Below are 122876 nucleotides of genomic sequence, written 5' to 3'. Positions count from 1 at the left end.
GTCCTGTGAACACATTTTAAAAATTAATAAAAAATCAACCAATTGATATAAAAATGTGCGCCTTGCACTAAAATACTTATTATGGCTTAGAGGGTTTATCGTGTTTTTTTTGTGTTTTTTTTTTGTGCGATAAATTAAAGCAAAAAGTTCGAATTTCATTCACAGGTGGCGCAGTAAAACTAAAAACTCGACATAACACGCAAACCGTGCATAATTGATGTTTCTGACAATTTGCGCTACCTAAAACTAGAGGCACCGACATGAGAAAACATTGACGGGGGGCCGAATGCTGTCAGTTGTCTCTTATATTTATTCAGAGTCCCAAATATCAGTATTGAGTATTCCTTATGTCGGGAGGGAGTGGTGAGTTACATTGTATATTCATTTATTCATTAATTATTGAGGTGGGGGCTCTCACCTTCCCCCCCCCCCCATAAAATTTATTGTGGAGGTGGTATAAACACCCTTAGCCCCCAGGTTCCGGCGCCTATGGATAAAACTATCACATTTAATTTAAATATTAACACCCTTTCACACCCATGTAAATGTAGTCAGAGCTAAAAAAGAGCGCTCATATTGAAATGTGATAGATTCATGTAATGCACATTGTCATAAACATCAAGTATATGCAACATGAGATGCATTTTATGTCGAGTTTTTCGTTTTACAGCATCTCCTGTAAGTGAAATCTGAAATTTTTCCCTTTAAATTGATGATGAAAAAAAACTCTAGGCCTAGGCCATGACCATGTCTTGAAGGCGTGGGCCTTCAAGTGTACAGAGCACAGTGGCGTACCCGGGGGGGACGATTGTTCCCCCAATCAAAATTTTGCCTACATTGGCACCTATTCTCTTAAATGACTTTTGATCTTTAAAAAAACTTGATGAAAAGAAAATTGAATTTTTTATTTTCTACCTTCATTGACTAAAATGATGAGAATAAAAATCTGCATTTTATATATGCATGCTCCTCTTGCAGTTTCACAGTGATTGGGGTTTTCAGTGTCCTGCAAAGAGTTCTTTAGTCCTTTAAGAGAAGAAGAAAAAAGAAAGTGGGGATTTTTTCACACATCATCATTTTTTATAAAGCTGCTCTCAAGTTCTTCATCTGGAAGCATGTTCAGATCAGCCTCTCCTCCCACCTTTACTAAAAGACACAATCTTGCCCGCTTTACGCTGCAATTCCTCTTCCCCCCCCCCCCCTCCCCGCTCGGTAGAGCTCCTAGAAATACCCCTTTCATTGGTGCCTCGGTTCTGAGGATGGATGTGGCGTTCACGAAATGTTCATTCTGTTCTGAAGGGCCACCGCAAGAGCTTTGACTAAGGCGACTTCTGAAGAAATTAATCACGGGAACCTATTGTGGAGGATCACTGAACCTACGAAGTAATGACTAGGATTCAAGCTTCAAGAAGTATCACCTTTTCTTTGGTTACCTTAAGTAGAGCTTCAGCTCCTAGAAATACCCCTATATAGGAGACGTGGCAAAATTTAAAGTGCCTAGAAATGTCACGTTATCTGCAGGTGCCTTCGTAAGAATTACTAGCTTATGTATAGGTCAGTGTCAAGGACTAGGAAAAGGTGGATAACTGCTCTGAGTTTTTGAGCCCCAAAAAACAAAAGGTAAAACACAAAAGAAGAGTGTTTGCTAAAAATGGGTGAAATAAAAAGAACCTATGATCTTTGGTCGAAGCGCTCTGAAATACAGAAAATAAGTGGAAATAACAGTCTTCTATATTTGTACTATAATATATTGTACTGTATGTTGCCAATGCATAATTTTGTGTTGAAAATGTGACTTTTTCAGAATCATTATATTTTTTACGATGCTCACTTTGTTCGTAAAGGAGATAGACTTGGAAGTCTGGGGGGGGGGGCGGCAAGATGATGATGATGTCAATTCGTATATACATGTATGCATTAGATCAGTCAACTCCACCTTTGACGCTGGGGGGGGGGGGGGGCCGTATCTCCGCCCATGACCATTCATCACTCGATATATTTTCGTTCCTCTCTGATTTGTTATAAAACACACCCCATGAATTTATTTCACAAGAAATAAATATACATATACTGCGCACAATGTCTGCTTAAGTTTTTCTACTTCGATCAGAGCTCCCATTTAAACAGTTTCTCCAAAGGAAGCCGGTAGACCATCACACATCAAAAATTATTTCAATCGATTCATACACCCGCCACTTTCACTTCGATTTGGAAGATGAGTAGTGGCATTTCAAACACGCCGTAGACATACTTAAATACATTATGGATACATACGATAATATCTGGTATACACCAATTCATTTGAAGCAGTGGTTCCCAAACTGTTTTGGATTCATGGCACCCTCTACTTGTGCATCTGCAATCTAGTAGCATGTGATAGCCACTGTGCGATCGTGTAAGCATCATGATGGACTCACATCACGATGATCCAGGTTTAAACCCTACTAGCGGCACATTGGTGGTTGTCTGGAGTGAGTGTTTTTTTCGTTTTTCCAATTTCGAGGCACGAATGCTAACCGATCTTTTGTTTGACAAGTTTTCCCGCAGACAGGGCCGTCTTAAGAGCATCGTGCCCCCCCCCCCCCTCCGGGCCTAGGGATTTTTCTTAGGCCCTAGCTGGCAAATTCTCGAAAAATTCAATTCTTTTCATTTTTCTAAGGCCCCCTCTTCTTTTGAGGCGGCCGTGCCCAGGTGGATCCATGCATTAAGACGGCACTGCCCGCAGAGAACAAGTAGGCTTTTGCCGTGGTATTTTCATAACACGAAATTTGGGTATCTGCGAGTTTTAAGGAAAGAGATGGCACAAAACTTTATGGAAAAAAGATGGTAAAATTTCTCGAACATAAACCACGCATAATCATGACATCATGTACGATTGAGTAGTAGTAGTGTATATGTAATATGTGCTTACGATAAGAGAGTAACATGATAAAAGTGATTATAAATATTAGCATGAAAATTTTTCTGTACTTCCATATCTTGGATTAATTTTAGAGAGAGAGAGAGTATATATATTTTTATTTTACTCTTTATCTCACACACACACACACACACACACACACACACACACACACACACACACACACACACACACACTTTTTATATATTCTAATCTAAATTTTTTTCCTACCACCTTTTAGGGTAATTTCCCACTTGTTTTTGGTGTTTGCATTTGTAAACGTACACAAAACATAAAATAGAATTTAAATTTTCTTAAATTAATTAAAAAATTAAAGTAAATTATTCAACTGAAAAGAGTAATTAATTTAATTTGAAAAATAACATCGACTGAAAACAAAACAAATTTAATTTGATTTTGCAAATTGAAAAGTGTGTTTCAAGTTCTTTCTACTAATGCATAATTTTAAGTTTGCTCCTAAAGCAGGAACAAAAAATGGTTCCTTTCCGAATTCCTCTTCCCCCACTGACCAAAACGTGGCTACGCCACTGGCAAAGCACCTCATGATAATGTCATCTGGCCATAATTTTCGAGAGTAAATATGTGCATTGACAGGAGCAGATACTTCTAGTCAGGGCAAATAAAAATCACTTTTACCGAGGGCCTATGATGCTGTTAAGATGGTCTTGCTAGACCTCAAGCGCACAAGTGTATGGGTATGGGGGGTGGGGGGAGAATGGACTCGTGATAATGAAATTTGGAAATATCATTTTTGAGGTCAGGATTACACCGTAAAAGTTTGATAAGAGATTTAGCCTACTGGTTACATAACTTAAATGTAACCGATACGCTTATTGGTTGCATTTTTCAAGTTTTATAATAGAACTTTTCTAAAACTTTTACAGCGTGACCACGAAAACATGGCCTCTGACTTTGTATGACCTTCATCACGAAAAGTGAGCATTTATTACCATTGCAATGAATGACACATTTTGTCCGTACTGTGAAATTGAAATTTATTCTAATTTTTTATGATACGCGAATTTAAAAAAAATACATTTTGCATTTTATGGCAGGGTCATCTTAAGAGCATTCGGGGGTGCCCGAGTAAAGTGACTTTTCTGAGCCCCCTCTCATGGTGGAGATATAACGTTCGAAAATTTTAATCAGATCTCATTTTCATGAGGCCCCCAGGGCTGTGCTAGGGTTGTCCTATGCGTTAAGACGGAACTGGGTGGTGTCGAAATTTGACCTGTTGCTACAGGGAGTGCGCAGTATCGAAAGGTTGGGACAGGTGCAGAGTAGGGGTCTTCACCCTTTCTCGAGTAGCCCTCGAGGCACGAGTTGAGCATGCATGCCTTAAAGCAACGTATGCTTGAAATCTACGTAATCTGTGTATTTAATTAATCAAGTGCTCGTGCTCACGAGCGCGAAATTTGGCATGGGCATTGAGCACTGTCGGTGTTCGAGAGCAACAGGTTTAAGACAGGGCCGTCTTAAGAGCATCATGGGTCCCCGGGCAGTGCCCGGTGGGCCCATACTTTAAGACGGCACTGGTTGAAGACCCCTGGAGATCAAGATGGAATGATGAGGAAAAGACGAAAATTTGGCGAGAAGTGAAACCACCTGTTGCCAAAAGTGGGAAATATCGCCAATCGCTGGTTGGTCGATTCCATGACATCCCCTCACGTAAACTTGAATAAAAGAGCGGACCAAGGGCCAGCGCCAGCACAGGTATTTGTTACAACGCCAGCAGGCAGAAAAGACACACACATACAGAGAACCGGTTTTTTGAGTTTATCACACTCCTTCCATCTTCCACATCCTCCAAAAAAAAGAGAAAAAACAGCCAAACCAGCAGAAAACCTGCTGCATTGCATTTCATTGGCCGTTTGTGCGCCGCTCAAAGAAAATACACAAAACGCACCGTCGCTTTTTTTTTTTCTTTCTATTTTTTCATTTAATTTTCCTTTCACTCTCCCCGACATACCTTTACATTTACAACAAGATTATGTTTCTACACCGCGAATATCCCATGTGCATTCCGTAAGCTTCGTCCGAGAGCCAGATTTCTCCAAAAAGTGTTATCGTCCGTCTCGTGCTATGCTGGAAAGACTTTTGATACGGAAGTAACGACCTCTTCCGACGGAAAAAATCGTAAGTTCTTTTTTTTTGCTTTTAATTCTATTTTTTTCCCCCACTGTGTTAAGGAAAAGTTCTAACAATATAGATCGAAACCCATGAATTAATTTAAGCCGTACATGCTCGACACATGACCCGGTGTCATTTGATGAGGCCCGCGACCAGGACCGTAACTAGGATTTTTGCCGCCCCACAACTTTAAAATCTGATAATTTTATAACGGTGTTTGTCCCCACCTAGAATTTTTGTCCCTAAATTTTGCCGCCCGGAGCAGTTGCCCCCGGCCTCAAACCTAATTTTGTAAAAGTTAACGAAGAGGCACATTTACAGATCACTCAAGTGGTCCGCGACACGCTGACTGATAACTTTTACTATTCGTTTGCAAACGAGGGGCCCCCTCGCCACGTTTGCAAACGAATGTCGCCCACGCTACCTTGAAGGTTGAGCACTCTTAATCTTTTCTAAACAAAGGGTGCTCAATCTTTTGAAGAGTGCGGGGCCACTTCATTGGTTTTAAAACGTGTCGAGGCAGTGTCGTCTTAACGTCCCGGGGGCCTCGAGTGGGGACTCACAAAAATGAGAACCTGTTGAAATTTTCGAGGATTTCCCAGGTAGGGCCTCAGAAAAAATCCCTTGGCCCAGGCCCGTCATTTTGGGGGGTCGGGGGGCCGTTGCCCCCCCCTGGCTTGTGCTTTGCCCACCGGAAAAAGTTGAAATGACGGCCCTGCCTTGACCCCTGATGCTCTTGAGACGCACTGTGTCGAGGGCCGCATAAGTGATCTGTAAATGTTCCGCGAGCTACTCAAGTAATCTGGAAATATGCCATGGGTCACTAAAGTGGACCCAAAAGGTGCCGTGGGTCACTAAAGTGAGAACAATATGCCGCAAGCCATTCAAGTGATCTAGAACAGTGCTCCAGATCACTTAAGTGATTTGTAAATGTGCCGCGGGTCACTTAAGGAATCTGATTATGACTGCTGCTCAGTTCATTTTTACAAAATTAGGTTTAAAGTCACGGGCCACATCAAGTGAACCCGAGGGCCACATTCATCCTGTGGGACGTAGGTTGGGCATGTGTGATCTGAACCAGGAATGGCCAACCAGCTGCATGCGTGCCACAAAAAAGAGGCACGCATGCAGCACAGAAAGGGGCATGGTACCAGGAGTGGCACGCGAACGCTTTACAAATATTAAAGAAATTCGCTCTAACTTTTAAACAACCCTTTTCTTATGAATGATGGTCTTGTAGGCTACCAAACCTACATTTAGTCTGGTGGCACTCTTAAAATAACTATATGATGACTTTCTTCATCCCCCCCCCCCCACAAGGGTGGGGCTGTCAGAGACAATTACCATAATTTTTTTCTTGTTTTTCCACGCTATAAATTTTATAGCGTGGAAAATCAAACTATAATTATAGGATATATATATATATAATATAACTATAGGATTTTTTTTTATAGGATTTTTTTCAACAAAACTAGGATTCGCCAAGGACCCGTGCAATAGGAGCCTTACTCCAGGATGTGGGGTGAGGGGGGGTCGCGATTTATTTCTATTTCACCTTTGGGCATAGCTGCTGGACGTTCCAGATATACGTGATTCCCGATCTCGTACACAGGAGAATATGCATTGTTACATTGTATATTTACATATCTATGAATTCTTGGGGGGTGTTTGCCCCCCCCCCTCCAATGGAGTTTGTTGGGGAGGACCCGAGTCCTGGTGTCTATGCCCATTGGCGTACGCAAGGAGGGGGGGGGGATTGGGTTATACCCCGCCCCCGGAGTTGAGATTATAGTGTTATTTTTTATTTTGCAGGAAAAAACGTAAACACCCCGCTTCAGATGAAGAGACCCCCGAGAAAATCCTGCCTACTCCTATGTCTATGCCAAACATGGTGTAGGTAAGATGAACTTCTGCTGATATTCATTAGGGCTGGAACTGGGGGGGGGGGGCAGAAGGGGCAACTGCTTCGGCAAAATTTAGGAGGCGGCAGTTTTAGGTGGGAATGAAAAACACCTTTATAAAATTATCGAATGTAGGGGAGGCAGCAAAATCATGTTTGCCCCGGGCGACAAAAATCCTAGTTACGGCCCTGTATACGTGTATACACAATCTGTATACACAATCTGCATCGCGATAATCGAATTTATTTATTTATTTAAATACAAACTACAGGCAAAAGCCCAGTTACAGTTTGCATATATGAATACAAGTTTAAAAATATACATCATCAGTATTACTGCATCTCAGAAATCGGTACAATGGAGAATTTTTCAAAACATCAGAACGATATGGAGGAACATAAAAAAGATTACGACATCTAAGATTGATTCGTGGGCAATAAAAAGTAATAAGGTTTAGAATATCAGGTGCATCAATATCAGAGTGAATAATTTTTACAAAAAAACCTAGTAAGGGCCCTGAGACGGCGAGTTTCAAGGGAATCATAACAGAACGATGAGCGAAGTATTTCGTTTGATAAGTAGTGATTATGACTGTTTCTTAAAATATGACAGAAATAAACAGTTAAGAAGACGGCTGAATGCTATTTAGCATGAACGGAGAGAATTCTAGTCCCGTAAAAACGGGGGGCGTGTTAATATTCGTAGAAAGACGGGCGCATCAAAAATAATGATTGGCGTCGGAAAACGCGGTTTAAACAAATCCCTGGTTTAAACCACGCCAGTGAATACCACAGGAGCGTGTCCCTTTTCTGTGGCACGCATGCAGCTGGTTGGCCATTCCTAGTTCAGATCACACATGCCCAACCTACGCTCAAGGTGAGAACGCTGTCTCTTTTCGAGACACTCGTGTCTTCGAAAACAGTAGGATGAGAGTTTGGTTCGCAATTTTTCTTTACGTTATGTCCAAGTTTTGTGACACCTGAAGATGTTTTACTGGAACCTCACATGTGTATAGGAAACCCAGAGACGCATTTATGGTTTTGGTGCTTGAGGCTTCACAAATTTTACCGCTCTTCCCCCATTCCAGTCTAATTTTCTTGACCACTCATTCCTCGAATTCTCGCCGCACTGGGCTATTCTCGAAACCAGGGCCGGACTTTGGCGGGTGCGATCGCACCGGGCCGCAAAATATAAGCGGCCCTAAAACTGGATATGATTGTATTAATTACGTACAACATTTTGCGATAACTGCTTTAAAAAGACAACATTTGAAATTCTATTAGTGAAAAATGTGTCGATTTATATACAGACACACATACGGTAGTGGCTCCACGGCTCCTGTATCCTTGAATGGGGGCTTTGATTTTTTTTTTTTTGACCTGAGCTCAAAGGTTTTTAGCTGACTCCTTATATGGGGTTTCAAGAAAATTTATTGTATGTTCATTAAATATTGGAAAAAAAATGTAAGAACGATACACACCTGAGGCCCCCGAGAGCCCTGTCAGCTTTTTCCGTACGAGGGTCATGGTATTAACAGCACCACGAGCTCTCGGGAAAAGACTCTATGGACTCGTCACCCTATCAGACATGAAGTGCCAGTCAACTTGATTCAAAATCTTATTTCATGTATTAGACATTATTTTGTTTTGCAAGAGCTTCAACTTGAGCTCTTTTTCAACCTGCGCTATCCAGTGTGCCCATGCGGTAAGATGACTGACCCTGCTTTCTGGAACCTCCTCGTAAAGTTTTTCCCCTTGTAGATCCGAATTCAAAGACTTTTAGCAGGCCTCCTAAATTGAATTTCAGTGGATGTATTGAGCAAAAATGAGTTAAACTCTCGCGTAATCCCTATCTCGTCTCTCGCAATATCGGAGGGGGCCACTGAATGACCAAGTCCGGCCCTGTATAACCCCAGTTGGCTCCCGCGATCCCTGCGAATACAACTCGGTCTCTAAAACTCTTTTAGTCACTCACGTAATTGCATACTCTTTGGAGTCATTCAAGTATTACGTCAGCAGCATCGGGGGGGGGGGGGTTCAGATTTGCTGACTTTTGATCACGGGGGGGGGGGTTTGAAGGTTTCTTACGTCATCAACCACCCCTTTTTGAAGATATGAAATATTCTAAGCTGCTGACGGGGGAGGGGGGTCAAAAATGGCTGAAAATCTGCTTACGTAATACTTGAATGGGGCCCCTTTTGGTCTCTCCCTTGCTCCCACTCTCTCTAGGGCAGCGGTTCTCAACCTTTTTTGACTCGCGGAGCCCTTTTAAGTAAAAAAATTCTATGGTGGAGCCCCGTAGGCCAACTTTTTAATTATTCATCAGTTGCTGATTTCTTTTTCCTATTTAAAAATATAATTTTTAAATTTTCCTCGAGCAGCCGCGGAGCCCCTAGAGTGTGCACAAGGAGCCCCGGTTGAGAACCGCTGCTCTAGGGCACTCTTTTTGGTCATTCACATGCTTACTTGCACATGGGTTTTGGTCACACATCCTAGCATACTGTTTTGGCCACTAGCATGCTTGCACACGCTCTAAGTCAGTCATCTTCAACCTGTTGCTCGAGAGCACCATTGTGCTCAATGCTTGTGCCCGACTTCATGCTCCCGAGCACTTGATCAACGCTTCAATTTAAACACCGCGTAAAAATTGCATTCAAGGATTACAATCATGTAGATTTCAGGCATAAGTTGCCGTGAGGGGTGCTCTTCGTTTGATCATGGGTGTAGGTAGTGCTCGAGAAAGGTTAGACTCATCCAGGTCACTCACAAGCTTGCACACGATCTAGGTCAATCTTTTGACCACTAACATGATCGTAAACTCTCTTGGTCACTCAATGACCAAGTCCGTCGTTCTCTGGGCAGAGGAGGATTAATTGTGAGCTATACAAATTTGCCGTCCTTCTATGCTAATTTTCTTGGCCACTCATGCCTCAACTTTGCCGCCCTTTCCGCCTTGGGCTATAGCCCGCTAACCACCCACCCCCCTCCTGTAAATACGCGTAAATACGCTACTGAGTAAATCAACGTAAGCGTGAACGTAGACTTTTAATTGATATTTCCTTCTGCGTTCTTCAAGTATTTCAAACTTGACTTCATTCTTGTCGCACGGCCCTCATTGAAATAAATGAGGTCATCGTGTTCATTTACCGTGAAGTTCATTCCCAGAGTCTATGGGATTAACATCGATCACTTCTCGTACAGCGAAGGCATAAATGTACCACCTATAGTAATACCGCGAAACAATGGAGAGCGGTAGCGAATCGATGGTAGCCAAGATCGATGAGGCACTCGAGTATAGAGCTAAAGATTGTCCAGAGGTGTGTTGCGAGTTCGATACATGCCATGTACTTGCCAGAATCTTAAACTCAGAGGTAAAAGAGGGACGATAGGCCGAATACACACGACCGCAAAAGCACTTTGCTTCTGCAGGAATTTCCCCCCTCCTCACCCCATTAGTGATTTGCCCTAATAAAAAGAGGGGGTGTTGGATTAGCGCACAACCTTTCGGCGAGAGATCCGAAAATAAAAAAGGTGTCTGAAGTCTGGGCAAAGTGTGAAGTGACCAGTGCACTATGCTGAGTGTTCGTACTTTGGCCGTAACGAAAAGATGTATCAAAAATGTGAAATTTCATATGGGGTTATGACATAACCGTTATGTCAGATGTTTCGTTTTTATTTATTCCTTTTTTTGCGTAGACCAGGGGTTGTGCAATCCTCGGCCCTCAAAGCTATTTCAAAACAACATAAATACTGTACTTCATTTTAATGAGGTTTTAAGTAGATTTCAGGTTTTTTTTTGCCACCATTTCATCGCCAGGGCCGTAACTAGGATTTTTGTGAGCGGGAATTCAAACACGATTTTGCCACTCCAGCCACTGTAAATTTCGATGATTTTATAACTGCGTTTTTGTTCCTACCTAAATTTTGCCACCCGGGGCAATTGCTTCCCCTTTTACTTAAGGCCCTGCCATCGCTCCCTCTCTATGGTAGGGGAACATTGGGAGGAAAAACGAGTAAAGTATCTTTCTATTTGAGTTTCCCGTAATGGAAAATATCGCCCTTATCACACACACACTTTTTAAATAGATATTTTTTTTAAATCACTTGATAATTTTTTTCCCAAAACGGTCTTTCTGCACATAAGGGCTAATTAGACCGGGATCTACAATTTATTGCCGATTCCGAACGGCAGCCTTTTTTTTTGCACTCACCGAGAAGATGGTGCGTTAACCCCTCGATGTAGGACTTCCTGCGGTAGCAATCTTTTTTCTGTGGTCATATCGCCGTTTTTGTTGTACCTCAGCGTCAGGAAAGTTTGACAAGAACGAACCCCGGGTATCGAACTCGCGACACCTAAACATCTTTTGGTACTTTGGGTGAGTACCATATCGACGTGGGCCCCTTTGTTTAAAATATTTAATTTACTATTCAACTTCCCAACTGACATTCTAAAAATTGAAGGAAAAACGAGCAAAGTGTCTTCCAATTAGAATTTCTATAATAGTAAGTTTTTAGCATTAAATGGCATCAGCTTTCAAACGTGCTATAGCTTTCAACAATTTTCTTCTAATTTCTTCAATGCGTTTGGGGGCGCGGGGAATCGACAACCCTGGCAACTGTAAATAAAAACATTTTGGGTAATTTCTAGGAAAGAAAATTCACATCTTTATCGACGTATTAAGCGGCAGTCGCACGAGAGTGGGCTAGGGGGACCCTTGGTAAGTTAAAGATAATAAAAGTCTTTGTCAGGATTCGCGGTCGTCTCGGGGAAGCAATAATTTTTATGGCTTTCAATACAAAGGCAGCGGAACGAGCGTCTTCCTTTGAAAATGACCAGACAAGTACGGATACTTCACGCCGGCTGTGGTTTTTGCGGTTTATGTTCAACAAATACTTTTATTAACTTTAATTATCTTACCAAGGGTCCCCTAGCTCACTCTCGTGGGACTGATCCTTTAGACAAAGAAATTTGGTGTATAGGAAGGAAATGAATTGATAAAGCCGGGCTTTCCCAGGAGGTTCTGCGTCGCGTGAACCGGACTCTTTCGCGCAGCAAAGGCATGTAACTTTATCACGCTACGCGTTTGTGTTTTTCTAGCGTGGCGCATGATCTGTTCTGTCGGCTTTCTTTAAAACCAGACTCGGGTCTATCACCATGGGCAATTTACTAGTGAGTTGTGCCGGAAGTGTAAGTGTGTACCTAAAAGTCTGAGTGCGCATGTAGTGTTGTCTGATTTTTCACTGCTGCCAGCTATATTTCAGAAGTGAAGTGTAATGACTGAATATTTGTACTGTTTGTAGGCCTGTTGCTCTCTGTGGTGAGACTTTAACGGGGAAATCAGCTCGCATTTGCGCCTCGATGTTGGGAACCACAGAAAACCAACTTCAGCCGACCACCGCTGTTCTGTCATCTGCACATCCTCGTATTTTGTCCCAATAAAAGAGGGAGGCACTAATAAGGAAAGGAAGGAAAACGCAACAAAAGAGAGAAGATCGGCGAAACGCACGACGCATTTGACTCCTCTATAAGTGGTCGCTTAATCACGCCCGACGTAAAGCGCTGGAGTGAGACGAGTTGCGCTCCGTAGGAAAACCGTCTCGCCGCTTTTCCTATTGGTGAGTGGGCGGCGTGTCGCGCTGGGCGATTCACGTTGCATGCGGCACAGAAAACCTGCTTCTAGGGAAAACCCGGCTTCGGGAATGTTTAACGAGGAGCATGCGAGATGTATGAAATTGTTTTGAATTACATCATTTTATCTCTGTGTAGGGAAGAGTGTCTGATGAACATGACACAGTATTCTCTCCCCCACTCTATGAATTCGAAATTGCAAATGTTGCTGTAGATCTTTATTGCCTGCGGTGGGATTCATTCATTTCTGATTTCAAGATTTATGGCCCAGTTAACAGAATAATATGGCAAGGAAAAAATTCCGTGGCTCTAGCAGCTTCGGGTGTAGATGTATACGAATGCCCGAACGAATTATGGGGGAACGTGCGGAATCTGCCTTTTTTTAATTCTAAGTTTTTTGAAATTTTTTTCTCCTCTTTCTCTGGGCACCATTCCATTTGTCAGCGCTCGTGATTATCCGAAGGCCATTGTGACCTACATATCTTACCTTCTCTGATTAACGAATTCTCTTGTGCCTCGCATATAAAGTGCTGTTGTTTATTAACTGTGCATATCGTATCCCAATTCCTCTGGAATTGATGTAATGACTGGTTTCTCTGTCCTCTTCCCCCCTCCATATATCAAATCTCGATTATCAAGTTGAGAGAACGACTGATTTTTCATTCATCACCGATTAATATAGTTGTTGAGCGGAAACGTAGTTCAGGTGGATTGACAATTTGTCTCGATTCGGGATGAAATACTATACTATGTTTTTGACTGAATCGAAATGAATAAAACTATGCGTTTTCGACTCTTCGTGTGGAATCGTAGTTCGTTTCTTTGAGATCTTTGGGTTTCTATGATAAAGCAAATTAGTGGAGTGCAAATATTGCGGGTGACTGCGTTCTGAAATTCATCCCGCGCATCTTCCCGATATGAAAACCATTTGCTTGTTTAGAGAGCAGAGGTTTCTAAAGCTAAGGATATGTCAAAACTCGCAGACGTAATCGTGCAACACGTATCTACAACGTTTCACAACTGCCTATAGATAATTGCGTAACAAATCGGATGTTCTACAACTTCTCATAGATCAAAAGTCAGTTCTGTAGACATAATGCAGGTGTGAACGCGTGACAGTCAACAGATAGTCATGCGATTTTTTCGCTACTGTATATGGACACAATCCGCGATGTGTCTGCAGGCAGTCGCGCAATTTTGTCTGAGTATGGACGTAGCTTAATGGACAAAATCACGCGACTGTACTTTAACAAATCGTGGATTTTGTTCATAGACAATCGTGAACAAATCTCAAGGCGGTCTATTGACTTTGTTACGTACGCGTCCACACCTACTTTCAGTCTACGGTGGGATCTATGGGATTCCATAGATCTTCGATTTTGGTCTAAGAGAAATCGCGGAATATGATTTGTTGCGGGGCAGTGTGTATATACAGTCAAACCTCGTTAGTGCGTCACCCGGTTAACACGTCACTCCGCTTAACGGGTCACTTTTCGGAAGTCCCAATTGTCCTCAGACAGGAATTAGCGCAGCTATGGCTTACTCCGTTTAACGAGTCACTCCGCTTACTAAGTCATATTTTTGCTCCCCCAATAGTGACTCATTAACGAGGTTTGACTGTACACACATGTTGAGCGATTTTTGTCTGAGTGCAATTATATTTTTGCCCTAATATTTTTTCTCTCGGAATCCCCGATGATTGCCAGACTCTCCCACGGAACATGAATTTTTGTGAGGTGGAGGTACAAACAAGATTTTGGCACCCCCACTACGATAAACACAATAAAATTGGATGATTTTATGACGGTTTTCTCGCCTCCTAAAGTTTTCCGCCCGGGCAAAATTGCTCCCTTTGCCCCCCAGTTCCGCCACTGTATTCAATTACAAATACAAATACAACGCCACAACAGGCAAAATGCCCAACGAGGTGGCTAATAAAAAGATGCCCATAAAAATATGGATGTCATATGTTTCAAAAATACAGCAACCCAATTAAAAATGCAATTAACACAAATTACAAACCATATATACACATGATAAAATATTATACAATGCCCATAAAGAATACTTATGGTTGTCTTATTCTAAGAATGGATAGCTTCTCGATTTACCCCAACATGTTTATCGTATTTATTTTTAAACGTGTCAATTGTGTTACAATTTACTACCTCCGGGGGTAAGCTATTCCATTTATTAACAACCCTATTGGAGAAAAATTCCCTGCGACACCATAACCTTGCATTGTCCCTCACCAATCGATACTGGTGTCCCCTTGTAAAAGCAGTCGATTGGCGGTGTACTAAAAGTTCATGGTCCATCCTATCCATCCCATTGAAAATTTTGAACACTTCGATCATATCTCCTCGACACCTGCGTTCATCCAATGTAAACATATTCAAAAAATGAAGTCTTTCTTCATAACTCAAGCCCTGTGTGCCAATAAGGACACGCGTAGCTCTTCTCTGCACCCCTTCAACCAAGTCTATGTCCCTCTGTAGGTATGGTCTCCAAAACCTTACAGCATACTCCATTCCAGGACGAACTAAGCCTCGAAAAAGCGGAAGAATGACTTTAGGAGAACGCGAAGAGACCTTTTTGAAAATGAGACCAAGCATTCTATTCGCTTTTTTGACAACCGCTGAACAATGTTCAGAAAACTTAAGTCGCTCGTCAATGAGAATTCCCAAATCGGTGACTCTAGTTGCATCCGGGATAGTGACACCATTCAACTCGTAAGAGAACCGTGGGTTGTTCGAACCAAAATGAGCGACCATGCACTTATCTACGCTAAACGTCATGCTCCATTCATTTGCCCATGCTGCAATCTTGCTTAAGTTGGTCTGGAGCAACTCCCTATCGCTTTCATTCCCGATTACCCCCATTAGCTTCACATCATCTGCGAATTTGCTAGTAATTCCATCGATACCCTGATCGAGTTTGTCGATAAAAAGTGAAAAAAGTATGGGGCCAAGAACACTTCCCTGAGGAACTCCACTTGTGACGTCTGTCCAACCAGAGAATTCCCCGTTCACCATAACTCGTTGCGACCTATCTCTTAACCACGATTCTATCCAATTCAGCAAGTTGCCCCCTATTCCAATCTCGTGTAAACGCTTCAAGAGTTTGCCATGTTGGACCCGATCGAATGCCTTCTGGAAATCAAGGTAAACAACGTCGACATTTTTGCTCTTACCCAAAGCCTTAGTCACGTAATCATAGAAGCAAAGGAGGTTAGTTACACATGACTTCCCCTTCCTGAACCCATGCTGATTATCCGACAATACATTATTCTCGTCTATCCACTTCACAAACTGCCTTTTGATGATAATTTCCAAAATTTTCGAGAGGGAGCTCGTCAAACTCACTGGACGATAATTAGACACCACTTCTCTACTACCCTTCTTAAATATCGGAACAACGTTAGCCAGTTTCCAATCTCTCGGGACGATACCCTCAGCAACACTACTCCTGTATATCTGTGCGACTGGCCCCAACAATTCATTAGCACCTTCCCTGAGAACCCTGGGATAGATATCATCTGGTCCTGGTGCTTTGCTTGCACATACATTTCTTAGCAGATTTAGGACCTCCACGTCTTCCACTTGAATATCGTTGAGCGTTTTATTACCCCATGCAACACCCGTATATCGAATATCATTATCTCCATTAAAAACCGACGCGAAAAAGTCATTGAAAGCACTACACATGCCTACATTGCTCTCTACTTTTGAGCCTCCTATCGAGAGGGGGCCAACTGTCCCCTTACATCCATTATTGACGTATCGAAAAAATGATTTTGGGTCAGAGCCAATGTTATCTGCCAACCTAGATTCAACTTGCTTTTTACTATCCCTTATCGCTTTCTTCAACAGTCTTCTTTTATCAGTAAACAATGATAGGTCACCTCGTCCACTTTTATACTCTCTGAATGCTCTTTTCTTTTCAAGATAAAGGTTCCGCACGCTATCCGTGAACCATAGAGGGTGTGATGTACAAACACGCTTTTTTCGAACAAAGGGTATGACGTCGTGCAAAACAGAGGACAGCTTCGTACTAAATTCTTCCCATTGACTTACCACCCCTACTGATTCCAACCGGTCTTTGAAAACTTCCGCTAACCTTCTTCGCAAAACATCAAAGTTAGTTCTCCGAAAACAAGGAACCAGTCTTTTGTTATCAACCTTACCCGAGGAAAAGTTACAGTGAAATCTGACGATACGATGATCACTGGAAGAAAACTCTTCCCCCACCGAAACATGTTCAACTAGATCCTCAGAACTAGTAAGAACTAAATCCAAAATAGCAGTACCCCTAGTGGCTTCTGATACATGCTGATACAAAAAATTTTCGAGCACCAACTTAAGAAAGTCTCTTTCATACTGATTTCCAGATGAAAGGTTCTCCCAATCAATACCCGGGTAATTGAAATCCCCTAGTATGAGAACCCTCTTTCGCTTACACATGTAGGAAATTTCATCATGCATTTTGGCAATGTAGTTTTGATCCCTATTCGGTGGATTGTAACAAACCCCAACAATAAGCTTATGACGTCTTTTGCTCTCAAGTTCAACCCATATGGTTTCAATATCACTTCTCTGCACGTTACACTCTCTAGCCTTCAAACATGATTTCACGTATATCAACACTCCACCCCCTTTCCTATCAGATCTATTTCTCAAAAAAGTATCGTATCCTGAGATGTGTAAGAAAGATTCATCCCCATCGTTTGCCCAAGATTCTGTAATGGCTATAAGATCCAAGCCCTCCACAACTATCATAGTTTCTAAAAAATCTTTCTTATTACCCAAGCTCCTGGCATTTATTAACACACATTTTAATTTGCCCGGTGGTTTGTTGTCAATCGAGAAGCCATCCAAGTCAGAGGTGGGTAATTCCCCGTCAATACTGTTGTGATTATCATTAACTAACCCGCATTCCCGACTACGTGGTCTGGGAGTAAAAAACCTGACCTAAGACTATCGTAAACCTCCCAGACCCCTCTCTTATTTAGATGGATCCCATCCGAACGAAGTCACCTATCGGTAAATGCGGGAAGCTCCAAGAACGTGACCCCAAGTGAGGAGCAAATGTCCTTCAGGCCTATATTGAATTGGTGGATCCTACTCCTATATCCCCTACTACCCCTTGGCAGCACTGGAATCACTGCCACATCTGAACCCCCCTCCCTAGCGGATAATAGTAAATCCCGGTATTCTGACAGAGACTCACTAATATTCGCTCCTACCTGATTTGTTCCCACACACAGAATCACCCGCAAGGGCAACTTTCGGCGATGAAAAACGTCTCGAACGTTGCCAATCTTCCCCCCAGGAAGACAACAGCGCTCGAAACCCCGAAAATCCCTACACACTCGGTTCCCAAGTTCCCTAACCATAGAATCGCCGATGATTAAACCCCTATCACTATCCCCCTCTACCTCATCCACGACCACCCATTCGCCCTCTAAAATGTCGTTGTTCGTGGAGATTGCTTCTTCATCAACAGGTGGCTCGACGACCAGAGGGTCCGTTATAACCGGGCCCTCTAGCACTCTAACTTTTTCCCGTAAAGCTTCGACCTCAAGTTCCAGCCTTTTTCTATCCAAGCACCCTTTACAATTGAAACTATCAGCTACTATACCCCTAGATCAGGGAAACCTCCCGTCGCAAGCTCTACACAACACTAGTCGAGGTCGAGGCATACTAACACTATTGCTAAAGCTAGATAATAATAATAATACTTAACAATAGGAAAATGAGAAACGTTAACTGGAAATTAAAATAATGTAAAATACATTACTATGCAAAATATACGTAAGAGACTATACGAAAAAATTACGTAAAGTAGAATGCTCGGCACTAAATCACGAAGAATAAAATAAATATGTATATAAAGAATACAACACCCTCTAAAAAAAGTATTAAGCTACGAAGTACAATTTATACTTATTAGAATTAGCTAACTATCTCAAAACACTAACACTACAACAATAGGCCCAAATGGAAGGAAAACAAAGTTATTGAGAGTACCAGGGAAAAAGTATACACTGTTTGCTAACACTAACGTCCAAAAACCTACGAACTTATATCAAAGAAGCGAGCGAAATTGTTCAATAGACATATTTTTATTGCAACAATAACGAAAATCTTCAGCTTTTTGTGTTTTATTCTAATCCAAAAACACTCACTGTGAACGAACGTTCCGCGGAACATTAATTGAAAACCACTTTTCTGGTCAAAAACACTAATTTCCATCCTTTCGTGCAAAAGTACCCTCAGAAAATGCTTGTAATCCCTAGAAATGCTATCTGCGTATAACATTTTTCAAAAAACTACTAAAGAAACATAAGCGGGAAGACATTTTAAACTGGAAATCTTAATGAAAATTAGTTTGAGTTGAGACCATGAAACCAACGACCATACTAAGCGGGGAAATGTTGGAAGTGGAATGTTATAAGCAGGATAGACTAATTGGTACTATATTATTAACTTGAACTTTAAATGCATGTATTTGTACTTCCAGAACCATACTATCATATGTCCATTACTATCTGAGATGCAGTTATATTAAGTGATAAATTATAACATACAAAATATATATATACTTAAATTTTTTTTATTTTTCTGATGTAAAACCGAATATAAAATATATATAATTTTTTTTTTAATTTTTCAATGTTAATTTTCTTTATTTTAAGGGAATTTGATTTAAAAAAAGGCCTAACATAAATATACAGGGTAATTCAAAATGCATGGTACAAAAAAATGACTGTTACTGTTGTAATCATAGGCATAAGCAGAATTTTCTCAAGGGGGGTTTTCAATTTCTTTTCCTTCTCAAGGGGGGGGGGGGGTATTAAGTTTTTTTCCTGAAAAATAATACTATAATCTCAGCTTGGGTGGGTTAAAACCCCAAAACTCCTCTTTGTGTACGCCAATGGCTGTAATTAATTTGTTTCGGACACATCAACATGACATAAAAGATTAACTCTCCAAGTTTCATTTGGAAACGTTAACTCCATGACAAATTGGTCCATATCCTGCGAGGTTTCTAACTGTAAAGAATTTGAAAACACTGAAAAGCTGCCATCTTCTATATGTTCACTACTAAGTTGTACATGCACCTCTATGGAATTTCTAACGAATCGGCACATACTGGAATGAGTGTTCCGAGTGTATGTGTGACCCTAACGTATTTATGTTGAGTTGCGCTTGTTTCCTGTTCATCCTGCTCTGTCTTCCATTTTCTGAAGTGAAGATGGAAATACTTGAATTTTCATGTTATGCCAATATCGTGCTGTAGGTATGCCTTCTCTCTGCAGAGAGACTTTTCAAATAGGAAACTGACTCGCATTCACGCCTCGAAGCTGGAAAACTGCAGAAAACCAGCTTCAGCTGACCACCACTGTGCCGTCAATGAGGTTCGATCCTATATGTTCACTAGAGGCTCTGTTATTCAAAATGAAATAAAAAGCTTAGTGCTAGAAATGTGAGAAAACTTTGCCCTTTCTTTTTCTAACAAATTTGTGATTATGTGAACAAATTCCACTCTTAGAGTTGAAGCAAGACTCTCAGCAGATAGGTGATGAGGTTGACTCAATTGCCTGATCAATTTATTATTTCAAGGAGCTCCAGATCAGGGACTATGTTGACACAGGTGTGGAGGAAAATTTTCAGAAAAACGGCATGTATAATGAATATGTAGAAGATGGCAACTTTTCGGTGTTGCCGAATGAAAGTTGAAGAGTTTACATTTCCCATTATTTTGGTCTTTGGATATATCTGACATAAACTAATTAAGTAGCCACAGGAATGTGGTGTGTGTTGTTGTTTTAAATTCTCCTGCATAAATAATTATGTGAATATGTCAAGATTCTGCATGTATTTTTCAGAATTTTAATTTTCTTGAGTGCCAATTGCTGCCATGAAGGACACCAGAGCAATATCTGAAAAAGCTGGTGGGTGTTGTCTTTTTTTTTTAATCTATCTATGTTTAATTTTAAGAGGAAAAATATAAATTTAAAGGCATTCCTGGGTTGAACTACAATAAATGTAATATAAGAAGGCTAGGCTATAAGATGGGTAATAAGATGTCTGTTTTTTATAATGTAACCATGAAAAACGAACATAAATACAAGTTAGCATAAACTGACTTCTATTTATTAAATTATTTTAAACCATAAGATGGTAAGAGTGATCAATTTCAATATTTTTGACCATTTAACATTACATTGATAACTTGACATTTCTCATTCAATTCTTTTCATTTTAAAAAAAGAAAGCACATTTATCACAAATGCTATAACATTATTTTCTTCCCATGCATTCTGGGTTCTGTTGTTAACCTAGGTTCAGGAATCATGACAGGAGATCATGTGTTGGAACTTAGCAATGTTTTCCATACAGGCCAAGTTGAACCAGGAAGCTGTTTCCAGAAACTCACAGGATCCGTGCCCAAAGGAACAGTCTTAAAAGATGTATCTTTAGAGGTACATGCCGGTGAAGTTATGGCTCTTTTAGGATCAAAAGGTAGATAATTATAGTTCATAGTTATGTTAAAAATGCAAAGTTTTAAAATTGTTGAAGGAAGAAAATTGTGCATCAGTACAGTCAAACCTCGTTAGTGCGTCACCCGGTTAACACGTCACTTAGCTTACCGGGTCACTTTTTGGAAGTCCCAATTGTCCTCTGGTAGGAATTGCCACAGCTATGGCTTACTCCGTTTAACGAGTCACTCCGCTTACTAAGTCATATTTTTGCTCTCCTAAGAGTGACTCATTAACGAGGTTTGACTGTATTAATGCATTTTACTTGTTTTCTGTTGCTGATTGGAAGAGCCTCTTTGTCTCTCTCAAATTTGGTAATTAGAGAGGAATCGGATATTCATTTCACAAGTGCATATAATCAAAAATAAGTACAGACTATCGTTCCATCCGAAACGCACATTATAATCGACGGTTTTTATATCGAAACGAAAACAGATAAGCATATCATCATATGAGAAATATTTGAGACTTACCGTACTGTGGACCATTGTAATGGAATGGTCACTATAATATGGGGTCATTAAAACGAGACTATCCATAATTTTATTCTAACGAAGTGATCTAATGCAAAGCTTATATTTTCAGAAAAACTGTATAAATATGAGAAAGCTATGCAAATGAGATTTTTTTTTTTAAATTTTTTAAATTATGCGATATCTTTTAACAACTGTTCCTTATACAGCTGTGTTTATAATTTCAGAGGTAACATCTGACAGAGATGTAAAATGTTTTTTGTTATTCTTTTTAACTTTCTTGTAAATTTAAATACACATTTTAAGTAGTTTTGTCTCGGCATTAACATAGACGTCTTTGTAATTTTTTAAAATTATTTTTTTTTAGGTAGTGGTAAGCGAGCACTCCTTGAAATAATTGGCAGGCGAGCCCAGGGTGTTACACGAGGCCAAATCCTCTTGAATGAGATATCTTTAACGATGCAACTGTTTCAGGAGCAATGTGCCTTTGTGCCTCAAGATATTCTGTTGCTTCCTGGTCTTTCTGTTCGTCAAACGCTGCATTATTCTGCCGAGTTGACCATTGGATCTAAAGTGGCTGCAGCTGTGAAACGAGGAAGGGTTTGTTTATTTTAATTTGTAACATATACAAGATTATCAAGCACTTAAATTTGTAAATAAAAGCACTTGGATTTTGAGTCACAAAATGAAATTCACGAGATTCATTTAACTAAACAGTTGTGTAAACAGGTGGATTTATGGGTTGAATAGTTTTACTCCAACTATTCAACAAAAAAAAAACTGCAGAGATAATATGCAGCAGTATATTTTTTAATGTATAATCTGCGGATTATATGCTGGAAAATTTAGTACTTAACATTTTCATGCTGCATGATTTTGTATTTAAAAAAAAATTGCTTAACTAAACTAAAAAATATTCTAGGTAAAGCAGGTGATGGCTGATATGGCTCTCAATCAAGTGTCAAACAGGGAAGTCAGCACATTAAAACCAAGTGAATACAGACGGTTATCAATTGCAACACAACTTGTTAAAGATCCAGGTAAGGTTGATCCGTAATTTTTTGAAGTATTTTTGTGTGTGTGTGATCATGAAATTTTATTGGAATATAATAGTAATACTAATAAAATCTAGAGACTACATCATATACATAGGTATAATGAAGCACTTTTTTTTTTTTTAACTGTCTAAAAGTAATTTTTTTTCAAAAATTATTCATTGATAGCTTTTATTGAAAATATAGCATAAATTTTCAATTTCGAAGCAAGTAAGTGTTACTTTTCTTATGCTTTCTGACTTTTTAAAAAATTTTTATTGAATGAAAACCAATAAGTTTGTGCATCTAACTAGTCTGAATGTATTTTTTTTTTCAGTGATGATACTATTGGATGATCCAACCCATGAGCTTGATCCTTTAAACACATACTTTGTAATATCAATTCTGTCAAATCATGCCAAAAAATATGACAGAATAATTGTTTTGAGCATGGAAAAGCCAAGATCTGATATCTTCCCTTTTCTAGATCGTGTCACATATTTGAGCTTGGGTGAAATAGTTTATACAGGTGAGGAGAAATGTATTTTCACATCAGTTTTTTGTATTTCATTGTGTGTCTGAGTTCATCCTTACTTCAAGTCTTTTACCCGCAATATTCATTTTCTTTTTTCGAATTTATACTAAAAAATAAAATTATATTATGACAAACATTTTTAGGAAACGCTCTTTTTGATGCATAAATAAATTTGACTTTATTATATTTGGATGTGCAGAAATAATTTTAATTGACATATTGTAGACAAAGAATATCTAAAATATATAATATTTTATAACTTTTTATAGAATGGCCAAATATTAACCTAATGAACTTTACAGCACAAGACATAATTATAAGACACTCTTAAATTTCAATGAAATCGGAAGAAAAAGTAAAAAATATCTTTAATTTCAAGCTATTTTATGCTAGTCAGTTTATATTAATTTCAAATGTTATTTGAAGGCTAATAACTAAACATTTCTCTTTGATATATTCATTGTGCCCCACCCCTAAGCCTTTTGTGCCCCCTGCAAGGGTTGATACTGTGTACTATCCTGATTGGGATTGCCCTTTGAAAATATATGTAGGGAGTCTGACCACTGTCTGACACTCTGTAGTGAACTTTGCTATGAATGCACAGGGATCATTTTTCACGTAACAAACTGAAGTCAACACACTATATTTTTAACTTAAAACACAAGTTTTAATTATTTATCAATTAATTAAGAGTAGTATAGATTGGCATTTCTAGTTGGTGCAAATTAACGAGGATTGAGCTCTCATTATCTTTATCATGGTTTTTCTAAGAGATGTTGATCAGCTAATCGCAAGATGGTTGCTTAAAAACAACTATTTGAGTGTAAGTTGGGGTATTTTTTCCTATATAGCTATCGATGTAATTTCATGGAATCATTGCAGATGTGCCTGGTCTTACTATAGCAAAAGGTGGGCCCACACCATGCGTGGTTGTTTTTCAGGGGAATAGTAAATAAGTGCTCATAAAATATACAAACTAAATGATATCATTAAGAACATTTCATATTTTCATGAAGGGTGGTTGATGTAATAATCATTCATACCCCCATCATCAAAAGTCAGCAAATCTGGAACTTTCTCCCCTCTCGATGCTGATATAATACTTCAATGCCCCTAATCAAAATCTTTTTTTTTATCAGGAAGTACAAGGATGCTGCTAGATTACTTTGGAAGTATTGGATTCCCATGTCCAGAACTTGAAAATCCTCTCATGTATTATTGTAAGTTTTTGTTTAGTCATTACTTCCACAAAAACCAAAACAATTTTTTGCATTATATTCGTAGATATGTGCAGACAAGTTGTAAGCAAAGTCAGTGACCAAAAAAGCTAGTTTTTGTTAGACTTGCGTAAAAGCTGTATAAAATATGTCTAAAATATCTGTCTTTAGTTTCGATCCCTCATTTCAGCTAATTTACAGCTTTATGGACATATATGAGGAAATTTTCTAATCCATGTAAAATAAGTCAGTTTAGCCTGTTTTATTTTGGATGAGGAAGTTTTTAATGTGCATTTAATTACATTTCATACATAATTATGCACAGGATTGGGGCAACTTAAGCAATGGGTGCAGTGCACATGGGCAGCAGGGTATAAGGGGTAGCGGCAGCCTAGGCTTTTGTTTAGACCAGCAGTTCTCAACCTTTTTGACTCGTGGAGCCCTTTTTGGTATAGGAATTTCTATGGCAGAAATTTGTAGGCTATTTTTTTACTTATTCATCAAAGTTACTGATTTATTTTTATTTAAATATTTATTTTTAAAATTCACTTTTTTTTTTATTTTCCTAGAGTGGCCGTGAAGCTCCTGGGGAGTGTACACTGAACCCTGGTTTAGACATTAGATTTAAAAAATTTTTTAATATATAACCAAAATTCACAAGATACGAGTGCTGTTACTCATTTGATGCATATCGTGACAATGAAGGTGTTGAGAGAACTTGAGGGAGCAGACAAAGCCTGGGGCCGTGATACCAAAAATAAGAATGGGCTCTATTACAAGGGACAAGCGTGCATTTTGATTCCCCAGTAATTTTTCAAGAGTGGTCAAATAAAGGCAAAGAAACAAATTCGAGGTTGCACTTGTCAAAGGCCTAGAGCACCAGAACCCCCTCCGCTCAGAGAACCTTGGAGTATCTATTTTGTCATTGATAAGGTTAAAATCTGTTCAAATTAAAAAATTCTACCCCCAAAAAGAAATATGATGGCTTATTGATAAGAGCTGTAATGGGAAAGTTCTCACATAATTAAGAATGGTCCTCTTTTTTGGTCCATTGTTATTTCACCGTTTCTTTAACAGCAGGATGTATGAAGTGCATTTTTTGTTGGGCGAATAGCGGTGTGTGGCTTTAGACATAGAAAAAAATCAGGTTTATCCCTGAGATTACCCCTACGCTAAAATCCTTTCATCCTCCCAACAGTGTCGTCACATGAGGCTTTGCACCCAGGTTGCAGGTGAGCTTGTGCTGCCTCCTGCTCAGGATAGTTAGAAAAGATGGGAGAATGCAGCCATATATTGTTTGCATTTGTAAAAATAAATTCAAAGTAAAGCTTCTCTAATAGCTTATATATGGTATGAATGTTTTTCATTTTTCTCAGCCAGGACATTGGCAATTGTGTTCAGAGTTCTATACCACAAAGTTTGAAGTGAAACTTTTCTAAATTCTTACTGTTAACTAGTGTCTCAATAATCCAAAGTGAATGGGGTGGAGGCCACCTCAGATTACTGAAAACTCTGATTATCCGGAAAACAATAGAAATTGATACCTCCCAGGGCGAATAGCAGTGTGTGGCTTTAGACATAGAAAAAAAATCGGGTTTATCGCTGAGATTACCCTTATGCTAAAATCCTTACATCCTTTTTTTTTTACACTATAAATTTACTATAGCCTGTGAAAAAAACTTTAGCATAGGGGGATCAAGACTCCTTAAAACTGAAACTATTGGCATTTGTTGGAGGAATCAAACATAATATATTTTTGGCAAAAAACAGAAAGAGGTGTTTAAGAAGGATTTCTGGAAAACTCCAGCACCTCTGATTATGCGAAACCAGAAACTTTCAAGACTCTACTGGTGTGGTGTGCAAACTGTGGGTCACGACCCCCGGGGGATTGCAATTAGACTCTACAAAATAAAAACTTCCAAATAAGAAATTCATTTTTATTAAAACTGTCAACTAAAGAATGCCTTTATTCAGCTGAGCTAATTGCCATGTATCATACAATGTAATTTTATCACGTTATACTTGTACAATAATCAATGTATCGGCTCCTTCATGCCAGAATCATGAATATGCAATGTCCTTGCAAAAAAAATAACAACGTAGGAAATGTTTGAATGTTTACTCAGGTTACTCTATGGAAGTTATTCTCTTTAATGTTTTGTAACGTGTGTTACAATAGGGATATACATTTGCGTTTTAGGCACAACTTAGACAGTAAAAAAAAGGTATTCAGACAGCTGATTTAGAAAAGAAAATTTGAGCATTCGTGCTTCTGGCAAGCGGTGGATGATATCAAGTTAGTGCTTTTACTAGGTGACTTAAAGAGAATCATCCGATTTCAAAATTGTATATTTCTTAAAATTAAAAACACAGAATGGAATGATAAGTGAATATACGGAGGAAAATGTCAGTTTTATGAATAACTTTTGTTAATGGCCGATTTCAAGTGTAGAATCATTTTGAAATTGGATTATTCTTTTTTAATCACTTAGTATACAAAAATCAAGGACCATACACCTCGCTACACCCCCATCTTGCACAAGGGACACTAAGTACATCAAAAAACAAAGTAAATATTTATATTAAAAAAAATTGAATATCTTTGGAATTTGTTCTAAACTGCTAAAAATCTGAAGAGAAAGAGATCTAAGCAACGGAATAAGTCTGGTGACCAACAGAGGCACCAACATGAAGAAAAAAAATTGTTGCCAGCCATCCCATATATATGGGACTCAAATGCATATTCAGGAGCAGGAAGGGTATACATTTATTATGGGGTGGGGAGGTGGGCTCAAGTGGCCTCGGCCCGGCACCTATGATGAGAAAGTTTTGATGTTCATTGTGATGAGACTGTTTCTAGGAAATATATATATATATGATTTTCTGTGTGTGTGTGTGTGTATGTTCTCTATACAAATCTCAAATTTTTTATCGTCGTCAAATTTTGCATATATACTAAAAGGGACCTGACTTGAATGATAGGCTACTTTAAAATTTCATCAGAGCAGAGCAAATGTCCCAAATCAGCAAAAAACTGTTGGGCAACAATGGTTTCTGAACGTCAACAATCACTTTCGGAATGTTTACTTTGGTTATCATGGTTCCCTAGCAAATGTGTTTCATACATTCATATGCCTTTACTATGGTTTGTCACTTTAATGCTGCCAGTATTATGTACAGTTTAGTAATAGCTTATTCCTTTGTAATGGTTTGTCACTTTTTCAATCCTCCCAGTAATTGAAGAAAACCTGGGCGGTGCTGGGAATTATAGCTAGTACTTAATGTCATGAAGTTATATTTATTATTCAGTGAAAAGATCAATTTTCCTCCTTAAATAGTTCTTTTTTTTCCTTCAGTGTGTTTATCAACAGTTGATAGAAGGACTAGAGAAAGATTTATAGAATCGAGTTCACAAATTTCAGCTCTTGTGGAAAAGTTTAAAGTTGAAGGTGCTCATTATCGGAAATATTATTTAGCACCTCCAAATGGAACTGACCCAAAAGAAGTCAGGTATAAACTGCCATTGACGGCCTATGGGCCTCCATCGTCATTTCAAGTTCTCATGGCTTTACTAAGGTAAGTCTTTTGATTATTGTAATTCTTAAGATGATTAGCGTATTAAATATGAAAATTGAATTTAATACCCAGTATATTTGGGCTGGACTAAGTCTATAAAAAAAAATCTAGGCACCAAAAAAATTTTACTCGAAGAAAAAGGTCATAGTGACCTCTCTTTCATGTTGACAGATATGCTGCTATTCCAGACATTTTTATTGGAAAATTTATTTTGACATACACTATCATAATCTTTTTTTGGTTTTCTAAAAGATTCTTGAGCATGATTTGCAATTTATATTCTGTAAATCTTGAATTTTTTGCAACTAATATTTCTTTATTTCAGTCGTCGTTTCTCGCTTCTGTGCAACTGCAATACAAAATCGTTCAAAGAGACCTTTTTTCGGATTCTTCTCTTACCTATATTTTTTACGTTACTCTACTTGTTCTACTTTTCCATGAATGACTATCAACATAGTTTCATCACACGAAATGGCCTCCTGTTCAACTGCATTGTCATAGTTTCTTTCATATCTGCGGCAATAACAGCGGTTTCGTGTGAGTATAAAGAAATTTTACATGTTATATATACTATATATGATTTGCTATGTATTTTTCTTCAAATAATTTATATTCTTGTAATTCTTTCCAGATGCTCCTCATAGAACTCGATACTATCAAGAAGTGAGGGAAGGCCATTACAGAGGTCCTCTTTTCATGCTGTCAAATATACTTTATTCCTTGCCACTAAGTTTGATCACAGTCTTTGGTGCAAGTACGATTATATACATGTGAGTACTTTTATCATATACAATTACTGTGCTTCATGTAAAATATTTTGATCGTATATATTGTAAAGTTAAACAAAGATTGATTTTATTGAAACATTAAGATGTACAAGGTGTTTCAAAAACAAATTGCCAAAATGAAAGGGTAATTCAGGCATATAAAAATTTGATTTCTTTTATCTGGGGAACCTTAATGCACCATTGTAATGCTTATATTTAAGTTAAGCTCTCTATATTTTTTCTGAATTTTTTTCCATGCACAAAATATTAAAAATAGAATAGCTATCTTACTTCACTGTTCTTAAGGATTATATAGGTTCAAGTCTAATTTTTAATATTTCTTTTAATCAACAATTTTACATTGTTTCAATAACATACATACCATACTAGGTTACTTTTACTTCAATATCACTGAAGTTAATACAAAGGAAAAATGAAATTTAGATTGTGATTTAAATCAATAATTTCTTTAAAAACAAGTGATTTAAATCATGATTTTAATTGGCTTTCCCTGCTTCAGATAAAATCAGAATTGGTCCTATGGGCTGAAATTATACCATGATGTAGACCTCAAATTCTCATTGTATGTCAAAAAATTCAAGTTCCTGAATTAAATACATTAGTCTGGAGAGCGATTTACAATGTTGAAAAGTGAAAAGTTTTTTCAGAGCATATTTTGTTCAAAGTAAACTCGAAGAAATTACTTTGCAGTTTCAGAAGCCATTCATAATAATTCATTTCGAACTAAATATTTTGTATGATATTGATAGTATTTATACTGATAAAAAATTAAACATTCTTTTATTTTCAGGGGAACAAAACTTGGTGAAGAATGGGAAAAATGGGCAACATTTTGTGCTGTACTGTGGGCACTGTACGTGTTTGCCGAACAACAAACTGTTGCACTGATGATGGTTGTAAGGTCATCATATGCAGCTTTCACAACTAGTATATACATACTGATTATATACATAACATTTGCAACAGGAACAGTGAGGTATGAATATATCGACTGATATAGAATGTCTACTATATTCCATTATTTCTTTCAGATTTTTTTTTAAACTGAAAAAAAATCTTGTTTAAAAGCTTTTACAAATGCCAGGTCACCATCATGACTGAAAAATCATCATTGGTGAAGGAAATTTTTTGTGTGATGACTAAATTCGGGACGGAGAATAATGCAAAACTTTCAGAATTAATTAATTTCACCGACAGGAGGAAAAGGTCCAATCTCTAAAAAGGTTATAAGATTTATACAAAAATTGCCACGTTTTTAAGACAAATAAATTACACTGGTCGAATGGTCGACGCGTTTCGGCTCTTCAATGGAGAGCCGTCATCAGGACCTCGTGGTCAGAACTCACACGAATGAAGAGTGATGTTTACGTCTGGTCGTCCGAAGAGTTCGCCTTTGTATTTGCTGCGTCCGAGTGGTCTTTGGATGCGAATTGGGGAGCCATCTGTTGTAAAGTGTTGAAAGTTTTTTCACGACTGAGGTTAATAAAGCCTGTCCAAGCTGACGAAATAGGTGGTGTGTTTCTTCCATCATTAACGAGGAAATTCTGGCATGTTCTGATGAAGTATCCCTCGAGAAAATTCAATTCCGAATTGTGTGTTGCTTTTTTAAAAACAAATGCTTTGTCAAAATTCGCATCCAAAGACCACTCGGACGCAGCAAATACAAAGGCGAACTCTTCGGACGACCAGACGTAAACATCACTCTTCATTCGTGTGAGTTCTGACCACGAGGTCCTGATGACGGCTCTCCATTGAAGAGCCGAAACGCGTCGACCATTCGACCAGTGTAATTTATTTGTCTTAAAAACGTGGCAATTTTTGTATAAATTAAAACCAGGCAAAGTTACTCATTTTTTTGTGATAATAGGTTATAAGATTGTTTTAGATGTTCCTGTAAGGGGGGGGGAGGAAATCAATTTTGGCTTTCGACAAACTGATTTTTATTTTTCAAGCCCTGTAATAAACCTACATTTATGCAAGCCTTATGCTGATTTTGAATTTGATTTAGTAATTGAATGACTAGAGAAGTTTAGAACAAATCTAACTTGATGTATTTTTTTTCTGAAAATTATAAAGTCAAAAGCATTGTTTTGAAAATCAAAATATAAGGTTTGATCAGAAAGCATCTGACCATAATTTTTCGTCGTAAACCAATGAAACTAGGGAGGCTTGGTTTGGAGCACATGTCTAGGCAAATCTATTGTGCATGCTTGAATTTTTCCCTGCCTGCGGAAGCTGCTAATCGCTGGCAGACTGCTGATGTATGAGGAAGTATAAGTGCAGTCAGATTTTTGTTTTTGATAAAATAAGAAAAAAATCGATTAACACTACTGTTTTAAATTTTGTGTGAAGTTTGGCGATTCCCCAGCAGAAACAATCTGCAAGATTCAAGACCTTCAAGGATGACTGCACATCAATGAAGAGTAAAGCATGTTTTGGTAGGCTCACAAGATCCAGAAATGAGATCGTTATTGATCAAGTGAGGACTGGTGATGCAGGATCATTGAATCATGATCACAGAACTTGCAGATGAGGGGAGCATTAGCACTGAATTCATTCACTCTATTCTAACTGACGATTTGATCTTCAGAAGATGCGATATCTAAGTCATTCTGTTAATCTTCTTGGGCTTCCAGTGGTATGGTTCTTTACTAGTAAGTACTGCACGGCACAACCATCACCAAGGAGTACTATCAAGAGGTTCTATATCAAAAATTGGCAGCTTCATCACAACTAATGCAGAAGCATTCAAGTTTTTCCTGCCATTTTGTCAAAAACCAAAATGTGATGCAGCTCACTTGGACTTCCTTGCTCATTGATGCATAGCCGTCTTAAAAACATCATGGGGACCCTGTCACTGAGTGATTTTTCTGAGGCCCTACCTGGCAAATTCTTGAAAAATCCAACTACTCATTCTGAGGGCCCCTCTTCTCTCGAGGCCCAGGTGAGCCCATGCATTAAGGCTGCACTGCATTGATGGTCTTCCAGCAACTGGCGGTTTCTGCAGGCAGGAAGAATTCAAGCATGCACACTAGGGTTGTTTACATATGTGCACCAAACCATGCCTCTCTAGCTTCATTGATTCATGCATGGAAAATTATGGTTAGATATATATGAGGATTGTTCAAAAAGTATTTGCAGACATTTTTTTTAAATGTTCTGAAAGATGCACGATTGGATATTTTTTTAAACTGTTTTCTTTTTTAGCAATGTATAATTTTTTTTAAATTTTTTCACCTTCCAGGAGCTTTTTATCCTTACCCGAATGGCTATATTACGTCAGTTACGGTGTGATTTACAGGTATGCTGGTGCCTTTTTACAGCAGAATGAATTTTCAAACAATTACAGATTGAGGAGCGTTCCATTTATGAATGGTACTACGATTCCTTGTCCAAATAATATTCCGGGATATTGTGTTTATATTGATGGAGATCACTATTTGTCGCAGAAATATCATAATGGCCCCAGACTAGAAATGGAAGATTTACATTATTGGCCAAATTTCGGTATTTGCTTTGTGTTTGTTGCAGGAATATGGATTCTAAATGTTGTTCTTCACCTTCTACCTTTACCTGCATTCATCAAAGTGAAATTTAGAAACTAAATACAGTGCGGATGAACTCAATTTAAGCAGTTTTTGTATCAAAAAGTTTTTTTCATAGATTTTTGCTGTATTATATATATATACTGCCACACATGAAAACCATTTTAAGAGCTTTTTTCCTCCTAACTTATTTCATCGCTCAACAATGTTTATTTCACAAAAATAGCCTTATCTTATAATAAAAATAAAATTTTCATATCGATTAATAAAAAAAAATGTTGTATTTGTTGTTTTGAATGGCTGAAATTTATGTATTTTGTGAAAAAACAAAAGTTGTCAACAATTTTTCCAAGTTTCCTCTGCTTTTTTAGTACAGGTTGTGTTCATCTAAAACAATCACTTGCATCTAACACCATTCGGTTAATGCATGCAAACACCAATCTTTCGGATCACTTAATTGCATCTAAATGAGGCTGGGGGGGGGGGAAACTTTCATAATTAATACTGAGTGCTGGAAAATTTTAAAAAGAGCAATTCTTTTGAAGTTTTCAATGCCCAAAATATCCAAGTTTTATAGATCATGGCCTATAAAATTTACTGATAAAATTAAAACACTGTTAAAATAGATATTTTTACCAAAAAAAAGACATGGCATTTTGCCTGAACCTCCAGGCTGTAGTTATAACAAATTTTTTTCCTGTTGCAAAGAGAAAATCTGTAAAACAGAAATAATGAAAGACAAAAATATATCACTTATAAAGAATTGTCATATTTGTGAATAATTAAGACACACAGTGGAACTTTTTGGATTACAAGTGTTTTGCAAGATGAGCAAAAATCATAATTTATGAACAAGCATATTGTCTTGCGAGATTTGTCTGGCAAAAATTTTTTACGATTTTCATTTCATAAGATATTCTTGTAATGCGAGTGTTGTGTATATATCCAGGCCTAGAAGTGAAAATTTGAAAAAAAATAGGAATATACACCATTTTTTTTTGACAAAAAAGGAAAAAAAATTCCCAAATTATATATCGTATTTTTTAAATGTTCTGTCATTCAGAGTCACACCTTGAGTATTTTATAGTATCTATTTCGATATTTCAAGAAACTCAAGTTCTAACAAATTTAAAATTTGTACAGAATGCATATATATATAACATATAGCAAAACTAAATATATAAAATTTCTATTGTTACTTGAAAAGTTCAATTAATGAACATGATCTATTTTTTTTTCTTCCTGTACTTTTCAAAAAAAACCCCCGTCTAGGCACCATAGAAATGTAATGCATACATGCTCAACCCATGGGCTGAATGTGGCCAAACCTAATTTTGTAAAAATGAACTAAGCAACACATTTTCAGACCCGTGGCCCAATCGACCCATTGAACATAATCTTAAGTGACTTGCGGCACAGTTTCAGATCACTTAATTAAGTGGCCCATGACATTTCAAAATCAATGAAATGACCCACATTCTACTGAAGGCTGAACACCCTTGATGAAACACCTTTTTAGAGTTGCATTACACCCGAAGGATAAACGATTAGAATGGCCTGCATATGTTCACATGAATGTGTGTTTTATTCAAAGATGACAGCAGTCGTCAATAGCATAGAAACGAGCCTAGTGTGCTTTAAAACAATATTCTATGAATTGCAGGCCAAATGTGGCCTGTGACGAATAAAAAACCACACAAGTGGCCTGAGTCATGCTTTGAGATCACTTGAGCAGTTTGCAGCACACATTTAAAACGTCTGCGGTAAATTTCCAGATGACTCAAGTGGTCCGCACTCCTCCAAAAGGTTGAATACCTTTGCCTTATAACAAGGGTGCTCAACCAAGAATGTGGGGTCACTTTATTGATTTAAAAACATGTCGTGGGCCACTTAAGTGATCGAGAACGTTCTAGGTCACTTAAATGAGAATGTGATGGAGCACTTGAGGCGGGTCACAGGTATAAGGAAATCCACGTCTCCGTAGGAAATTGAACCTGTCCCCTTGTGGACTGGATGCTATACTATAAAGCTACAGAGTACTGATATTTTCTTTCCTTAAAACATGTGTGTGCAGCCTCCTTAACTAGGATAATAGCCCTCAATAACAATGTCTCCCTCGCCAGATGGCAACACAGAAACGACCTCACTCTAGGCTATTCATACAAGACTGTCTCGTCTTCTTCTTGAGTCCAATGCTAGCAGGAATTTCAAAGTGGAAACCCGTGCTGTTCTGTAAATACTTGAGCCTTTAATATAAAATATGTAAAAAATACAATATGTAATTAAGAATAAATTGACCTGTGCTATCTCTGAAAAAGAATTGTGACTGTCGGGAGGGAGACTGTTTGAGAAACAAATAATTTCTATTTCCTGTGGGGGAACGTTTGGTTCAATACATGTGTTTCGAATTTGAAGCAGATTTACAGAATGAATAATGCTCTAAAACAGGGGTGGCCAACAGCTTAGCCACATGCGGCCCGCGACAAGGTAAAACTACCATGAAAAAATTAAATTTGTGATCATTATTTGAACTATCGGTTCAACAGCAGATTTCTTGATTAACAAACTGCTTACAAACTTATTAAATTCATTTCATCACTAGAAATAACTAATTAATTTAATTAATGGAGTGGCTTATACATCGAAGTTGCACCACTGATGCGGCCCGCGGCACTATAGCTGACCATTACGTTGGCCCGATAACAGAAAGAAGTTGGTTACACCTGCTCTAAAACCAAAGTTCCACTGTAATGAAATTCTTGACATGAATCAAATTTCATAGGATTATTTAATTCTACAAAATCAGAAGTTCAGGCTATATTTGGAAAAAAAAGTCTGAATGTGAAGAATACATTATTATTCAGAGAAAAATGCCAACATAGTCTATCTCTATAGTTGGATGAGGATCTCCAGCTGTATAGATGGCACTGGTCCTATTCATTCCTAAAACCACTCAAATGCTAGTGAGAAGGGTTGGCATAAAAGCAGTTTTGTGCGTTTATGTCAATGTTTCTGAATCCAAAGACCATTAAAATAACAGTAACAGACTACCTACTTACATGGACTCCAATATTTTATTCAACACCATGTGAATAATTTTAATCAAAACTAAATTTCCACGTCTCTCTCTAAGGATATCTTGTTCCTCATCTACAATTACTACCTCTAATCCACAGACCATAAATAGAGAAATACTACTTTAAATGAATTTATTCTGGACTGGGTGTAATGAATACCCTTCAATTGTGTTTGGATATTTTTGTTTTCCAAAAAATTTGTTAATATGTAGGAATTTTTGGATGCGATTTCCCGGATGAGGGAAAGAAGCATTGTCTATTAGTTTATGCTGTTCTTTCCAAACTTTTCTCCAATTTTTGAATTCAAATATCTGAGCAAATATTACAGTTAAAAACGTTTTTTTGGACTGTATAAAAATTTAAATTTCTTTATTTGATGACCCACTGTATTTTCACTCTTGAGACTAGTACAGAGTGATTGCTGAACAATGAGGTTTTTTTTAATTGTGTGAAACTATACCTCTATGACAAATGGTTGATAACATAGGCTGAATTAGGCCTCAAGGGACATGTATAAATCGGGGCTAAAATACCCCGAAATTATTCAGATGCTTCTCGTCCTGCCGGATTTCATGTCTGGTAAGGGCAGCCCTTTAGCAAAGATTGGGAACCAGTTTTATGAATCATGCTTTAAACCAAAAATACTCCACAGTGATGCCACTTCCAAAACATTGGAATAATACTACAGCTGTGAGATCACTTGATCTTTCTAAATATTGATCAAATTAAAAACTTGATCAACCTGCAGATCAGGTAGTAATTCAGACAGGACTAATATAAGACAATGTACAACAATGAAAATGCATTTATATTTGTTATATATAATACAAGCTTCTCGATAAATGCATGCCACTATTATGTGTGAAAGGATTAAAAAAAAGAACAAAGTTAATGTACTTCAAAATTGTATTAATGTAGCTTTTGGCTGAGGCTTATAACCAATTCGTTCATTCACATCCACTTGCTTAGATTTCACAGTTCCAGATGAAGCTATCACGGTTTCTTGTTCTTCATCTTTCACGAGGGACACATTTTTTTCTTTTTCTTCATTTTCTTTCCGCATCAGATCATATTCATGCAAATCGTCAACTTTCAGTTCGATACGAGTTGGATTCCTCCGAAACATAGCAAGCTATAGAGAGTAAAAGTCTTAAATTACAACAGAATGATTTCATAACTAAACAAAACTGCTTGCTATCAGATAACATAATACAGACCTTGGGTATTTCTGTTATTGAACAGTTTTGTATTTTAAGTTTTTACGTAACAGATCGTCATTAAAAGATTCCGTCCTCAGGTCAGATTATATCATTACAGTGTTGGATTATTTTGTTTTGGATATCATTACCTCTTAGGTTGTACCTTTAACTGTTTAAAGGCTGAACTATGTCACTTATTGCTTTGAAATTTGGAATTCGGGGTCCTTTTGCATGCCTATATCATGCAAAAGGATCAACTTTGAAATTTGAAGAAAAAAATTTTTTTCTTTGTTTTTCACGATGTTCCATTAATGGAACATTGGCACTTGGGGAGAGGTGAAAGCGAAATGTGGTATCGCCTATATTCTCACGATTATTTATTTCTGGAGTACAGTTATCACACAAAATTTTTTATTTTCTACTACAAATTCAAATTTGTAACACTATTTTTATTATTATAATGCTTGTTTGTTTTAGTTATGTTTTTTATGCTGAAGATTTTTTTTGGTTGATTTTCCGTAAGTGTGGTCACCACAGACCCCAACGTGGTAACTTTTTTTTTTGCGCCAAGAAATCACTTATCAATTCAAAATGGCCGACAAAGAACACATGCAACTGCACAAAATATTCTATTACACAAAATCAATCTAATGTGCAGTAATATGCAATAATCAATCAAAATACGTGGAAAACATAAGAAAATCATGCGCAAAAAATTCATTTAACGAAATATGTGATTAATTACACAGTTTGATAAAGGGCTGCCAAAACTAGCAAGCACAATATCGGCTATCAAGGTTGCCAATTTTGGCGAGAAAAAAGTAGCCACGTTAGTGCAAACAACATTTATGAAAAATTAACCTTTTTTTTTTTTGGCTATGGTCTTGGCAACTTTTTGTCAGGTCGTCGAAGGTGTTTTGGCGCCGGAAAGGTCAACAAAAAGGGCTAAGTGGCGAACTTTGCTATAGCTGTTCCACTCCACTGTATTTCACACAAATCTTAAGAAACGTGTTTCGTAACTATTCACAAGTTTCTTATTGTAAATTTATTTTTTTAATTCCGATTCTAAACTTCACGTAAAGCCGGGTTTTCCTATGAGCAGGTTTCCTGTGCCGCGCGCAACGTGATTCGCCCAGCGCGGCCACTCACCAATAAGAAAAGCAACATGACTGTTTTCCAACAGAGCGCAATACGCCTGACGACAGCGCTTTACGTCGGGCGTAATTGGCCGACTGTTTCTGGAGGAGTCAAATGCGTCGTGCACCGCGGTTTTGCCGATATTCTCTTCTCTTGTGTGTTTCCTTTCCCTTCAAACTGGAGCATGCAGACGACAGAGTAGCTGATGCCAAAACCATATACTTTACATAGTCGCCCTGATCTGATGCGCCTCGCTAGGAAAACACAAACGCGTAGCGTGATTATGTAACACGTTTCTGTCGGCGCGAAATAGTCTAATTCGGTTCACGCTGCTCAACAAACTTATTCCTAGGAAAACCCGGCTTACGACGAATATTATCTTATATAAAAACGTCTTACGCTGCGTTTCTAGCATACACAAATGACAGAAATATGGGATCAATAACAAGCCCAAGACTTCACATTAAGATTCAGCCGAATTGTTTACATCTGTTGTTTGAGACGGTCTTGACTTCAAAGATTTACTCAAAACAACGGAAAAAAAATTGTGTAAAAACAAAATCACTGCCACTTAGAATTGTTTCAGTGGATTTAAGACAAATATGACTAATATGTGAAAAATATACATTTAAAGTCTTAATTAGAGTAATATATTTCACAAGTAATAAAAATTATTTACATTCCACAGAATACGGGCTATATGGTCAGAGTAGCTAACCATTATCACCTGTCAATATTTTTCTTATATATATATATATATATCATCGTATTTTTTATCTTTTATTTTCTTTATTAGAAATTTTTTTGATATGTTTCATAACAAGTATGATAGACAAAAAATTGATTATTTCAAACACTTTTTTTTTTTTAGAAATAGTTTTACGAGATGAACAGTCCAAGAAATAAATGTCGTCCGTGAAAATGCATTGGTTGTGTACCTTTTTTTTTATGACAACGATCTGAAGAACAATCGCGGAAAGCTCTGGAAACAAAAAAAAAAATGCAAAACAAAGATTCTCGCTATTTAGGTACGTTTGTCATGACTTTAATCAAAGTTTCGAGCGTGTCGTGTTTTGTTTCCTCATTCTTTAATTTTTAAGACTTTTTTTTTTTTCCACTTTGCGTTCGGTATTTCATTGCACCTCCGTTATGTAGCTTAATTAATTAGTTTTTTCTTCTTTTGTCCGTATAACGATCATGCATCCATCAATAGCTTCAAACTAATCAAGTGAAAATGAATTGATTAGTGTTTTTTCTTGCATAATTGGTTTTTTTACGTAGTGGCCGCTTTTTTTTGCGGCTCAAATAACGTATCTTCAAGTTTTGGCGCCTTTTGGCTTTCACTCGCTTGTATGTTTTGTTTATATCGGGTTATTACAATTGTTGTCATCAATTTTTAATTGATTTTCCGAATGGTTTCGTAGATTTATTTCTTTTATTTCATTTTAACTTCGGTCAAATTTCATTCTCGATTGTTCGGTGGAAAAATACTTGTTAAGTTACCAGTTATTGTCTTCCAATTCCCAATATAAAGTACACCATTTTGTAGCCAAGTTTTTGACTATATGCCAAAACAATGATATGTCACCAACACTGGTCCTAAAGGTGTGTTTTTGTGCATTCTACTTGCTTGCTTTGGCAGTGCTGTTATTTCTTCAATACGCCTAGCTTTTGCTCTTCTTTTGATAATAATTCTGAGGCTAAATAAGGGATCCAGATTAAAAATATAACAACCTAGACTAGATACGAGATTGCATCTCTGCAGTGGTTAGAACCTTGTCTTCCACCATCAAGGCCCATAGGTTCGATCGAGGGGAAGAACATTGAAAACAAGTTTTTACCTATTGAGTCTGCGGTGGCTACCAGTAGATGGCATCTTCATTTCCCACCCAACCACATTAGTTGGAAATCGTTGGAGATATGACCGAAGTTGGTGAGCGGTAAAGCAGTACATACAGGATTGAAAATAATAAAAGCTGCAACTCTTTTTTTCAATAATACAACTGTCACAATGGAAAAAAGCGCTCTAGATTAATTAAAAATGTGACTGTGGGAATAAAACTCTAGGTATAATGGCTAGTATGTAAAAAATTAATAAAAGTGGAAATATGAAATGTGTAATCTGATATAAACCAAAGCTGAAATGAGATATTCCAACAAGAAAAACACTAACATGCTGGGAAAATGTTATATATGCGATAAATTTGTTTTGAATCAATTGACTCAAATGCAGCGCTCTATGAAAAAGTCTTATTACTGGTGACCTCTAAAGGTAATGTCACCTTCAGACAATAACCAATAGTAAGAAAAAGGAATGGAGACCCAAAGAAATAACAATTGCTGGCAGAAAGATAAAAAGCCAACAGAAGGAAATGGCTGACCAAGAAGAAAAGCACCAATGGGCTAGAAAGGAAATCGCTAAAGAAAAAAAATGGATTATACTATAACTTCGTTACTTTTTTGTTGAAAAGTAAGTACTCTGAAACAGCCATATGACACCTCCATCCTCTGCATCCCGCTGGTAACCCTAGCGAATAGAGCCAAATCGGGTCTGGTAATTAAAGATAGTTGCCAAGCGGCAGTAGGCCTATACCATATAGGTAATTTACCATTTTACACTTTAATTTTATGTTATCACATTTCAATTCTTTTGTGTTCTACAAAATATTAGTTAAAGGGGTACTACTAGTTGGGGTATGTCCCCTTCAATTACAAATGTGGCAAGATAGGAGTGCAGGGACTTCTGTTGGGCCCACAGCTCTCACTATAATGATTCTTTTTATATTGATTCACTCAAGAAAAAAAAATTATTCCATCGTGACCGTAATATGATATGTCTTGTGTGAAAAAACCCCACTATAGTGAAAGCTGTGGTCGCTCCCCTAAGGTTGCCACCCTACGCCTAGTCCCATCTTTCCACCTATATATTAAAAATGAATTGAGTGACATCAGTCTTCATTCCCCATCCATTTGTAGGTAGAAAATTATTTTTTATACAATCGTGAATCATGGAAAATGTGTATAAGTATCAAATTTTCCTGCAAAAATCAGCGGAATATACATTGAAAAACGCTTGAAATTTGTTAGCATGGATTTTGGGATGCCCCAGATTATAAGCTGTTACATATTGTATCTGTAGCTTCTTTTTTTTTTGAGAGGTTGGAGTAAAGCTAAATATTTACAATAACAATTTTTAGAAGATTTATAGATGGTGTACAGATGCTAGTAGAAAATTTTTTCACTGAAACATGATCAATAATCCCTTTCATTCATGAAAATTTCTTACATTGTTAATTAAATTTGTATATTTATATTATGCTGCTACAGACACCATAATCTATAAGATTTTTACACAAATTAGTGGCATTCGGATCTGCAGATTATGTGCACGAAGACACTGTAGTAATAAATTCCATTATATGAATAAAAAGATTATAAGTATTAATAAATTTAAATTTTGCAGCTAAGCAATCAGGAGGTTTTTTATTTTATAAATTGATAGAAGGAATTTCTAATGCAGTAATACTTTGGTTTTCAGCAATTTTTTTCCACGAAAAATTTGCCTCAGATTTTGTCGGCATGCCTATATGACCTCGCTGTTAATTTTTGTTCTGCTCAATATGGTGTTGTTTTTCATTATGTGAGCATCACTCCACGCATCTAGCCAAACAATTCTATGGGGCCAAAGAAAGCTTCCAGAGCCAGTAATCCTTTGAAGAAGGCCATGCCCCATTTTGGGAAAATCTTAGGGGCAGCAGAAACAGACCTCTTTGAACAGCCTTCTTGTGTGATATGGGTCCACTGACTCTGAAGCTGGTCCTAGTGCTAAAAGACCAAAAAGGGAAGTGACCCCAGACAGTGCCTTGATACCTAAGGTACTTGTGGAGGGGGATTCCTCTTCCAAACAATATCTGCTCCTCTTTCTCTCTCCCCCTCGCCATCTTCCATACGCCAAGAAGAGTCTTCAAAAAAGGTATCAATATGTAAATGCTATGTTAAATGTTCATTTATTCTTTACATTAGTCTTTTATATTCATTTTATACAGTAAAACCTTTCTTTTGTGATCACTAGTGGGACAAAAAAATTCGTCCGTTAAAGAGGGTGACCGTTAATCAGGGGTGTGAAATGCATACTTTTATTAAACAGGGGGAAATTATTATTTGGCCATAAAAGAGGGGTGATTGCATTTGAGGGGTGTCCATGAAGAGAGGTTTTACTGTATTTATTTTTTATTGTTTTTAGTATTGAACACTATGTTCATTTTCTATAAAATGTGTTTTGGTATTATTTTGGAGTTCTCTCTAAAACAAATTAATTGGATTTACATTGATTCATATGGAAATAATTGTCTCGGTTTTCGTTGGTTTCGGATTTTGCTGATTCTTTTCAGACAGATTATTGATGAAAAATTGGGTAGTATCACTGTACTTATATATTGTATGGATATACAGTCCGTCTCAAAAGTTTAGGTAATGCACTTTTCTTAAAATAAGAAAAATATGGCAAGTGAAATCGGCACCTTTAATGGATAGTACCTGAAGCATTTCTACATTTGTAGGGAAAAACTTTCTACAGAAGAATATTTATAGAATTTTTATAATATCTAAAATAAAAAAAAAAGGCTGTCTCAAACAGGGAAAATTCGGATTTGCAAAAATTTCAGGTTTTCAAGTCAATCGAGTCATCAACAGTCTTATACTGTATTTCATTTGAAAACACATTTATTGTAAGTATGTCCCATTCATTCCTAATAGGATTCAAGTCAGGACTCATCGATGGCCAGTCTAAAACTTATACATTTTTGCAATTAAAAACATTTTTTTTTGGCAGCAAATCGTTGAATAGACACGTTTCAATGTTGAAATGTCAAGTTTGGTCCTAATTCTTCTCCAATCGGTAGCAAATTGTTCTCGAGGATCTCCTTTAAGCATCAGAGTTTTGACGACCAATTTCAAAAGCTAAGGAAGCCTGACCATTAGAAGCAAATGCCACCCATACCATTATCGAAGCTCTACCATATTGTCTGCTGAGAACATCCGTCTGGAACATGTGAGTTCCATTTTTTTTCCACTAGATATGATACTATTTGTCTCCTTAAAAATTATGATTTTGTTTGCAATTCAATCTCTTTCCTCCACCTCTCTTTGGTGCTTCTTGTTGACAGGCGATTTCCTAATCACTCTTTCATGAATCAGATAAAAGCTTCTATGAACTGTATCTGTTGAAATTTTCACTCCAGGATCTTCTCCATAATTTCATGCAAGATCATTTTTCACATTAAAGCCAATCTTCCAACAGTTTTGTTTTCATGTAAACTTGGTACTTCATTGCCTACCACAACCAAGTTTTTGAGTTTGGGACACACGTTGGGTCAATACATGTTAGACACTTCATTTCGATTTACTCAAAGCAATAGGAATGCCTTTTACAGCCTTTCTTTTTGCTTTCAAATGAAGTACAAAATATGAGACAACTTCTGCAATTTTATTTTTTTATGAAAACCAGTTCGATAGCTTTCCACTTTTATACTATCATTTCTCTGATATGCCATATAGATGTAATATTTGAAATTTGCATGTAATCAGAAGTCTTTCTAAATATTTGAGACAACTATTTTTCAAAATTTTTGAGTTTAAAAAATCCAAAACTTAGTTTCCTCGACATACACTAAAGTTCATAGTAGATTTCTCCATTGTGATCACAAGCAGAAAAAAAGAAATCAAAGTTTGAAACAGCATTTATGAGTACAGTTAAAAATCTAGTGTCTAAACTTTTGAGATGTACTGTACTTTGATATGAAAACAAAATGATATGGCTTATAAAAATAATTTGTTCCGGAATCGCATTCATTAACCAAAATCTCTTAAGCAGAAACTTGATTTCTATGGAAAATCTTTTGAATTGCTCCAGTTTCTGCCCAAAACTTGAAGATAAGTTTTTTCACAAACACCAAGGAATGCTATAAAGAAGACAAAAACTGATTGAAGGCTAAAATGAACACCTTCAAAATTGGATTAATGAGAATCTACAAGAAGATGGCGAATGATGAAGATCTTTTTATTTTTCATTGTGTACACAACCAACACCAGTTTTAGTCTACTAAAGCTCGTGTTGACTCAACCCAATCGAGTTCGTAGGTGTCCCCATTCATTTGTGTTTGGATCAGTTATTTCTGTGTCTAATGCATGCAGATGGTAAAGATAAGCTCCCAGAATGTCTACCATTCAGTTTGATGCTCAGAATCTTGCACTGAGAGAATGGGTGCTCTGAAAACATACTCATTTTTTTTGCAGGGCATTCTCTCTAAGCATAATCTTCCATTTTACGTAGAGAGAAGTGGAAGTGTATCTGGAAAAAGATTGAGGTGAACATGAGTTAATTGGGCTAATGTGACAGCAATTCTGATGATTATTGTCACTGAGATTTAGCTCGCAATGTGGCTATTTTGTGTTAGCGCATGCATCCATATCAACAAAAATATAGCCAAGGCAGAGCAATCACAAAAAAAATCATTGTAAGCTGAGGCATCACTATTGGAAATTAGCCTTGTAATTTGAAAAGACAAGTATTCTCACGATCATAAAACCCATAAAAATTTAAACTTATGTCAAAAAATTGCTGCTGAGCATCAAAAATGTTTTTTATCAAAACATTGATATGATGGCCACTGATCACCAGGGTGATGTATCTTGATGTATGGGCTGTCCAGGTCATGGCGTGTCTGTAAAGAGATATGGTGCTTCTCTATTTCCGAGGTAAGATACAAAAATTGGTAGTTTGATAGGAAAAACCAAAAACATCACTTTACTCTAAGGCTCATCGTGCTATTAAGACATCCCTGCTGATTATTTTTGATCGCAAAGCTACTTTGACATGCAGTTACACCCAAATGGTTCATCTCAGGTTGCTTAAATTTCATGACTTTTTTTGATTTTTTCAAGGCTTCTGAATTCCTTAAATATAAATGTTCTAGATTTTATTAGTTGAGTTATAAAGTTCTACCTAGAACGGCTGTAACATCATTTTGAGAGCTATAGAAATATTGCACTAATATGATTGTAAAATGTGTGAATGAATAGTTTGATCATTCCGAATTGCAGATTAGTTCCATAATTGTCTTACAGATTTCAGAAAAAAAAGTCAAATGAATTTTTTTTAGGACCTGGAACTTCATTTTAAAAACTGAAGTATAATTACCTAAACCAAGTACACATTTTGCAAGACAATCACATGCAACAAGGTAATCTGGTTTATGCAAAAATATATTGGCTTTTAAAAGTGCATAATAGTACGTAAGGTGCAAGTACTGAGCAAAATTATGACAGATTTCTGCTTTTTAAACTATCAAGATTTCACAGAAAAGAAGTAAAAAATTGACTTTTCGCGTTTACTTGTCAAAGTTTGCAAATTTTGTGTTTATCCCATTTATTTTGAAAATTTCACATTTATTACATAAATATGAAATTTGCGTGTCCCTAATCATTTGTATTGGTTTTCTTTTCCAGGTGCAACAAAGAATCTTTATTCAAATCACGCCTATGAATATCCTCCAGTAAGTTTTTTTGTAATTTTGAAATCTTCACACCAAATTATATTTTAAGGTAAAATTAATTGGATGTATTCCTTGATAAAATATGAATAATGTTATAATTATGTTAAAGTTTTTTTAAATATACACCAGAACCCCACTATTCCAAATTAATTGGGACAGGACCTGCTCAGATTAATGAAAAGTTTGGATTACTGGTGTTTTAAACGGGTTTTTTTTTTCAAATTTGTAATAATAGTGAGTATCCCTAGTGACACTATAGTAGACCTCATAGTTCCTCATACCTGGGAGGGGGTAGGGTCACTTTCCATTTTTCGAGCCTGGAAACTCAACCTGAGGACTACAAAAGTCACAGATGAATAAGCTAAAAAAAAATTCCAGATCTTTTTTTCCAGATGTAGAAAAGTTCGAAATTTAAAAAAAAATAGAAAATGGTTTTCCTAACTTTCGGCAATTACACTGCTCATTCACAACTAACAGATATTTTGATTCACTATGCTTTTTCACCATAATTTGAATTATTTGGAAACTTTTTGTAGAAAAGTGCAGATATTTTTTTTATAAATTTATAGATAATGAATTGCAATTTGCAACTAGGTATAAGTACACATACATGACATAAATGATTAAAAATTGGGAGGGAGAGGGAATCAAATGTGTGAAACCTCGCTAACTTGACCTCTGCTTAAGCTGACGTGTGTGCTCATTGATACTTTTGGGGGTGTCGAGTTATCAAGCTTTTACTGTATAATATTTTTCGAACTCTTCAGAAACTTTCCATGTTGAAGTGTACTGTAATGATATCAGAAAATTTTCTTTCATCTTTGGTCTCCAATTTTATGATTAGATGTGGGAAATTTTCAGGCTGAATTACAAATTTTCTAGTTGTTAATGGCAACCTGGGATTTGTGAAGCCCTTATCTAAGATGCCAATAAAGTTTTTTGTATCAAATTTTCATGTTATTATATACTATTGCATTATCATTTGTTATGTGTTTTAACATGTAAGTGGGGGAGAATGATGTAGTTAAAATATGATGTAGCATAAATATCCGATTTGTGAGTCAACTATTTTATTTATTTTTTAGGGTAACCAGCATATTTCAAGTGAACATTATGGCAACAGTTCTTATGCTGTGACACACAATCCAAATGTGAGCCAATATCCTAGGTCCAATATGGCTGGTGTGCCATATGAAGATGGGGCAGGGCATGGCCATTTTATTCCTCCGCAAGAAAATTCCTTCATGAACCATAATGAGATCAACAGTGAAAGAAAGGCCTCTGTTGGACAATACCAGAATTCCTATTCTTCCGACCATGGAACATGCCATTCACAGGTGATGAGTACTCAAATGACATCTGAAAATGTTCTTCCTCAAATGTCACCTAATGTCAATATGATTCAAGCGCCACATCAGCCATCCAATCCAAATATGATCCCATCACATCAGCAGAACAGGCAGTTTCCGGCACATCCTCCAAACTCGTGGGGCCATTACCAAGAACTACAGCCCAGAGTACAGAATATGCATCATCATCATCATAATCAGCAAAATCATTTTCTTGCAGTTTCACCCACCGATCAATATTCCCATGAGTCATCCAATTCCAATAACCTCTTTGATTCAGCAGCAATAAGAACGAATAACAGCTTTCATTTTTCATCGCAACCTCCTGTACCAAATACTAATGAGGGACAAAGCATGCAAAATCCTCTACAGTCTTTACAAGATATGGTCATGTTGGATGGCAGTGTGCAACAAAAATGCCCTGCTGCTAATAGTGTAATAGATGAACAGTGTTCTGCCGAGTACGAAAAAACAACTAGCACGTACCTAACTGCAGATGAATATCAAAATTGTATGCCCTCGTCGAATGAAGCAGCAGTGATGTTCTTATCTCCGCCGCCCTCATCGGGAGAAAGTGTGGCAGTACCGGTAGTTTCCGACGTAACTGAACAACAAAGCATTTTAAATCCACAGAACTCGACCATGAAGGAATGCAGTCAAGAAAATGCTAAATTTGAAATAGTTAGCGAATCTATGCAAATTATTGACAATGTTGGAGAAGATGGTCAGAGTCATTCCATTGAGTCAGATGCATTGTACCAGGACGTAGAAAAAAATGCAGTTTCTTCGGATTTTTCTAAGATGTATGTTGATGCAGTAACAGATGATGGTGATGAGGGAGCATGTGCCAAGAAAGAGTCCCAATCTCATGAAAGCGCTTGTGTAGCCAATTCTACTTCTGCTGTGGATACAGATTTAAAAACTATTTCAAATGATGATGTCAAGAAAGAATTATCTGACAACAAAGACGAGAAAACAGTTGGTGAAAACATAGACTTTAGTGACTTAAAACAGAGCAATGACAAGCAAATTGAGGCATGTAACACAGAGAGCAGCTGCAAAACTGAAAAACCCTTTGATGAGCAAGAGGCCAACTTCAATGTTGATCAAAATAGTCTTAAAGACGATTCTGCAATTAAAGATATGGTTAATAATCATGAAGTTGATCTGAAATCTCAAAAGAAACTGGATTCTTCTTCCAGAACATTATGTGTTTTGTCTACTGAGGATTTGGCTATGTCATGTCATGAGCCCACGCCATGTGAAAGTGCTGAAGAATTAATCTCGTCAAATCTTGAAGCTGAAGAATTTGGAAACGAAGTTTGTTCTGCATTATCATCCGCTACAGTTGATGGCGGTGTGTTATCTGTGAAAACGAAGACGCTGAGGAAGACTGTTCGGGCCGTTAAACTTAAAAATCTCAAAAGATTGAAAAACCTTTCGCGTAACAATCGTAAAGCTCTGCTTGCAGTTTCGAAACCAAGCTATGAATCTGATGTTGCCAAAAATCCTGTAAGAGTAGTTATCCATCGTATTAAAGCGGATAATGCCAACGAGACGTGGCGAATACCAACCCCAGATGAGAAGCTGGAGGTTGATCACAGAGGCATTAACGGTGATGTTAAAACTGAATCGACAGCAAAAATCTCAAAAAAAGGACCTCAGATAATCATTTTATCTCCTGCTGTATCACGAAAAAAAAAGGGAAAAGCAACTTGTAAACCAAAGGCTTTATTTCCTTCTAGCAGCAAAAGTTCTGCTGCCGATACAGTTACTGCGTGTGTTTCGAATGAAAGTCCTGATCAAAATGCAAACACGTCCGTTAACAAACCATCTAAAAGTACTGTTACAAAACGCTCCGCACCGGCTAAAAAACGGAGGCGAGGTCAGAAGTTGACGTCACCAAAAGCAAAAAAGAAAAAAACTCTCAAAAACAAAAAGCTTCAGAAGAACCAAGAAAATAGTAAAGTTCAAAAGATAAAAAAAGTAACTAAAAAATTCAGTGGGCCATACATACACATGATCGATTCTAGTAACATCACAATAGTGAATGTGGTAAAAGGTGATGAGAAAGAGAAGAAACCTGTTCAAACAAAAACTGTTGTGGAAAGCGGCGGGTTCACTAAAAGACCTCAGGTGGGACACACAAGCACCCTCTCTCCAAACTATGATGCTTTCAATGTAGACCGCACGTGGACTTGCATCTTCTGTCACAAAGGAAGTCATACTAATGGACTAGGTGATTTATTCGGCCCATACTACGTGAAGGAAAGTGCATTCGGTGGTGAATCAATGTCAAAGGAAAGATCTCGTCAGACTGGTAAAAAAGTTACAGCAAAAAGGAAAAGAACTGATATTTCTGAAAGTTGTAAAAGAAATTTTGCGAAGAAACCTAAGCAGGTAAAACAGTTTTGGCATTCAAATGATTTTTTTAATATTTTGCCACAGTCGTGTTTATTGTTTCATTTTTTTTTCTTTTAGCCTCAACAACTGGTGTGATTTAAAAAAATGGGGTCCAGATATAAATAAATGAAATCTTAATAATTTGGTTGGGGGCCTGCGCTGAGACTCAGTTATTTTTTAGGTTTTTTGAAACTGATTTTATATATCTTTGTGGAAAAGTCGGCTTCCAAAAAGGCTAAAATTATTACAGAATGGTCAGGCATACAAAAATATAAATACACTGAACAAAATCTATTAAAGATTGAGAATTGATGAGAATTTAAAATTATATATATAATTAAAGAAATATACATATCTGCAGTATCTGCTTGATATTTGCATAACCAGCTTTGCAACTCTATCAGATGTACTATCTAACTCAACGATGTGATTTTTCCACTTTTTATGAATGAGAAATCCTACTCCACTGGTTCTTCCATTATCTGTTCCTCTGTAGTAAAATACATGTCCACTGGCAAGTTCGATTTTCTCCTCTCCTTCTTATTTCACAGATGCCTAACATGTCCCAATTTATTCTTTCCAGTTCTTTCAACTTCTGCAAACGATTTTGTGAAGAAAGATTGCCCATTATACGTGGCCAAGGTCATCATATTATGGCAGCCTGGTCCAACCCAGAGATTCTTAGCACCCTCTGTCTTCGTGTCTTGCCATAACCAGGGACACTCAGACTGCTGGAGACTGAGGGCCTTAGTATATTGACAGAGTTCATATTTTTTTTAGAGGGTTTTTGGCTGTAATCCTCCACGCTGGCCAGTGCGGGTTGGAGGAAGCCCATCCGCATCCGTTCACCACGTGTTAAACATGGCTACTTACAGGCTGCACCACGAGAAGGTGTGGATTGGACTTTAAGCCTCTACTCCTAGTCGATTCCTTCAAGTCCTCATAATGAAGCAATTAAAGGGTCTTCTCCTTGTTGACAAGTAAAGGCTTTTATTCAACAGCCCGTAAGTTATATACAGAACTGCAATTAGATACTTTGTTAGCTGGGGCAAGCACACTTTTGGCGTCCTCATGTGTACAAGGAGTGGTTAAAGGGTGAATTCGGCACCCCCCTCTAGTCCAGTGCCCGAAACAATAGACCCATTCTCCCTAGTTATGACCCTGTGTGTGTAAATTAATCAAAAACTGCTAGAAAAAACAACGGTAGGTGTGAAAAGTCTGAGTATACTCTTTGATATTACCTGCATACAACATTTTGTCGAGATTGTTTTTTTTCCCCATTGCAATATCAACAGATAGACAGGCACATTCACATATGATACAAAAATAAAGACCATAATAAAAGCAAAGCACACAATGAGGCTCTTAGGGACATATTTCCTCCCCAGTTCATACTTACGTTTTTAATGAATGTTTCAAAAATTTGATATGGAATTTGCAAATATAAAAACTTTTTCCTTGAGATGTCTATTTATTTTCACGTCTGATAATTTTTTTATGAATTTATTACAAATGGTTGGCCCATCCTAATTTATACTTTTTTGGATGCTGTACTTAGTTTTTTTTCTAAAACATTTTAAGCGGTATCCAATGCATTTTATTCAAGTATTTAAAAATATATATCTTAGTTTAATGCGTAATCACGTTGCTTTATGAATGTCATTGTAACCGAGTTTTACTGTATGCTCATGTAGGAAAGCAAAAAAAATTATTAGTTAGAAAAATTTAAATTTTTTATCTGCTTTTTTTCATTGTTGTCAGTTCAAGAGCACCAATCAAAGAATTATTTTCTGTCAAATAGAACTTCACCATTCAGTTCCTCGAATTTGTTTCTCCCCATTTTTCTGGCAACCTGAGAGTAGCAATTCCAGTGCATTCAAAATCTGATCACCCTACTTGTCAAACAACTTAATAGACAATGGAAGACAGCAACCATGAGTCCAGCTGTGCCATGATCAGGTGCTCAAACCTTCTCAATAAATGACTAGAAAATTTGTGGTTACCCCAACTGCAAAAAAAAAACACGAAGGCCTAGAACTTTGTATGGTCACCCTACATATATATGACTAAATGCTTTCTGATTCTTTTTTTATTGAAGGCAAATTTCAGTACTGTTACAAACATAAAATGATTTCTTCTTAAATGTTATTTGTATACTAAACTACACACAATGGTTATTTTTTCTTTTAAAGCAATGATATTGTGTATAAATTGAAATTTCAAACTCAAAATTAAAAATGAGCAGATGTTGAATATAAATTAAGAAAATCCAATTCTACTTTTTTGATAATTATAAACAAATTTTTTCCTGTGTTACGATATTGCTTCATTCTATACTCGTGAAAGTGATTCATAACATCCATGATTCTAATAAGCGGCGTCTACTGTAATTTTGTTATATTCAGGTCTAAAAATAAATACTTTTACCAATGACGCTGAAGTAATTCTTGAAGAAACTGTGTAATGATGCAGACAGGTATGTTTATTTAGAAGCAAAGGCGAATAGTTGTGATTCATAAATACACTTATAAGGGAAACACTTGTTTTTCATCTTTATTTTATCAAACTCACAAATTTAAATCAACAATCGATCAGAGCAGAAGGATCTTCCCGTTTTATATATTTTCTCTCCTACATGAAGTGGAGAGTGAAGGTGACTTAGAGAGAGATAACAGGTTTGTAGATATACATCACACTCTGACCTTTTTTCCATAATAAAGATTGGAGGTTTTTGAATAAAAAAATTTCAAAATGTTTTGCAGGGTGGTAAAGCTGCTCCTAGCAATCGCCAAAATGATTCTCCTAATGTGATGGATTTGGAGAAAGAAATGTCATCCTTTATCGAAGAACAAGAGGATTGTGCCAAAAAAGAAATATGGATACATGAAGACTGTGCTGTTTGGTGCCAAACAATATCCATTGTGGGCCAACATGTTCACGGTTTGGAGGAAGCTGTGCAGGAGTCAAGGGACTGTGTAAGTATTCTTGTAATTTCTCTGGAATTTCATTGAAATTTATAAATCAATTTGTGATATCAATTTTCACAATTCGATAATTTTTCATTGTTATAATTCAATAATCAAATTTACCTGTAAACTACCTATGCCATCGTCACAGACCACAGGTTGAGAAAACGTTGCTCTACAACTAATTTCTTCTTGGTGTGCAGGGTATCGTTATACCGAGGTTGCACAGCATATACCTTTATTGGGTGTAACATTAGAATATATGTAAAAATCAAAATATGAAATTGTAGGCCTAAAATGTCCTTTAATTTGACAATGCTGATTGTATATGATGCTTAAACTCCTGTAACTTATTCTTAGTGTAAAAGTAAGAATGATTAACTTGAGTAAGATAAGTAAGAATGGCTATGATATGATATACTTACTAGCATTTATAATGCAATGGTTTTTCAATAAAAGCTGTGTCAAAGTACAAAATGCTTTGAGTATCAAGTCCTGCCAGTTCTGCTTTGATTGAAAATGTTCTTTAAAATTCTGGATTCATGCAGCGTAAGCTAAAGAATTTTTAGGTGAGAATAAATCAGTTTCATTGGTGTGTTAACAGATGCTGTGTAAAAATTTTTAGTATCAAATAAAATTTTGGGCCAATCAGAAAATTTAAAATTCCAAAATATATATTTTACACTCAGTAGTTATAATTCAAAATATAACACTTTAATGTGCGTAAAAGTAAAGGTTTTTGTTATTTAACATATCTGTCAGGTTAAAAAAAACTATTTGACAACAAGTTTTTGACTGTTTTAAAACTTAGTTTCTGAGATAAAAAACCTAACCCTGATCCCCCATAGCACATATTTTGTATATTTCCTATTCTGCTTAGTACCGTACTTTAATATGTATAAAAAACCCTCGTGTACACAAAACCACCTGATTTTTAAAAATTAATACCTGGAAAAAAGTTTTCCAAGAAATTTTTTATTTTAAGGTATAAGACAGGAAGATATTTTTTTTTATTCATTATAGAAACCATAAAATTCCTAATCACACTCATTTGGTACATCACAATTAGCTGCATCAACTAGTTCATTATGATCATAAATTGCAAGGAATATTGAGTGATTTATTAATATCTGTAATACTGTCCGTGTATAAGAGACCACTGCTACTTTTGGGAACCAATTTTTGGCAAAATGGGGGGTTCTTTATACATATTAAAATGCAGTAAATTGAACATAAATAATCAGTAGTTTAGATAAAATGAACCATAAAATTATATATTATCTGTTCTAGCCTCCTTTTATGTCAAAAACTGAAAATTGTAAATTACAATTAATATTTTGTATTAATTATTGCGATAAAGTAGTGTTTAAAAATAAGACAATATGAATTTTTTTTGCCATGCTATTGTATTCAAAACATTGTATAAAAGCATTCATGCATCCCCTTCCACCAAGTCTGCACTATATCTTTCTGATAGATTAGAGTGTCTGAATTAGTGTCTAATGATGACATAAAATTTTCTGATTTTATGACAGTGGATTTTTCACCATAGGAAAAGGGTATTAAGTTCTGGAAAGTAAAGAAATATAATAATAATTTTGAACAATTTTTCTTCAGCAAAAAAATATTCTTGGCTCCTAAAAAATTTTGCTGGCACCTATATTTTTTATTTATTTTCTTTTTTTGATTTGTCGAGCCCTGGTCCAGATTAATTGAAATATAGTTTATCTTGTACTTTTCTTTGGTTTCAAAAATTTCTCTCCATAGATGTTGTTTGTGAACATATCGTTCTAATATTCTTGTTGTCTTTTTTTCCCCCTCTTTTTATAGATTTGTAGTGTCTGCAAAGTGAATGGTGCAACCATGGGCTGCTGGAATAAAGGTTGCTCAGAGCGTTATCATTTTGCCTGCGCGTTACAAAAAGGTAGATAATTTCATATAGATAAAATAATTTTAAATGTAAATGTTCCTATGATTTAAAAATCACGAAAGTTTCAGATATGTAGTAAAAGCTTATTGGAAGAAATTATGTTATATGCATTGTTCCTTTTTCCCATATTATATAAGTGTGGGATATCCACAAATGGCAATATAATCATCATAATGATTGTGATTCTATTACCAACTTGTATGATCGTAGATTATGCGAATTATACATTTAAATGTAATCCAAGCTCATGAGATGCACAGCAGGATGCAACCTGAAACTGTGATTTCCATTAATCTTATAAAAATCTGAATAAAATTCCTCCTATAATCCACAAATGAAATATTGTAACATGCTTCAGTTCACTGACTTATTATTAAATAATGAATTGGGCAGAAAAACCACCATCTATAAAATTCAGATTTTTGTTCTCCAATGCTTATGCCTTTCCTATTTGAAAACTTTTTTTTTTTGCAATTCTCTTACAAAGTTTTTTTCAAGCGTTTGATATAATGACCTCCCAATATAATGTCTGTTTCATATGGAATAATGGAGGTTTATTAAACATCGACTGTATTATTAATCTCTCTCCCCCCCCCCCCCCCCCCCCACCCAAATTGGTGAATTCTCAATATTATACGTTACTCTATAATTATATATATATATGTTTACTGTCTTAGGTTGCGAGATTGATGTTGAAAAATTTTCACTCTTTTGTTCTCAACATAAGGTAAGTTGGTGTACCAGTTCTCTATGTTTATCCATCTGGTTGTGCTGTGGCTGTTAAAGGGCATGGTATATTTGATTGTGCAGTATAAATGGGGTAAAGAAGTTTTTTTTTCAAATATCAAGAAAATGAGGTAGCTACCTCGTGTGATGAATTCTGTGTCATTTTGTTGTCACAGCTCTTCGCCCATTTTGCATGATAAAACTGGCAAAAATTTGGCAAATTCCTGTTTTTCAAACATGTTGTGCGACCAGTAAAGATTGAAATATTTAATGATGTTTTAATTTGTTTTATTTTATTTAACCATAAAATAAGCAGACCAAACTTTTGTGTGTTGATTGTGGAATTTTAAGTGGAATGTTCAATCTTGCCAATTTCCATAAACTTCAAGTACGATATGCGACTGGAAGATATCAACCGATTTTAAAATTTTCAAGTCGCTTTTCTTATTATTAAAGGAGGCAACTTTTCCGCACTGTATAGCGATTTTAAAAAACCTTTTTTTCGACCCACCCTAGTGTACATAGCTGATATTTCTCTCAGAATCCCTTACTTTTGTAAATATTGGGTAAATTGAGACCCACAATATTCTATTCCTTTGTCAGTGTGAAAGTGTTTTAATTTTCTGTCAGATGGGATTTTCCATTGTAGCTTTTAATTTCACAAATGTTCTTATCACTTCTTTTGTTTTCAGAGAATATACTCAACCATAACGAGATTTGTTATCAATAAACGTCACAAAATACCTCAAACCACTTGATGAGGGGAGTTGCATGGGACCATACACATCAGAATGGACAAGGTCCAGCAAATTTTTTGATATCTTGACTCTTTTTGGAACGGTGTAGCTGTTTGGTTATATATATTGGATACAAATTTTACAATCCCTCAAAAAATCTGAATTTCCAAATGATATACCTCTTACCATTCCTTCAGCTTCCAGCTTTTTGAGATCCCTCTAGATCAGTGGTTCTCAACCTTTGGAAGCCTGCGGCCCGATTTCATTTATTTTTGTAAGTGGAAAGACCAGTCAAACACATGATTAACGGAACATGAATGTGAGAAAAGGAAACGGCAGATCAGTCGTGGCCTGGTATGAATGATGTCACGGCCCAGTACCGGGCCGTAACCCAGCAGTTGAGAAACACTGCTCTAGATGACCATATCTTTGATACCATTTCCGAAGATCGATGCCAACTGCAGCGGTTTCAATGTTTGGTTACACGTAGTACAAGTCTTCATAGCATTGTGCTTTTAGAAGTGTGGATCTATCTGGCTCTGACCCTTTCTTTTCGCTCTATGAAGATTACAGAATGATTTTTCGCAGTTGCCTTCGACGTTGACAGCAGATTGCTTTTTAGCTTGGTTTTTCAAAAAACCATTTTCTACAATGAATTGTTCTGGTTCTGCGTTCATTCAGCACAGGGATGCAAACAGTTCCTTTTCCAGTCACTTTGGCAGATTTACTTTAGCATATTTTATCGACAACCAGTTTCACGAACGAGTTTGATTACTTGTTCATTTCGCAAAACAGTCTCTCACCATTTCACATATGTTACGTTGCTCTGCTTGTCCAGACATCATTGTGTTCAGTAAACCTTGTTCAGAGCAGTGTGGATCCTATGCAGCCATCAAAGCTTCATGTTTCAAGAGATTCAACTTGTCTGCCAGCCCTTCTCTTCCAGCATGCTGAAGCTCTTTTGTCCTTCTTGGAGCAGAAGTTACAGATGAATGTTTCAAAATTGGTTGCTCTTCAGACATTCCTGTTGTGGCTTAATCATCATCTTCCATCGCTTTCTTTTTGGCTTTGCTGTCCCTTTTTGATGGTAGAATAGCAGGCTTTGTGGGAAAAATCTGCATGATTTTATTTTCTCGCATCCCACTCTTCAAGCAGCTTTGCTTTAAAGCTTCAAGCATAGGTCGTCACAGGACACAATAGCGTATCTGAAGTTTTCGAAGCTTACGAAGATGTCATGCAACAGAAGAATTGATAGCAGGTCGCCAGGTATGGGAATGCCCATTTTAAGGAGCTTGTCGACGATATCAAAAAAATAATTCAGATAATCAGACATACTTTCATCTTTCAAAACAGCAGTTGTTTCAACATAGTTGCCTTTCTCGTTGGCCCTTTTGACTCACATATTTCCTTGAGTTTTGTCCAGATTTCATTAGATGTGGCACAGTGTTCCATGTGACATAGTTTGCTCAGGCTTATGGATAGGATTATGATCACTCTGGCTTTTTGGTCGGCCTGGGTCCATTTCTTGAGCTTCTTTGCATTCCGTTGCACCTTCCGGAGGCTCTATTTTCTTTCCATTTGCCAAGTCCCAATGGTCAGTTTTTAATGATTACTGTTTCAATTTGAAGCTTCCAAGTTTCATATTTGTAAGATCTGGCATATCACTCAGTATATGACTTGCAATGATTCAAAGATGAAAACTAATTTGACACACTCATACTCAACTTTCAAAATTCGCACGGCAGCCACATTGTCTGGAACCCATAACCAGATTGTTGGGAATCTAAAGAGTTATTGTTTTAAAGCAGGAAGTACTAATTTCATGAATAAAATAACTATTTAATGTAAAGCACAAATTAACATGATCACACAATTCGACCACACTTCTACAGCAACTAAACTGGCAACAAAACAGGGAAAAAACACACAAGCATGTGACTGAGTTGTGACAAACCACCACAACTGAGTTACACAGGAGGAGTGAGGTGAAGAAAACTTTACCGTAAATATGTCAATGCCATGCAAGATTATTTTTTTTTACTTGTTATAGCTAAAAGGACCTACCATTTAAAGATTTAAATTTTGTAGCGTTTCATGAAATATATATATTTTTAAATGGGTTCTGGGATGATATCCAACAGCATTTAAAGTATTTTATGTAGTTAGAAACTTCCTCTAAAAACAAATGGTTTAGGAATTACCTATTTGATAATGATCAGTAGACACCTTGTATATTGGCCAGGGGTCTTTCCACACTTTTTTGTACGTTCCTGTTTTTTGTGAAAAATAAGTAGTTTTGTGGGAAGCAAAGTAATCTAGTTAATTACAGTCGCCCCCCCCCCCCCCCGTATTCGAGGGGGTTACGTTCCTGGGGTGATCGCGAATACGGAAATCCGCGAATAACCGAAACCATAGGGTTTTTTTTGTTTATCTTGTTTATTGAACATTATGAGAAGAGCAGGGTGACGCAGAGGTACAAGAGGAATGTAAAAGATTGTTGGCGATGCTTTCTGAAAGGACATTGTGATTTCTGTTTGATGTTTCTTCTTCATATCATCAGCTATGTTAGACAATGCTTCCTCTACTAATTTTTCTACATGTGAAGAACGTAAAATAGAGGGATCTATGACATGAAAATAATCTATTGTTGATTTGAACTTGCAAAGCCCTTCCGCTATGTTACTCATGGTGAACTTGTCTTCTACTTAAGAGCTGCCACAGCTCTAGTTATCACAGTAATGGCATTAGTGATAGTGTAATTCTTCCGTACCTTCAAGACATTTTATGAATTTGCATCTTCTATTGCGTGCACAATCATCTCCATTGAGTGGTGTGTACAGTGAGCCTTGAATGTTCGCTTTACCCCCTGATCAAGGGGCTGAATGATAAATGTTGATTAGGAGGCATATAAAGGACTTCCACACCATCAGCTTTGAACACATTGACATCTTGTTATCCAGGTACATTATCCAGTATCAAAAGAACTTTGAATGACATGTCTTCACTCTCAAGGTACCTGCTGACTTCTGGAACGAAACACCGTTTGAACCAATCCAGGAAAAGTGCTTTCATAGTCCAAGCCCTTTTAGTGTTCATCCAAAATACTGGGAGCTTTGACATCCTTTCTCCTCAATGCTCACAGATTTGAAAATTACGGTGGGCTTTATCATGTACCCATATGCATTTGCACAAAACAACATAGCAATTCTATCTTAAAACCAGGCGCTCGCTTTTCTTCTTGATTGATAAAAGTTCTTGAGGCATTTTCTTCCTCCACTGCAGTGGTCGAGTGGTCATAATGATGGACTCGCATCGCAAGGATCCGGGTTGGAACCCCACTGTCACCGCAGTGGTGGTCGACTGAAGTTGGTTTCCTGTGGTTCCCAACTTCGAAGCGCAAATGTGAGCCTATCTCTCCATTAAAAAGTCTCGCCACAGAGAGCAACAGGCCTTCAACGAAACAATTATTCAATCATTACACTTCACTCATAGTTAGAAAAACTGGTGGCAGATGGCAGCACTACACATAACAAGCATTACACAGAAGCAAACTTCACATCAGGTTTCACTACACGTACACGCACATTCCCGCATGTACCAATTCGTTAGAGGTTCCGCAGAGGAATATGGACGAGGTGCATGTGTGGTTTAGTTGTAGGCAATCTTCCAAAATAGTGCAGTTTCGTCAACGTTAAACCCCTGCTGAGGTGCATAACTCTTCTCTTCAATAATTTTCTGCAAAGTCTTTGGAAATTTACTAGCTGCCTCCTGGTCGGCAGAGACTTGTTCACCAGTAATTTTTACATTGCGTAATCCGAATCATTTCTTAAACCTATGAAACCAACCTTTACTTGCATAAAATTCTGATGAAATGGACGTTTCACCAGCCCTTCCCTTTATAGAGGCGTAAAACGTTTTATTGTCTTTTCCGTTATAATATTACAATAAATTGGAATACCTTTTTGGTAGCACTCTTGTACTCACAAAAAAAACAGCATTTTATGTACAAGAAACATGTGGATTTAGGCGATGCAAAGTTTTTGCTGCCACAGGTGCAGCTACAGCCACGGCTGAACGAATTTCGGATTCCTTTTTCTTTGATATATCTCACCGTAGATTCGTTTATTCTATAATGGCGGGCCACAGCAGCAGCAATTGGCTTACTTTCGCCAAGCTTAGTCAATATATCCAATTTTTCTTGTAAACCTTTCACTTTTTTTTGTCTTTCCGAAGCATTATTAGTATCACTAGAAAAATGAGCCATCCTAAACACGCACTACTCAAATTTTGTAAACAAAACACGTGAATGATGATTGCTGAGTGTTTCCAAAAAAAATTTTCCAATGAAGGAAAAAAAACCATGAATATATGGAAACTGCGAATACGGGGGGCTGACTGTAATCACAAAAGAAATGAAACTCCAAATTTTTTTATATATATAATTCCATTTGTATTTTTAGAGTCTGTTTTTCTGACCCAAATTTCGGCTGGACAGACCCCTGATTGCATGAATATTTTTGACAAATATTGATGTGGTAGATTTATGTCATATATGCCTTCTTTTTTCTTCATAGAAGGGAAAACCAACTGAAAGATTGAAACCGAAGTAATCGATTGGTGTGCCGAGTAACCAATGGATCATAATCTTTTGAAATATTCATTTTTGATTTGTTAGTTATTCTGTGATGTGAATGGAATTTATCGTGGGTAATGATGTGTAGATTTTGTACAATAACACAAGCATGAACGTTCTAGTTCATTTGTCCGATACCTATTTATTCATACATAATCAGCGTCTTACTAGACTTTTGTGTATTATATCATTTGATATATGTATTTCATTTAGACGGAAAACTTTTGTACAAGGGATTACTGTGTCAGTTGATATTATAGTTTCATGAAGTGCGTTCTGTGAATATTGCTTGCAAATATTTTTTTTTATTCATAATTTATAATGAAGCTGTGTACTTGATGTAATTGTTGCAAATAATCAAATAGACTGTAAAGTTTGTTTTTTATCGCTTGTGTTGGCTGTGGATGGTAGAATTATGTTCTATTTCTTAATCTGTATCTTTTTGTATTTGACGTTCTTTTACTCAAGTTTTTCTTTTCTGTTATTGAAGTTATCGTTTTACTTGTACTGGCACTTCCTTGCTAAAGACATATTTTTTCAACATAAAATAAAAAGTTATTTCTCCAAATGACGCAAACTGTAAGTAAAAAACCTTCCTGAATTAAAATTATATATATTCATAGATAATCTGAAATGATTACGCAGTAAAAGGAACGTTATCGATTCTTTTGTATTGAGCCTTTTAAAATAAAGTGTAAGATATGTGATTGCTCACATTTGACAGATGTTTATTCCAGTAAAAATTTACTTATCAGTTTGCTTTGCGCTTTATTTATGTCTCTCTCTCTGACAATATTTCATTTTTTAATCACTGTCAAATGTTTTGATAAAGTAAAAAATGAATCGTTATGAAAGTGGCCAACTTTTCAACTATGGGAGCATTAACCTTTTCACATACACGCTTTTGGCCACAAAATTTGGAAGATCTGTGTTAGAATAAAACTGGTTCCCATGTTAGAAATCTGTTTTTTTTTTTTTTTTTTGTGGGGGGGGAGGATTATAAAGTGCTGTAGATTTCTCTTTCACACCCCCCCCCCCTTTAACATAGAACAACTATATCTTTCTACTATTTATATGTGGGGTAAATCACCAAACAGGGGTATAGAGAAAAACGTCTGTTACAATGAAACTTCACAATGATGAGAAAAACAGAAGAGCTAGAATGAACTTCCATTTGCATGAAATGTCTAATCATTAAGGAGGTTAAAACATTAATTAGAAAGGCCTTGGCCTTACTTCATAAAAATTGGTTTTTATTCAATTTTTGTTGTTTGACCCTTAAACATTACATAATTGGCGACCTAGTTTAAAAACACAGCAATTAAACATTTTGTTTTGAGAATTATGCATTCTAAATATTTACTTTGCATGGAATTGAATGTGAATCAACTCAGATTTAATTACAGTAGGCAGTGTATAAACAGAGTTATTTTGCAATATATAACGGCATTTTCGACAGTTCCCATGGCATGCGTAACTCAAAAATGAAATTTTTTGGGTTGCTGCTTTTTTTGAACTGGGCTGTCAATATATTTCAGCTTGAGTAGATCTGTATGGTTTTTGTGTGAAGACCTCGATTTAATGATTTTCCCATTCTTAAATAATTAAAAACCAATGATAGGAGTTTATTAAAATTAATATTAACAACTGAATTTGTCAAATCTATATATATAAAATTAATTTTCTGTGTGTATGTTCTCTATACAAATCTACAATTTTAGATCGATCATCGCCAAATTTTGCATATATACCAAATGGGACCCGACTTGAACGATAGGCTACTTTAAAATTTCATGAAAGCAGGGCAAGTGCCCCAAATGGGCAAAAAACTGTCTGGCATTAATGGTTTTTGGGCCTCGACAATCACTTTCCGAACGTTTATTTTCGTTACCGTGGTTCCCTAGCAATGCGTTTCAGATACGCCTTTACAACGGTTTGTCGTTTGTCTCTAATCCTATTACCATATGTATAATAGTTTATACTTTCTTATAATGGTTTGCCACATTTTCAATACTTCCAGTAATGAGGCTTTTTGAATAGACGTCGTCATAATCAGCATCGCTTTGAGGGTCAGGAAAAGGGTAATCCTCATAGAAAGCAGTGTTAAAACTGCCGATTTTACTGTAGAAATGCTGAAATTTGGTGGGGTTTTCCGTCACATCAATAATTTTAGAAATTGTATTGGATTCTGGATTTTTGAAATATTGAGTTTGCTTAGAGATATACGAAGCCCAGAAAGTTAAATATGAAGTAATTAGCCAGACTTACTTTCGAGTTGGATATCCATGCAATAACATTGATTTAAACTTTTTATTTATATCTTTTCAAACATGAATTTAATGTCTCCGTATTGTCTTTTAAATACAACTGCATAAATTCATGTGGATTAGGATATTTTAAAATTAATTATGGGCCCGTAAAAAGTACATCGAAAAAATTCACAGCTTTAATTAGGCATTTTTGGAAGCTGAAACACGCAGATGGATAACTTGAAGTTCAGGGGGTGGGGAATCAAAATACTTGGCGCCCCTTAAAAAAGGGGAAAATATATATATATTAATTTTTCTACGTTTCTTTAAATCTGGATTTGTTTACTTCATGAGTCGCACAGGAAGTCGCCATATTGGTTTACATGCCACACGGTTTCCATGTCCCTCAAAAAAAGAGGAGATATCACATGATCCAAAAAGCTTCATTAAAGACCCAGTAGCTAAAAACCCGGGCAGCGCCAGGTATTATAGCCAGTGATTAATATTTTTGCTATTCACCAGCGCAATCTGACAACTCTGAGGATAAAGATCATCTAAAAGTCATGTGGCTTTAACCATCCCCTACTCCTATATAATAAATTAGTGAAACAAATGTTGACTGTATATATATGATGCAATCAAGAGACATGTTTTGACAAGTTACATAAAACTAGAAAATTTATAAATAAATAATTATTTTATTCAATTAACAAACATCACAGAATGTTTCTCAGCACTGATGCAGAGCAATATGGTATGAATACATACAAAATGGCATGTTATTGGTTCCAGCCCTTCAAAACTCTCATGAAACTTGAATATGAAAGATTTTTTTTTACTAACTGATAATGCATTCTGATTTTTGTTCAGAGAAATTGCTGGGGTTTGCTTTTGCACTCAGATTTTCTGCGCTGATACTACTTCTGATTGCAGTGATTTCTTTAGTAGCGGGTTCGCCAGCAGTTACATTCTCATAGCCTGGATTTGTAGGCATTTCAGGAAATGACAGTTTATGCACTCTTTGCAATGGATGCAAGGATGGCAAAGACGTTTCTGTCTCTTTTTGAATTACTTGATTATATATTGCATGTATGATACCTAGATACGCATTGCTGCAAAAAAGAAGAAACATTTAATGGATTAATTCAATTAAAAGAAGAATGAAAAAGGTTATTCCATAGTACTTTCGCATGACTTGAATACATTAACTTTTTCGGTGTTTCCCAGTATTTTTCTGACAGTCACGTTTGCACACACCTCCGACAAGATATTTACATAAACACAAAAATTCAGGGATTTTCCACTTTCAATATAGAAGATACTTCCAAAAGTCTTATGTCCTTTCAGGAGTTTAAACATTTTCTCAAATTTCAAGAAAAGTACTGGTCAAATCATTCTGAAATTTCGGTCGTACATACCCTATATTCGTACTCACCATTTCCAGTGAAAATGTAGTCACAAGAGTGCATTTTTAAGAGACTGACAAAAAATTAAGAAAAAAGTTTTTGATTAATCCTGTATAATAAGACTGCGAATGATTTGTAACTTACACAAAATATTGTGCAGTGGTTGTGTGCATTGTTGTGAGAATAATTCATGAAAATATCAATTTTTTCTATAAAAATTCTAATCTTTATCACATGATTTTTGCTTATAACGTGTGGCACTTTCAACCAATTTTTATGAAATTTACAGAAAACATGACGCTATACATCAGTGATTCCCAACGTGGGCGATGGAATGTTCCAGGGGGCAGTAGAAGCTATGGGTATAACAGGATCCTATGGGTTAGATTGCATTGGGGGGCGATAGGAAAAAAAAGGGTGGGAAACTATGCTATACATGAGTAATTTTGAAACTTGCTGAAAGTAACTGAACAATAGGGGATTTTCCACAAATTGGTATACAATTATTTGATAAGCCCACAGCATTATATGTGAATGAGCAGAGATGCATGCAAGAGAAATGTTTTAGCATAACACGTATGTATGAGGTCAAAATAAACGAACTGCAGTGAAAAATGAAATAACAAAAAATAATCATATGCCAATTTACCATAAAGTAAATATTTTGCACTGTTCTGAAACAAGCCCTTGGGTCACTGCAGTAAAAATTCCCATAATAATGTTTTACATTCTTCCCAAGATTTTTCTGCAGCAGCAGCACTGATTGTTCTGTGAGTACATTGCAGATTTTGGCATATTCTGCTTTGCCATAACTACTTTGTAAAGGGTCCAAGAGATTTTCATTTACTATGGCATGAATAACACATTTTGTGCTGTGAAAGTCAGCACATTCTATTTTGGGGCCAATTTGTGGAGAATCCCTTCTTATCCAGTTACTTTCAGTAAGTTTCAAAATTACTCATGTATGTTGAAATATGTCTTATGTATAGTGTCAGGTTTTCTGTAAATTGCATAAAAATTAGTTGAAAACTAAACATGTTATAATCAAAAATTATGCGATGAAAATTGGAATTTTTATAGAAAGCAATTATATTATAACGAATATATGTGCTATTCTCACAAAAATATTGCATAAATTCAGTACAATGTTTTTGCAAAATTCGAAGTCATTTACAGCTTTTTCTGATACAGGGTTGATCAAAAGATTTTTTTCTTTAATTTTTTGTCACTCCTCTAAATGCACCTGTGACTAAATTTTCACTGGAAATAGTGAGTTCTAATATAGGGTATATATGACCGAAATTTCCGAATGATTCGCCTAGTATTTTCCTATAAATTTCTGAAAATGTCAACTCTAAAAAGGACACAGAGTTTCGGAAACAGTGCACATGGCATACCGAAAGTAAGTAATGAAATGACAAGCTTGTGTATCCAAAAATTTGTTAAAATTTCATTGAATATTAAGTATAGAATACCAAAAATTTGGCACTTATCATGCTGATACCAAATGCAGTGATTACCAGAGGAATATGAGGAGGTACAAGGGGACTGTGCCTCCCTACAAGCCGACCAAAAATTAGGGAAAAAATATTTCATTGAAAAAATGGAAAAGCATATTGGAAGAAAATATGCTTTACCTATATATATAAAATTGATTTTCTGTCAGTGTGTATGCACGTTTTCTATACAAATCTACAATTTTAGATTTATCGTCACCAAATTTTGCATTTATACCAAAGAGGGCTCGTATTGAATGATAGGCTACTTTGAAAGTTTGTCAGAGCAGGGCAAAAAACCGTCGGGTAAAAAGCAATGGTTTCTGGGCCTCAACAATCACTTTTAAAATGTTTACTTTGGTCACCATGGTTCCCTAGCAATGCATTTCAGACATGCATATGCCTTTACAATGGTTTGTTACTTTAATCCTGTCAGTGTATGTATGATAGTTTATGCCTTTGCAAAGGTTTGTCACACTTTTTTTCAATCCTCTCAGTAATTGAAGAAAACCAGGGCAGTGTTGGTTATTATAGCTAGTATGCTATATTAACCAATTTCTGTTAATTTAAATGATTTTTGAAGGATGGTGGAAGAAAATATTTGTGCCCCCCTCCAAAGCTCAATGATGCGCCCTGATGATTAACATACATACAGAGTTAAATGAGAAACTTATTGATATTGATTTTTTTTCAGAAATGAGCCATAAATTTTGAACTTACCATTCTGCTTCTGCCCATGCTCTGATAGCATGCAGCCCATCTTGTAGCCTATTCAAGGTTTCTTTATTTTCACTCGGTCGTTCTGCAAAACCAAAAATCTGGACAACACTGACAATGTCAAGTAGCAGAATGGACACCAATACACCCCACTCTAGGCAACCAGCTTCAAGAAGCAAATGCAACAAATACCTGGAAAAAAAAATGAAATTGCAACATTTTCATTTGAGTATTCTCTGGTGAATGTCATTAAAATCATAAATTAGTTTTCAATTCAAAGAAAAAAAAATCTTATTGAAAAAAATTTAACCTTTAATAATCTTTGCCATTTAAAAAAGATATGTGGGTATTATAGGTATAATTAACATAAAAAAATTTAGATCAATTTTAAACTTAGTTTTGGAGGAGGGGAACTTCATAGACAAAAGAAAGAGGCCCTTTTCTATAGGAGTTAATTGCTTCATATTTTGAAGTGAAAATGACAAATACCTGGTTTTTGTGTTTTGTAAGTACAATGATATCTCGGCTAACAAAGATGATTCATTCCGGAATCACGTTTGTTAGCCGAAACATGATTTCCCATAGGTTTCTACGGAAAATCGTTTGATTCGTTCCAGCTTCTGCCTAAAATTCAAAGATAAGTCCAAGGAATGTTATAAAGAAGACAAAAACTGATTGAAGGCTAAAATGAACACCTTCAAAATTGGATTAATGAGAATCTACAAGATAGCCTATTAAAGCTCGTGCTGGCACAACCCAATCAAGTTCGTAGGTGTCCCCAGCCATTTGTGATTAGATCAGCTCATTTCTGTGTCTGACACATGCATATGGAAAAGATAATCTCCTAGAATGCCCATACTGTTCATTTTGATGCTAAGAGTCTTGCATCTAAAGAACATGTGCTCTTAAAACATAGGCTTTCTTCTTTTTTCAATGCATTTTCTATTAGCTGAATTTTGAATCTTTCATTTTCCATGAAATGGTTCAAAGAATTTAAGAAAGAGAAGTGTTGGTACATCTGAAAAAAGATTCCGAGGTGGACATGACTTAATCACGTTACAGTGATTGTGATGATGATTGGTGCAAAAATTCAGCTAGCGATGCAGCTGTTTTATGTTAGAGCATGCATTCATATCAACAAAAAATTTCATTAGCCAAATCCATATTCGTTAGCTGAGGCAGAAAAATCACGAAAAAAATTGTTAGCCGAGGTATCACTATTGTGTTCAAGGTCTTCATTGCTATATGTGGAGAGAGATCTTTTCAGATGGGAGACTGCCTCACATTAGAACACTAAACTTGCATTACTTGGACAACATAAATATATATTAGGGCCACACATACACTCAGAACACATGTTCCTGCATCTATCAATTCATTAGAAATTCTTCAGATGAATTTTTATGAGGTACATGTATGCAGCGCTGGATTTTCTCATAGGCTAAACAGGCTAGCCTAGGGCCCAGAGGTCTCAAACTGTCATTTTTTGAGGAAATTGCTCAAAGATCAAATTTTAACACATTGAAGTAGGAAGTTAGAATTTTGTTACCGCACATTACAAATGTTTAAAATGATTTTGATACATATTAGGTCTATGAATTATTATATATCATGTATTCAACACAAAAAACAGTGGCACTTTGTTGTTGACAAAGGACAGATACAGGGTGATCAGCGAATAAGCCCTTATTTCAAAATTAAATATCTCTACAACAAAGATAGAACTATGCGGTAAACGGTACGTTTATTAGCAAAACTGTAAGAATGTTGTACAGAAATTTCGAAAATTTAGTTTTTTTTTTTAATTTTTTAAAATTAAAAAAAAAACAAAGAAAACTGGAGATTTTGGGGTTCCGAAAATCCTCATTTGTGTGAAGAGAAACCACTGCATTCGCCTAAAGTTACTGCATTGGCTGTGGTATGCGCCAGAGGCATTATCGGCCCCTTCTTCGTGCGAGAAACGATTATTACTGAACGTTACGTTACAATTTTGGAACAATTCGTCAGCACACATGGCGCATACCGCAGCCCATGCAGTAACTTTAGGTGAATGCAGTGGTTTCTCTTCACACAAATGAGGATTTTCAAAACCCCAAAATCTCCAGTTTTTTTTTTTTTTTTAAATTTTAAAAAAATTAAAAAAAAAACTAAATTTTCGAAATTTCTGTACAATTGCTAATAAACGTACCGTTTACCGCATAATTCTATTGATCTCTGTTGTAGTGATATTTAATTTTGAAATAAGGGCTTATTCGCTGATCACCCTGTATTCCACTAAGGACATGTGACAAATATTAAACTTTCTGGAGTTGGACATATAATGGACCCCATTACCTTCAATAGCTTAAGGTCCTATCAAACCTAAATCTGGCCCTGCATGTATGGTTAAGTAGTAGTAGAATAATAATTAGTTGAGACAACCGCTGATAGCAAATTTAACACATTCAAAACTGAATTTACTAGAAAAAAAAATGTATGTATGATAACTGATGTGACACATAATAATACTATGATAACAAACAACAATAGATTTATGCCAACCTTAGTTTTAATTCAGTTTGACTGTGATGCCTATTAACAACATGCTGCTCATCAGTTTGATCAAACTGCGGAAACAGTTGATTAGTCCAAAAATCATCATCACATGTGGTATGACTTTCTTCAGTCCATAGGGATCCAGTCTCAGATGCATCTAACAAGATCATCTCCTCTGAAAAAGAAAGAAAAAAATTAGTTTTTAAAAATTACCAAAGCCATTATACATAAAATCAACTGATCTAGATATGAATGGTGTGAAACCATCGTGCAATTATATATGATTTCTCCCTCAATTTGAGAACAACAACACATAGAAATTCTGAAACAAAGAGCAGATTAAAAAAAATTTATATAAACAAATGCTAGATTGACCCTAATGGCCACATATTGTCCACATCAACAGTAAAGTGTGAAACTGATTTTAAAAAAATGAATGTCATACTAACAAAAACTGGTGAAAGTCAAAACTGATAACATTTTCACCTCCAAATGCCTTTGGGACAAGACGGCAATCTGTAGTTGGTGTTTCTAGTGAAGTAATACTGCTGTTAACATCGTCAGTCTTATGCACATCTCTAAAATTTTCATTAGATGTCTTTGCCGATATATGATGTTTTTGCTGCTTCTCAGATACATTGGTTATATTACATAATACAGCATCATCACATAAATTGACATCTGGAACAAAGAAAGAAAAATGCAAAGAGTGAATAAGCTGACACTTAGCGATAGGAAAAGATAATTTGCTATGGAGGGTTTGCGAAACAGAAATACGATCCTGCCCACTTACTCTAAATAAGGTGTGTAAATATAGCCTTACACACAAACTTCATACCTATACAGGGATGTGTTTGGTGAACAATAAATATATTTTTTACATGATAAAAAAGCCAATATTAATTAAAAATTAGTGAACAAATATTAACAGAAGTAAATAAAAATATTAAAAAATAAAACAAATCATTTGCAATCATGCAATTAAAAACTGTTGTTGAAAATATGATGTCCAAATAAGTGGTTTCATTGGGAGTAAATGCAAATCACCATTAAGACAATAATTTTACATTTTTACAGATAACTAAACTTTTTAACAGCCCAAAGGCTGACAAATGATTATACATTCTTTATGAGTATACCAAATAAAAAATTATGTACATGTATCAAATTTCTTACCTACACCCTTTTGAGAAGAATCATACGAGGGCTTTGTCATAACAGAAGGATAGGGCCATTTAAAATCACAATGAAGACCTCGCAAGGCTTTAACAAAGTCAACAACATGTGCAGAGTCATTTCTGGAACAAAAAAAAAATCCTATGTGTGAAACTCTAATTACTTGCAAGCAAAAAAAGATACTTATAAGTCAAGGTACTTGAAGATTTTTTTTTTTTGAATATTTCAAATACTTCAGTGAACATCTAACATCAATTTACTGAACCTGTATCTATAGATACAGAAAGTACTTACTGTTACATATTTCAAATTCTATGCTGTTAGTTTAAGTAAACAAATCTGACATTAACCACTTAAGTTTTATTTTTTTACCATATTGTGTTAAAAAAAAGCACATTTTTGATAAACAATTTTGTATTCAAATCGATTATATAAATTCAAATCCTCCATCAAAACTATTACAAGTATTGTGTTTATTAATTTATGTCAATTTTTAATTTTATGGCATTTTTACTTGAAGTTGGTTTTTTCCCAAACAACTAGCTGAACTGGAAAGAACACTTCACAGAAATGGATGTTGCGATCCGATGTGTAAATCGATCGGATGCTGGTGATATCAATCGGCCATGATGCCATTGATCATGAGCGATCTGCCTATACAGAGGAAGATCCCAACAGATGTCAGAAAAAGCATGCATTTTTTAATACATTTTTGTTTCTTTTCAAAATTCAGCTTTTGTATGGTAAATTTAAAAACATGAGCAAAGCCCTATATCACAATTGGGACAAAAATATCTGGTTAGCAACTTTATCGAGACAAAAACTTTACTGGGCAACTCGAGCGATCTATTACAAATACTGTGCAAACTAAAAAAAGACAAAAATATGCTGCCCAAGTGGCGTTTGGGCAAATCAGAAAAAGACCCTTTTGCAGCACCCGAACGGTATTCGGGCAAAACTGTTCAGTGGTTAAGAAAACAGATCACAGAGAACATTTTACCTTTCTTTGCTGAAAAATGCAATCAACTCAAAATCCATGTGAGCTGCTAAATTACCCAGATCTTTGAGTTTTCCATCCTTCAAGAGTTTCTGAGCATGACTAATTATACGAGCTTCAACAAAACTCTTTTCTGCTATAGATTTCACAGTTGGCTCAGAAATTCTTCTGAAATAGAAATGCAGAGTGTATGTAACTTTAAACACTTTATGAAAAAAAGAATATGCAATCTAAACATAAAGTATTGTTTTTGATAATAAAAGAGCAAAACTCTTGATTGATTTCCATATACAATCGGCTGAGTTCAACAACAGAAGTTGACTAATACAAGTCAGACCAGCTATCTCTTTTTATTTAATGATCCTTTAGTCCAATAAATCACTAAATTTTTTTCGAATTCTAATTTTTTTTCACGCACATCAGGGTTGGGTTTTTGACATGACAAGCGTCAAAAACTGGTTTAAACAGTTGAAAACCTAAATGAATGCTTTTTGAACACAATAGGTATAATCATAACATGATGAAAACTTACTTTTTTTGTATATTACAATGTTTTATTTTTAAACATTAATTTATTACAATAATTAAAACAAAATATTAATTATAATTTGCAATTTTGAATTTTTCAACATAAGAGTTTAGAACACATCAAATATAATTTTGTGGTTCATTTTATCTAAGCTACTGATTACCTGTGTTCAATTTGCTAAGTGGAATAGAGCTGCTTATTCAAAATATGTGTGTTAGGGGCATCACAGAGTTAGGTTTTAGACTTCAGAAACTATAAATCAGTATTAAAACAGTAAAAAACTTATTGTCAATGTTGTCAAATAGTTCTTAACCTGATAGATACGCTAAAAAAAAACCACTTTTATGTAGATTAAAGGGTTTTATATTCAGAATTATAATTACTGAGAATCTATTAAGATATTTTAAATTTTCTGATCTGCCCAAAATTTTATTCCATGTAAAAATTCTCACACAGAATCTATTAATACACTAATTAAACTCATTTATTTTCATCTAAAAATTTCTTAGAGCACAGGGTGTATAAATTCACAGAGTTTTAAAGAGTATTTTCAGTCACACACAAAGCAGAGAGCCGACAGGACTTGATACCCAAATAATTTGTTTGCACATTTAAAATTAAATGCAGCTTCTATTGGAAAACTAATGCATTATAAATGCTAGTAAATATACCATATCATAGTGCAGAAGTAAGAACAATTACGTTTGACTAAGGATAAGTTACAGGAGTTTCTTAAGCCTCATGTACAAGCCAGCATTGCCAAAGTAAATGACATTTTAGTTCTACAATTTAGTGTTTTGATCGCTAGATATATTTCAATGTTATGCACAATAAGAGTATCTCAGTGATTATCTAGATAATTTAATAATAACAGAAATCAACATTACATATATGATGTAATGTAATAAATTTATCTGTTGTAAAAAGATTACATCAGATGGTTTATATCAAAGCACATATATAAGGAGTTGAAGAAATTTTGGAAGGTCAAGAATCATCTTGAATCAGAGAATATCAAATCATTCCATAGTTTTCCCTTCAGTGTTTATGCTATGCTTTATTCAAATTGTATATTTTTATAAGAAAAAACCCATATATATTTTGTCCAAAATAATTCTGTAGAGAGTAGAAAATTATTTTAGAATCATATTAAATATTTATTCTTTGTAGTCACTTTAAACATTACATGCAATTAACATGTGCATTTCCAATGGGAATTTTTATATTGGAAAGCAATATTTGAGGTTTTTGACGTAGTAGAATTCACCCAAACGTCATTTCCCACATTTTGGAAATTTGTAGTACATTCTTGCTTCTGGCATGAGGGGGATGATGGACTTGAAACATTTATTTTGTTATATTCTTCAGAGTAACTGTTGCATGATAAGAGCAAAAGCCTTGATTACAATAACTATGTAATCAAGTTAATTTGATGAAATTGAATGGAGTTATAGATTATTGCTCATTAATAATGATTATGGTGGGGGAAAAATCACTTACCTTTGTCTTGATATATGGGAGGAATCACCAACAGTTCTACCGATCTCATGATGAGGAATTCTGTTCAGCTCAGACGGGATCTGAGATAATTTTGAAGACACTGCAGTACTGTGAGATCGCCCCCTGGTCAATGATACTGTACCAAGAACAAATGAAAGGTCCTCTTCAGTGGGTGTAACTGGTGGAGTAATTTGCGGAAAGCCACACTTCCCTAAAACCCCTATCGACCTTGGAGGCAGCTCATTATCACCTAATTACAAAAAATGAGAGAAAACTTTAGTTTTTCTGAATTATCATCTTCCAAATGTTCAAAAAATCAGACATTTTACTCAGCAATGAGAAAAAAAAAATATGTCATTGTTTTTACTCATATCAGAGAAAGGGACACAAGTTGAAAAAAATTAACACCATTATGAAACACCACTGAAACAGGACTTTTGCCAATTATTAAAAGTATTTTTTTTATACCATTAACAATAGAAGGACCAACATTTCATTCTACCTAGAAGGACCTGATACTGGTCAAACTGGCCAGGAGGTTGATTTTCACTATGATATCTCGATTTTCATAAGTTTTTTTTATGTTTAAATGTAGATATGAATGTAAGTGGTACAATATAAAAACTCGGATTTTACCAAATGAATTCTGTAATTAAATTTTATTTTTAACCTCTTTGCTCCAGAGACACGTGTATGTGTACCTATTTTTTTTAACGGTTTTTAATGATTTTTTAGTCACTTGGAGTGTGTACGTAAGGGGTAGCTAATTAATTAGGTTAATTAATTTTTTCCACTTTTTTTTCTTTTTAAAGGCTATTTTGACATACAATAAACACAAATCAATCGGAAAAAAAACCATTTTTAATAGTCAGTTTGGAAAAGGATAACACTTACCCAAAAGTTTCTTATTGCATGACTGATAAAAAAAATTTACATTCTAAAAGTTGTAATTTCACTTGTATTTGCACACATCACACTTTCTACACTTTTCAATACCTTCGTTACATTAGAAACCCATTTTTCACATACAGATTTTTTTTATGCATTGAAAAGGTATTCAATTAATATTATTATCATAATTAATATTTAAAATTATAAAAGTTATTGCATTGCGGGACCTGACATCTCCATCTTTTTCCTAGTACAGTAGTACTTGTCAGCAAAAGAAAATTCTGATTCTTGAACACAGAAACGGAAAGGAAAGTTGATGTTCTTAACAGAAAATTTTGTACAAACACTATGTATGTTTCCCAAACAAATAGGCTAAGGGACGCGCACAAAATTTAAAGTGCTCAACCAAAATGTTTTTCTGCAATCTCTCCTTGCTAATATTCTACATTATCCACCCCCCTACATTAGCAAAGCCTGTTTCCGTACTCGATACTGTGATTTCAATAAGCCATATGTAGCAAGGAAGTTGATTTTTGCAATTGTTGCAAAATCTTTCAGAGAAGCAGGCTTTTCTATGGGAGAAATAAATGTGAAGGTTGAATTTCCAAATGATATATGCAGGACTTACAAAATTGCATGCAACCTGCTTTCTGTGATCACAGTGCTGAGGATTATATAAACATAGAAAATACAAACTACACCTGACACAACAAATATAGACACTCTCACTGAAACTTTCAGAGAAAGTCAAAAAGAAGAGGATGAAAATGAGACGAATGTCATCATTTTCAGAAGAAAAAACAATGTAGGGTGAAGTTTAATACAGATGCTATCAAACGTTTAAAAGAAATGCAGAAATTTTTCTTTATAGCATAATGACTCTGGCATTTTTTGTATGATTTCTGAAACAAAACTCTTTACTGAAAGTCAGGCAGCAAAGGGTGTTAACTGTATATATAGAAAACTGTTATTAAATACTGGAAAAAATAAAAATTTATTTACTGTACTGTTTTTAGTTTACTTACTATTTGGTGATGCGCACAGTTAATGTATATAATGGAATGTATGTAGTGTAATGTAAAAGTAAATGCAGTATATATATATATATATTTTTTTAATGAATAATGTAACCTGCACACACATATCAAGTGATAAATTTTTAACAATTAGTAATTATAGAAGAGTTGATCCACTTTGCCCAAGAATATTTAGAAGACACCAACGAATAAGGCAAATACACAAATTGTGTATTTGCCTTATTCGTTGGTGTCTTCTAAATAATTAGTAATTACTTTCTAATTACTTATTAATTAATAATTGTTTTATTTATTTTTAAATTATTTCCGTTATTTTCAATTAATTTATTTTTATTTCAATTTTTTTGAGACCATTACATAATTTTACACATTATATCAATTGAACTTCTATTAAGTGGAAATCTGTGTTCAACGGAAAAAAAATCTCGGTCCCATGAGATTCCGTTGAAGACAGGTTTTACTGTATTTATTTACTTTACCATTACAATACAGATATAGTACATTACATACATTAACTATTCTCATCGCCGAATAGTGAATGAAAAATTAAAAACAGTACTTTAAATAAAAATAAATTTTCATTTTTTCCAGTAAACAATAAGTGTTCACACCCTTTGCTGCCTGACTTTCAGTAAAAAGGTTCGCTTTAGAAATCATACTAAGCATAACTGAAAGCAAAATTCTGTGTTCTTTCAAGGTTTCGACAGCATCTAGACATTAAAACTAGGGCTGGGAATCAATTAAAATTTTTAACTGGTTAATAACAATTTTTTAATTGACTGATTAATTGAATTTCAATCAAATATTTTTTGTAACCATATAAAACTAATTGATGCTATAAAAGTTTATTTTATTCATTTCACACACCTATTCACCAGATGTGAACAAATATAGGAATAGATCAAGAAGTTAAGGCTGCTCGTTTGAAGCAAAAATTTTAATATGCTCAACATATATTATGAAAAAACTTGGAATTTCTTTACTTGGATCTTGTCATTTTTAAAAAAAATCAGTTATTTTAGGTTATAGTCACTGATTTTGAAACTGCTTTCGATTATAGTGTTTTGCTTGTTTTCCTAGAAACTCTTCCCGAATGGTACTTAGGAGGAAAGGCACAGATGTTTTTAAAAATACAAAAAACTACTGTCTTCATAGTGGATAGAATAAGTTTTTGCTTTCTAAACAACTTATCAAACTCCATTTCAGACTGAAATCATCACTAGCTTTTGTTGAATCGACTCATATTTCCCTATGCTAAAAAATTTGATCAAAGTATTGATTCAAATATTCTTAAATGTAGTCACTTATCCAAAATTTTATACATAGGTAAATAATTTAAGACTAATCGGTTTTGTTAAACAAATCAAGTTAAATTGAAAACTTTTTAAGCAAGTTTAAATTGGACTGATCAAGTTGATTAGCTGAAATTTTTAACTGCAATTAACAATTGATCAATTAATCGACTCAATTGATCCAACCAGCCCTAATTAAAACTTTACCCTACACTGTTGTTCTTCTAAAATGACGACATTCATCTCATGTTCATCCTCTCATATTTTTGACTTTCTCTAAAATTTCAATAAAAGTGTCAATATCTGTTGTGTCAGGTTCGATTTGTGCACTGCCGTCTATGTTTATGTAATCTGCAGCACTGCGATCACAGAAAGCAGCTTGCATACAATGTTGTAAGTTTTACATATCATTTGAAAATCCAACCCTTGTACTGATTTCTCCCATAGAAAAGCCTGCTTTTCAAACAAAAAATGTTTTACAATTTCAGAAAGCAACTGCTTTACAACATATGGCTAGTTAATATCACAGCATCAAGTACAGAAACACTTTTGGCTAATATAGAGATGAATTATGTAGAACCCCACATCTTGGTAAGCTGGGATTGCATATAAAAAATTTCCATAGAGTGCTTCAACATTTTGTATGATCCTTTGGTATATTGGTTGCAAAACGCTCGATGTGTTTGTGTGAAATTTTTCGTTAAGAGGGTAGAATTTTCTTTTTTGTTTCCGCGTTAGGTTCCATTTAATCTAGGTTTCTTTAATATGTATTTTGGCATTAAAATCATGCAGGACCAAGATTTTTTCCCATTGAAGACAGGTTTCTGCTTAATACAGGTTCCATTAAAGACAGGTTTTACTGTATCTACCAAGTTAATATTATTCTGCTTTAATATTTCAGCAAATATGAAGAAAAACAATCATCATGTGCTGGAATTTCTACTCGCTTTTAGATAAGATTCAATGATTTGCATCACTACATTTTTGGCCATATTAGTATTTTTATTTTTTAATTAGTCTATCATTAAAGGTGCTTTCAATTAGCCAAAGTGAGTACATCTATATTAGTTGTAATTTGATGCCACGATTCGACGAAATATTTGCTACTCATGGCTATGAAAGAGCCTAAAATGTTGCCAGTCAAATTGACCAGTGATGGTCCTTCTAGGTATAACTAAAAATATCTTGGCCGATTTTGTCGTCCTTTTCAGCAATTTTAGGAAAAATCATGAAATTTCAACATTCCAAAACTGGAACAACAAAAAATCTGGTTCACCATGAAAATTGAGCAAGATCAAAAGCAGTCAAAATGATGGCATGGTTCTTTTAGTGTTAAGCTACTGATTATTTTTATGGAGCCCTATTTTACTCATACTTCACATATTTTTCTGATCTTTTTTAATCTAATTAGTAATTACCAATAAGTCAATTAACTAACTTATGGTTGAATGCTTAATAAGTATTCACTTTGTTTTGGTCTTTCACAGGTTTGATGAAGTGAATACTTAATGAACATGGTATACTTTCGAGTATATACTTATACTATAATTTTTGAAAAAAATACACCATATGTCTAAATGTTATTTCATAATAAAAATGGTGAAAAATTTCTTCTTGTATTTTTTTTTGTAAAAATGCTATGGTTTTTGCAATGCCAGATGATTTCTCCACCTGCCTGGAAGTTTGTAAATATTTCTCTACATTTCCATTAGGTTTTATGTGCTAATTTAATTCTGCATGAATTTTGGAGATGTACAACAAAGGCACAATAATAACAAATGTGTTTGCAGCAGCGGTTCCCAACCTTTTTTATTTTGTGAGGGCACTTTTTAGAATCAATTTCTACGGTCCAAGACATACCATATGCCTTATAAATTAGTGCTGTTAAAGAGTAGTGCGACCAAAAAAAGATGGGGAGGAAAGAGGGAATAGATAGAGTTAATCTCTTACTAAAGTAAAGAGATAATCAAACAATTACATAACCTCTGTGCAATGAAATTGACTGCAAATTTACATTCAGAATGCAATATTCAGTTTTTGTATTTTGATTCTACTTTTTGTTTCTTATTCCTTGATTTCATTATATTTTTGTTTCATTTTTCTTTAGTGGCTGTGGAGCACCTGGAAAGTGTGGAGCATGGGGCTCTTCTAGCACCACAGAACACAGGTTGGGAATCTCTGATTTATAGCAACAATGCACTTACCAATAGCTTTGAGAAAGCGAACCAAATCATTTGCCAGCTATATATAAAAGAAACAATATAATAAAATCAACACAATTAAGACAACATATATTCTAAAGAAACATCGACAGACGGACTGTAAAATATAAAAATTAATTCATCAGTTTTTAAAAGAAATACCTGAAATTTTCCAGCCTCTAGAGCATTGTCTAACAGAGTGGTAGCATACTGTTGACTCACAGATGGAAGCTCCAGATTTTGAAGGATTATCACATATGATGCAGCTGTTTCCAGTTCTCCTCGGAGCAAACAGGCCTGCAAGAATTTTTTTTGTAAAATTTAATTTATTATCATAATTGTCTCGTCTAAATAACATACATTAAAAATGTATCTGATATTATATATATATCCAGGCAAAAATATATCAGAGCAGAATGAATGAAAAATCATCATTAATAATCATACATAATGATTATAATCAGAATGAATTTTATATTAGATTTTAAGTTTAATACACATTTTAACATACCAATATCAGCGCAAAAAGGAGCTGGAATATATGGGGTGATATGTAAATGACGAAATAAATTCAAAAAGTAAATTAGCTCAATGCTGTGAGAAAATAAACAGAAATGAAATTTAAAATTTAAAATATAATGAGTTGAATAGCCAAAGCCACCGCTGGGGCTTCATGGAATGTTATGTTTCTTCGTATGTTAATAATGCTCTTCACATGTGATAGAATTCTGATGTACTGCATGGAAAAACATAAGGGGATCTAGTACTTTAGTTTATGCTTAGCCTAATCAATATCAGAAACAAGGAAAAAGATATTTTCTGGATTTTATGCAGAGGTGAACTCTGAAAGAAAGGCTATCTGGTCCCCACTGAGGCTTGAACCTAGGCTTTCTTGAATACTGGGAAATGCATGCTACCATCTACACCACTGCCTTCCTTATCAGAAACAATTTGCAGTTCAGCCAGTCCTTGTGGTGTTACTCCTCACCACCTCTAGCAAAGAATCCAGAGATGGCTTTGAATATTCAACTCACCACTTCAGAATTTCTTCATTATTATATTTTCAATTTGAAATTTCATTTCCATTGATTTTCTCTCAGCACTGAGATAATTTACCTTTTGAATTTATTTTGTCATATATACAGGGTTCATACAAAACAGATCTCAACTAAAAAAATTCCATGTTTCTAAGTGCAATATTCGCTGAGATATTCAAAAAGCTGAGGAAAGTTGGGAAAAAAACATTAAATGCGGTTAAACCGTGTGCGAACATTCCCCCCTTTAATTTCCCCTCCCAATTTTCCTCCATTTTTTTAACTTGAATATCTGAATGAATATTGCACTTAGAAATGTGAAACTTTTTTTATTGACATCATAAGAGACAGGATAGTAACTCTCCAATTGGGTTTTTGGGCACACTAGGACTATATAAAAAATTTTTTATTTTATTTTAATAACTATACAACCCCCTGCAACGTGAATGACATGTCTGAGTGCTACACATTATTTTAATACTTTTCCTAATTGGAAGTATGCCTCTAGGATTAACAGCTCACCGATAAAATGTCATACCTTCTGATACTTATGCACTCCGTATATCGGATGTTGCCTTGAAGTGACAATAATCTCAGAGGGGTGATATTAGGCATCAAGAGGAATAAAAATTGTCATAGAGCGTGGTATTGCAAACTATGTTTAGTCGGTGAAAATCACAAAAATACTTATGAAGGGTGTAACGTCAAGTGGGACAAAAGGCCAATAATAAGTAGAAAAACATTTATTTGACAGCATGATTGCAAAACAGCCTGTGCAAAAGTAGAGAAGAGAAATGATTACAGGAGTTGTTCGAAGTTCTGGCTGCAAAGGTCATTGCACAGTCGACATAGATGGAATAACAATTAGTCGGACGTGCTCAAAGATACCTGGTGTGCTGGCAATGTCTGCTGCAATGACTCTATCGTCTCGATGTCTATTTTTTAAATTTTCCCTGACTAAACGTGTTTGCAATATCCTCTGAATACCCTCTGAATTTGTTGACACGTCAAAGCAACACCCTGTATATATGTATGTATACACAGTGTATTCTGCTCAATACATCATCAAGACCATGCAATAGAACTGAATTACACAGAAAAATATTTAAAAGTAGGAAAATTTTAATAAGATGTTTTGGCAAGAATTTTTCATAGAAGTTTTATGTTCAAAAAATACATATGTATGACACTATAAAAGTTTGATAAAAGATCTTTTAAAAAACTTAAAAATGCAACCAAAAATCCTATCAGTTACATTTGCTCAAATATAGCATATACTTATCAGTTGTATTTTTCAAGTTTTACAAATGATCTTTCATCATGTAATCCAGACCTTCAGAAATATCATTATACATTTCATATCATTATAGGCCTGCATCTGTGCAGGCAGAAAGTTTGTAGTATCTACAAATCTCATATAAAAAAATCCACTGGTACTCTATTCAGGTAAACACATCTCAGAGTTTGGGTACCAGACCAATTGTAGTGTACAGTAATGACCATCATATACTGTGTCAAAAATGTCAGAGATTATTCAATGCAGATAGAAACCAGTGATACCTACAGTCAGATTCTATTGAGACAAATCACACAAGACCTCACTGATATAAAAACATCAAGTTTGGATACCAGACAATCCGTTATTTACTATAATGAAGCACAAAAGACATTCAATTCAATCTTATGACCATGCCACAAAATGACAGCTAACACCTTTTCAGGTTAAACTAATATTTTACACATTTCATATCATTCTTTTTATTTGGGCGGGAAGGGGGAAGAAATCCTGAGTTTTAAGTAATTTGAAGAGATCTCAATCACACTCACTACGGATAATTGCAACTCCAATGTAGTTTCTAAAACATTCAAACTTACCTGAAAAAGAGATTTGGGATTGCCTACAGCAGCAAAAAGATATGGCCAAAGAGCAAGTTCAGTTTTTCTGGTGCATTGCACAACAGTCTGTAAAAACACCGGAAATTCCTGAATGAAATCGATAACACGAGGAAGCAGAGCATCTGAAATTAAGCAGCACAAAAGATTTCAAAGTTTCTTCATTATTTTAAAAACTTTACTGTAAAAAACTTGGAGAAAAACTTGTGTAGAATAATAAATATAATGATAAGTGGTTTTAGGTTCAATAATGTTGTCAAACCACAATTTAACAAATCAGACAGAAGTAAGAGTTTTGTTTTTCTAATCAAGAAAATTATCAAATCAGGGTTTCAATGCATTTGACTTGTACTAGAGTCATAAAAATGATCTTTTTATGATGGTAACTGGTTTGACTTTATATCAGCCTATTATAATTTTATAAGTGAAGGGTATTTTTTGAAAAACCTCTATAATGCATATATTTATACCATGAAATATACAGAATATTAAATTTCAATGATTACCAGGAATAGGTTCTGATGATGTTGCTTCTTCTTCTAGTACTTCATGTAAAAGCAATTCCAAAGAGTGAGGAAAGTAAGGCAAGGTAGCACAACTTTGAGCAATTTCCCAAGCATGATAACCTAAGCTGCAATACATTTAATTATAAAATAGATGATATACATATGAAATATCATAACTCACATTAACACACGCAGAATTAATGAAGAACATGAAATAAAAATAGATGAAGAAAGCTTTAAAAATCAAGTTTTGCATTTTCAATGTAATACATTCACAAATCAAGTTTTGCCGCCTGGCAGTCCAGTGGTTAGGGAGCTAGCTTCTGGCTGTGCGGGGCTGAGTTTGAATCCCAGTTTAGGCATGGATGTCTACAAACACTAACAAATTCCGTGGACAGATTGTAAAAATCTCTTGGGAATACGTGACGTCCCACACATATAAACATATGCAGTATGCAATGTGAATTAGCTTAATATATGATTACAGCTTAAATTCAATTCTAAAATAATTTTTAGTTTGCTAATTTAATTGCATTAGAAATCTCATGCTCTTTACGAACACTCCAATAAAAATTGGGACACTTTTGTTTTCGATCCTTGGTTTCTTTCTACAATCCTTTCATTAAAATTAAAATATTACTAAAATTTGATTGCAAGAAATGACAATTGTAAGAAATGTTCCTCATGTTTAGTACAAACGCAAAGAAAAATAGAGACACAAATGAAGACACGATGAATGAAATATTGTACTGTAATACATTAGTGTGTTTATATGTACAGTTAAACCTCCCAACAACAGCCACTAATGGTACTGAGAAAATGTGGTCTTTATTGGGAGGTGGCTGTTATTAAGAGATTCAATATTTCTAAGGGAAAAAATTAATTTTTTGTTCCATGTAAAATTGTAAGAATCAATATTACAATCACTCAAAAGTGGTTTTGCAGCACCTAATATTTATTTGGTATTGAAAATTTGCAAATTTAGCGTGAAGATCCAAGCATATCCATTAGCAACTACTTGTGAAACCCTGGAGGCATGGAATGCATTTTGAAAATCACTAACGTAGCAGGAGTGGCTTTAGGGATGTGCAGCCGTATGGGGCGCTGCTATAGGAATGGCACCAAATCAGTGGCAAGGGGAGGGAGGAATAATTGCAGAAAAAATTAGAATGAAATTTTCAAACTATGAATTTTATGCATTTCATAAAGCTGGGGGATTTTCGTGATCATTTTTAATTCATACTTATATCCAAGTTCATGGGTTCAAGGAAATAAAACTCTTTCAGAGAAAATATTGAGGACCCCTTTTCTTATCCTCTTCACTCCAGAGCAGAGTTTAAGCTACAGTCGCATTTTTCACAAAATGCGAAAAAAAAAATCTTACAATGTGAAAGAAGTAGTAGTCACTTTTGCAAAAATGCATACAAGAGGTACAAAACAAAAAGACACCCAACCTTAAATCATTAGCATTGTAGCATTTTGCTAAAGCTTTTCCCTCCATTTTTGATTTATTGCTAAAGGAATTTTTTATCTAGCTTAAACCCTGCTCCAGAGATACACATACAGGGCGGAATGTATGTGTACATCCATTTTAAATGGTTTTAATGATTCTTTTTCAAATTATGACTTGAGACATGTGTAAGGGTATCTAACTCAAATGGCTATAGTAGAGATATCAACCCAAATTAATTCATTTTTTCCAAAATGTTTTTTTTTCCTTTTTTTAAAGAGCAGTTTGACAACCACCACAAATCAATCAATTTTTTTTTCAATAGTCAGTTTTTAATTCAGGTTTGAAGAGGTTATGATATGCATTTTTATTCTTTTATTTTCATGGCCAAAAGTTGAAATTATTCAGAAATCCCAGTTTGGAGGTTATCCTTAATGTAAATCCAACAGGATGCATTATTTTCAAGGAAAATGAGGCTGTTGTTCAGAGGCTGCTGTTGTTCGGAGGTGAAAGTTATGGGAGGTTCCACTGTATTTAACACTATCAAATGCATCACTAATGATTAAGTCACTCCCCCCCCCCCCTATTTAATCAATTTAGTCAATTGAGAATTTTCCCAGTGCTTTATCTCTATTTTTATAAATCGTAATAAATCCACACATTTCTGATTTCATCCTCTCGCATTATGCTTAATTAAATCATATTTTTAAATCACCTTTCATAAATGCTGCACAAATTCATGTGCTAGCTCCATATTTATCATGTATATCATTAACATGTTCTTTATTTTTTTGTATTTGGGGTACATAACAAGTTTATATTAGGGGAATTCATGTTGATATTATTATGTAATTTTTATAGCACCTCCACCATTGCATGAGATTATCCTTTATTATTTATATTACCATTTTTAACACTAAAATGGCGAGAGCAGTCATTTTTACGGTTTTTAATTTTGAAAATGTTATAATCTCGACAGTTTTAACGTACATACTCAATTTTTGGTGACTTTCCATTATTTCCGTACTCATCTGTTCACAAATATTTGAAAACTGAAGGTTTTGAAGAGATGGTATTTTTTCGGCCTGAAATATACTGAGAAACTGAATTTTCTAGATGTTATGCGGAAACTGATATTTGAAAAGAAAAGCGATTTGCCTCCTCCGGGAATTGAACCCGGAATCTGAATAAAAATTTGAGATCTGAATAAACATTTTATATAATTTCTTCTAGTTGTCTTGTTGAAATAGCAAATGAAATTTTTCCCTGCACTGGCTAACAATAAAGTTTTAACTGATGGATTTGATATGAATTTGGAAAAGTACGACACAGTCCAACATAAATTCTTCAACACCATAAAATGTATTACACTATTATATGTTAGGGCAATATGCATACATAAAAACCAAACAAACATCCTCTAGTATGCATCAATATTTTTCGTTTTTTTCAGATTTATATATAACATACATTTACTTACTTTCTTTTCAACAGCTGCCTCAAAATATGATGAAGATACACCTGACTCTAAAATTGAGATATAACTTTTTTAGAAATATATATTGATACAAACACACACATATATTAATTATGATGTAAAAATGAGGAAAGAAATTTTGATGCTCTTCAAGGGAAAAAAATCGCCCTTTTTTTTAATACACATAACATTTTTAATCATTTAATGCTCATATTTGCATTTCATTTGACACATTATGTGTGGGTCACAGCACAGGCATCATATTGCTAATAGGCAATATTCAAAGGACAATGAGACTGGAACATTCTGCTTATACCAGTTTTGAAATTTTTGTTTAAAAATTCTATATCTCAGCTACTACTTTAACTTGGACTTGTTGAACTAGAGATTGTCATGTTAATTATATGACTGGTAAAATAATCACTGTGAATTATTCCTACTGGTATAACAATATATATATCTATAATATATATTGTGAAACATACTTAAAACAAACTTACTGTTCGTGTTATCATACAAAAAGGCTGTCTTTTACTACTACTAGTTGAAAAAAGAGCAGCTTCATTTTCAGCTCCTACAATCACAGCATCTTCATATAATACAGCTGCAAAAAATATGGAAATAAAATATATATTTTTATTATTTTTGGAAATAAAGTCAGATTATACACTGAAGAGCCAAAAAAACTGGTAAACCTGCCTAATATTGTGTAGGGCCCCTGCGAGCCCGCAGAAGTGCTGCAACACGACGTGGCATGGACTCGAATAATGTCTGAAGTAGTGCTGGAGATAATTGACGCCATGAATCCTGCAGGGCTGTCCATAAATCCGTAGGAGTAAGAGGGGGTAGAGATCTCTTCTGAACAGCACGTTGCAAGGCATCCCAGATATGTTCAATAATGTTCATGTCTGGGGATTTAGGTGGCCAGCGGAAGTGTCTAAAGTCAAAAGAGTGTTCCTGGAGCCACTTTGTAGCAATTCTGGACGTGTGGGGTGTCGCATTGTCCTGCTGAAATTATCCAAGTCCGTCGGAATGCACAATGGACATGAATGGGTGCAGGTGATCAGACAGGATGCTTACGTACCTGTCACCTGTCAGAGTCGTATCTAGACGTATCAGGGGTCCCATATCACGCCAACTGCACACGCCCCATACCATCACCACCTTGAACAGTCCCCTGTTGACATGTAGGGTCTATGGATTCATGAGGTTGTCTCCATACCCGTACACGTCCATCAGCTCGAAGCAATTGGAACCGAGACTCGTCGGACCAGGCAACGTGTTTCCAGTCCTCAACAGTCCAATGTTGGTGTTGTCGGGCCCAGGCGAGGCGTAAAGCTTTGTCGTGCAGTCATCAAGGGTACACGAGTGGGCCTTCGGCTCCGAAAGCCCATATCGATGATGTTTCGTTGAATGGTTCGCACGCTGACACTTGTTGATGGCCCAGCATTGAAATCTGCAGCAATTTGCGGAAGGGTTGCCCGTCTGTCACGTTTAATGATTCGCGTCAGTAGTCGTTGGTCCCATTCTTGCATGATCTTTTCCCAGCCGCAGCGATGTCATAGATTTAATTTTTTACCAGATTCCCGATATTCACGGTACACTCGTGAAATGGTCGTACGTGAAAATCCAAATTTCATCGCTGCCTCGGAGATGCTATGTCCCATCTCTCGTGCGCGCCGACTATAACACCACGTTCAAACTCACTTAAGTCTCGATAAACTGCCATTGTTGCAGCAGTAACCGATCTAACAACTATGCCAGACACTTGTTGTGTTATATAGGCATTGCCGACCACAGCGCTGATTGGTTCCATATCTCTTTATTTGCATACGCATGCCTGTACCAGTTTTTTTAGCTCTTCAGTTCATAAAGAGATCACAATAATCAAGGGACCAGAGGTAAAAGTATCTGCCCATGGGATTTTTATCATGATAGGTTGGTGGTTCCCAACATGGAACCCCACGCCCTACAAGAGGACAATTTGATTTTTTAGGGGGCAATATAAGAAAGTATTTTTGTGTGAGTGCGCGTGTTTGCATGTGTGTGTGTGTTAAGACTTGGAACTTTGCAGAACTCCCTACAATTTTTTATATCAGTTGAAATTGAAACCTATTAATCAATTTCTTGATGACTTCTTTCTTTTAATTTTCCTCTCATTGTTTTCTTTAGAAGTGGTTCAACTGGGGTTGCTTAGCTTTTTGTGTTCCACAGACAATTTGTGCGAGTGAGGTGAAGTCCACAGACTCTGTGCCAATAAAAAAGAAGAAATATGCAAACCATGGACCCCTTTACTACATACAGAATATTATTTAATAATGTTAAAAACAATGAGTTGATTTTTATCTCATTCAAGCTCACTGACTCCCTGGTCTCTCCAAGGACCCATGGTTAAGCACTGCTGCTTTTAACTTTGGTTCTCTCAACATGAATAGGACTATTTTTGAATAACAAGGATTACTTAGGAAGAGATAGAACTATGGGGGGGGGGATGCAGCCCCTGGATTGCCAAATTTAAGGATGTAAAGCAAAAAGTTTTTATACAACAGAAAAAAAAATTTGTCATGGAACTGTGAATTTTCACAGGGGGGTAGGGGTGCCCCCTCCTGACAAAAGTCCTAGTTACGGCTCTGACAGGGGGACTTCAGGATTTCACAGAGGCTTTGGTAGGGCATGGCCTAAAAAAGGTTGAGAACCACTGTTATAAATGAAATGTATTAACACTATGAGAAGTGTGCTAGTACCAGAGATTAACATTGTTATATAGGTGACATTGCTATAGCTATTTTATTTTCACTGTAAATATCTATCTATATCTACATCTACATTCGTATGGATATTCCAAGGTACATTTATAAACTAATTAACTAATTATATGAAGAAAAATAATTATATATGCTGATGATATTGTAATTCTTTATTCATGTGGCAATCAAAATACAGTAAAACTTCAATTAACCGTCACTCGTTTAACCATCAGTTTCTGTTAGAAAAAAAGCCCCAGGTTATAAAGTCCAAAAAGATTGGATCACTGCTATGGTCTGTGCAAATGCCACCCGCAATCATAGATTACCCCTGACTGTAATCAGTAAATTCAAAAAATGATGTGCTTTCAAAAATCTAAATATGAAAGCATTGCCTGTGAACTATTATGCCCAAAAAAATTCTAGGATAGACCAAACAATTTTTTTCAGAATGGTTCCACAACATTTTTGTGCCTCAAGTTAGAGCTCACGTGGCCAAAACCCAGTTCCCACAGGAAGCACGGCTGTTAATGGACAATGTCCCGACACACTCCTCTTGTGAACTCAGAAGTGATTGCAACAAAATAGCATGCCTCTTTCTCCTAGCAAATACAATTCCACTTATCCAGCCTATGGACCAAGGCATAATTGAAAATATGAAACAACGTTACAAAAACGCTTTTATCAAAGGCTTGCTTTCATCTGATGATGCCAAAGAATTTTGAAAGAGATACAACATAAAGGACACTATTTTTAATACTGTCAGTTCTGGAATTAATGAAAGAGAATTACAGCATTCTGAAAAAAATTATTCCATAAGTAATGAAAGAAGCAATTCCAGAATTAATAAAAGATAATTCCAGAATTAATAAAAGATAATTCCATAATTAATGAAAGGTGTAATTCCAGCATTAATAACAGGAATAATTTCAGCATTAATGAAAGAAACAAATCCAGAATTGATGAAAGAAACAAATCCAGAATTGATGAAAGAAACAAATCCAGAATTGATGAAAGAAACAAATCCAGAATTGATGAAAGAAACAAATCCAGAATTGATGAAAGAAATTGTTCCAGAAGTAATAAAAGAAATAATTCCAGAAGTAATAAAAGAAATAATTCCAGAATTAGTGAAAGAAATTTTTTAAGCATTAACGAAGGAAATTTTTTAAGCATTAACGAAGGAAATTATTCCAGTATTAACAAAAGAAATTATTCCAGTATTAATGAAAGGAATAATTTAATCTTTATCTCTATCCTTTTATTTAATCTTTAAAAGATAATCAATTACAATATTTATATTTAAAGATTGAACTATACATTAGAGTGGATCACCATTCTATGTAAAAATATATATATTTTTTCAAATTTCTATCTAGCACAGCACAAAAAGGGTGCCAAATGATGCCTTCAGCTCACATATAAATTTTTTTAGGAATGGGTCACCATCATCTGCCTCCGGATTGACTTTAAAGAATCTATATTTTGAAAAAAAAACTTTTTTTTTGATGAGTTGTCACAGTAAGGTTTAAAAAAAAAAATTTAATGTGTGTCTATTAAAACAAATACAAATTGCATGAGTAATGGTTATTTATTGCAAGAAAAAGTTCACAAAAATGGCATTTATATTATTATCATCATATTTCAAATAGCGAGAAAACCCTTCTTACTATTGAATTTCGGCACAGCGTTTCGAGACACTGTTTGATTTTTTATGAAGCTTTCTCTCTCAGATTTTTTGCACAATGAGGCTGATGTTTCTGTAACTGTAACACCAGTCATGGCCCAGGTTCTGTCCCATGAGGGATATAAGCCTTTTAAGTTTCTGTAACAGTCTTGACCACGTTTTCAGCAGTCTGTGTTTGACATGGGAGGCATAATAAAGGCAGTTCTAATTTTTGGACGACAAACAGTTGGATGTCTTCGTCGGGTATAGATTTCAATATTGGTGGGTCAAATATATTCTATTTCTGCCAGTCAATGAGATCGATGTAATATGATACATCAAATTTTACAATAGGAAGTTGAAACAGTCTATTTTTCTGAATGCGGCAGGCTGCTAGTTCACGGATGTGCTGTTCAGAGTCTGTCAACACTATGATCAATGAATTTCCAGGGTGTGTGAAGTAAGTGTTTTTGAGAGAGAAAGAGAGAGAACTGCGGCATATATTTTTCCTTTCAGTTCTGCGGACAAATACCTAGTTACAGCGATGAGATTGAACAGGTGCTGTGTTCCATCTTTACAGGAAGGGTGAGTTTTGATAGCAAACCAAGTTGGAGCGTAAAACTTGACGACATACGCTGCTAGAATTATTACATTTTCAGGAGATTCCATCGAAACATACAAACATAGAATTTGATTAGCACGAGTTAGTCATCGGGCCTGAGACATTTTTCCGGGCAATTTGTTTGCTAAATCTTTAGGCCTTTTGTAACTGCTGAGACTATTCTGTACAAATATGTTTGGTCTGTGCTAACACCTTGAATAGAAAACTTGGGGAACTTTGTTGAAAAACTTGAAATGAAACAACGTTTTTTTTTTCACATATTTCTACATCTTTGCCAATTCTCCCTGAAAATGTTTTGGGTCCATGTGCTGCCGTCAATATGTAGAAACAAGTATTGGAATGGTAAATCATTAAAACGCAGTAAACAGATAATCCACCGCAACGACTTATCTAACCTTTTTTCAAGCAGACATATGACACCTCCATATTTATCAACGTTCAGATTAGTTCCACGTCACACCCAACTGCCACTAAAGACTCCATGGATATTTATGATTCTAAGAAGAAATCGAAGATTGCTTGTTCTATGTATGCTCTTCAAGAATGCTCTGTCTATACATTTTTCCATTCTTTTCTGATACAAAGTTTTATCCTTCCGTGTCCATTGAAGTATAAAGCAGTTATTTGTAAGACTTTGGTCGTTCGTTGGTCGATTAGGAAGCTTTTCTCTTTGACAGGTATTTTTTTGTATTTGAGGCAAATGCACTCTTCGATGTTCTTACCCTTGCAAAATGAAATAAATGCCAAACAATAATTTACGGCAAAACTCTTCTAATTGCTTCTTCTGTATTTTACGGTGTGATTTTAAAAGATTTTTGTATTTCATACATAATACGCCTTTAACATTGCTTCCACTTATTTATGTTGGACAGAAGGAATGGAAGATCTTGACCATATTTCTTCAATTTTTGTCATGACAATGTCCTCTAGTTCTTTATACGTAGGCTCTTTATTAGTTTCATTATCATGCGTCATCTTATGACGGTTTCACTCATAGAACTTCATAACATCTTTGTAGGTTGGTAACATATTGCATTTAGCGTCACTTGAATCATGAAATAACGGACATTTCCACTTTGAACGAAAACGATCCATGATGAAAATGGCACAAACGAGTGAGACACAACCTCGCCTTATTTCAGCCAGAGTTGTACTAGGAAACATGGGAGTCAAATGCATCCGCATAGGGCCTTCCTAGACTATCTCCCACTCTACCCACCCCTCACACCTACAACGTGGCGAATTGTCTATATTTTTAGAAAGTAACGTAATTGGTTCAAACCCTAACTGAAACCTAGCTTGAAAAAAAAATATCAAAAATATTGAAAAAATTAATATTAATCCGGAGGCAGTTACACTAATCAGAATGTAAAAAAATTTTGCATGTGTTATTTTGAGACCATTTAGCACCTTTTTATCGCTGCGCCCCTTAAAAAATGTGAATTTTATTTTTTTGACCCACCCTACTATCCATTTCAATTGGGGAAATTGCCTGGCATGAACTGTGTATTTAACACGTTATGTTATCCTTGTATTTGATGTTACTGTCATCGCAGTTGCTCCTTGCTCCCTCCAGTAATATAAGCTCAATGAATGAAACAGGTGTACACAAGTAGCAATGTAATTAAAAAGTAACTCTGAGCTGTATGCCAGAATATCAAAGACTGATAATATTATATCAATTGAAGAGAGAGATCAGAGATGTTTGATCTACTTATGCTGTTTGATTTTAAACAAAATTTGAGAAATTTAAAATTATCAGTTTCAAAGCTGTTGTTTTCAATAAAGCGAACTAATTTTTTAGTCCTAAAGTGATCATCAGTTTATAGCATTACATAGCATTTAAATACCATAAATTGTGAATAAAATTCAATTAATCAAGTTAAAAAAATTAAAAAAAATCCATACTCTAGGTATAAAAATTGTCAATTGAAGAAGAAAAATCAAATCAATAATAATTCTAGACACAGTAAAACCTGTCTAAAACAATACTGTAGGAACTTAGAAAAAATATTGTTATAGACAGGTTACCGTTGTATACAGTTTGACCATTTGCGCCATTTCCTATGAAATAGGAATTTGGCTGAGACCAAGGTAACAACCATTATAGGCAGGTTTATCATTATACAGCTGCTATGGTGGTTGAGTGGTCATAGTGATGGACTTGCATCGCGGGGTCCGGGTTCGACCCCCCCCCCCCACCCCACTGACCACAGAGGTAGTTGGATGAAGTTGGTTTTCTGTGGTTCCTGATTTCGAGGCACAAATGCACACAGGCCGATCTCCCCTTTAAAAAAGTCTTACCACAAAGAGCAACAGACCTACAAACGGTCAAATATAATTCAATCATTACACTTCACTCAATTCATTTCCGAAATATAGATGGCAGCACATAAAAATCAGACACAATGCTAGATATGCACTGAGACTGTTAGGTACACACACACACACATTTACACTTCAGGCACAACTCACTAGGTAGTACATTGCACATAGATGGCGATAGACCTGAGTTGTGCTCAGTTTGAAAGAAAGAAAGTATCAGTATACACAGATTTCACTGTACTACGCAATAAGTACTAAAACTTTGAAAACTTAAGAAATGATGGTAAATTTGTGCATACCAAGAGGATATATGCATAATTCAACAGGCAACATGATCCTTTTAGACATGAAGTTATGAGCTCTATGCTTCTCCCCATCACATGGATACAGAGGTAGCCAGACCTGTACAAGGAATGACACTAAGATCTGAATATCATTTCATAATTAATTTGTTTTTTTCATCATGTAAAAAGAATGCACCATAAAATCTGATTTGAATGAAAATAAATAAATCTCTTTACACATAAAACAATAATATCAATTCATAAGAAGTGGTAACTGACAATGGTGAGAAAAACAAAGTATTTTTACTTTCAGTTTCATGTGTTACCATCTATTTCATGACTGTTCAGCACCACCACACAACACATATTTTATTAGATCAACCTAATAAACATGTTCTTTCCTTACTATCTGTTCAGTTACTGGGAATTAGAACTTAAGCAAAGGACTTTTCACCTTTTTGAAGCAGTAAAATGAGTTTAAGGATTCACTTACTCTCATGCCACGTGCACCACAAGCAATCCACAAAGCTTCTGTCAGATGAGGAGTATCTTTAGAGTGATGACAGCAGACCCAGACATTCTCAACACACGAAGCCAGAACTGTAGGTGCTCCATATGAGTAGGTGACCTGAATATTTCAATAAGTTTAAATACTTTAACAATTAAAGAAAATATAGAATTGTATGCTCAACTTTAGAAATTAAGATGATTGAAAAACACATTATATATTAACTGTGAGAGAATTCAAGGCAATTTTTTTTTGTAATCAGTTCACAAAACAGTTTACATTCATCACCTTGCTAACTAAAAAAATACTAGCGAAAGATAATGTGTAACAATAAGAACTCATTGTAACTACATTATGCTGAATAAAACTAATAATGCAGTACTAATTGCTATTACCTGATTGTTATTTAGATTATCTAATGGCTCATAAGTAGGTTCTTTCTGCAGTAAAAGTAAGCGTCCACACACATTAAGCAGAATATTCTCATCTCCCCCAGAATGACAATGGCCTGCAAAATGTGAAAAACTTCATCTTGAAAAATAAAAATTATGAAGATTACTTTTTTTCTTTCAAACCAAGCACAACTCAGGTCTATCACCATTTATGGGCGATTTACTACCTAGTGAGTTGTGCTGGAGGTGTAACTGTGTGTGTACCTAACAGTCTTAGTGCATATGTAGTGTTGTGTTTGATTTTTCAGTGCTGCCATATATATTTCAGAAGTCAAGTGAGTGATGTGTTGTGATTGAAGTACATTTGTGCTGTTTGTAGGTCTATTGCTCTCTGTGACGAGACTTTTTAACAGGGAGATCAGTTCGCATTCGCGCCTTGAAGTTGGAAACCACAGAAAACCAAAAATAAATGATGATAAATAAATGATAAATAAAATAATTAAATTTCTTAACTGATGTTTCAGTACAAAATTTGAAAAAACTTGTCCCCCAAAAAAAAAACAGAATCAATAATTACCACAAATATAAGAAAAGCATGTGCAACATACAAATTGTATGAGAATATTTACTGTAAATTTGAATATGCAGTCGAACCCCATTATAGCACCCCATTGTAAAGCCAAAAAAAAAACAAAAAAAACACTGCTTTCCACCACAAAATTTCAGTGAACAAATCTTTCATATAAGAATTATAATGTAAAAAAACCTGTTATAACACCAACTAATGTATACAAGTCTACGCGTCATTTTCCAAGAAAATTTCCACAACATTTCTTCTCCCATCATTTTGCTTTTTTTTTCTGAAAGGAGTTAGGGAATTATCATTTTCTTATTCCACTGTTATTATCAGTCAACATGACAATAGTTTAGAGCAAATGACTTGAAGAATAAAGAATGTTCTGTGGTTGAGGGGGGGGGGGGTGGTCTTCCAAAGCACATTGAATTCCTGAATGCGTGTAGGAACCAAAACAACCACAGTATATATATTCAACAAAACAGATTTACTGATAGGGGAAAGTGTACAATGAGCGTACTGCACAAGTTTTTCAAGATTGCCAAGAGAAGTTTTTCAACAGTGCATATTTTTACTCACTGGTCAGTACTATCGCCTACCGTGATTTGCTCTCTTCAAATTATGTTGAAAGGTGTTGTTCTTTCAACATCTGAGAAACAGGAAATGTGTGATTATCAACCAATATGGACTAAAAAAGCAATGCAGCCATTGTTTTCCTTTGTTTATTTCATTCTTGTACTTATAAAATGCATCGTTAAATTTATGCAGAATTAAAATAATTTCAGAGGTAAGATATGTCTACATGATATAAGAGGCAAAATATATCTCTCTTAAGTTTTATATCAAGAAATATTCAAGTAATATATTGTACAGTTTTTAAAATTTTACAAATTTTCTCATCTTAAAATTGAATATGTGTAAAATATGTTATTGTATTTATGGGGTAACACTAATAGGACACTGAGATACAGTAGTTCATAATTAAAGTGTGAATTTATGTAATGAAGCCTTCTGAAATGTTATTCCAACCATGATCCAATATAATGGCAAACTTGTTATACCACCAAAATTCTTTGGGACGGATGGTGGCATTACAACAGCGTTCGACTATATACAGTCAGCTCCCCATATTCGTGGTTTCTATATTCACAGTTCCCCCCCCCCTTTATTGCTATTTTTTTGTAACACTCAGAAATTGTCATTCATTTGTTTTGTTTACAAAATTTGAGTTGCACATGTTTAGGATGGCTCACTAAGGACATTACTGTCATCACTAGAGCCGTGGCAGTTCCCAAGAGAGAAATAGTCACCTCGGGTTGGATTTCTTGGAAAAGAAAAATCTTCATGCCTTATGCAAATGATGGATTACGCTCATCGACAACCGGTCGTTTTCCATGAGGGAAAGAATTTCCCTGTCTATAAAAGATTATGTTAGTTCTCAATCAGTGTTCGTTTTCTTTTTCGGTTATAGTTCAATATATGTTCGTTATGTCTCATCACTATGTTATTTTCATGCCTAAGCCAAATGTGGAATAAAATGAAGTCTTTAATCAAATTGAGTTTTTATTGAGCGACACTGCACACTGCGCTGACAGGATTAACCTTTGGCCACAATGTGCGCTAAAGGATACAACCATTTCTGCAGAACCAACTGAAGACACTATAAAAGACATTGTTGCGTTAGCAAAACAGGTGGGTAGAGAAGTCGAACAGCTAATTAATAGCAATTCAGAGGTATTGACAGAGGAGGAATCAATGCAGGTGGACTGCTCCTGAAACTGAAGTGGTACCAGATGAAGAAAACCAAGATAAAGATGTAGAAGACAAGTTCGCACTATGAGTAACATAGCAAAAGGGCTACATGCATTCAAATCAGCAATAGATCATTTTTATGACATAGATCTCTCTATGGTACACTCTTCATATGTAGAAAAATTGGTAGAGGAAGCCTTGTCATCATATTTCAACATATTTAATGATATGAAGAAGAAACGGCAAACAGAAATCACGATGTTCTTTCAAAAAAAATTGCCAACAAATGCTGCACCCTCTTTTAAATTCCCTTTCACGTCTGTGTTACCCTGTTTTTCTTATGCTGTTCAATAAACGTGATATACAAGAAAAATGATGGTTTTAGTTATTCGCGGATTTCCCGTATTCGTGGGCACCCCATATGGGGGGGGGGCGACTATATTTATATACATACATACATATACATTCAGGATGAAGGAAAAAGTCAAAATGATGTTGCATTAACATAAGTATTTTACTCAGGGAGAAAAAATACAAAAAAAGACAAAATACTTCTTTCATTTTTGTTCCTATAAGCTCATTTCTTAAAATAAAACATAAATTTAGGAGAGAAAATACACAACCTGTTTCTGTGCAAACAGAAGTTAACAAAGCAGATATGACACAAGCTGGATGAAATACTATGTTAGATACATCCAACTCTTGCAAACAAACAGCAAAAAGAGCAGAACCTGATAAAAAAAAAATTAATATCATTGATTTAGTTATCAGGAAAAAATCATATTGAAAATGTATATTCAATGAAACTATAATTTCATAACAGTTTTATTTTCCAATCAGCACAGATTACTTGTATTGTACCGTACCAGAATTTGTTTTTGCTTTATTCACAAATCAAGTTTTTATTCAAGCTCAATAATATCTAAAAGATCATTTGTCAATCCTTTTGTCTTTTTTCATAGTACAGCTTCTCTCAACTTCTGATGTTGTTTTAATATTGAATTTATTATTCAAGCAGATTAGTGTTATTCTAAGCTGCAAAAGTGATAATCAGTGTGTACAGGGTTGAAAACTCAAAACCAAACATAATTTTAAAATGGTACAAAAAAAAAGAAACAATTCATGACAGTTTTCATAACTGAGCACATGAAATAATGCACAGTCCATAAACTTATTTTGGTGATCTCCGAAAAAGAACAAGTGAAATTGACGCAGCAGCTAAATTGTGTTTCTTACATTAATTAGATTTTATGTTTCTTGGACTAGTTAGAGATTTCATGTCTCTTAAATTAATTAGATTTTTTGATGGAATAAAAAATTTTCATTGATATTTATATTTTACCACTATATTTCAAATACTTCATGTTGCAAAAATATTTCTAGATTTCAGAGAGGAATCCTCTCTCTCTCAAGGATATTGGAGTAAAGGTGCAGAGTTGCTGATGTTGTCCTAAAGTTTGGATTGTGGTCTGCCCTATGTTTGAAACCACAACAGAAAATATTCTATATAAATTATTGGCATACCATAACCATGTACAAGTGCGATATAAATTCTCACAAAAGAATAGAATTGTGACGTACCACTACTGGAATTTTTTCGCTCCAATTGGAAAATAGACAAGTGAGAATCAGCACAGAAACAGAGTAGCCTATCCTTAAGAGATGATAATTGCAAAACCTGAGCTGTCATTTCTACTGTCTGTGAATACTGGTTATCCAATTTACTTTCTCGGCAATAAATACGAATCTATAACCAAAATTCATACATAGACTGTGATATGATAAAAAAAATATCATATTCATAAAATGAAAACCATAAGTTTGAAATTATGCCAATTATATTCAATTGATACAGTGTCAAATCTCATTTTAATGAATACCGTTATAGCGAAAATCTCGTTTTAACGAACACTTTTCTAATACCCCAAATAAGTTTAAATAGGAACAATGGGAATTCCTTCCTGGAATTCCTTCATAACAAAATTTTGTTATAACAAAGTGATTCTTCCGGTCTGTTGGCGTTCATTATAATGGGATTCGACTGTATTTGGTATTTTAACAAATATATACAAACAAGTAAAATTCAAATTTTTTTATTACTATACTTGGTTTTTCTGGCATATTGCTGATTTTATTTATTTTTTTGCATACCTCTGTATGATCTGGCATGTACCATTAACGGATATATACCCTACTGCTTTCCACTATACCCTAAAAGATATATGAAGGGAGCAGCAGAAGCTAATCCGTGTAAGTCAATGATCATTAAAAATGAGATAAAAGGATCTTTTCATTACGTGGTCAGTATAAGTGGCGCTATCTTCTGTTGCAATATAAAGATAGTGACTTGAATACTTTGGTGCCTGAAAGTTTTAACAATGAAGAGGCACTTGCAATACAAAAGTCATTTTCAGAAAATTGACTTCTGATTGGCTTTCAAGCCCTCTATATGCATCACAGGTTGGGAAACATTGTCCTTGATTAAAAAAGTTTAGTTTTTTTAACTTAACTTTTTTAATTAAGCAGTTTTTTTTTAAACTGCATTTTAAAGGGAATATCTGAAAAAAAAAAGTTGATAAAAATTCTTTTTAATTCCTTGAAATCAGACTATCAAAAAAGTTATTTGATTACCTGCAAGAAATAAAAGTTAATTGTTAAAGCTATATAATCCGTGGCTTTACTATGGTAAATTACAGTACATTATTTTTCTGAATTTTCAAATATCATCATAAAGCATAAGTTTCACTGGATCTTAATTTTGTTTTAAAATTTATTAAATAGCAGTCTTAAAAGATCAAGCCACCTGACAGTCCAGTGGTTAGGGAGCTAGCTTCTGACTGTGCAGGTCTGGGTTCGAATCCTGGTTCAGGCATAACACACACAAACAAATTCCTTATACAGATTGTAAAGATCTTTTGGGAATATGTGATGATCACGTTATTATTATATTAAGACTGCTAAATACTCAAATGTACAGATAATCTTTAAAACAGAAAGATAAATAAATAAATCATTACTTCATCTCTAAGATCTCTGAGATTGAAGCAGCCTACAATAATTTGATCTTCATACCACAGCAGGCCTCCCATAGCAATGAAGTCTTTCTCCTTTTAAAAAATTAAAGAAAAAGCCTATTGCTACAAAGAATTGTAAAATACTAGTTTTTATCACACAGTTGATAATATGGTTCGAAAAATACTTGTAAAAATAATTATCTCAGGTTTTTATTGGTAAATTTTAGCATTATTAAACTCTAACTGGCTAAAGTGAAAAACAAGCTACGGGTCTGCCCTGTTCGTGAACCTTTCTTGTTTAGTTCAAGATTACATGGAAAATCATATAGTTGAATGCATATATATATGATACAATTATGCCAACATATCTAATAAAAATTTTCAGAATAGCCTCATAATCTACAATGATCAAAATACAAACGTGTATACTTTCATATTATGTGTATATTATTTCAGTTATTCTCACTGCTTTTCATTAATTAATATTATTATTTTTAATCCCTCTGAATAAGTATAAAACTCTTGATATATACCTGAGTTTCACTCCCGAATAATTTCCATCGTCTCTGAATTAGTGAATAATGAGCAAGTCCACTTCTTCCAGCTATGACCATGTTCTCGTTCAAAGAGTCCACAGCAGCATACTGAATAACAATACATTCAAAAATAACTTAAATATCTAATATTAAAATCTTATTTCATCAATATATCAATGCTTTTTATCTGAATATAATCAACCCAGAAGTATTTTTTTTTAAAACACCGAAGTATTTTTCTTAGCTCATTTGTACCATTTGTAGCTAAATTAATCAAAAATGATAATGGAAAGTCATTATGGAGAAAAAAAATTCTTCAAAATACTTACTCTAACTGGCCAATTATTACCCAGGTAACTATATGGAATCTGAAAAGAATGAAAAATATTACCTAAATTTAAGTTCAATGACAATATTAAAGGAATTTTTTCTCAGCACAAAAACTAATATTGAATATTATAAAATGGAATATTTATTTATTATATTAATGTAATATATAAAATTGATTTTTTTTCTCTGCGTGTGTGTATGTTCTCTATAAAATTTATAATTTTAGATTGATCATCACCAAATTTTGCATATATGTACCAAACAGAACCTGGATCGAACAATAGGCTACTTCAAAAGTTTGTTGGAGCTGGGCAAAAAACTGTAGGACAAGAATGGTTTCTTGGCCAAAACAATCTCTTTCGAAAATGTTTACTTCGGTTACCATGGTTCCCTAGCAATACATTTCAGACAAACCTTTACAATGGTTTGTCACTTCATTAATGCTGCCAGTATTATAGTTTATTCCTTTATAATGGTTTGTCACTTTTTTAAATAATCCTGGTAATTGAAGAAAACCCGGGCAATGCCGGGTAGTATAGATAGTTAATGCAAAATAACTGTTTTTAAACTTTGTCAAAAATGCATAAGATTGCATAATCATAAATGTAGTTTATGTAATTTGTTTTCCTACATTAGAAAACAGTAATATAAGAAAAATAATACAAAACTAAGAACTTATCAGTTTTATATGCAGTAAAACCCTGTTATAGCACACCTTCAAATATGAAGAATGATATTTTCGGTCCCTTTGGATTTCCTACCAGTACAATGTTATTTTACATAGCGGGACAAACTACTGCCTTCAGTTTGATCATTTCGACATCATGCACAGATGGCATGCTCAAGCCAAGGTCATAGCCACCTTCCAAAATATTAGAAAGTTACTGATTTTTATGGAATAACATGGTTAAATCTATTGTTCTACCACTTTGGGTGCCCCCCCCCCCCCCATCACAGAATACTAGTCTCATCCCTCCTTCCAAAATAAATTTCTGGCTAGCTATGGCTCTAACTCAAGCACTTCTCTTTTTCTCTGCTCAAGGATTTCTCAAAATAATCAAATACCAAATTTGTTGAAAATCCCTTATCATTCAACATATTTCAGCAAGCAACTTAAATTACTGCTTATTGTATCATTGACATCTTTCTGAATTTTCAGGACATCTAACTGGACTTTTCATACAAGTTGGCTTATATAATCCGCAACCAAATTATGTAAAAATAAAATTTAAATTTTCTGTGCATGTGTATTAAAAATTCATTCTTTTAAAATGTCTATATCTCATTGAATATTTAATCATTTAATTTCAAATTTAATTATTATAGGTCTCAGGTACATTGTGTCATATTTTCTGTAAGTTTCCTAAAATTTAATTAAAAACTTTTCATGTTATAAGAAAAAAACATACAATGAGAATTGTAATTTTTAGACGACATTTATATCTTTGTGAATATGCATGCTTTCGCAAAAATGCATCAAACATTGCACAAAGCAATCAAAATATTTTGTGGAAGTTTCAAATTATTTGCAACTTTTCATGACAGAGCATTGATCAAAAACTTCTTTTTCTTATTTAATTTCTTGTTAGTCTTCTAAATGCACTCGTGACTAAATCTTCACTTGGTACAAGTGTGAGTACAAGCAAGTTTACACGCTCGAAATTTCAGAAAAATTCATCAAGCATTTTTCTAGAAATTCAAAAACTTTTTTAAACGCCAAAGTGGCGTATAGTGTGGCTATAAAGAATTCCAATTTTTTTTTTAAATGTATAATCCACTGATCATACAGCACATAAATATTCTTACTGGCACAATTATCCATTGTTTGTTCCCTACAATTAACTGGTCAAACTCTGTAGAGTCTAGAAAATTATTTTCACTGTCAGTTTGGTCAGCTGACGAAATTGTGTTGTCTTGAATTTGAGATCCACAACTCATATACAAACGGTCTTCAGCCTGAAGAAAAATACACTCTCGACCAGCCTAAAAATGAAGAGAGAAACAGAATCAGTTAAAAACCTAATGGAACCTGATTCTGTAACATGAATGGCTAAAAACATATCACATGCATTCATTGCATGTGGTGTGTTATATGCCATGGAACCAATGGTTGGTTTTTTTAATTAAAAGATACAGAAAGAAATTTTCATTTAACATAAATTTCATTAATTTTTTTAAAGGAAGGAGGAATAAAAAAAAAAGTGAATGAATAAAATATTTTACAAGAACACTCACATTTTCATGAATAATCACTGCTCTACTTGAAAAATTCATCAAAATTTATCTCTATAACTAATTTTTTCATGGAAGAAAGCAAACTTTGTTTTATAAACGCAACTGCATATCGGAGCTGGACAAATCCCAGGTACCAGGCCGCCATGGCAAATAGACAATTGGTATTGGAGCTTCAAATTTTCTAAATGTGGTTGCTAAATTGGAGTCTAAGGGCGACATACAGTTTTCTGATTTCATTACGCCATGTCTATTAACATGAGAAAAATAAAACAAAAAATTATTTAAGACCGCTTTTCTTGAGCAGAATACTATCCTAAGAAATTTGGCTGGCACCTACATATTTTTTTGATTTGTCAAGCCCTGCAGTATATATGTCAAAATTATTTTCATTGTTTTCACTATGCAGATAATTCTTATAAGCAGTGATTTTTAGTTTTTGAGTATTTTTCTATCCTTTTCCAAGTAAATTTGCTTTATTTTTGTCAGAGAAAAATTTTACTACACATTCTAATGTATATACATACACAAAAAACAAAGTTAAAAAAAAATATTAATAATAAGAATACATAAAATATTTTTTTTTTGGTTAATAAAGACAAATATTTTTATTTTTTGTGTATAGAAACAAACATATATTTATTTAAACGTGACCGACAAAACTATGCAACAATGCTGAAAACTATTAATAAATACAAGATAGCATTAAATTAAAGCAAATGATGAATATTTAAAATCTGGTGTCAAATAATTATAAGCATTATACCATGGCTGAATTGACAGTCAAAGCACTTTTTGCAAATTGCAAAATCGCAAGTTTGGTTTCTTGTTTTTTGGTTGGAGATACCACTTGTAGTTGCTCTTGCTGTGCAGAAATGATCCATAAATTGTATCCTTCTGGCCCCCATTCCTGTTGATCCAGATTCGAAAATGCAATGTATTGTTTATACAATATAACTATTTTTACAATAACGGGTCAAAAAAAAAAAAAAATTGAGGTAAAGAATTATCAAAATTTGATGCTAAAAAAATGGTAACTATTTTTCATTAATGCAAGATCATGTGATACATACATGCATTAATGTGGGGGGCTTTTTTTTCTTTTCATTAACTTTTTGAATGGCAGATATTTTTCCAAAATCCATAGAAAACTATGTAAACAGGTGGGCCCACTAGGGAGACACCATACCGGAAAGGGTAAAAGAATTTTGTATAAAAATTTTAGACTTTTTTAAATAGACATGCATTTTTAACTAATCATGACCACCATTATCATTCTGTTGACACACAGCACAATTTCTAGTATAATTCCCACTTTTTAAACTGAAAATATTTTCTTGGGAAAAGAACACAAGCTCCAGTCTTGAGATAAAGCTAGCGCCAATGAGGCTCCAAGGATCTAATAAGTTGGACGGCCAATGAGGGTTTGGAGAAACATAAAGGGCAAAATATGTCAAGTAATAGGCACTGTCAACTCATTTGCATCCATAAGCAGAATAATTCACTTGCCTCAGATATAAAAACACATTTCCTCATCAAGGCATGGAAATATGAGACAAGAAATGAATTCAGAGGAAGGATGCAAATGGGTTGTTTATTTAGCAAGTTAAATAAGGAAATTTTTTTTATGTTGCACAAGTCTTTCTCTCTCATCAATCTTTTTCCAAAATCATCACACACATATAATTTGAGATAAAATAATATATATTTTTTTCATATAATGCTCACCAAGGATTTGACTTTAGTAATATTTTTCATCACATCTGCCACACTGAAATGAAGAGAAAACATAGAAATTACTAAATAAAAAATTATGTACATTTTCTTGAAACTATAACTAGGGTGCTATGTGCACACAAGAGCTAATAAGACTCAGACACAGTTCAGAAATGATTCAGAGCAGCTTTCGTGTCCCTCATAGAGAAAGTTACACATTTTTTTAAAATTTATTATTCATATATCATATACATATATACATCTCAGAGAACAAATAAAATCACCAAGGGATCATATGATCCATACTGGTTATCATAGATGAATAAGTTTCAATTCATTTCATGCACATAATAACACACACAAGTATATAAATACAATTCAAATTTATAATTCACATAACTATATAAATACAATCTATTACGTATGAATGAAATGGTTTTCATTAATAATGTTAAAATTTATTAGATTTATGAAGATGACAATTTTTTTAAGAGAAAAAAAAACAAAAATAAATAAAATAAACAAGAAAAATAAAAAAACATTTTTTTTAAATAAAACATTTCTATGACGCATCTTAACTTTTATTTTCCTGTAGGATTTCACTTAAAACAAGGGAAAAGATTTTAAAAAAATTATGGGATTAAAATGATGAAAAAATTAATTAAATCAATGAAAAGTCTCTCACTTTTGTGAAATCACACTTTAATCTGGTTGATTGAATTCACAAATATAAGGAATGGTTTATTAAGCTTAAAAATATACCCATAGTCCCATCCTAAAGAGCACATAATCAGAGCTCCAAAAACACTCCAAACTGCAATGCCTCCTTTCTCCCACGTCATTGCAAGAACACCCCCATCTGGAGACCACTTCAAATTAGAGACTGGTCCTGCAGCAGATGTAGCATCTAAATCATTAAATGAGAAATATACAAAACATAAACATGAGATATTGATCATATCACACCTATTCAACATTAATGAAACCAAAACTGTCATGGCAATAAAACTGAGTGATTATTTCAAGCTCATGGAAAACCAACTTAACAGTGAATATTCAAAGTGAAAATCATTTTCAAATGCATAAAATGCAAATGAAAAGCATATTTTCAAATGCATAAAATGCAAATGAAAAGCATATTTTCAAATGCATAAAATGCAAATGAAAAGCATATTTTCAAATGCATAAAATGCAAATGAAAAGCATATTTTCAAATGGAAGTAAACAGAAATTAATTGCATGGTTTTCTTGATAGATTAGAATATGTTAATCATACACAACTAGGAAACAAATTGTAAAAACTGAATAATGAACAATTCTACTTAATTTTAATTACATTAGAATTAACAGAATTAGATCAGGATACTTTTTAATGAAATCAATATACATAAGAAATTAAATTTACCAGGAAAATCTTTTGGAGATAAAACCAGACGATGGGTAATTTGTAAAGCCCCAGTCAAATCGTCAAAGGAAACAACAACTCCTTCGGCACTGATAAAAAAATTTAAAAAATACATCATTCATGAAACTGTTGTTAATAAATAAAGTAATTGAATCAACAAAAATGTTTTGGTCATTGAATTTTCTTTTTAAAAAAAATTCAAAACTAAACTGGCAATTTAAAAAAAATGTACTAAACTATTAATGATATATTGACACATAAAATTTGTTGTCAATGTATTTATTACAATGAGCATCTTATTACACAAAAACAATATGGGATTTTTCAAAAAAAATGCATGAAATTAATGATATTGTGAAATTGCTATAACTTAAAAGGTTTGGGGTTTTTTTTCTCAATTGAATTTCATCAACTTGCCTAGAAATGTGTTCTTTGTGATTGTTTTTTAACAAAATTATCTACTTATATCAATGCAAAATTGTGATACAAGGTTATGATGATATCCAAAACAAAAAAAAATTGAAAAAAAAAAACCAAATTCTGCCCAAACAATTTTTTTTCTCACAACACTATCACTTATAAATTAATTAGAACCTTGAAACTGACAAATGTTAGTAATGTTTCAAAGTATGATACAGTGTAAAAAAAACCAGTATAAACAAACATTGCAATGCAAAGTTGGGTAGGATAACCCATATTACTACATTTTCTGTATCTCAATGTCAGGCAAAAAAAATTTCAACCTTATGTAAAACGCACTCCAGCAATAATTAGTGAAATATGAAATTTTAAGTAAGCTGCAAACAATACATAAAAGGGCAAATTGTGTATTGTCCGCATACTCATCTGGAGTCGAAGCACTGGTGGTGGTGTGTGTGCATGTTTCTCTATACAAATCTACAATTTTAGATCGATTGTTGCCAAATTTTGCATATATACCAAACAGGACCCGGATTGAATGATAGGTCACTTTAAAAGTACATCAGAGCAGGTCAAATGCCCAAAACGGGCAAAAAAAAAACTGTTAGGCAACACTGATTTCTGGGCCTCAACAATCACTTCCGAAATGTTTATTTTGGTTATCGTGGTTCCCTAGCAATGCGTTTCAGACATGCATATGCTTTTACAATAGTTTGTCACTTCTTTAATCTTGTCAGTATGTACAGGGTGGGCAAAAAGTCAGTAGAAACTTTAAAAATTCATAAAATCAGAAAAATAACCGAAATAAAAAACGGTTTGCAGGGTTAGCATCGCTAGGTGACGAATTTTTTTAAGATGGGTAAAAAATAACAAAAAACAGCTGATAGGTGGCGCTGACGTACACAAGTCAAAAAAAAGACGCACAAATAACAAACAGAATGCCTCCAAATCGTTTATTACAGCAGTATGTGTTCCACATGACCACAACCACTGGGGACAACACATTCAGGCGAGTCACAAATCCATCAACGGCAGAGTGCAGCAGATCCACACGCATGATTACAATGGCGAACTGGTTGTTCATTAGGAGTGCACGTTCTTATAACTTTCTCATTTGCATATTTCCACCGAAGGAGCATGTACTAGCGCCACCTATCAGCAGTTTTTTGAAAAATTCCGTCTTAAAAAAATTCCTGTGACCTAGCGATTCTAACCCTGCAAACCGTTTTTAATTTTGGTTATTTTTCCGGTTTTTATTCATTTTTAAAGTTTCTACAGACTTTTTGCCCACACACTCTGTAAATAGTTTATGCCTTTATAATGGTTTGTCACTTTTTCAACCCTTACAGTAATTGAAGGAAACCTGGGCAGCGCTGGATATTACAGCTAGTATTTTTATAAATGTGATTAAACTTGTACAAACACATTTTGTTGTATTCATAAAATTTTTTTGACTGTTTGTACTTTGTTCATTTCAAGAAATAAGCAAAACCTTTTCATGATAATTATTTCATTTTTTCCCATAATTTGATACTGAAAAGGTTAAGTTCAATGCTGATATCAAATGATTTAATTGGCTTTTTATCCTGATCACTCAAGGCCATGTTGCTCACAATGACAATCTTTAATCATACCAAGTGTAACTCTAAAAAATTAAATTTCTGTGGCAATATATATGCCTTAGCAATGAAATGGCTCAATCTGGATGAAATCAAAATTTTTACAAAATGTCTCTGAAACTGGAAAAATAGTGGTCTTTATCAAAAATTCATCAATAAGAAAACTAATTAAAAAATAGCTTGGAACTCTTCAACTTTTAAAAAATTTTGATCTGTTTATTATTTTTAATGTGCTAGATGCCTGCGAATGTTTGGAGTGGGTTCATGATTCTTTTTATGGATGAAATATTAGAGATATGATTACATAGAATTGGATCAGAATAATGATCATCAACTGCTGTAATGGTGTTCACACTTTCCCAATTCAACTCTTGTAGTATTGCAGAAACATAATTTATGATCTTTCCTATAATTACATAATATTATGTAACATGTAATATTATTAATTACATTACTTTCCTATAATTATAATAATACATAACTTACATTTTATTTTGAAAAATTCAAATTACAATGTAAAAAAAATACACCTATAATAGAAATCTTGAAACCCTCCATTAGTTTGTAGACAAATTTGTCTAAAGTTTTTTTATTCGTCTTCATATAAAATTTCTACAGAAGCAGAGCAATTCCCAAGTTATGAAACTCATAGCACATGAAGCAGTTGCAAGTTAGACATTTTTGTGAATTTAGAAAAGGTGTTTTCACATTCACAACTCAGCAGACAGTGATATTAAAATACCTTTTTAATCCATATGCAATAAGTCTGAATCTATGATTTATGGCAGTGCAAGTGGCATCACATATGTCTTGGGCAAAAATTCCAATAACTTTCTAAAATTAAAAATAAATTTTTGATTAAAATTAAAAATTTCCATAACACATGCATTACATTTCAGAATATTTCCAATGCTTTCTTTTTTGGGATTTAATTCTTTTGGGAATGCAAGATACCAATCATTTCAATATTCAATCCAGCATACAAAATATAGCATCTTTGTCATGGAGCATAAATAAGGAGTATAAAGTTTTGTTAAATATTTTTCATGGTTTGCATGTACACTGGATTCAACAAAAATAAATCCTCTGTAGTTAACTCAAATGTTTGATGAAACTCTTTGAAAGAGAAAAAACGTTAATATGACATAAGTACTTTTAATTAACAAAAGTATATTTTGAGCCCCCTCCCATGCAGATCTTGCATAATGATTGCATATACATAATCAATAATAAAACAGTACAGTAGATCCCATTTAAGAACACTCTAAAATAGTATGTAAAACCCTTCAATATTACAAAACACCCCTTTAATATGGATTTTTATCACCATTTTTATGATTTATTATAGATTTTTATCCATTTGTTATGGATTTATATTTATAGAGGCAAATTTTTATCAGCTCTATGAATGCTTTATTAGAGTAAATATATTTGGCCTTAATAAATTTTTAAAACTAATTTTGGGCTGCTTTCAAGGTTACAAAGTTTGAATATGTTTACCAAATATCTATCTATTCTCTGAACTGATTTCACTTCGTGCAATTCTTTGCATTGCAGTGCAACCTATTCACCACACATAATTGACAGTTCTGCAATGTTAAGCAACATCCCAGCAATATGTGAGGGAGTAATGTACCATCCCAGTAATGGAGGAAGTGTGAAAAACAAGAGAGAGAGAGTACAAACATTTCATTCTCTCTGACATGTTTTGGAAAGGTAGGACATTTATATATAATGGTATCTCACAGAAGTTATGTAAAATGAGCACATGCTCCTAGTATAAACGCCTCCCTTTGACTATTGTTAAGAGCATGCCCCCCCCCCCCCACCAATGCAGGGGCGGAGCATGTGGCCATTTTGGATGCCCCTCTAGGAGGGGTGCCAAATGGAATTTAAAGGGTTAAAAAAGCTTTGTCTACCAAAAAAAACGTGGTCAGTAGCATCAAAAATGGGTTCTGCATTTGTAGAGTTCTTTTCCTCGAACTGCCCCTGTTTGCCAAATCCGGATTTTTGCAATGAAAAATTGCCACTATCGGCAACCACCGACGATAACCACACAACCACATAGTGGCTAGATGGCAAAACTATGGATATTTTAGCTGGAGTTTTTACAAATCCTGTTTTCTCGCAACAATTTCTGAAAAATTTTGGTAATTTAAACGAGTAAACCAATCCCCTTTTTGATTCTTCGCAAAGGCGGGTGTGCAATCTTGTGGAAAATAAAGCGAATTCACGCCTTAGATATGCTGTCTTTGAACGCAGGCCGGTAGCAGCGAAATTACCGTTATTTTCAGTATATAACCTGCAGGTGAAAAAACTCTCTCCAAAATCCAAAAATTTGACATATTCATTCAGGGACGTTGATAGCCCGCAGATTATACCAATAATAGTACAGGACTTTGTACTTCAAGGTAGTAGAGCTACTTTCCAAGGTCACGAGATAACACGATTGTGGTAGATGGTGGGAAATGAAAAAAATTATTTCCCTCTCAGTATCTTTTTCCTTGTCTCAGAAAGAATGCGTCCCATGAACAAAATTTTCATGCTTCTTTTCCTTAACTCCGGGTATTTGACACACTACAGTACATTAACTGTACCTCCGCAAACCACAAACAAGAACTGGCACAAATGCACAGGGATTTGGCACCTTGACGCACCATGTAGCAAGAGAACCGTTTAGACGCAGTTTGGCACCACTGGTACAGCTCTTGCACCCCTGTTAGTTGTAAAAATATTACCATGTTTATTTTTTTAACTTATAGAACCCATATATCACTTTTTTTGTAACGTTCCTTTGTTTCATATATCAGACAAATGCATTATTAAATAAAAGTTTTTTGCCCCTGAAACTTACATCAGGATTGAACTTGAGTGTTGATGCCGTCAAAAATGCAGCTCTGCCATTAGAAAGAACAATAGAAAAGCCACCAATCAATGGAGAGTACTCTAACCCATTTACATATAGCCCTTCTGCACTCAAATAAACACCTGATCAAGGATAAAAATAAATTGTTACAATGATCACACTGTTAAATTGATTGAAACAGTTATAACAAGAGAAATATTTTGATATTAGTGTCATGATTGTTAAAAAAAATTGATAGAAAGCATAGCATGTAAATTGGAGCTACCAAAAAATATATGCAATTGAAATTCAGTAATGAAAAATGAATAGATTATATTGCATTCATTTTGAGATTGATTGCTTTTCAGAAACTTCATTATTTAAAAATATTTAAATAAAAAACAATCAAAGACATGTGTCATGACCCAATTTACTAATGTCGAATTGCAATACAAGACTGCAGGAAAAGAACACTTTTTTCCAAAACATGTTTAAAGAAGGAAAAAATTTATTTTTGTAATTAACAGATAAATACAAAGGTAAAATAAGAAACGTGTCAATTCACATAGATTCTTTGCTTTAAAAAAACTATTTTTGTCTTCCATGCACAAATATATGAATTCCAACACAGCTCACCTTTCAACTGTTAAACAAGAATAAATTTCCCCATGGAGGATATGCAACGTTTGCAAGGAGTCTACACATGCTCTATACAAAAAGGTCATAATTGTCTATAGTGTATAAGTAATTTTCTTTGACTAAAACCTATAATCATCTCCCCTTTCCCAGAGTGCAAAGCCATCACAGAGGTAATCACTCTATGCCAGTACACTGCCTGCTTTAACAGTGCAATGCATGTTTGCATTTTTTAGTTACTTGCTAGAATGAAGAGGAAACAAACCTTTCATTATACTACAATAGAACCTTGATTATCTGACCTTCTGTTTATCTAAAACTCCCAGATTCTATTGTATTTCATATGAGAAGTAAAAAAAGTTTTTTTCTTCAAATTTATTACATTTTGAATTTAATGTTTTAACCTTTTAAAAGCTGCAGTTAGAAATCACTAACCCCCCCCCCCCAAAATGCCATACCTTTTTTAATAAAGTAGGCTTTCTTCCGATTTTCAGCAGATGCAAACTAAGTGGTATGCGAAAATTTTCCATTGAAAAATCATTTTTACAAAATATCTGGGCTTGCCAATGCTAAAATAAGAGGGTTCTATGGACGTGAGATATCTTGTCATTGCCACTTAAAGGGTTAGTGTATTATGTTTACACTCACCTTTTGTTTGTTGATGATCAATGCAGAATGGAATTCTGGATATATGCAAAGAGAAGTCTTCTATTATGACACCATCCCACTGAATGCGCCATATGTGACCATCATCTGATGCTGCCATTAATTCATCTCGAATACAAACTAAGCTAATATAATAAATTAATGTTCATTGACAAAAAAAACACCCAAAAAGTTTCTAACATCATCATTCCAATTAATACACAAAAATTAAAATTTGTTGAAATTGGTGGAACGGAAATTCTGAGATATTTAAAAATTTAAATAAATATCTCTGAGCAGGAACAAAAGATCAGTCCCCCCTACGTATGTTTCCTTGTTTTTAATCTACATTTTTTGTATTGTATAATCTCATCCAAACACATTTGGATTAAGCAAACCAAAAACATTACTTTTGACTGTGCTTTCTAGCATATACTCTTTACAGTTACTTCAAATGAAAAAAAAACCTTGGAACTAACAAGCAATTTAGTATAATTATCTAGTTTTCCTGTAGCATCAAAATTATACACATTTCCATTCATCAAAACAAAAAAATAAAAAAAAACATTCTATTTCTTTCAACATATAACATATCATATGATGAAACAAGTTATTTTCCTGCCTGATTTACTGAAACATGAGTACCACAGTTTGGAGTTATTTAATGGATTTTTCACCCGATTGAGCAACATTCAAAATTCCTTTCACTGGAATAAAATAAAATTAATTTTATGAAAAAGGAAATATACCTGCACACATTCCCTGATAACTCAAGCTTTCTTCCTAAAACAAGAGATACTGGCGGAATTTTTTCTCGAACAAAAAGTTCTGCACTCTCTCTCCGTAACCCTGCAATTCTGAAAAATTCAAAATTCTGATTATTACTTCATTCCGGGGTGAGACGGGATGAAGTCCATTTTGGAGCAGTAAAATCTAGGATTCAGAGCAGTTTTAGAGCAAGGATGTATAAATTGGAGCAACAAAATTATTGTTACAAATAGGCATGCAACGACTAGTGATTGGACAAAAAACCAAATATTCTGCTAATGCTTTAGTCAATCAACCTTTAGCTTAATCAATTTTCTTAAAATTCATCACAATTATAAATAAAATTGGTGTTTTTAATTGAATATTAAATTATTAGTTATTTCAAATGATTGACATTGAATTTTAATTATGCAACTCAAATAAATATTAAAAACTGGTAATTGAGGGATTTTTATTACCATGACAATCAAATTTAACGATGATATATTGTATTTTAATATTACTTAAAAAAATTTCCAACACTTGTAACAATTTTACATATAATTAAGAAAAAATGTCAACCAATATTTACTCTCAACAAGTAATGCATTAAATTACGAGTTATTTTTTTATTTTTCCCTCTTTAGATGTTCCTTGCCTTTTTCAGTAGCTCAATACATATCTTGTCCAGGTACATCCTTCAGTTAGTGTGTGATTCATGCCCACTTTCACCTTTTATTGCAATAGGATTATATTTTCAGTTTAATGTTTTCATTGTCCTAGAAATTCTCCAGACATAACTTTTTTCATAGGAAATGATATACACCACATAAAATAAAATATAAGCAGTAAAATATAAATTTATGGAAAAAATTCCAATTAACATTTTTTTTCTTAATTAGTTTGATGTACTTAGATTTGCACAGATATTCTGCAAGGCTTAATATTGAATAACAGCCGAATATTCATCCATATCTTTAGTTACAAGAAAAAAGCAATGAATTAAGACAGTGTTTTCCATGGTTGGTGATGGAATGGGCTAAGTGGGGTGATATGAGGGGGAAGATATGAGTATAACGTAGGATCTTATGGGTTCGCTTGAGTTGGGGGCTATGAGAGAAAAAGCATTTCTGAAGAAGGGAGAGATGGAGCAAAAAGTTTGGGAAACCATGAATTAAGCAACAATATTTTGGATTGATAACAAAAATTAGAGAAAAAAAAAGCTCCATTTTCTTGACAAATTTCTCACACCAGTCTATTACGATGACACTCTTTTTATTCACTGAGAGCGCTATTTGCTGTCTGGAACAACAGCAGTTTAAATGGGTTGAAAATTTTCTATAAGTTTTAAATTTTTTTATACTCAGAAAGAAATTGTTGCAAAATGGGAGAAAATTTCGGAAGAATCAACACGACGTTTGGCGATTCAGCACTCTATATTTAGCGACATTAGCAATTTAAAATGCATTATTTGGTAACAATGGTGATTTAACAATCATTATTTGGCGACACTGGTGATTTAACAATCGTTATTTGGCAACAATGGCGATTTAACAATCATTATTTGGCAACATTGGCAATTTAACAAGTTATTTGGCAACAATGGCGATTTAACAATCATTATTTGGCAACATTGGCAATTTAACAAGTTATTTGGTGAGATTGACCATTTAACACTCGCTATTTGGCAAAGTTGCTAAATTAGCATATGTAATTCAGCTGACTTGCTCTTTTGCAGAATGAAAATTTTTTCACGGAACATCGGGACGCAATGCCGATTGATTGTAGTAATTTCTGCTGCTTATAGTGGTGACTGCCTTTTTTTTTTTTGAAAATGGAAACTGACTCGCATTTGTGCTTTAAAGTTCAAAAACCATTACAAACCATCTTCAGCAGCACGATCACAGATATTATCGGGATGGAAAGCCTGATGAGGGACCTATAGTTTAAATAAGGGGCTGCAGTTATCTCAATCCGATTTTCAGGGACAAAGTCGAGCGTGGGAACTTGCCATGAAAATTCAAAAACTGATTTTTTTTTTAAAACCCGCAACCTTCTCTCTAATTTTGGGACTTCCTGCAACTCTTTCAACGAAAGACCAGATGGATTATTGTTTCGATATATTTGCAGCACTTTGCCCCAAAATCTGTTTTGGGGCAAAGTGCTGCAAAGGGGGCAAAGGGTAAATAAAAATTAAATATTTTTGATTGAAAATTTTTGTTCAAATGTAAAAAATATCTCTGTAGTGCTTGCAAAGCGTGAAAAATACACATGGTTAGCCCACATATTTTGTTCCCATTACTGTGCTTTGCAGTATAGTCAAACTGCTTTCGAACAGAGACCTCTACTTTTTTCAAGGTCATGAGATAGCGCAACAATGGAAAATAGGAAGAGGGGATGTGGTGCTGAAAAGTACAGAGGAATGTAATATTAATTATTTACTGAATAAAACACACGCTTCTCGGAAAGAATTGTTTCACAGAAAGCAGGAAAAAAGAAATTGCCGTTCTTTTCCGAAATTCCGAGCATACTGAGGCAAAATTTGCTATTTTGTCTATTTGGTGCAGAGAAATATGAAAATACACTATTGGAGCAGGTTGGCGCAAGATGTTAATTTTGGCGTAATGCTGCGAAATTCAAGAGCATCTCTTTTTGCTCTCTCATCCCTTTTTTTATTAGGCTTACTATTGTACTTATAAACTATATAGGCTTGGTTTCCGGATATAAAGGCATAATCCGAATGGAATTAAACCAAACATTTTCTTACATCTGTGGTTGATATCTTTGGTAGCAACAAAATTACCAACAAAAAACCATCTTGGTTAACAGAGATTAGTGCTCTGTAAACTACGGAGATCACTTTGTTTTCACTAAAGATGTCTACTGTAGATGTAGACAAATCATCAGGATCAATTCCATCTGGACCATGGCTCTGTAGCCTAGAAATTGTTTCTAATGAGACCAGCCATGAAAATCTTCACTTTTATGTATACTAGAAGCTGATGCATGGTTAACTATCTAAACAATGGGTGCACAAACTTTTCAGGTAGTTGTGCACCCTGAATGGGTGCTAAATATGCAAGATAGCTCCTGCTCATATGTCACAAAACTAGTGTACTTGTTGGGTTGATATGATACTTTTTCTAGGAAAACATTTTGCTGGCCAGGGAGTTCAATCTGGCTTACCAGAGGTGTTCCTAATCCGCGATCTAAACTGTGAACACTCCTGGTCATTACTGGTATAGATGTTCAGTATAATGTACCTCAAAAATATCTTGTATAAAATAAGTGAAAAGTGTATTACTTGCTATCAAACTGCTCATACAGTCCTTTCACTGTATCATCGACTTCTACATAGTAGAACATTATAAAACCTCTGTTCGTCTATGAAGAAAAAAAAATTCCATGATTACATATAATAAATAATGCATCTTCATCTATATAAATATTATAACATAAAAATTTGAGAACACAGTGATTTTTTGAATCAATAAATATAAATACTATTTTTTTTTTTAATATTTAACCCAGGAGAACTCACTATGCTTAATGGAAAAACTCTCACACTCATTGACAGTATGTCACAAACTGATCCTTACCACCACTTGAAGTGCGCTGATTATCAAGACAAGAGACAAAACTTTGACCTTTCTTAGTTTTGAGAGGGAAGCAAAAAATTTCACGGCGCGAGAGAAAATCTCACACAGTGAGTAGTTCTCCTGGGTTAAGAAGAGACTTTCAGGTACATTTGCAACAAATGTTCACCTCTTGTATAGCCTTTGGTCATGGCCCACACAAGGGTGGGGCAGACAGAGCTGAAGCTTGGGGGACCAGAACAATTCTTTTTTTTTGTTTTCCTACACCATAAATTTACTGTATAAAGAGCTTGTAAAAAAATCTGTCATGATAGCCCACCAAAAATAGCAACATAGGGCCCTGCTGCAGCATGTAGAGACCACAATCTGCTGCTTCCACTTTGGTTTTGCCAGTGGCATAATTTCTCTAGTTACCCTTCACTTTAATAACGGTGATATACAAATAATGGTATTGAACTCTGAAATTTTTATTCATTAAATCAACAAAAATTGTAATACCTGGGTCAAGATTAACACAGTTATACAAACAGAAACTTCTAAAAAAAATTTTTGAATCAAGGAATTCATAAAATTGTAGTTCATTATATCAGGGTCCAGCTGTATTTCACAAACTGCTCAGTTAAAAAGCAATGTGATCATTATTGAGCAAATGTTAATATAATAATCACTTATTGCAAATCTGATAAATTATTTGCTTTAACCATGAGTAATACATTTTCAGAATGCTTACCTATTGCATACTGAATCTCATTTGTCAAATTTATGATAAAAATCCAATATTATTATGAGTAAAAAAAATATTCTTTGTAATACAGATTATTTACACAGATCTATTCTCATGCCTTTAATAAAATAACAAAATAATTAACTCACTGCAACAGCTATTATTGATGAATCTGGACGCCATTCAGCAGTATAATTTATTCCTTGGTTTCCTAGGGATTCTTTACTCCTCTTGTAATTTGTTGTCTCCACACAAGGCTAAAGAGAGTCACAGGAAAAAGAAAACTTTACACAAACTTAAGGCCTGTTTAAATGAGTCAAGTGATTAAATACTTAACTAAATTTAAAATTTTCAATATTTCAGATTATATACCAACATAAACTCTTTTATATGGGTAAAGTTGGCAAATCATTAAGTGACTTTGTGGTTAAGTATAATAGAGTTTTGTAAGTATACATCATGCACATGCGCTATAGGCGGGGCCTTGTATTATCCAATGATCATTCACTCTATAGCGAATTTCATTTCCCTATATTCATTACTTATGGGACAGATTTTAGAACACCTGACTTAAAATTCAGTCAACCACTTGACCACTTAAGCGAGCCATTATTCTAAAAAAATGAATTGCACAGCAAAACCTCTCCTTTGCGGACACCGGTAAAACAAAAAAATTTGTCCGCAAAAGAAGGGTGTCCATTAAGAGGGGTTTCACTATATTATCCCTTTTTAGTGATGTGTTGATGATTTTTTTATTTGGCAAGAAAGACGCATGAAAACATTACTCTGTTTCACTCTTGGCGATGGAACAACTAGCCTAGAGTATAATTCCTTATTTCTTTGGCAACTTTTTCTGGCGATTTCCTTTCTATCCTGTTGGAGTTGTTTTTTCGGAACAGCTTTGGTATAAGGGACACGCCAAATTGGCGACTTTTTTTCCGGCAATAAGTTGCCATCGTTGTTCTGCTGAGTTGTTGCTGTTCTGAAAAATTCTGCCAGGCAGCGTTAGTGTTGTAGCGCGTCTTTTCAAACAGCCATACAGTCATTTTGTCGTTTGTGCTTGTTCTGAGTGTTTGGATTACATTTTCGTCGCTGGTGAGGTTGTATTGTTCCCTTTTTTTCCTTTATTTAAACAGTGCCAGTATTTTATTTATACCCTGATCGCTTTATTATTTAAACAACGGTCCGGGCTTTATTTAAGCCCAGATCGATTTATTATTTAAACAACGGTCCGGGCTTCATTTAAATAATGCCCGGTTTTTATTTAAACCCTGATCGATTTATTTTTTAAACAACGATCCGGGTTTTATTTAAACCCCGATTGATTTATTTTTATCCACAGTTTTATTTTTTAAACAATCCAGAGCTTATTTTTGTTTATACCATTTGTTTTTATTGTTTTTTACTGTTTTCTATGCTGGCGATTTTTTTTTTCTGGCGCACGTAGTGTCTGGCGGCTTTTTCTCGGACCGTCGGTCATATTTGGCGTCGGAAAAAAAGTCGCCAACCTGTCCCTTATACCAAAGCTGTTCCAAATTTATAAAGTTCATTAGCACATGCCCACACATTTTCCGAGAACGAGTCTCTTCGAAAAACTTTGTCAGGGAAGCCGCGGAGAGAAGGTTGGCGGCGCACAGTTTGAGAACCCCTCGATAGCTGTTCCGATCATCGATCGTTTACAACCGAATAGTGAAATCTTTATACCATCGAGGAATGGAGGTAAGTCTACGTGAGCTTACTCGAGGAAACCTTATAAGTTCCACTTACCCGCACGAACCAAACAGATAGACTTTCGGCACTGATCACAGCGAAGAGTGAGCGATCTCGGTTACAGAACACGCACCTAGCGAACGATTCAACGTGAAGATCCAGAATCTTCGGCCATCCCACGGTGAAGTACATGACGCCAGAAGACGAGATCTCGCCTTTACAACCAAAACATTTACTCTGAACGGCTGTGACCGAAATTCAGATATGCCTGACAGATCTTAACGGTTTCAACAAAAGCGGCTCGAGATTTTTATACAGCTTTGGTTTCAACATTTGGGGAATACAGATGGATGCCGCCACCTGGAGGGCATTTTCTGAAATTAAAGAGGCTACAACCTCTACTCAGCAAGTCACGCTACTGTGCGTGTGTGTGTAATTAAATTTTTTTGAATCTCTATCAGTGCAGGGCCGTCTCTATTCTACCGAATAATGTTCTAATAAAATCCTATTACATTCCGCAATAAAATATTTATTTCCGAAATTAAAAATAAGCATTTGATAAATTTTATATCAGAAATGTGCGGCGGATGCAGGACTGGTGTTAAGTTCATAAACAAAATGTCATTCATATATTGATGGTTCTTTTTTTCCGATACAGCAACGCATACATTCAGGGTGTCTTTTTGTGCAGGTAGAATCTTACTGCATGAAACTGACTTCTCTATAGGGGCAATGAAACTAATTGGGTTGAATTTGAGTTTGTCGCGGAAATTAATTCTCAGTTCTAAGGCTTATTCAGTTTGCATTCCTGTCAATGGGTTGCCAGTTAAATTAACTATTTTAGCTTTATTAACTAATGAGTGTGCAGAAAAGGAAACACTGTTAGATAAAAATTTAGAAAATTTCTTGTAGAGGGTGTCATGATGACGTTTGGACTCTTTCAGAGTACGCCAGTATAAATTTCTCTCTAAGCTAGAGGAGAATGGGCTTTCGGTCTCGGTCTAGCGTAAGCCTTTCGCGGTCTCATTACCACCACATTTCAGTTCTTGTCATTTATGCAACAGAAACTTTCGGCGTTTCGTACTTATGTAGCGAGAGCATTTAACATCTGTTCAGATCGGAACACATTAGACCAGAGGTTCCCAACCCTTTTCAGTCCGCGTACCCCCAGCTGGTTCGGTTCCTTTCCGCGTACCCCCCAACCCCGAATCCTCCAGACTCTTCCCCCCCCCCAATCTGTTTCACCCCTTACAATTTTCGAAAAACTTCAAAAAGGTACATGTTGAATCAAATGGTCTATTTTTTCATTATTTAGCTTTTTTATTTTTGAAGTAAGCAAACAAATTAACAAAAAGATTGGAAAAAAATTAATGTGATGTTTGGGACTGTATTGAATTACAAAATTTTGGAAAATTAAGCCTCAAATACGGAGCTGCGTTCAATTTGCTTCTATATTTATTTTTTATATAAGTATACGAAGAAAACGCCCGTTCAAGAAGCTCTGTGCTAACAAACGGCAACAAAAACAATATGGCTTTTCTAGAAATTTCAACGTATTTGTCATTGCCCAAAAACTGACTAGGTTCACCATTCCGCCATTGATGAGTATCTTCAGAGGGGTATCTGATGCGAGCTCTAGCAATTTCTCCTTTTCTAGAGTCGACAATGAAACCGGTTCAAAATATTCTTCTTTGAAAGGATTAGGTGTCCGCGGATCACCCGTTTCCGGCTCTGAAAAATATTTTTCAAACGAGGATTTTTAATTCTTCCAAGTAGCCGACTGTTAAATTTAGCTCAGCTTGTGACAAGAAATCGTTAATTGTTTTAAACACTTCCTAAAAAAAGGGCTATTTCGTGCAGAAGTTGGAACAGCAACGTCAGGACTTACCCTGGGACAACCAACTAACTTCGGTGTGCAAAAGCAAAGCGTTGTGAAAGATGTCCATGTCTTCACACAACAATTGAAGCAACCTGTAGTTGGTAGGATTCACCTTGACAAAGTTGACAATCTTGACCGCTGACTTCTGCCACGCGTGCACGACGGCCTGAGTAGCAACCTATGACTTTCCTCCATCTGTTTTGAGCCCAATACATTTTGACCATTGTATTCTTTTTTCAAGGAAATAATGATTAATTGCTTCATAAAAGTCTTTAACCATCGTGCGACCCCTTCAATGGGTGACAAAAAAAAGGATTTTCTTCGAATTCTCTTTCAAGTACTTAGCAAACAAATAGCGCAGCATATTGCGTAACGTCGGTACTTTCATTGACTTGGATAGAAAAAAAAATTCACAACCTTTGACGTGACGTATGACTGTGCTCTCAACATCGTCTGACATGTCCTGTATTCTTCGAGACACCGTATTTTTTGACAGAGGTATTAAATTCATTACAAGAGCACTTTCCTCTGCAAACATGCATCTGACAGCATATTTTCACCAATAGTGGGATTTTTTCTTCGTCTCGCAATACGATAGCTAATGTAGTTGGAGGTTTCGGTAGCTTTGGCAGAACACCTTCTGGAAGATTCAAAATATATTTTCACGTTTACAGGTGCACGGTATTTCATTTTGGTGTTTCAGTCAACTTCCGCTTCCACACAGATCCGGTTTTTAGCCACTGGTCCATAGCGCAAATCACGTGAATAGTAGGTGCTTGGTAGAAAAGTTGACGTAGAAAATTGTGGGAATAACACGCACATGCCTCAATACAAACGCCCACAACAAAAGTTAAACACAACACGAATTAGTTCTTTGCTTTTATGAACAGCCCGACATGCGTCAACAATCAAATCTAAAACACGGAAGAAAAGTGAGCCGATAGGAAGAAGTTCACGAATTCCGATCATAGGTTGGGCGCGAGCGGGAGGACGCAACTCCTCTGTTATAGAAGATTTTATTGATAGGGAAAGTCAATATATTACAACTGACAATATTAGTAAAAACCTCTACCTACCTTTTTAAAACTCTTTTTAATCTTTTTTAATTATTTTGTTCTTTTTTTAGATGGGTGGCCACCATTACCCTTTTCTTTTCGCGTACCCCCTAACGGCTTCTCACGTACCCCCGGTTGGGAAACGCTGCATTAGACCATGAACTTGAAACCATCAGAGCAATTGCGATAGACAGGGGGTTCAACTCCAAGATCGTTGACGAAATAAGTAGAAAATTCTTGAAACCGGCACGAGGAACCACTTTCGAATATATTATAGAGAGACCACTCAAAGAAAGTGTAGTCATACCCGGGCCGCAACTGGGGGGGGGGGCAGGCTGGTCTCGTGCCCCGGGCGCTGGACCCGAGGGGGAGCAAATTTCATTCTGAAACCTCTCCTTCAACATTACAAGGGGGCGTCAAAATGCGCGCTTGCCCCGGGTGACCAAGCATCTAATTGCGGCCCTGGTCATACCCTATGATCCAATACTCTCAGTGTAAGCACCACCAGCATGGGCGGAGATACGGGAGGGGGATGCCCCCCCCCAACGTCAAAGGTGGAGTCGGGAGGGTAATGCCCTCCCCCCCAACATCAAAGGTGGAGTCGACTAATCGAAAGTATATATGTACATATGAATTGACATCATCATCATTGTGCCTCCCCAGCAATAATGACCGTGCCCCCCCCCCCAGACTTCGAAGTCTATCTTCGCCTATGACCACCAGTCTTTAAAATCACGCTTTTCAAAATAGACAACGCGATGCTTGTTCCATGAAATAAGGGGATTAATAGTGAAATAAGGGGGCATAAGTTACAATACTGCGTGTATGTAAAAATCACTATGTTCGTTTTCGTTAAAATTGAGATAACGCTATTAATTTGCCGTATTTTCGTTACACTATACACATAGGTATAAAAGTCCTATTTCAATAAATAACAGAGATATTCACTTTGAAAACACTTTAAATATCTCTCTTGTAAAATTTCTCTTTTGGCACATTGTGCCAATTATCTCCAATATACAGAAATAGTTCAAACTGAAAATTTTAAATGTAAACTGTTCACCTGTCGTGTTTGTTACTTATCTGTGCAAGTGAGACAGGACAATATAAAGATTGCAGAGAAAACACAATTTAATTGTTGTCCCTGTGTTAAGACCAGGATGTGAATCAACTTCACGTGGTTTTGCATCCGAAATGAAACTAAATACAAATAACCATTCTTTTAATCCTACGTTTATAACCGAATGTAGTTTTGTAATATTGTATACAATTCATAAAAATGTGGGTTATGCCAAGCTCCACATTTGTCTCCCCCCCCCTTTTTTTTTTCAGAGAAACGTCAATGAGGAGAGCTGTCCTTAGCACATGGCACTCACAGGGGGTAGGCTGACAATGCTCTAGCCTTGAAGCCCGGGACGATTTTCACCATTTTTTTGTTTTTTTACGCTATGAATTCATCATAAAGGGGGCCCGTCTCGTCGGGGGCCCCGCAAAAGATCCCAGCCAGGGGGCCATGCCTTAGGACCAGTAAACGGAATCGCGTGACCCCGCCTACCATTCTGTACCATGATTTCTTTATATTCCAATTAGTGACTGCAAACGGATGCTTTTCTGGATTGACCAGCTTCATCCCATTTCGGTTTCCAAAAAAGTTTAAAAAAATCGTATTGTAATCGAATTCATCCATTCGATTTATATCCCTTTAACACTGTTTCTACCCCCCCCCCCCAAATGGTTAATCATAGCCCAAAATCCTTCAATTTTTTCTGTTCTAAAACGGGTGTTTTTTCCCCTTTAAGTTACAATCCAGCATTTTTTAATTCAGCCGGTATTTTTAATGTGCACAATATGTTTCATAGATCCCTTGAGATGGTCTCTCGGAAAAAGAAATTTGAATCTGGTCAAGTGAAAGAAACTGATCGAGAACTGAACGAAGGCACTTTTTTCCATTATACATTTACCTTCACTATAGGAAGGCCGTTACAAAAGCAGCTCCCCACGTACATGGATAACAGCAATACTACGGACTGATTGCGACATTAAGTACAGAAATGTTTATCAACGAGGGGGGGGGGCGAAGAACACCTTCTACCCTCCTACATGGTCTTACAGCCTGATGACGATAAATTACAGGAGAAGAAAATTTAATTGAAACTTAGCTTCACAAAATGCGCAAAAAAAAAAACTTTCGACGAAAAAAAATCGATAACACACACACACAATAAACTGAAGGCCCGATAATTTTTAACCAATTATTTCCCATGTCATGGCATTGGTTTGTTGCGTTCTTTGCAAAAGTGAGAACATACCCAAATTATAACATTATCCATGATTCTAGTGAGCGGTGTCGATGGCATATCAGTTATCGAGCTTATATTATCAGTTATCAAGGGAGCATTCAGCCGCCGCAACGGCAGCGACATCAAATGCAAGAGAATCACGTGACTCGGTGAAAACAAAGTTCACTCCTGGCAATTTGCCCATAGAACTGTACAGTTCGGTCTCTAAATAT

General features: G+C 35.1%; 3 protein-coding genes and 1 long non-coding RNA gene across 8 annotated transcripts; 2 read left to right on the top strand and 2 right to left on the bottom strand.

Annotated features, from left to right (window-relative positions):
- The first annotated feature begins 4604 nt into the window (after nt 1–4604).
- Nucleotides 4605–32575, top strand: LOC149076776 (ATP-binding cassette sub-family G member 5). 2 transcript variants are annotated; one of them, XM_089244444.1, is made up of 12 exons: nt 4605–5056; nt 20471–20536; nt 20928–21107; nt 21965–22197; nt 22520–22637; nt 22969–23160; nt 24306–24386; nt 27740–27959; nt 28285–28496; nt 28591–28729; nt 29538–29723; nt 31992–32575. In XM_089244444.1, exons 2-12 carry the CDS (start codon nt 20503–20505, stop codon nt 32350–32352), a joined length of 1956 nt encoding a protein of 651 aa, XP_089100570.1. In that variant the 5' UTR covers nt 4605–5056; nt 20471–20502; the 3' UTR covers nt 32353–32575. The 2 variants fall into 2 exon arrangements, with proteins under 2 accessions (XP_089100570.1, XP_089100571.1); XM_089244445.1 differs by lacking the exon at nt 4605–5056 and adding an exon at nt 6863–6947.
- Nucleotides 32576–36156: 3581 nt separating this feature from the next.
- LOC149076775 (uncharacterized) lies at nt 36157–38208 on the bottom strand. The gene is made up of 2 exons (XR_016194097.1): nt 38105–38208; nt 36157–36501 (listed from the first exon to the last, which is right to left on the bottom strand). It is a non-coding gene; the product is annotated as an uncharacterized LOC149076775 (long non-coding RNA).
- Nucleotides 38209–38597: 389 nt separating this feature from the next.
- LOC149076774 (uncharacterized) lies at nt 38598–60762 on the top strand. 3 transcript variants are annotated; one of them, XM_089244442.1, is made up of 8 exons: nt 38603–38733; nt 42537–42755; nt 45212–45258; nt 46344–49007; nt 51773–51985; nt 53807–53900; nt 54584–54633; nt 59944–60761. In XM_089244442.1, the coding sequence occupies exons 4-8, from the start codon at nt 46434–46436 to the stop codon at nt 59977–59979; spliced, it is 2967 nt and encodes a 988-aa protein (XP_089100568.1). In that variant the 5' UTR covers nt 38603–38733; nt 42537–42755; nt 45212–45258; nt 46344–46433; the 3' UTR covers nt 59980–60761. The 3 variants fall into 3 exon arrangements, with proteins under 3 accessions (XP_089100567.1, XP_089100568.1, XP_089100569.1); XM_089244443.1 differs by having other exon boundaries at nt 38605–38733; nt 42607–42755; nt 59944–60762; XM_089244441.1 differs by lacking the exon at nt 42537–42755 and having other exon boundaries at nt 38598–38733.
- Nucleotides 60763–62932: 2170 nt separating this feature from the next.
- Nucleotides 62933–117674, bottom strand: Rich (Guanine nucleotide exchange factor subunit Rich). 2 transcript variants are annotated; one of them, XM_089244438.1, is made up of 33 exons: nt 117488–117674; nt 115870–115977; nt 114705–114784; nt 111403–111510; nt 110657–110799; nt 109382–109515; nt 107270–107361; nt 104489–104577; nt 103846–103990; nt 103096–103138; nt 102134–102277; nt 100942–101118; nt 99135–99173; nt 98803–98913; nt 98273–98362; nt 96837–97002; nt 95879–95986; nt 92933–93045; nt 92523–92657; nt 92045–92147; nt 84889–84992; nt 84392–84438; nt 81462–81586; nt 80938–81080; nt 78191–78325; nt 78032–78068; nt 72608–72857; nt 70582–70746; nt 69582–69703; nt 68892–69086; nt 68412–68580; nt 65874–66062; nt 62933–63363 (listed from the first exon to the last, which is right to left on the bottom strand). In XM_089244438.1, the coding sequence occupies exons 1-33, from the start codon at nt 117620–117622 to the stop codon at nt 63090–63092; spliced, it is 4218 nt and encodes a 1405-aa protein (XP_089100564.1). In that variant the 5' UTR covers nt 117623–117674; the 3' UTR covers nt 62933–63089. The 2 variants fall into 2 exon arrangements, with proteins under 2 accessions (XP_089100564.1, XP_089100566.1); XM_089244440.1 differs by lacking the exons at nt 62933–63363; nt 65874–66062 and having other exon boundaries at nt 68448–68580; nt 68855–69086.
- Nucleotides 117675–122876: the final 5202 nt, after the last annotated feature.

Source organism: Pholcus phalangioides, unplaced genomic scaffold (assembly GCF_987345545.1).
Source record: "Pholcus phalangioides strain wild (caught in Gottingen) unplaced genomic scaffold, Ppha-v1.0 ptg000015l_1, whole genome shotgun sequence".
NCBI lineage: Eukaryota > Metazoa > Arthropoda > Arachnida > Araneae > Pholcidae > Pholcus > Pholcus phalangioides.
The sequence above is the reverse complement of the archived record's forward strand: the minus strand, read 5'-3'. Positions and strand labels throughout refer to the sequence as shown.

Excerpts from the sequence above, each read along its gene's own strand:
- LOC149076776 (XM_089244444.1), top strand. The coding sequence starts at position 20,503 with ATGAAGGACACCAGAGCAATATCTGAAAAAGCTG. Across the intron at positions 22,638-22,968 it reads ACAACTTGTTAAAGATCCAG|TGATGATACTATTGGATGAT; the intron begins GTAAGGTTGATC and ends TTTTTTTTTCAG. Across the intron at positions 27,960-28,284 it reads GTTCTCATGGCTTTACTAAG|TCGTCGTTTCTCGCTTCTGT; the intron begins GTAAGTCTTTTG and ends TCTTTATTTCAG.
- LOC149076774 (XM_089244441.1), top strand. The coding sequence starts at position 38,706 with ATGCAAAACAAAGATTCTCGCTATTTAG. Across the intron at positions 51,986-53,806 it reads TGCAGGAGTCAAGGGACTGT|ATTTGTAGTGTCTGCAAAGT; the intron begins GTAAGTATTCTT and ends CTCTTTTTATAG. Across the intron at positions 54,634-59,943 it reads TCTTTTGTTCTCAACATAAG|AAGGGAAAACCAACTGAAAG; the intron begins GTAAGTTGGTGT and ends TTTTCTTCATAG.
- Rich (XM_089244438.1), bottom strand. The coding sequence starts at position 117,622 with ATGTACTTCACCGTGGGATGGCCGAAGATTCTGGATCTTCACGTTGAA. Across the intron at positions 69,087-69,581 it reads TTCTTCTCAAAAGGGTGTAG|ATGTCAATTTATGTGATGAT; the intron begins GTAAGAAATTTG and ends TCTTTGTTCCAG. Across the intron at positions 66,063-68,411 it reads CAAACTGAATTAAAACTAAG|GTATTTGTTGCATTTGCTTC; the intron begins GTTGGCATAAAT and ends TTTTTTTTCCAG.